Genomic DNA, 121,896 nt, shown 5'->3' with positions numbered 1-121,896 from the left:
GGCAGGGGTATGTCAGATATACGTAACTTGTCTGGCCAGATCCCACACAGGTGCCACGCGTAACAGTATACTCAAACCCGCAACAATAGGAGCCCAAACAGTGCAGCTGAAGCCCGTGCAGATATATGCAGATACATATGCAAATGCGACCATCACATTTCACCATGTCGTTTGAAAATATTCGATTCTGATCAAAATTCTGATTAATCGTTTTAAATAAGCATACGGCAATTACCCTTGCAGTCAATGTATGAAATGAAATTTTCCAGCAAATTTTCATTGTAAATTAAATGATTCACATTTTAATATAGTGAACGTTATTACCACCTGTCCAACACCATCGCATCTTAGATAATCTATACGAATATAAGGAGATTATTAAGATATAAAAATTATTTCAGAGATATTTGTTTTTTAGAGTGATAGGACACTCTGTTACGACCCTCCTCCCATTCACTGAGTCCCTCCTCCAGTACTGACAACACGTAAATACACACATTCATAACGCCGGTTCCCGTGTACAGTCTACCAGGCGTCCGACCGTCCAATTTAACAAGATAAATACGGTAAAAATAAATATTAAAAAGTGTTCCAATAATGAAAAATACGTAGTTAGTCAATATGAAAATGACGATTTTTTTATTTAAGAAATAATTCAAGTGTTCATTTTCCTTCACTTCCATGAATTAAAATACTCATGTTGAAATTTCTTTGTTTTCGAACATCATCTCTTTGTGTTGGAAAAAATAACTCAATAAAATGTAAATGAGAAGGATTTAAGCAAGAGACAAGCTGGAGGCGACATGTCCCTGGTAACTGTAGCCAAGACCATAATCGATAAATACATGTTGTGCTCAAATCTTTGGAGACAATGAAAAACAAAAATCATTTGATACAATCATATTCATTTAATTTCTATATAATTTTCAATATTTGCACGACATGAAATATTTTCTGTACAGACAATGTGGCCTATATCTGGGACAGCACTCTCACGCTCTAATATACATACACACGGTCTTAGACACACATGACCACATGAACAACTGAATGAACACGGACTACCCCCTAGAAAACAACCTACATGACAGATGACGTCATGGACGCCGGTCTCAACACCTCCCCATAATACTGATAGTTCAGATGCACGATGTCCGCAAACAGGGTACACTCGTTTATGCAGACACCTCAAGTTCGCAGCGAACAAAAAATTGTCTTCCGTTCGGAATCTGTTGCTATTACTGAATATTGCAGGAGTCCATATAAACGAGGGTACTCTGTATTTTGTGTGAACGGGGAGTTCACGTAATACTGTATGGTCAGTGTCAGTATTGTGCAAAGTCGAAACACAATGAGATCACGTGACATAGTCTGGATAGTCGAATGTGCACACACATCAAAAGTGAATAAATTAGTGAATGTCTTGAAAAAATGTTTATAGTCATTAACGAAGTGTTTATAGCACGATATGACTCCAATGTCAAAACTTCACTTCGTTAAAGGTATACGCCTTGGAACCGTCCTTGATCAGTAGCAGCCTGACCCTTCCCCCATCCCCGGGAGCGTTCTGGACATTCATCAGAGTCTTCTGTTCGTCCCACCCCAGACGAACGTCTCCGGGGTTAGTGATAGCGATAACCCTCCCTTCATTTCCCCCGAACCGCGCTGAGATCGGTCCGAGAACTATTTGTCACACAGCATTGCTACAGACCCCCGTAGACAGACGTAGCCCACGTAGCTGCTGTCGTCGTCTGTAGCTGCTTCTATGTGATATATTCTCAGGCGTCAAACACTCGCTGAACAACAGCGCACCTCCCATCAGAACATCTTTGGTTTGACTTCGTTAATCCATCATCTGACGTCACAATTCTCGGTGACATCACATCCGGTCTGTGTGACAGGATTTCCGGCTCTTCTGAACCCATGTTTGTAAAAACTCCGCCTTGTGCTAAACGCCATAGAAATCGGTGCCTTGTAAACAACACACTGAAATTAGTGCTGGTCTATAAATTGGTCAAAATGATGTGCTCTACGTCATCAGTTTTTTAGTTCTGATGCCCACACATGTTGCGGCCAGCCCGTCCTTCCTTTTCCTTTCTTCTCTGAAGACGGACTTCCGGCATCGCTGTCGCACGAATTACTAGATTCCTGAAAGTGAAAAAATAACATTAAAGTTTCAGTTCAAGAGAAACAGCACAGGACATAAAGTACAAACAAGACAAATTATTGTGTGGCTTTTGTGATGCTGTTCCTTGTGGCCCTGGTGGCACACTACGAGGGGCGACATTCTGGCATCTTTATGTTTGCACGTGCAAAAAGACACACAAAATATTTGTAAATTGGTTTTCTTTTAATGTTTTGTCACAAGTCTGTCTCCAGGAGTTCCTAGCCTCGTTCTGAAGTCACGTGGTCAACACGAGGCTCCCTTCCCTAACGGCATGTTTCTGTAGATGTTGCCAAGTGCCAAACGACAGACCGACGGGATTTTATCGATCTGAGGAATTACAAGGCATCTGCCATGAGGTTATTGTAATCGTCATTGCTCCGGTGAATATCTGCAAGTTGCCCGGAATCTGGCATGTCCTCTACCCCACCACGTCTGCTCAACGTCACCGTCTGTCATGGTCCTTAAAGCGTTCGCCATGTGTCATTGAACTGTAATAAAGCATAGAACGCCGTGACACATTCCCTCCCATCTCACCTGCCCCTTCTGAGGAACTGCTAATTTTGATGATGTCACAGCACGTGCATGTTAACGGCCGGAAGTGATCAGCGTCAACCCTGAATGTGGCACCAACATGCTTGGATTCAGTTAGTTTACTGTTATAACCCACGGGTCAAGCTTCAGGGTTGAGTTCAACTCGAACAGTGCACGTGTGGGTTCGGGGATATTACCTAGCGACCCGTACCCTCCTTACCCCGACCCCCTACCTTTCTAACAAGATGTAGACCAATCTTCCCTTCCCCCTTCAAAACGCTTTGATACTTCCTGTTCAATTACAGCGCATCGTGCTACGAAACCCCGTCAGACAACTAGGCTCCGTGTCAGGTTAGACAATCTGTACACATAGAACTAAGTATGTTTAATTCGAAACCAAACTTTTAAAAATTACCATGGGAAAAACTAATTTTGAATTGGAAACAAGACCATGAACGTCAGATTCTTTCTGAGTTGTAAGTGGTTAGTTCCGCGGATAGTTGAAAACTGAAGAAAAAAATTCACTCACGCTGTGACGTGTAAATTGAAGACTGCTAGAAAATATGTACATGTAAATATATGTTGAAAGATATGCGAGGGCGAACACGTGAAGCCACGGCGAGATGGCCTCGTTTTAACACGAAGGTCGGGATTCCCAGTGAGATAGCCTGGGAAGACATTCTCATTCTATCTCACCCCAACGGGAGGCCATAGCTCGCTCCAACAGCAGATTCTTGCGTTAATCGTGTTTAGGTAACGAGCTCGGCCGCCCGCGACTTCATACATCGGAATAATTGCCTATTGCAATAGTGAAAACCCTGGGAGAAAATTAAAATCTAAGGATACAGATTTTGATGGAGCCGGTGATGGGATTCATTTCTAACTGCTTTTTAAGTCTTGAAACGATTTTATAAATATTTTAACAAGCAATGACGTATTTTGAAATATTGGGGCAACATTCGTGGCGAGGTGTATTTCTGGGGGTTGATACAAAATTAGGATCGAGTGACACGGGAACATGTATTTAGTTGTTGTTGTTTTTTAAAACATGTTAATGTATGACACGTGTTTGGCCGATTTAACAATACTCTCAGGATAGGCAACATATCCTACAGGGAATATATTCATATATTTTATTTAATTACATATTTGTCCCTATCGACACACCAATGACTTATCATACTTGCACAGAGCATTATCCCGCGTTGGGTGACAAGTGTGCTACAACACAAATACAACATTGATACTATATTCGTACATAACATGAGAAAAGTTGACAGAATTTTCTTAAGATACAACTGGAGCATCCTCCGTTTTTCACAGCAAAGAATTCTTTTTGGAAAAATCTTTAGAAATTGTATCAGGTTTGAAAAATATAACATCATTTGGAAGAATATTGTCGCTGTCAAAAATAGTACTGTTTATTTCGATAAAGTCCTTACTTGGAGATTTAAGTACACATATGCATGGCCCGATTCAGTTTTCTACACACGGTTTTCGAGTACCATTGACTAATATCTGTACAGATTACAAATTGTGATGCTATAAATATCTTGAAAATTAGTTCTCTTACAATACCTTGAGTGGTTCGGTATGTCCACAATGGATTCATGTGACAGTATTGTTGTCGGTGCACACCTAGATACAACTTTGCATTGGAATATATTTACCGGAACCGTTTACAACCATTTTCACGTGATTCTGGACCATTCCCATGACAACCATGGTCTGGATGATAACAGTCAGTAGAGCCACGAAAGCGTCAGTCATAGAAGTTGAAATTGCTCAAAACGGAAAAATAATGAAATAAATACCTGACAATTTTTAGAATAAAAAAATCGCACAAAATGTTCGTCGAAATTATTAATACCAAATGCAAAAATGGAATATATAAATCAAAGGTTAGTTTTACTTAATTACTTTATCCGAAACATTTAAACAATAACAAAGTATTGGGCGGGTATAAACGAAAACATCAGTTGATTTTAACACGGAAACGAACTTGTCATTATTCAAAATACGCGTCCTCTTCTAATTTCTTTGAATCACAGTGAATGAAATTCCGACAGACATTGCCAAAATAACGAGTATCAGTTGAAAGTGTTTTGTTGACGGATGCAATAGGAATCTTCAATCAGTCAAAGCCACGGGTCCCATTACTAAATAGGAACACGGCATAATCCAGACCCCCCTTCCTACCAGCGTGAGGGTGCCTGGTCTGTATTCCTGGCACGTGGCTCCCTTCCCCCTCCCTACAAGTGCAACAGAACTGCCAGTATGGACGTCTTATCTACAACATCGGCTCATCTCGTGACACGAGACCAGCGCGAGAATATCAGACATAACCCAATCGGATATTCTTGTCTTTGATACTTCATCAATACTTGTATGCGTTGAATAAACCAGAAACGCAATGCCGAAAGGTTTAAATATCAACGAAAATGTTCCTGAATAAAATCAAATACGAGTGTGTATCCCCAAATAAATCTAAACATGTTGAATAGGCTATCTATGCCCTGAAATGTTTTCAAATAACGGCATCATGCTATTAACCCGCAAACTAGTTTTCTACATTTAGATATAATTCGAACGGTATATTTTTTACGTGGTATGTAGCTAAAGATTACATTTGACGTAATGTTTTCTTAAATGGCCGGGTTTAACTCTTCTGTATCAGCAGAAAGAGAGCGCAACGTCAAATCGGAGAATATTCACATGAATTATTACGCTCTGCCGCTCGAAAGAAAATTAAATTCTCTTTACATTTTAGTGAGTGCCCGAGCTGTGAGTCGGCGTGGAAGTCTGTGAACTAGGCACAGGAAACGTGAGCCTTATTCATCATATTTGTTTACGTTATTGTGGGGAAGCTGATACCGATCTGTCGCCTCTTATCTCTTGTCTTTTCCCAAGCTCCTCCAGAATTCAACAACTCATTTATAAATAACTGTTTCCTCGCTAGAGTATTCGTAGAGTTGATCAAATAGTAGTTGTCGTTTATATAGCAAGGAAATTACCGATATATACTTCGATTATGATAAAGTCGAACAGATCACGATTTGTCAAAAATTTCGATTAAGCCATATCATTAAATATTTTCCCACCTATCCTATATGTATCAGAAGGACTAAATGTGTCATTTGACAAGATAAGGGGGAGTTTGCGCACCGGCTTGAACGTCGCCTGTCTTCGAGGCGGTATAAGATTTTTAAATATTTACACAAATTCGGTTTATTATACACATCCATGGAAGCCCGTGCTTTCAAGTGCGAGGCGGGTAGAAAGGGTTACAGTATGAACTAGGATGAACAAACAGCCTGATATCCCTCATATGATGCAACTATTGAAATACTTGAAAAATGTTATCTGTACTTTAGGTTTGGGGTTTTAATAAATATTCTGGGGGAAAAATTGGTTAAATGTGGACTATGTTGAGTGCATTTTTTATTTTATCATAATACAACTTGCTCATCATATTTTAATGGTATAATATCCTCTTTGAAATTAAGAAAACCATTATTTGGAGTGATTTTTAAAAGAAGACATTCCGTATAACAAACCATTGAAGCTGAAGTGAATATTATTGTTACCGTTAAAATTCTATGTTACAAAAGCGTTGATTCCAAGTAGGAAAAACCTACAAATAACGCTTGAAACATTTAGAAAAATCTACTTTTCGCCCATTTTACGAATTGACGTTAATAGTCAGATAATACAACTATATGTTATCAAATCACGTTTGATAGGGACATTAATTCTTCTGGCTGGATAAATTGGGGCGATAGAAAATTATTTATTTTCAGTTGCTTTCCTTTGAAGTATAGAGTTATCTCCAAGTGCGTCTGGATATTCCCCCTTCCCTCTCCCCCATCCCCTCGACCTGGTCATGTGACATGTTGATGTCTTATCTACGCTCTCTCACAAACAAATACCGGGGGGGATATACTTCTCACACTGTTCGCATTGTACAGATAATATACAATTTATTATCCGGTCTGAATGTTTGATCGTAAGCTGTTTTTTCTGTAATGTTTTAGTCCTATTGAATGCTGTAATCTATATTTGAATGCTTAAAATCTATACAATGTATTGTGTTGTATTGTGAACATGGTTCAAATTGTGTACAGAATTTTAACTAAGTCTTTGTTATACAATGTAATGAATTGTATTCGAATTGTTTGAATCGTATAAGCTGTGTTATGATGTGAAGTATATGGTGTGGTGTGGTGTGGTGTGGTGTGGTGTGGTGTGGTGTGAATATTATACAATTGAAGTGTATTGTTTTGTATTGTTTGAATATTATACAGTGTGGTTTACTGTATTTGAAGAATGGAATGTAAGAAAATGTAATGAATAGCAATTGAAGTGTTCGTAATTGTATACAATGTACTATTTTCTGTATTGAAATATTTATTAAATCATATAAAATAACAACTACATGCATGCATAGAAACTGTTGAGTGATGGCCCTTCGTCCCGTCGTGATAGGCAAAGTCATTTACAATTAAACCCTCCAAAATATCTCTCGTCTAAATTACCAAAAATGTTTGTTTCGTTGAAGATTTATCAATTTCAAAGTACCTCGGCGCAACTATATGTAGATATAGTCGGTTTCTCTCTCGGTGCTGTCACTGCTCCTAAATTCGGCATATTTAGTTCCCATTAAATTCGAATGAAAATTATCCCTTAATGTCTAGTAGGTCTCGTCGAGCGCTTGACTTAATTCTCCTGCTATCGGAGCGGTTGGAGGGAATTAACCTGCTACTTGAATCACTTGAATCCTTGAGATTATACTGCACTGTGGGGTTCAGACTCACAGACGTAACGAGGTCCCTCCCCAAACCATCAACCCCAACACAAAACCCCAGCCCATGGCTTACCCTCCGAGCATATCTCAAGATCAATCTCCAAGTTGAAACTAACATTAGTCTTGTGAAAATTGGTTAATATTCACAGATTATATATCTCAAATGGCGCGTTTTCCGATTTCAACGCTAATGCTTATGACAGTGAACGGCCAAATAATCTACCAATATTCCTTGAATTCTCCGTGAATAAGATTGCAATATCTCAACGTCAACCCCCAGTCATATACTGGTATAAGTCTTTACAAACTCCCTCGTGTAACTGTACGGGTAATTATTTTGGAAAACAAAAGTTTATACAAAATGTACATTATATAATAATATATGTCGTTTAATCATGTCATGTTTTATTATAAACGTTTCACGCATGTATGATATGAATATGTATTTGTCATTTAACACTACGCTATATGCATGTCCTAACCTCTTACCCTGCCAGACCCGTGAAGATCCGGGGTAGAACTAAACTCACTCACTTACCCTGTCATTAGACGGCGTATTTTGTACAATCAAAATTCTCCAGTCCTGCTTGACAACGATACAAGAATCTGTATGGAAACGTCGCATCACCAGAATAAAGTTGCTATTCATAAAGTTTGTCCTGATCTGATTCACCTACTTCTAAATATGCCTCTCAAAGAAGTAATTCTTGAGTATAGATTCTCACATTTATTTATAAATCAGATTGAAAACGCCAGCGTTGGTTATACCCACCCGCTAACCCTTAACATCTACCAGCTGGGGTAGAGCGAACACACGGTGTTTGTATACAGCCTGACGTCTGTGTGTACACCAGTCTTGCTGACAGGTATATGTCGCAGTCATCAAATCAAATCAAATCAAATATTTATTGTGCAAACGTTCCATAGAGAAACAGTGACAATATTCTATAAACTACATAAACAAGATATATAATGAATCACATATATATGATGAGCAACAAAACATATAATAATACAGATGTGTATAATAACAATAATGGCCTAGGACATCTAGCACGTGACAGTAATAACGCCCCTGTCAGATGTCCACAGACTCTGGTGTACGTACTGTCACACAATTCTGTACTACTCGCACACACAGTCACACAGCCTTCACTACTGACGTACACTGAACTGTACGCTCTTACCACGGTACGCTCTTACCACGGTACGGTACAAGGCCTTCGGCTCGGTCCGGTTCGGTTCGGTATATGAGATATGATCATAATGCAAAAATAGATACAGGAGCCAAACCTAGATAGATTTTGACAAAATGATTCGATTTCTAGACATTTTGGAAAAGGTTTAAAAAGTTTAATGAAATGACGGTGCGAAAACCGAAAATACCGAATTTTGGGATTGCATTAAGGTATCCGAACCGTACAAATACCGGGGGTCTACTAAAAACCGTGGTTTACCGTTTCATCCCTGGTGCACACACAGTCACGCGTCGTTTCACTACCCTCGTACACAGTCACACATCTCCTCCCGTCCACACATGGTCACACATCGCTGCCCTACATATCTTGGGGTCATTGTTCAGAATCGGGCGAGGCTAATAACTTTGTTTAAAATGCAGACACATGAACCCAGTTTTCCTGCAGCATATGGCCGCTGGTTATGAAATTATGACGGAATGACTGGTTTGCTGGCAGTGCGACGCGTCCCCCAACCTTTTCCCCTGACCAGTCCTCGCGGACGACTTCTCTACAAACCTTGATTCCGCGCATGTCACAAATCCCCGCCTACTTCAATAAGGAAATTACAACCTTGCTGTTTGAAGCGCGTGTTTGCGCGTGCGAGTCGTGCGACTGTGAAAGTTGATCGCTGTTTTGCCAATAAACAACAATAACTGATCATTTCGTGTAATTTCCACGCGCGTGTTACTGTGCATTTAAGCGCAAGCGCACGTGTAGCACTAGCGCGTGAGGCTAAATTCGCTTGAACAACCGGTTGTGGTTTGGGGGCCCAGATGCGGGGAGTAGACATGTCGTTGTTTAATCAAATAAACTGGCGATGTTGGGGATTTTATTGATAGCTGACACACAAAACACGCTTGTCTCCTGCTCGATCGCCGTCAGATCCAAGTTTTCCATCCTCCTCTACACTGCTACGGCGGAGGCTATCGCCGAATTAGCAATTAGCTTTATTAAAACCGATATCCTCTTCACTCGCTCAATTCCACACCGATCAGGGAAATTAGTGAGACAAGTTAATTGACAAATAATCAAATTAAATTTGCTGATCATTTTGGATAATAAGGTTTGATTCATTAGCTGTTTAAGACAATAGGACGGCAGGTTGATGGAGTGAAACAATGGCGATATTCGACCCGCCGTGGGGACATGGAATATATTTAGTGTTCACATTACGAAGATCAAACGTCAATATTACCCCCGATCTACGGGGCCTCGAGGGAGAGGAATGTACCACACAGATAAGAAGACTTAATCTCTGTCAACCACGTTCAAGGAATAATCGTATATCGAAATATGCCGGACCTGTAGCTTACTGGCACTATTCCAGAGAACAGTATGGTATCGACACACGAGGAACATCTTTAAAGCTATATCCATCAGTCAGGGGTTATCAACCAGAGGCGTGTATATACAATACGTGAGTTGTTAACTATTGTTGGATATATCACATATCGTTTATGTAGGGTGTATACTATAGGTAGGTATATTTCAAATTGTGTGAACACAAAATAGTAATAATTGGTTAGATTATGTATTACATATTGCTGGGTGTATATATAATTTGAAGTAATTGTTGCGTTGATATTGTTGGAGGCGAAATAAAGATTACCAACTTCACACCCACGTTGACGCGTGTGTTGATACTGACGTTGTATCCAAGTGTTTACCCCTGTTCAAGGTGGAAATACTCGTAACAGTTTAAGCAGTACGACCGACATAATGGCATCAATACATAACCCACTCTGGCGCAAATAGTTCCCCAACAAGAATTAAGTATAGCGTGTCACGAGTAGAGGGTATTGGGTATGGGAACATTCTTGGGGATATATCCTACATAATAATTCCTCATATTAAACATGTACATATGTACAGTTAACTCCAAAATCCTATTGTAATTTAAACAGGTGGTTTAAGCCTCGAGTTCTCGTTTATCGTTGGTATATAAGGGTGTGCGTGAAATCAGACCGCTCTTGTTTAGGCCTGGTTGTTAACAGTTGAAATTACGAGGTGAAAGTAGTTTCATGTTTTTCAATTCCGATGGAATGACAAGTGGATAAGGAAGTAAGAAATTGGGTGAGACTTTTTAGAAAATCTTGACCGGTGCTACGTGCGAGAAATCAGGAGTTTTAGCCAAATTTTGTGTGATTTGGTGACAGCTGAAAGCGATCGACCACTCGAGATGACTGACATCTCGTGGAAACACGAGACTTGCCTCAAATCACGCGATACTTACGCCAAATATCACCCACGTAGCCTTCAAAATAAAAACCCTGAATAAATAAACTATGCTTGTTAGATATCGCAATGGTCTGATTGGGGGCGACGTTTTGACGGGTCGGTCCCCCCTCGCACCTGAACTAGTCAAGAAATTTTGCCTGGAATCCACACTTTTGACTTGGAAGAAAATACACAGTGAAGCTCTACCCCCTGGACGATCGGGACGCCACCATTACAGTTTATACAGACAATCACCGGCGATTATTTTTTCTAGAAACCTAATTATAAAAAGGAAATGCTAAATGGTCACCGGTGGGATCGTAGACTGAGACACAGAACTACCCCGCTCATCACAACGCGAGTTATTTGATCACGAATAAAATTTTAAATTTTATCCCTGAAATTTGTTTAAAATTGTGTACTGCAAAGTTACTGTTTACAAGGTAAATAACGATACTCAAAATATTATATTAAGCGCTGATCGTACACAAATGTTCTCTACTAACCAGTGCCTGTAGTCCGAGTAAAATAATTAATTACAAAATAATTGAACTCTCTATTCTGATGTATATGATTCAATAAAATTGTATTTAGCTGTATGTTGTCAATAAAATATAAGAAAGAACATCAACTTCTTTACTATCCCCTCTGACCTCGGCCTGACAAATATTTAAATGTGAAGCACGTGACCCTGTACTTATAGTGATAGAATGTCTCAGAAATTGATACGAAACGGTGGCTTGAAATCTGGTGTATGTCAAAGCGGTATGGAATACGTGCATGGTATTTGTCAGGTCGAAATCCATACTATTTCTTGGCAACTACTTGCATGTCATTGACAGATTCTAAAAGCGTCTGACGTCATGGTATATTTAATCCGTTCAGTTCAGTTGTAATTTAGTCCGTCACAATTCCAGATGGCAGTTACCGTTTACGGAAACTTATAATAATCTTTCCCGTTTACAAAGCACAAAACTACACAGACGGGATATATTAAAAATGTCTTGATGGATAAAACAGCACTCAGTCAAAGTGTTCAAACACAACATGAAAGGACATTTTCCGACAGTGGTGTAATTTGAATTGGATCATGATTTAGTAATGAAACGTGTTGTGAAATTATTTATATTGACATTTTCTGTGATACACGCCACTTTCCGGATATTTTATTGCGATCGAAATAAAAAATCACTTACCAAATATTGTGATCGTAATAAAAACGATTAACAAATGTGTTTCAATAAATTCAACTAATTTCAATCACGTGAATTTACGTTTTGAGGCGTCCCTTGCTGGAAGTTGAAAGTATGACTAAACAACACGCAGAATGAATATATTGGCCGTGTAGGTTTGTCTGTGGTCCCTGGTGTGATTGAGGCTGACAGTAGTCGCATCACTATCAACCTATTTATCTCGTTCACTTTGACAAAAGCCGATGTAAAGTCCCTAGTGGTTTTCGTTAATTAAATTAAAACCACGCGGTGTGATTGTATTCCTAATTATCGTGATGAGTGTGGGATAAATACACCGAAATAAGCGAAATTAGCTAGCGTCTTTGTAAGAAGGTGTAAAACGGCGGTCGACGTTGACACCACCATAGACACCGACACCATCAACTTGAGTGTTTGATCCGGGGGAATACTCGCTCCAGTTGGTATATGATCAGATATCAGGACAGAATTGTGGAAACTCAAATGAACGACATCTGTTAATGTCGTAGCCGTTTAGGAAATACATTTCTAACATATTATAATAGAGACAAATTGATATGAATTCAATACCGAAAACAACTCCAGTTCTGGGAGATCTGTAGATATAGTATCTTTGATATCTAATGAGAAGGTCATTTTAAGAAATTCTTAATTATGCAGGGGGTATTAGTCCAGAAACACGCGAGTGTAATTTTATATTTCAAATATCATTCACAAATTTATTAAACTTTACAGTTTCGGTATAACAACGAATCCGCCACCGGGGAGGGTATTTCTATTTTTCTATTACTTCATTTTAAAGTGATTTTCAGAGTTTTAACACCATCATAAAGATATATCTAACACATTACAATATTTTCACGTGGTACGTATGTTTACCAAAAAATATTGACGCATAAATCTGATGAAATGTCACTCATAATGAGAGAAACTATCATTGTGTTGATAACGGTCGCCTTAACGACCAGATGTAGGCAGGTCGCTCTGTTTGTGTGTGTGTCAAATATGATCCTCACTCTACCGATGTTATTATGATAGAAAACTAACAGTGTGGAGGACACTATATGTTTCTCATGTCTTCAAGCCGCGTGTCTGTCTCGGCCCTGACTCAGCAGGCAATAGACGCGAGATACACGGAGGGAAACCTACCAAATCATCTCTCTCTCCGGGTGGTATCTCCCAGCCTCGTAGTTCCTACGTCTTAACTTGAAAATGTCGTAAAGAGATTTGCTACCCACAGTCAGCGGGTATCTGCTTTAAAGGAGGAAATTAGTCGAAGACAAAATAGCTTTTCTCTTGGAATTGCCAGTCGTGTCTTAAGCCGCTGTAACTCCGTTTTAATTTGCAAAAAACATTTTTTACTTAATAAAAATAAAATGATACTGTAATAAATTTGAGCCGCGTCATATCATAAAGCAACTGTAATTTATTGTTTGTTCTTGTTTCAAATAAAGTTAAAAATCATTTAGGAACTGAGGCAACGACGAATTTATATTTTGTGGAACAGTTTTAATATTTTGAAAATATTTTCTGTCAAAATAATTTAATAGTGACACGAACTTTACAATCATTTAAATTCCAATAGAAAATATTTACTTTATTAATTATTAGCTTTATGGGGAATTAAAACAAACCATTGCGTTTTCCATCAGTAAATAATTCCATCTCCTAAACCACATCTTGTGTAAGTGGCGAATAATGAAAATTTGTTGAGAATTTTTTGTATGCCTGTCGTAGTTTTATGTGTGACCTTGAAATAGGTTTGTGGCTGAGGGGAGGTACAGTTTAGACCGTTCCTGAATTGAAAGAGACAAATGAGTCAACTTAACAATGTTGGGGCAGTTCTGGGGTCAGACCTTTGTTTTTCTGGCAGCTTTAATTACAGTCTGATAACCCCTCTCCACCCCTGCCGCTCACCCTCCCAATGCCTGAGAAGCGGGGAGGTCCCCCTTCTTTGACAACGCCGATGTAGGCATTAAGAAGATGTTAAAGTTTGGCTGCGGAATCGGAGAAAGAAATATTATCTGATATTGCCGCGAATGCCAACCATTTGAAGAAAGCTACGATAAGGTTGACATTAGTGTGGAGCCTTCACATTCCTGGCAATATTCTAGGCTAATAACGAGGGGATTTGTTTTATTGTGTTTACAAAACCCAACACCGGAGAATAATTCATAAATGGAAGACTTTAGCGATTAACTTACGCATGTTAGAACGGATAATGGAATATTTCCAGATGAATATTAATTCTCTGTTAACGTTTATATTTTTCTAGACAATTTTCATTTCAAACAGTTTACTTGAGCTATGTATGGTTATTAAACCTGACACAGGAACCTGATATTAAGATCCTATCTACGAATGCTGTTTTACAACATATTGCGCACTGTCAAATGGAACGCACTATCACCCCCATCATAGCCGTGTATTACCAGTGTTTTAAAGAGGGAAACTAATATTGACGTAGGTCACTAGTACAAATGTACAAGATTTAAATGAGTACCTGAATTTCTTTCCTTTTCTTTTCTTCTTCTGTTTTTGTCTGTCTATCTGTCTTTTTAGTGAGTTCTGCCTTGAATCCGGCTTCTGTCAGTTTGGGATCGTCTTTGGCTAACACGTCCATGAGATATGCAATGTAACTTGTTGCCAATCGCAGAGTCTTTATCTTGGAGAGTTTAGTGTCTGACGGAACATTGGGTATACACCCCCGTAACGACGCAAACGCGTTGTTGATGCTCTGTGTCCGTCGTCGTTCCTTCTTGTTGGCCGTGATGCGACGTTTGACGCACCTGATGCCGTTCTCATAGTACACAACATGGGTGGCGGGGTCTATTGGGGGTGATCCTGGCCCCATTGCGTAGGCATCGGGGGACACGGGCATCTCTTGGGCTCCTAGCATCCAGTTCTGGAAGTACCCGGCGTCAGTGTGGGGGTCCGGGTAGCGGACCTGGGGATACTGGTAGAATTCATGTCCGAGGGGGCCCGGGTGGGGGTACCCCTGAGAGTAAGCTCCTACACTGAGACTCATGACGCTGATGTCTGGCAGCTGTGACACGGGAAGAATATTCACACGGTTCTGGAAGATGTTGGACGCGATCCAAGAATCCAACAGAAAAAGAGTTTACACGACCAAGAATCACAACTCGCTGCTACTGAAGATGTGACGGTAGTAGTGTAAGCGTCAATGAAGGTGCTGGCTTATAAATGCACTCAGTTCCATATGTAAGCGATACCCGTGGAGGGAATCTTATCAAAGCCAACCCCATGACGTCAGGTTGATTCAGCCAATCAGCGACAGCGATCCTCTCACTAGTTTCATTAATGAAACCAAGCTCCGCCCCTTTTCCAAGATCCGCCCACTTGTCAGCTGATGGCACCGTGAGCAAATTGAGATCACAGAGACTCGCCGATTCCAGAGTCTTGTTGCTAACGGCAGCGGAGTGACAGGCAGTAAACACTGTAAACCTCTAGCGCACGTGGCTGGGTAGGGAGGGGACGTGAACGGGTGGGGGGTGGGGTTATACACACTCAATGATGCGTTTGATATGACAATATGCCTGCGCTGGAAGATGATTTGATGCCAAGTGACAGTCACCATGAATGTATACATTAACAAACAATCCTTCCCTGTCAACTTATACGTCAATTTTCATTTAATTTCCTTGAATGACAAGTGCCAACAAAAATAGTTACTTGGAAAGTTACACTTTTGAACCTTTATCTTAACACTTTTACAGCGTTTCCCAGGATTTCGATGTCTCTCTTGGTTTTAGTGAAGATATTTCCTAATCCCTTGAAACAGTATTTTGTCCCTTTGCCCAGCAGTGCCATATCATGTCTTACTAGATGCTAGATTTGTCAAACAGATAATGCACTACAGCAAGAGATAGTATTTCATGGTGTTTGAACTGCGTTGGGCTGTAGCTGGTGGGACCGCTGTTGCCAGTCATCACCACTTACCTGCGTTATACAACAGACCAGTGCGCTATGTTGTTGTGAAGTTTAACACTTTAAAAGCGTTCTTTGACGCACGCGAAACATTTCTGTGAAATTTGAGAGCCCTTGTTAAACTCAAAATATTGTTCGTAGTGGGTATTGATACCAACATTTACAGTTTTGTTTACATAACATCATCGTCTTAGTCTTCCAAAACCACTCACAGGACAAAGAAAGGGGGAGTTTTTCTCCCCATTCAACTGTACGTCTCCAAGTGTCACGGATATCTATACCATAATCTCGGCCGCATCAAGGGTAACGTAGTACACAACAAAATGGTCGGGTTTTAAAAAAGTACATACACTCCTGAAAATTACAAGATCGCCTGAAAATGTTGAAAAACGACTGTCTGCGAATGCTGTTTGAGTGAATATTGCTGTAGGCCGCATAAACAGTATTTCAGTTATCCATGACTAAATCAGAATAATGTTATGAATACAATTATGTTTTGACACTTTGCATGTTGTTTGTCGGGGAAACGCGTAAATAGATATAAATAAACGCATGCTTTGAGGGACAAGTATTTCATGTATTTTCCGTTTTCCTTTCATCAAGTCTCATTAACACAGGAGATATTTAGTGTATTTAATGCAATTCATTTCAAAATATTCCGTCACATTTCACCACTCTGTATTAGTGCTGGATTGCCTCAGACACCCGGTGTCCAAGGGTTAAGGTAAAGAAACAATGTCGAAGGATCACCAAAATACAGCGAAGAAAGCATTTCTATCATCCTTAATGGTATAATATTATTTATGAATATGCACTAGTTTTGGTGTATGCGAAATATCCATTTATTTTTGTATCTATGTTTTTATATATCTTGAAGTGACATTTTGAATTTGTATATGATAACAACCTCTTTTATCCTTATCAGAACATATACCAATATATTTGCCCGTAAGATGTTTCCTAATATGTCACAGTCAACATAATCCGTAACCTACATTCTCTAGGATAGCACCTACATATGAGATGGGGTACTCTGTGGTGGGGGGTTGGGGGGTGAGGATGAACAAGTGACAAGGCTAACATCTCCACCATCTTCAGCAGCTTCTGTCTGACGACAACTATATAACCAGTGCCTGATAAAGATGTAGTAATTCCCGAAAGGGAGACCAACCTAAATACGATGCACTAGAAGCATCATTTGGGGTGAAAAATGACTTTTCCTGAAATTGAGTTTGGGGTACGCGATCCTTAGGGGCCAAACTATGAACACTATGAAGGGGGTACACTCTGAATATGACCAAGATATATCTTCATATATATTTAGTCACATGTTCTGTCCCGTACAGCCGCAATCCCTGTTGTTTTATAGCTGCGACATCGGTTAAAATTACATTTAACAAATTCAAACTTCATCATAACAATATGAACCGAATACAGTCACACCATAATTCCATCTCAAACAAAACCGTTTTTACATTTGATTACGCCAGCGTTACATTTGATTATAATTCCGGTACGAGAGATGGACGCGCACCACACACCGAGTGAACCAAGGTAACACGACGCCGAACACGCGGAACTAGTAACACTGGGCAGAACATTATGTGACATAATGATTTTAATTTTAACTTACTGAGGGTAATAAATAACGGAACAGCTACAAAAGGATATGTTAAAACAGTAATGTATGCATGCACTGATAAAAGCCTGTTGGACAACATTCACCTGAAGGACCAAGAATTAGCTCTGAAAAGTCGTATAAAGAACTGAAAGAAGCAATTATTCATAAAACGTGTCATGTGTTCATGTTCGTCTAACTTCTAAATGCCTTTCATGAACGTCGTAGTGAAAACACAAGCTATGGCACTTTGGGCCAGCGGATATGATTATAGTTTTATACAACATTTGCAATTTACGCGTTTGTATGAACACAGCATATAAATGCACCGCTGTATAACAGTATCGCCATGTTGCTGTAAGACCCGCAGCCAGTATCACAAGCATGACCTTGGGTATTATCACAGCCGGGCAATCATGAAGATGCTCACACTATCAACCTCCTGCCTCAGTATCACTCCCTCTCGTTCAGCGTCCTCAGTACAAGACATTATGTATGTTTCGATGTACCCGCCTATAACATTACAAATATGGAAAAAAAGTGTTCTCCATACATTGTAAGTAAGTTGATTTGCAGATACGTCGTTAAATCACTGATCAAGTCCATACACAGCTGCTTATAACGATCTCTGCTTACGGCAAGTATGTCACACTTGGCTCGTATCTGTGTTATATCATGTTATATATCAGTGATTCCTATTTAGTATTGATATAAAACATGTACATGTATGAAAGGAAACATATACAGGTAGGAATCTGTTATCTCTCCATCTATACTATTGAAGACAAACCATATTCCTGAAATCATAAACACATGACAAGTAGTACCTCACGCCACTCAGACTAAGTTGGTGGACGTATGAATAATTCTGTCGGACATAATGAATAATCGATGGTCATACATCGCCCCAGAACATACGGGTCCTCGTGCCTCTATACGCGGACACATGACGCGGGCTCGGCAAGATAGAAAGAAGAATTTAATAACCAAATGGAAACATAATTTCTTACAGCCAGACCCACCAAGGAAAATTCTTTGTTTTTTTTTATCAATATCTAATGTTCAGCCTGTGTTTTTGCATACTGGTATCCTACTCTGCAGGGCAAATTAAGGATACACTTAAAAACTGATTCTCACAAACAATACAAACATTATAAAAACGTTATCTGTCTGAAAACAGTCGCCTAAACTCTGCACAAACACACTTATGATACCTGAAATTTTACATATATATCTCACCATCGGACAACCATTTCTTAACTTCTTTGAGAGGCATTTAGAAGTTGGAGCAGTAGGGAAGGATGACAATACATGGATGAACAACTTCTTTATTGCTGTGAGAGCGACAACCATTCTTGTTATATCGTGTGCCGCCGCCAGACGTTGAGGTATACTTTATTTTGTCCTGCAGTGTAGTTCAACTGTAGGTCAATGATTTCTATTAAAGATTACAAGATGTTCTACACATATGTTAAGATCTTACAATAAATCACCAAGTCTTATTCTGAATATAAGCGTCAAGGTTTGATAACGTTTGTAATTGTTTGGTCAAACGTTGGTCAAATCCAGTTTTCCAGTACATACTTTCTTAAACTGAACCGTTGTTTAACGCCAGTGACTCGTAGTTAAAAGACGTATATTCGGCAATTATTCAAAGTATATGCCGCGCCCATTCATACAAAATTAATTACAGTTATATATTTTGTCCGTCCTTATATAGCGAGATTATTGATACACAATGTTTTCTCCTGCAGATTCCCTGTGAAATGTTACATCGGACACGGACTAGATGATTTCCTCTCATAAGGCAAGCACGGGTTGAAAAAGACTGAAGATATATAACTTTAATGGAACCAAACAATTCTTTTTAAATTGAATAGGAGCCCAAGGGAGATTCAGAACCTTAGGAAGTCTAGACTTGCTTCATTTAGAACTTTAGCATTGCAGAACGAGCTAGGCAGAAGGGAAAATGCAGGGACTGTGAGACAGGCTAGGATTGAAGTTACTTATACAGTATGTAACGATTAAAACGACGGATTCAAACTTACAGGGAATGATTACAATACAGCTCCAGTTTTCACGTCACATACATTGTAGTTCGGGTAGTGACTGGTTATGTTAACATATGTATCTCCATCTTTAACTGGTTAAATCGTTTACACAGTTTATTTGACTACAACATTTCTTGTGATGCAAGCGAATTGGACTTGTGCTCACAAGTTAAGGAACATATATACATATATATTGAAATATTGAATGTTCATGAGATGATGAAATCCACATATTATAATACCATAAGCCGGTAGAAGGTACTTTAACTGTTTATTAAAACCGCATCTTCTTCTGTTAATTGTAAACAGCCTCATTCACGCATACCAAATGCCATATTTAAAGAAATTGTGTGCACGTAAGCTGAAAGGGGTTCAGGGGTTCAGGGGTTCGAACCCCCCTCCCCATTTTTTGAAAATAACTAAATACCACATTGAAGATTTTTTTGCGTTGGCGGAGCTAAGGGGGGGTGGGGGTGGGGGGGTGTTGGTTTTTTTTTTTTTAAACCGTCTTTTTTTCCCCTCCCCCTTAAAATTCCTGGATCCACCGATGGGGGTAGTTACGGACGAACGATGTCAGGGCTAAACCTACGTGGCTCTTCATTGCCGTAGCTGTCGCCGCTTTCAAGAAAGTACGACGCCGTCAAACTGATATGTTCTGGGTGGTAGACCGCAAATTGGTTTTGCAAGACATTTTTTTTTTCAATTTATTTGTTTCCATTCTCTGACACAGGGTACTGTTGTGCGACATATTGTCCTCCCATCCAGAGGGTTACATGTGTTGGCGATTTGTGGTGGCGATAGATGGGGGTGGTATTGTCTTAGAACAGCTACCATCAGATTCATCCACTTCCGATGATTTGAGTGCTGCCTAGATGTGTTTTTAATGACGCCAGTGTGCGTGCAGTGTCGGTATATTCCGTGATGAAGCCCGATCAGTGGTGAGACGGGCTAATTCCACCCTCATTGCTAATTAGCCCGCAACATCACAACCGGCAGGGCTGAAGTGAGGTCTCGTGTTGACTCGCATTCCTCACGTGCACATTCGTGACGTAATGTGCATTCGGCTGTGAAAACACTCTCTGTGTGTTCCGACTGCGAAACAGACTCTAAGAAGTTTTATTACGTTTAATTACTTCTTTCTCACCCTTCGCTCATAAACAGGATGTGCCACTAACTTAAAAGAAATCATTGTTGTTTATTTCGATATAACAAATAACAAATAAATATCAACATGTTTACAATTCACTTGCATATTATGCGTGGCACCGAGTACTGCGTGTATGTGTTGTCAAAGGCTATAAACAGGAAGTATTGGGCATGCTCTCTGACGTAAAGAAATATGCCTTTTTGGCCTACAGTGATGAAGACTATTACTGGGATGCTAGATTTTGAGTTATAACGGTAGCGTATGATTACTTACTTAAAAAATCTCTACTGATGTCGAGCATATTTTTCCATATTGTAAGAAAAATCAATGTTAACGAAACTATATGTTTTTAGATATCGAGAATAGATGAACAGTCCAATCAAGAAAAAATATCTTGTGGGTCTGTGCGATGATTTACCAAAAGAAAAGCTGTAAACAAACACAACGTAACGTAAATTACTCTGACAAAATGTCGGCGACAGCAATTGTCCCAGTTGTCCTGAGAATTAGTGAGATCTGCTCGAACAACCGTCTTTGCGCGGTGGATTAAATAAAATAGTCAAATAAGTCAAACAACAAACAAATTTTACTACACAGCTCCAATACATGTACTTCTTTTTTCGGAGGGCTTTCCTACACCGATTTCTTTCTTTTTCCTTTTTCCTTAGGTCTTTCATATGAGTGATACTCCTTAATGTATTAATCTTATATTTTATACATTTTATGCACATATTGTCTAGTGTGTCTCATTGGCCATCTGGCCTGGTGTCTGTATTTTACTATGTCTTTTTACCGTTGCCATTTTTTGACATGTACATTCACGTGACACAAAAATAAACTATTTTGTCTGTCTGTCTGTCTTAAACTTGTCATAGATCAAGTGCTGAAACTTGAAACCACTGAAACTCCATCTCAGTTAAGCGGCCCACAGATCGAGTATTGGGGTCGTGCGCTAATCTGAAGTACGGTAATCCGATGTTTTCATAGCAATTCGCTTTCGCGGCACTTCTAGCACAACTTTGGTTTTCGCTTTACCGGGAATAGGGAATATTGAAATTTCGTCTTTCCGGGCCGACACCGGGAAATTAACTTGTTATCAAACAAGGCGTGATCCGTCAGCAGCCAGACCAGATCCGTTATCCTCTTGGCGATATTTACAACAAGAGAACAATGTTTAATTACCACCATGGCGTGTTGGTCCACACAAGTTGACATTAATGTGGCGGTAATGGCGCCGACGTTTTGGGGCGACAGTAGTGGCGAGGACGCTGTGACCCACGGTGACCGGACGACGATAACTGGTCATGGGTCACAAGATATCAGTAGCCACAAATCCCAGATTTTCTCGGTTTAAACAATGCTGTGTATGAATTTAATTAACCAAAACAGAACTAAAACAACTGCTTTCTGATAAGGAACCCATGAAATTGAAAAATGACGTTAACGAACTCCTTCACCTAAACTTCCGCTTTTCGCCCTCTTCCCTACCTCGTTTTAATTCACTTTCATATATAAAATATCGCATAAAACATCTGTAATTTTAGTGTCGAATATTTTGGCCATTGACGCACAGGGCACGTGACACCCTGTTATACATCTATTGTACTGTTGTATATATGTGTGTATACGTGTATACTTGTACTGGTGTAAGAAAATGGAGACTCGGGTTCGAACCTCTAGACGTCTTAGCTGGTCGGGCAGAGGCGACTAACAGATCGGATCGGCTACTCGGTTAATGACGGGGAAACGTACGTCGACGGCATGGAGGGAGTGAGTGAGTTCTTCACTGTATAGGACCGCATCGCTGCTCTCGGCTACCTAATTGCCTACCAGGCACCAATAGTAAATTAATGAAACAATCATCTCATTCTCATCCCCTTACCCTTCTCAGTCTGTACCTTTCCTCTTATCAGCTCTGAAACGAAGTTAGTGTTCCTATATGGTCGGGGGTACATTCATATTTGTTTTTTACTGTAAGTTCGGGAGCCAGTCATTTGTTGAAGGGGTGCGTGCGTCAGAAGGAATAACCATTAATGTGACAGTATCAATTGGAGGTACCTAGAGTGAGTGAGTTTGGTTTAACGCCACTTTTAGCAATATTCCAGCAATATCACGGCGGGGAAACCAGAAATGGGCTTCACACATTGTACCCATGTGGGGAATCGAACCCGGGTCGTCGGCGTGACGAGCGAACGCTTTAACCACTAGGCTACCCCACCGCCCCGGAGGTACCTAGAACATACAGCACATATTTGGTGAGGGTGGTGAAGAAAATGGACATTTTATCATTGAAATATGAAACACTTTCATATTCGGTCTTTTCAGGGAGGGGCATGAAAAATGTAGAGCCTAAAATATGACAAGAATTGGAGAAGGGTCGTTAAAGAAGAAGAAGAAGACGATAGGCAAATAATATTTAATAAAAATGTCACTCATTGTAAAATGCAAGTATGGCTGTAACAACTTTCATAGACAATGTCAGGATATGAGTCACACAACATACATACAAATATGCAAATCTATATGTAGATATTATACGATAACATTATTTTACTTATGATAAGGGGGGTGGGGTGGTTATTTCGAAAGCTTGTGTTTTTCCACAGTGAGTCATTGGACCGACCATTCCAGGGTACTGACTGACTGACTGACTGAGTTTAGTTTTACGCACTTTTGAGCAATATCATTGAAATGGGCCATTGATATGGGGAATCGAACCACGAGCCAACGCTTTAACCAGGGTACAGTCCCAGGGTCGATAGAAGACATGTGCAATACTGTAAGGCCAGGCCGGGATGATATGATTGCTTTGACTTTGGGTTCGAATCCCAAATTCTACCTGATTAATATATTGTGTTTTCAAACTAGATTCGTGCATGGGATGTATTCCCAACGCTTTCTACTGTACAGTCTGTACCGTGTGTACCGTGTATACAGGGGTCGACCCTATTGTTGTAGCGGCTGACAAGGGAGTAGTACCCTCTCTTTCATATCGACAGGGAGGAAACGTGTGTGTACAAAGGTACGTCGCGTTGTCAAACGCCATCTTGTCAGTGGTCACCGGTACTGCTGCTGGACGCGCTGTCGATCACCCAGTTGATAGACAGGACCCAGTCTGTGGGTGTCTCCGTCACAGAGCACGGAGATACAGTCTTTTGTACAAGTCTTTGTTGTCCTCACAAAAACACACACTTGATGAGAAAATCGATACATAATGACACGACAGCAAGATACGACGAGTCAAAGGTTTCGCCAAATACAACCATTACAGTCTGCGTGGAGGGAACGCAGGCAGCGGTAACGTATCATCATCTTGGAGTCTGGCATATGCAACATTCTAATGTCTGTACATCGTATCTGCAATTCTGTAGTGATGGATTCTCTTTCCAACATTTACTCAGAATGCTTATATTTAATCCGACCCCCTTATGGTGTATGAATGATAGCATGTGGGATGCATTTGCATCTGTTCAATCGATGTTCAATTGTTCAATCAATATAGTGATGTAAGTGATTCAATGAATCATCTGTATCTGGTATTGAAGTCTGGTAGTCAGAGTAAACTTTGTACCATGAAACTGTCCTGACAGCCTAGTATGTTTGTTTGCCACAAGAATAGCAAGAATAGTCGTTAAACGTTATGGAAAATTCTGGTTTATATTTTGTTCCGTTCGCGAATCCAGCAATGATGTCCTCTAAATGTATCACTACCGTTATACCCGTCACTACCAGCAGTATTTCTGGCAATGTTTATCAAAAACGGTAAATTCAGAGACCATAGGTACCACAAAGACACCACCATCAGATACACTTGTTTGACTAACTGCGTGATAACAATATCACAAGCAGTAACACATGTTTGACTAACTGTTGGATAACACTCATATCACCATCAGACACACGTTTGACTAGATGCGTGATAACAATATCACAATCAGTAACACATGTTTGACCAACTTTTGGATAACACTCATATCACCATCAGACACACGTTTGACTAGATGTGTGATAACAATATCACAATCAGTAACACATGTTTGACCAACTGTTGGATAATACTCACGATCACTGTTGACTAGATAATATAACCATCATCAGTAAGACCTAACTGTTGGATACACACTATCAGACACACGTTTGACTAGATGTGTGATAACAATATCACAATCAGTAACACATGTTTGACCAACTGTTGGATAACACTCATATCACCATCAGACACACGTTTGACTAGATGTGTGATAACAATACCATCATCAGTAAGACATGTTTGACTAACTGTTGGATAACACTCATGTGACCATCAGACAGATGTTTGACTTGATGGGCGAAATCAAAATCATGATTAGGTGAGTTTGGGTGAGTTTAGTTTTATGCCGCTTTTAGCAATATTCCAGCAATATCACTACACCTGAAGTGGACTTCACACATTGTACCCATGTGTCATCGGCGGGTCATCGGCGGGTCATCGGCAGGTCATCGGCGTGACGAGCAAATGCTTTAACCACTAGGCTACTCCACCGCCCCATCATCAGGTTTGACTAACTGTTGGATAACACCCACTGCACCATCAGGTGCATATGTTTGACTCAACTGTTGGATAACACCCACAGCACCATCAGGTGCATATGTTTGACTAACTGTTGGATAACACCCACATCACCATCAGGTGCATATGTTTGACTCACTGTTGGATAACACCCACATCACCATCAGGTGCATATGTTTGACTAACTGTTGGATAACACCCACATCACCATCAGGTGCATATGTTTGACTCACTGTTGGATAACACCCACATCACCATCAGGTGCATATGTTTGACTAACTGTTGGATAACACCCACATCACCATCAGGTGCATATGTTTGACTAACTGTTGGATAACAGCCTCATCACCACCAGGTGCATATGCTTGACTAACTGTTGGATAACACCCACATCACCATCAGGTGCATATGTTTGACTCACTGTTGGATAACACCCACATCACCATCAGGTGCATATGTTTGACTATCTGTTAGATAACACCCACATCACCATCAGGTGCATATGTTTGACTAACTGTTGGATAACACCCACATCAACCATTAACCACACGTTTGACTTGCTGTGCGATAAGGCATGTCAGTAGCAGGTACACATGTTTGACTAGCTGTGTGATAACACCAACATCACATTGTAATTCAGCAATATCCCACAGTGTGTGTCAAGGACAAAAGGGCAGTTGCTATAGCAACGATTATCCGCAGGAGTAAAGAGATTTTGTCTCTTTTCATTATTCCCCCCGCAACTTCCCCAATTCCAGAACAAATCGGTTTATGGATCCGACAGTAATTCACCATGTAAACGCTCACGGACTGTTTTTCCAGGAAAATGGCATTTGGAATCTCCACATGAATTGCTTCTTAGAGAAAAAGAAATAAAAATTAAAGAAAAAAACATTTAAAGAGACAGGACTAGTACTGGGAAGCCATTGGAACCCTTCGAAATCTTCCGCGTACATATACGATGTTCCGCCATTGAAACCTGATATTGAGGACAGGATCTAACTTCACAACACGTGCCTCCCGTAAAGAGAAGAGGAGAGGGTATGTGCGGGTGGGGAGGAGGGGGTGAGCAGTTGTGCACGATTAAATATAGAAAGAGAATTCTCCCTTAAACTTAACGTAAACGTCAGCAATAATATATTCTCCTCAGATGTTTCCACATAAAGGAAATGACATCTAATAGTATAAAAAATCGTGTTTTTAGACATTTGTATATTGGATTGACTGACATTCCGTCTGACGGTGGGGTAGCGTTGGCTCGTCACGCCGAAGACCCGGGTTCGATTTCCCACATGGTTATAATGTGTGAAGCCCATTTTTAGTGTCAGCAGCTGTGATAATGCTGGAATATTGCAAAATCGGCGTAACACCATACTCACTCACTCACTTGTGATTTAGCGTAACCGTTCCTGGTTCCTTCTGTCTGGTATTGGAAAGCGTTAAGATCTCTTCTGTGTGTGTGTGTGTGTGAGAGAGAGAGAGAGAGAGAGAGAGAGAGAGAGAGAGAGAGAGAGAGAGAGAGAGTGTGTGTGTGTGTGTGTGCGTGCGTGCGTGCGTGTGTGTGTGAAGAAACATAATATCACTTTTATAGACGACATGCGACCTTTCATACCGTTATTCTCTGACACCAGGTGACGGTCGTCTACATTCGAAATGGGCGGTAAACACACGACAGTAGCACGGTCTTGTATAAATTCGCTGGTGTTGGTCATGGGTTTTCGGATGTCAGGAATCAGCTCTGACCCTTCACACGCCTCTGTGCTTGTCGCTAATAGGAACAAAACTTTATGAGGCGTCTAGGCTCGGTACTGGTCTTCAGTAGCCTATGCGTGTCGTAAGAGGCGACTAACGGGATCGGGTGGTCAGGCTCGCTGACTCGGTTTGGTCTACTAAAAATAGCTACAGGAATTATAGCTACAAAGTTTGTTGTGACAGCGATACGCTTACCTGCACACAGGTGGACTGTACCGGTTAGTGTGCACTAATACCTACAATGGGATTAGGGGAGTAGGGGGCAAAAGAGCAAATTAGCAGAGGCTATGCTTCATCTCACACGGTTGAAGGATAGAAAAACATATTGAGGGATAAAACAAAGTGAGAAGGAAATGTATTGCTTTAAAATGCTTGTACCAAAGTCTTCCTTGCTAACCATGGCAAACCAAAAGAAAGTCGAGTACTTAACATCACAGAAAGGAGGACAGCAGATACTGTACTAGATGGCTACAGATACAGACTCAACAAGTGGGTGCAGATGTCACACGGCTCCCGTCCCCCAACCCGTAAGAGGATCTACACAGAGATCGACCACAGACTAACACGACTGAAGGACCAACTGACAACTGGAATCCACGACCCCCTGGAGTTCCTCTCAGCTGCTGGACATTTGTGGTTGACACGTGCGAATGGAATACAGTGCCGCGGTCAACCACATACCAACCAACTGGGCTCGGTAACTGGGTTGATATATTATCCTCTGAACATATTATCGGTTATGGCCCGGGAAAGCGAAATCTGGACTAAACCTCCTCAATTTAGGTTTTGCTTTCGCGGGAACGGTCAAGCTACAGTTAACACTGAATTTCGCGTTCCCGGGACTCTCAATACACAAGAAAAACAAAGAAGTGTGAGTCGTCGTCTGATACCGTAGTCATGGTAGAAATTTAATATATAAATAACAATAAATGTTTGAGCCACAAACTGTTCACCGATAAGTCACATGGATGGATCATGTGGAGGTGGAATTGAAAATATCGTGCATAGACAGCTTACATCGTTAAGCATTCATTGACGTAATTTACGTTACCGCAATGTAATTTACGTTACTTATATATATATATATATAGGGCGATAACAACCTAAAACTGCTTTCACTTGTCAAAGTTTGATTCACATTTGATACCACATCATACCTTTAGGTCGCGGATCGTTAGTCACTGCATCAATCACTGGATAGCCTGATTTAGAGTGATTATTAACAGGCAACTGTATATACCTGGCTGCTGTACATACCTACTGTATATACCTGGCTACTGTATATACCTGGCTACTGTATATACCTGGCTGCTGTATATACCTACTGTATATACCTGGCTACTGTATATACCTGGCCGCTGTATATACCTGGCTACTGTATATACCTGGCCGCTGTATATACCTACTGTATATACCTGGCTACTGTATAAACCTGGCCGCTGTATATACCTGGCTACTGTATATACCTGGCCGCTGTACATACCTACTGTATATACCTGGCTATAATATACCTGGCCGCTGTATATACATACCTGGACGCTGTATATACGTGGCCGCTGTATATATACTGTATGTTAGTGACTGTTCTGCGACTGTCTGTGTTTTTCCTGCGTTTTTCCACCCTGAAGTTTCATTCCGTCGTAAAATAATAAAATCTGTTCTTTTCTATTTTTTCCCCGCTAGTGTGGAAGTGATCTTACTCCTGCACACTCATAAAAACAGGTCTTGATCTGTATTTATTTTTAAAAAATCCGAAGCAAAGCGACTCAATCTACACCATAAATTCATTCAAAGTCTATTGCTAAGTGATTTAAGTTTAAAATCTCTCAAAACATGTTACACAATCAGTGGAAAGCAGTTTTTCAATACTCTGTTGTTTTTTTTGTTGTTGACTGGTTGTCCGCTTTTTTGCTTATGGAGGTTAGAGATGTGAAACACATGACTGATACAGTTGGCCTGGACTGGGTGACAGTTCACGCTCGCGGTCGTAAAGGACGTTCCCGCCTATTGGAGATATCTCAAAATGGTATTCATTTTCTAGCATACTGAGTCGCTGAAGACCCGGGTCCGATTCCCCACATGGGTACAATGTGTGAAGCCCCATTTCTGGTGCCCCAACCGTGATATTGCTGGAATATTGCTATAAGCGGCGTAAAACAGTACTCACTCTAGCATACTGCAGTTATATTTTTGTTCATAAATTGTTCCGTAAGGACGGGTGTTAAAAGAATTTCCTTTTATGTCCCTATAAACTCCGATCGCGCCCCAGTAACAAAGGCGTTGTCCCAGAACGCTGGCAGAGTTGGTATAGTACTTCAAAGTGGTTGGAACTTTGTTAAATTTCATAATGGTGGGTCTCTATCAGTGGCTATCTTGATGTCCGTAGACGTAATCGGCGTATAATGACCCTTGAGATTCCTCATTCTGTAGTCGATAAGGAGTCCCGTCCCCTGGTGACGGTATCGCTTCACCTCGTTAATTCTTCTGTTTTAATCAAATTTGATTACCCTCGTGCTCTTTGAAGTGGGCGTGGCTTGCTGCGAGCCGACTCCCTGTCCGTCCGTCTCCGTCTCATTCCGGTAATTAACGACTTATTCCGACTGATCGGCGAATGATAACGGTCATTGCGAAGTAACGTATTTGGCGTTGTGTTAGAAATGTACCGTATACAGTCTCATGGGGTCTCAACTGTACAGAAACCCAGAGACCATTAGTAACAATTAGACATTTCATTTTAAAGTTCCCCGCTGAACATGGTATCACAACTGTTGTGAGGTAATTAGCAGCATGTCACGTGAGCTCGTGCAATGATGGCACGCTCTCACGTGAAACCGTATACAGCTTTTAAGCTGGAGGAATGTTGCCTGAAAGGAAGATAAAAAGAAATGGCTAAATGGAAAGGACAAGTGAAAAAGAGATGGAGGAAATATGTGATCGGTGTAAGTTAGCTGCAGATAACCCCGACTCGACTTCCCCGCTACTCTGCACGACTCGCGGCTCCTCGGGAACAGACCGGCGGAGTTAGCTTGGGTGGCCTGCTGATTGTACACAACCGATAGCATTAATTGTCACACAGAAAAGAATACTTTCCGATTTATTGTACATCTTTAATCTCTTGGCTTGTTCTTTGTAAACGCCAGTGGTATTACAGCTATCTGTAAATAAACGGGTTGGGGCCAACAACCCAGTGGACGACATCATGAACATCGAGTCTAGGAATTGGGGATACAATAACATGCCAGGCAATCAGCCAGGCAATCCAACCTGTCTTCCCGATTGACTTACGCATAGGTTTGTTGGATCCCGCCGTTTTGACTTGGTTGTCAGACCTGGTTGTCAGAACCCCACTTGGGCGTTCATTGAAAGGTTTTCCTCTCTCATTCAGCTGGCACCACGTGATGTAACTGATACACCATTCGAGCGGCGTTAACCCACCTCACTCACTCACGCAGGAAGTGGACGGAGCGGTGGGGTAGCCTAGTGGTTAAAGTTCCGTCGTGACGTCTAACAACTTGGTTCTATTTCCCATACGCAAAGCCCAGTTCTGAGGTCACCACCTTAATATTGCTGGAATACAGCTACAATCACGTAAAACCAACTCACTCACTCATTCAGTCCAAAGCGCGGAAACACTTTGATCTCAACACATTCTTTTGAAAACATAAACATATGTTTGGAATTATCTTGCTGACGTGTTTCATGATTCGTTTAACTGATAGTAACCCATTCAGGAGACTCCACGGAACAAGTGCTATTAGTGTTTCTCCTTTTGGAGGCGAGAAAATTACATCGTCTTGGCATTTTATCAGCCACATAACGACTTGTTCACGATACCGGCCTCCCCCGTGTGGTGTAGTAGATGTGGTGTCTGCCTGGCGAGAGGAAGGCAGGTGTTCGATCCCCTGTATAAGAGCAATTAAAAGAGCGACGCTTCTGTCACCTGTCTCTCACGACACTGACAGCTGGTGCTTGACGAAAATAACTGCTGGGATTTGCTTCTTGGTCAAAACGTCAACAGAGAAATCCAGAGATTTAAATATACACATGATTGAGGCATATTTTTTTATCTCTTTTATCTTTTTATCCTATTCCAAACAAATCATGCCTGGCTACAGAGTTCTGTCCCTTTGAATACACATTTGTAGATGTCGCTCTGTCGCATACACAGGGTGTATAATACCTCTGTCATACCAAGATGGCAGCATCTGGAGTTTCAGACTTGTGAACATAACTACGCCAACTGTAGTGATAGAAAGTGAGTGAGTGAGTGAGTATGGTTGTACGCCACTTTTAGCAATATTGCAGCAATATCACGGCGGGGGACACCAGAAATGGGCTTCACACATTGTACACATGTGGGGAATCGAACCCGAGCGAACGCTTTAACCACTAGGCTACCCCACGCCCAGAGATAGAAAGACCTGTGAAAATCCGGTTTCAATTGGTCTCCAGCAACCCATGACGGGATTGGGTGGTCAGCCTCGCTGTCTTGACACATGTCATCGTTTTCCAATTGCGTAAGTCGATGCTCATGATACCACTGACTGTATTGTGTGTTAACTGACCGTCGTCTTGTGTGTTAACTGACCGTCGCCATGCAGAAGGACTATTGCTGAGTGCGGTGTTTAACACCAAATGAACACACCGAGAGCTAGTGATATCCAGTTGCCACTTGTGTTGCTCGCATTTTATTGTATAACTTGGGAGGTGAGTAGTCTGTCATACAGACCCTGATGGAAATATATCCAAGAAAGCCCACCCAAGTCTAGAAAATGTTGCAAGTCAGCTTCAGGAATGAAGAAAGTCTCAGGGCTCCTGGAGGGGCAGGACTTTAAAACAGATACCGGAGTAGGAAAATATGTACGTCTAAATCAATCTTGTACTCAGTTTTGTCGACGTTGCATCTTTATACAATATACACGTAGTTTGTGTAAAATGTGTGTTATCCGGGCTTCTGGGGACAAATATTATTATACTCACAGACGTGAAGCTTTCTGACCAAGATTCACCGTACAGGCCAGACAAATTCAGTATTTGATCAAGTCTTCCGAAATTCGAAGATCTGCTGTTTTAGAAAGTTAAACGAATTGAGAATATGTTAATAATACTGTATTTATGTTGTACAACGCAATGCAATACAGTTTCTGTCATCGTCATATTGGTTGACTACGTATATACTGAAATAATTGCTATCTCTCATCCGTCGATGGTTTATAGAGAAGACCTGAATCCCGAACCCTGAAACACTAGACCATCCCGAGATGCCGTAACCCGCCATCTGGCGGCCGACACCAGCGTTACGGAGAAAGGAATGCCGTTTTCGCAGCTGAGAGTTTAGAGAGGAAATCATAAGTTTAATTCTCTCTCTTATTCTCGACAATATCTCCCCGTTTAGCGCCATGAATGGTACAAAACTTGCTTTCAAGTTTGACTGATGTATCCTCGAGAGGGGCTGGTTACGTGCACACTTTGTATACACCCTCCGGAAAACCACTATCGTATGAAATCAACAATGACGATGCTTAGACGCAAAAGTCGAAACCGGAGATTTATTCCGAAATCTTATTGCAGTTTACGAAGCTTTCCTTACATCCGGGACTTGGGGGTCTGTATCAAAACCGTTGACTTGTAATCAGACAGAACTAGCTAGAGAACACAATGGAAGTACGCATACAGCAGGGGAAAAGTGATTTTCATTTGATTAGACGTTTAATAAAGACAATCTACATTTTAAAGTATAAAAACCTACTGTAAATCGTTCTTTCGTTCATTTTTTTCCTTGTTTAAGCGAGTTGTATTTCAAGCCGATTTTTGTTGTTGTTTTTCAGAGATATAATGGTGTACCAGCCTATGTGGTGGGAATCCGTTTAATGGCACAGGTCGAAGACGTTTATAATTGTTGCAGGAACTCGCTACCACTGGTAGGATGTTGTACAGAGGAAGGGTCATATTCGTGGGATTCGAACCCAGAACTGGATAGTTCAGACTCGTATGCACAAACTAGTTGCACTACTGAATCTTTAGAAGTCATATTTTTTAATGTTGAACTAGTGTTTGACACAGTCCCTGTGGGGGTGCTGCTTGTCGGGTCGATGGTTTATACTTCCGGTTTATACTTCCGATGAGGAAGGTCTATTATCATAATGGCGATGAAACCTCTTCGCCGTTGGCTCATCAATATTTACGATGTCAATCGTCTAGAGGTTCCTGCTCGCTGACCCAGTTAGCTTCTGAAAGGCACTACATATACAGGTATCACTGGAAGCACGGGAACAACCAATACACAAACATTGATTAACAATGTTTGGTTGAAATAAGACATTTACCTAAGACACCTACTGACGACACATATCTAGACATATCTATGTAAGTAAGTTGGTTAATCGTGTAACTATCACATGGTGATCCACACAAAAAACGACGAGAGGCTATTATTGTACGCCGCATTTTAATAGCAATATCCCCACCATAATTACGATGTACACAGCGAATGGTTCAACTACTCTCAACTCTTGCCAGCTGTAACGGACAAAACGTTTCTCTTTTCATTGAGCGTGTGAGTGGTTTTCTGTTGATTTCAACAATATTCCAGCAATATCAGGACGGAGGACACCAGACATGGGTTTCATACATTGTGGGGAATCGAACCCAGTGTGACGATCTAATGCTAGTCCATCACGGCTATCTATACTGGGATTCTGTAGACGACACTGAGGTTGGAGATGGCTGAGGTGGTGAAGACGAGGACGACGACAAGCATGACAGGAATAATTACGATGATGATGTGATGATGACGTCGTAGTGAGTGAGTGAGTTGAGTTTTACGCTGCACTCAGCAATATTCCAGCTATATGGCGGCGGTCTGTAAATAATCGAGTCTGGGCCAGACAATCTTGTGATCAACAGCATGGACATCGGTCTGCGCAATTGGGAACCGATGACATGGGTCAACCAAGTCAGTGAGCCTGACCACCCGATCCCGTTAGTCGCCTCTTACGACAAGCATGGGTTACTGAAGATCAATATTCTAACCCGGATCTTCACGTCGTAGTGATTACGATGGTGGGGATGATGATGTCGTAGTGATTATAATGATGGTGATGATGACGTCGTAGTGATTACGATGGTGGTGGTGATGACGTCGTAGTGATTATAATGATGGTGATGATGACGTCGTAGTGATTACAATGGTGGTGGTGATGACGTCGTAGTGATTATAATGATGGTGATGATGACGTCGTAGTGATTACGATGGTAGTGATTTTGATGTCGTAGTGATTATAATGATGGTGATGATGACGTAGTGATTATAATGATGGTGATGACGTCGTAGTGATTATAATGATGGTGATGATGACGTCGTAGTGATTATAATGATGGTGATGATGACGTAGTGATTATAATGATGGTGATGACGTCGTAGTGATTACGATGGTGGTGATGATGACGTCGTAGTGATTATAATGGTGATGATGACGTCGTAGTGATTATAATGATGGTGATGATGACGTAGTGATTACGATGGTGGCGATTTTGACGTCGTAGTGATTATGATGGTGGTGATGATTACGTCGTAGTGATTATAATGATGGTGATGATGATGTAGTGATTACGATGGTGGTGATTTTGACGTCGTGGTGATTATAATGATGGTGATGACGTCGTAGTGATTACGATGGTGGTGATCATTACGTCGTAGTGATTATAATGATGGTGATGATGACGTCGTAGTGATTATAATGATGGTGATGACGTCGTAGTGATTACGATGGTGGTGATCATTACGTCGTAGTGATTATAATGATGGTGATGATGACGTCGTAGTGATTATAATGATGGTGATGGGTTTTGATTACGTTGATAACTTTTTAAACTCATTTTTAGTAAAATCCAATTTTTACGTGAAAAGTTTAGTTCACCCGGAGGTTTATGGAATCCACTTTGCTCTGGCCGTCCAGGATAGGGCTGGAATAAAATCAACTCACTCACTCATTCATGATAGGCATCATCATAAAGCAGGGATATAGGCCTTAATAAAATCTTCTCTTTGTATTTACTTTTCAATTATAAACGCGTGTCAGTCGGGGCACTCATGTGTCGTGTATTAATGTATTTACATTTTTAGTAGATGTGAAACTCGGGTGTGTGGCGTTGTGGCTATCGGGCCATCAGGCGGCCATCTTGACATGAAAGCCCAGATGGAAGGCGAGATGGGGATTATGATGGGGCCATGTAAACACTCTCTGTGGGGCTAATCAGGAAGATGAGGATGCTGATATCACGCTGGTCATTCAGCGTTCAGGGGGATAGGTTCCCCTCTTTGATCCTCCCCCTACCCTCGCTCCCAGCACTGGAACAAAAACAGATATTTATCATAAATACACCAAGATCGGATCACGTAAACAACGACGAGAAGGGGCGGGAGTTTACGAGAGTTGCTAATGATGGGTGTACGCGAAGTAATTTCAGTTGTTTAGCTCTCGTTAAAGATTGCCAAAGACTTGTCAGTTCGATGTGGAGGAAACGAATCATGTTTCGGATATAATTTGAAATGGGTTCCTAACCTATTCAAGCAGGAATTGATCAGTTACTATGTAACGGCACAGTGTCGCATGATGGCAGGAGTATAGCAGGATTGTGGACTTAATGGATAACAACTTCTTTCATTTCGTGAGTGCGACGTTTCGACACAGAACAGTACAAGAATCTGTATCGAAACGTCGCACTCACAAAATAATAGACGTTATTATTCATAAAGTTTGTTCAGTATTGTACTTTCCATCTTCTAAAGTGACTCTCACTGATGTAATGAGTAGCAGTGTTGTTCTTGGTGAACACGTCGTAGTCGTTGTACATGTAGCAGTGGTAGAGGTCGTAGTCGATGTTCCGTGGCAGAATACAAGTACGGTAGCAGTGGTTGAGCTCGTAGTCGATGTGCACGTAGTTCTAAGTGATAGAACTCCAAGTACAATAGCAGTGGTAGAAGTCGTAGGCAATGTACACGAAGTAATGGTAGATGATAGAACTCTCAGTGAATACTACTCACGGTACTACAATTGTAATATGGCTACTGCTTTAAAGTATATTTTCAAATGCTATCAATATTTGACTGTGTCCGCTCCGTATTGAGCGGTACGTGATTCCAGTCATAATCGGATGCAACAATCTCCCATATCGCCTGAATATTTGGCATGCTGCTCGACTCCGCACTGTCTATAAATAGTTGTGTTTTATATACAACGAATTTATGGCGATTATATGTAGTGCGGATATTTGTACAGTTTTCATTTAATTCAATCTTTGTTATACACAACTGCGGTAGACTCGGGCCTCGGGGAAATTAACCAGCGTAATTGAGTTAGTCTTAGAAGGCGACATTCTGTCTTGCCATTGTGAAGAGCCGGAGTAGATGGAGGATGCTCCGCCTTATAAAAGGGGAAATTGGCTTATATGCTTACATATGTGTGCACTAAAACGATTAAACCAAACATGCACATATATAATTTAATGTAGGTATAGTTATATACGTGGGGGCATTTAGCTGTACCTCGTTATTAGCCCACTTGTGAAATGTGCTTTTACTAAAAACGTATGAAGTGTTTTCGTCTGTAAACCAATCTGGATTTGGCTTAGGGTTGCAGATTTCCTGATGGCACTTTAAATATATTTTAACAAATAAATAAATAAATATTGAATAAATAAATAAATAAATAAATAAATAAATAAATAAATAAATAAATAAATAAATAAATAAATAAATAAATAAATAAATAAATAAATAAATAAATAGCCGATTTCCTGATGGAACTTCAAATATATTTTTAATGAATGAATGAATGAATGAATTTAATGAATGAATGATGTGTGAATGACCGTCTTACGATGCAGAGACTATGTATATTTAGTCCTAATATTTAGATACAAATTTCTCCCATATCATTATAACGGCGGCGGACGATGAGTCAACCATTACTACTTACAGCAGCAGTGGGCGTTCCAGCAGCAGCCTCAGTAACAGCAGCAGGACACCGACGTTTCAGATGACATCGTTCTCTGGTTTGGAGATGTTAAGTCGTATGTGTGGGCGGTCTGTTTGAAATGCAAATACTGATTTCAGTAAAATGAGCTCATGGCGTGACGGTCACAGTGTGATATATTTTATGGCCAATTACCAAGATTATACAACAACGTCTGTAAGACAGCAGAATTCCGTGACTCACGAAATAGGCGTAATTCCTTTTCAGAAACAGAACAATAGGACCTCAATGTTCATTATTATTATTTAAATGACTGTAATTATTATTTGTTCACATTGTGCACACTGGTTTTATTGTCATTCCTCAACAAATATATCACGTGGAACATAAAAGAGCCTAGTAAATAAAAGGTATTACGAAGTATGTAAATATGACATATTCTTTAACGGCCTGTATTAATAATATCAATACTGCGATGTGTTTCAAATGGAGTCTCAAGTGGATCGCCCTATCACAGGTGCGCTATTAGACTAATGCTTAGTCTCTGAATATATGTAATTTTGATAGTAACAAACAAGCCCATTTAAATTGAAAAGGAGACCCAGGAGACCAGAGATTCAGAACCTGAACCTGAGGAAATCTAGACTTGCTTTATTTAGGGCTTTAGCACTGCAGAGAGGGCTTGGCAGTAGGGAAATAATGTGGTTTAGGGACTGTGAGACAGACTAATGCGCTATCTACAGATGAGGGGGTTTTGCGTGTATGTGGGAACTTAGAACATTGCCGGTGCTCTCTGACACTGTGAGGAGGCGAGGTCACTTCGAGGAAAGTGATTGGCTAATATTTCACTTCCGGGAAAATGGCATCGAAAGATGTTGATACGAGGGTGTGAATCTTTCGGAGTAGAAATTAGATGATTTTCCAGTGCTACTATCCACATGTAAGATAAAATGCACCTTGAATTGCAAAACAAGGCAAAACTGTCTCTATCACCTCGTTCAGTAATTCATGTCACTTCAAAACAATGCTTCAAACTTGCGAGCTATGCCAACAGCGTAGGAAACGTTGTCACACAAACTCGGTGATTAAAGTGACCTTGTAACGGTGTTAACCTTTAGAGGGTATGATTTATAGTGTTAAGGAGTGGGGACTTCTTATGAATTGGAAGAGGTCATTGATTTCTTACTATACACATTTTCTATGCAGACATTGCCTGTCTCTCCGCTGATCAGTGTCGGGCTTTTGACGACAAGAGACGAGAACCGTCAACGATTTTGAGTACAAATTAAACATGACACTGACACAAACTAAAATTGGAGTGGTGCCAATGTGTGCAGTATGTCAGTGTTTACAAGTGATGTGTTTGTGCGTTGATGGGAGACTGATAGTGATACATGCTGGGATAGAAACTGTTTTGCTGTTTATATTTAATTGTTCCAAATAAAATTAGGCCACTGAACTCCACACCACATGGGCATGATCTAAGTGAAAAAACAAAATGGAAATCATTATCTTGGTTAACCCCAGCTGCCTTTTGACTTATCCCACCAGGTACCCATTCACAGAGGCACTTTTGAACAAACACGACCACTTGCCTGAAGTAGCTTGATTGTTGTTATGTCAGCATTAACACCTGACAAACACATGCCACAGATTCACACTTCATGTTACATTAAATGTATTGACACTCCTACAAAAGGAAGATAGAAATGAACAGTAACTGATTCACACAAGCAGATTTACTTCCAGCAATACGCTATATTATTACACATCTACTACAGAAACATTTGAGAAAACTCTTTACAATAAAGATATTGGAAAACTGAGGTTAGATATGTTGTTGTGAACATTATTCCAAAACTCAATGTTGAATGTATGATGTATTGGATTGTATGCTATGGATCAAATGTTTTTAAAGCAGCAGATTTTGTCTGAGTTGAAAAGATGTATGGTGAATGGTACAGAAGTGTTTATTTTCCATGTACATTCCAAATGTACGGTAATGATGAAACTATATGGTATGCTTGGAGTAATGTGATCGAACACCGTTTTACTTCCGTCTTAGCCATTCAATATTAAGGTGCCTTTTTGATGTGCTATTGTTATAACCTGTATAATTTGTATGATTAAACACACATGTTGAGTGGTACAGACTGCCACTGTGTTATAGGTCAGTCATGATGTCACGACGTGCGATCCGGATTGCTGTGAATTCCAAGGTGTGGAAGCCGACAGAGAGAATGGACATTGGCGGCACAGTGTGTTCAGAAAGAAGAGAAGGAGAGAATTGGGAAATTTGTCTTCAAGAAAGATAGCAAGCCATCGATGGTGAGATGTTTTTGCCCCCATTATGCTTTCTTCAGTACAGAGTTGCCTCCCTTAGTTTAATACATACTGTCCCTTGGTCAGAGTGAGTGAGTGAGTGAGTTTAGTTTTACACCGCACTCAGCAATATTCCAGCTATATGGCGTCGGTCTGTAAATAATTGAGTCTGGACCAGACAATCTAGTGATCAACAGCATGAGCATCGATATGCGCAATTGGGAACCGATGCTATGTGTCAACAAAGTCAGTGAGCCTGACCACCCGATCCCGTTAGTCGCCTCTTACAACAAGCATAGTTGCCTTTTGTGGCAAGCATGGGTTACTGAAGACCTATTCTACCCCGGATCTTCACGGGTCTCCTGAGTCAGAAATGATAGGAAATTTGATGAAATGTTATGTGCACTCTACTACCAACCAGCTGTGTGTACAAAGAACAGCTTCAGAAGTATAATGTGATCACCTGAAAAGTGGTGTTTTTCGTGTAGTATTACTGTATCATTGCAAATCGGAATATGAGCATCAGTGTGGACACTCAAACCATGGATGATGATGACCAATTTGTTGATATGGAAATAGTCTGTGTCACTGAAACATACAAATGTATCTGAAATACTGTTGAAAAACATGTTAAGACTAACTCACCCTCTCACTCACTCACTCACTCACTCACTGCAACCCATGTTTGTCGTAAGAGACGACTAACAGGATTAGGTGATTATGCTCGCGCATATCATCAAATCCCATTTGCACAGATCGATGCTCATGCTCTTAATCATTGGATTGTCTGGTCCAGATTCATTATTTACAGACCACCACTATATAACTGGAATATTTTGAGTGCAGTGTTGAACAACAAATAAACAAAGGTTCATGTTATTGTATACAGGAACAACAAGAAGGCATACTCACTTGTATGTCAGAAAAACAAAATCATGATATGATGATAAATTAGTTTGGCTGGAAACTAAGGGTATATTGATCTGTGTTCAGCTTGGACGACTGTTGATTCGGAGGGTGCTGGCAGACATCACAGGGAGGGATTTCATCGACATCAGACTAGAGAGAACGGAGAAGGGGAAACCATTCCTTGAACCAACAGAATCAGGGGAAGATTTTCATGGAAGTTTCAATGTTGCCCATCATGGTGACTACGCTGTATTAGCTGTCGACACTCACCTGGCTGTCGGAACAGATGTCATGAAAGTCGAACACAGTAAGTAAATTATCATCATGTCATTGGGTGGCTCAGTTGTTCAGGGTGCTATAACATGTTGTGTCGAAAGGTCTCTAGGTTAGGTTTGGTTTGAAAAATTAAACTTAATTCTGTGACGTAACCCCAGTGTAGTGTTAGTTTCAATACACTTTGTACCTGTATGAGCAGTACTGTCCAGATTACAAGGGTTTGATTGTATGAGATGTACATTTGTATATGACAGCAGTCCTGTCCAGATTACAAGGGTTTGATTGTATGGGATGTAGATATGTATATGACAGCAGTACTGTCCAGATTACAAGGGTTTGATTGTATGAGATGTACATGTGTATATGACATTAGTACTGTCCAGATTACAAGGGTTTGATTGTATGAGATGTAGATGTGTATATGACAGCAGTACTGTCCAGATTACAAGGGTTTGATTGTATGAGATGTACATGTGTATATGACATTAGTACTGTCCAGATTATCAGTGTTTGATTGTATGAGATGTAGATGTGTATATGACATTAGTACTGTCCAGATTATCAGTGTTTGATTGTATGAGATGTACATGTGTATATGACATTAGTACTGTCCAGATTATCAGGGTTTGATGGATGGATGGTCACACTATTATGTTTAAATGATGGATGAAAGGGCTATTGGCCACACCAAAATTGCACCTTGTTATCAGTAGACTGTTACATACACGCCTGATGTGGATCACGTGATCCCAACATCGACACTTCCGGTGAATCACCAGCCTTGAAGATCATAAAACCGTAATGCTTGTTTTTGTTATTCTACCATGATAACCTGTTTTCTTCGGAAGCAAATATTGATGTCAGTAACGTTATGTTATAAATGCATATTTTATCAGCAGTGAAGCATATTTCAACACAGGGCTACACAAACCATCCATCTACGTCCACATGCAAGGGGGAGATTGCTATCTACTATGTCGTGAATTTGTCTATTATGCTGAAGGCTGTCAAACATTTTGCATGTAGAGAGAATATTGTCCAATAAATCAACAGCATACTCTGGGAGTCAGCAGGTGGCCAAAGTTATCGCTGTAAAATCATAAATAAAAAGTGTATTATATGACCATTAGCTGTAGACAATCTTTGGGAGTTGCAGGTACCGTGATGGAGTTGAGGTTGATATGGACGATGCTGTGCCAGAATCTGACTGATAACAGTTTTAAGTTTCAGAGTAGATATTTTCATAAATTATTTAACTCTGAAAGTTGATGTAAATGGCTACAGAATGACTGCGTGTTAAATATAGTGTTGCCATCATTTGTGATACAAGTTGACTTGAGATTCAGTTGTGTTATGTTAGATGTGAGGAGGATATGTCAGGATGTTGGGGAGGAATCGTGCGGTCCAATATGTCTAGGTAGCGGTTGTCAAAGACATGGGGTGGGAGAGGGTTGTCAAAGATGTTCAGGTAGGGAGGGAAAAGTCAAAGTTGTGGGGTTTAGGGGGGGATGTCAAAGATGTGTGGTGGGAGGGGCTGTCAAAGTTGTGGGATGGAAGGGTTGTCAAATATGTGGGGTGGGGGTTTAAGCTGTCAAATATGTGGGTGCTAGAGGCGTTGTCAAAAGATGTGGGGTGGGGAGGGAGGTATCAAAAATGTGGGGTGGGGAGTGTATTGTCAAATATGTCGGTGGGGGGAGGTGAAGTGTGGGGGTGTGGAAAGATGGGATGGGGAGGGCATTGTCAAATATGTGGGGTGGGGAGGGCATTGTTAAATATGTGGGGTGGGGATGGGGTTGTCAAAGATATGCAGATTAGGAGGGAGGTGTTAAAGTTGTGGGGAAGGGAGGGGCTGTCAAAGATGTGGGGTGGTGAGGGAGGTGTTAAAGTTGTCGTGTGGGGAGGGGATGTCAAAGTTGTGGTATAGGAGGGGTTCAATGTTGGTGGTGGAGGGGGTGTCAACAACGTGATATCCACAGTATATAGCATTGTCAGCAGACGTGATCCACAGTGTATAGCATTGTCAGCAGACGTGAGATACACAATATGAGCAGACGTGAGATCCACAGTTTATAGCATTGTCAGCTGACATGAGATCCACAATATATAACATTGTCAGCAGACGTGAGATACACTGTTTATAGGATTGACAGCAGACGTGAGATACACAGTATATAGCATTGTCAGAGATTGTGAGATCAAGTTTATAGCATTGTCAGTGGGGTGGGGGAGGGCATTCAAAATATGTGGGGTGGTCAGTGCAGATGTCAAATATGTTGGGTATATAGGGGTTGTCAAAGATATGCAGATTAGAGATGTTAAAGTTGTGGGGATAGGGGCTGTCAAAGATGTGTGTTTTGGGAGGGAGGTGTTAAAGTTATAGCATTGTGGGCAGGGATGTCACAGTTTATAGCTTAGGAGGGTTCAATGTTGGTGGTGGATTGTCAACAGACGTGATATACAGTATATAGCATTGTCAGCAGACGGAGATACACAGTATATAGCATTGTCAGCAGACATGAGATCACAGTATATAGCATTGTCAGCAGACAGTATATAGCATTGTCAGCAGACGCGAGAGATACACAGTATAGCATTGTCAGCAGACGTGAGATACACAGTATATAGCATTGTCAGCAGGCGTGAGATACACAGTATATAGCATTGTCAGCAGACGGAGATACACAGTATATAGCATTGTCAGCAGACGTGAGATACACAGTATATAGCATTGTCAGCAGACGTGAGATACACAGTATATAGCATTGTCAGCTGACGTGAGATACACAGTATATAGCATTGTCAGCAGACGTGAGATACACAGTTTATAGCATTGTCAGCAGACGTGAGATACACAGTATATAGCATTGTCAGCAGACATAAGATACACAGTATATAGCATTGTCAGCAGACGTGAGATACACAGTATATAGCATTGTCAGCAGACGTGAGATACACAGTATATAGCATTGTCAGCAGACGTGAGATACACAGTTTGAGCAGACGTGAGATACACAGTATATAGCATTGTCAGCAGATGTGAGATACACAGTATATAGCATTGTCAGCAGACGTGAGATACACAGTATATAGCATTGTCAGCAGACGTGATATACACAGTTTATAGCATTGTCAGAGAATGTGAGATACGCAGTTTATAGCATTGTCAGAGAATGTGAGATACACAGTATATAGCATTGTCAGTGAGATATGGGATGGCCTGGTATGTTGAGTGGTGGACCCTGCAGTCTATCTAGAACTACACGTTTCAGGAAAGGACATGAGGAAGTTTTTCTCCACACTTCGTCGCCAGATGACGGAGCAGGAATGGGAGACAGTGGAGAGGCAGGAGGGTGATGCTGGGAAGATGACAATGTTTTACAGATTGTGGGTGAGTGAGTGACTGTGTGTATCAAGACACACACACAGTGTGTAAGTGCAGTTAGCTCGAAGATGACACTTCACCTAACCTCATCCTTTGGATGGCGCCATGATGTGGTTGTCCCTGCCAATATTGTCCAGGTGTCATGGTTTCGTGTAGACAGGACGTTGTTTTACTTTCAGTGTCTGAAGGAGAGCTATGTCAAGGCTATTGGAATAGGAATGGGTTTTGATGTCAGCAGACTGGACTTCCATATCCCTACAGAGAAGCTGTCAGTGAACCAGATGGTCCGAGACACCTTTGTATATGTGGATGGGAAGAAGCAAACTGATTGGTTGTTTGAGGAAACCATGTTGGATGCAGATCACTGTGTTGCTATAGCGACCAGTATAGGTGCTACTGATGTATGCAAGGTAGGTAATATATCCACTTGGACACCTACATGCTCCAACTCACTCACTCACCATGTAATGAATGTAAGCCATGATTGTGTTGTTGGGTCCATTCAACCTCAAGTGTAGATCCTGGGGTAAGTGGACCTCAGTGACACCACAATGTACAGTCTGACCACAATGTTCAGTCTGACCATGATGTTCAGTCTGACCACGATGTACAGTCTGACCACAATGTACAGTCTGACCACAATGTTCAGTCTGACCACACTGTTCAGTCTGACCACAATGTTCAGTCTGACCACAATGTACAGTCTGACCACAATGTACAGTCTGACCACAATGTACAGTCTGACCACAGTCTGACCACACTGTTCAGTCTGACCACAATGTTCAGTCTGACCACAATGTACAGTCTGACCACAATGTACAGTCTGACCACAATGTACAGTCTGACCACAGTCTGACCACAATGTTCAGTCTGACCACAATGTACAGTCTGACCACAATGTTCAGTCTGACCACAATGTACAGTCTGACCACAATGTACAGTCTGACCACAATGTTCAGTCTGACCACAATGTACAGTCTGACCACAATGAACAGCTGACCACAATGTACAGTGGTCAGACTGTACTTTGCAGAACAAACTACAACATGTTTCAGTCCTACGCCTGTTCTAAATATGAGACATAGCAGTCCAGTTTCCGTGTATATGCAAGTAAACTGTGTACTCCTGAGGGGACATGCTTATTCCAGATTTGCAAAATAAAAGACAACCTCACAAAGACAATCTTTTGAGTGAAGTGATATTCCAGAAGTATTGGTTCAAAAATATTTTTATTTAAAAATCAATTGTTTCATTTTAAAAACATTTATAAAGATATTTACATCACAGGTTTTATCTTTCCAGTTTAATCAGTTGTGAATGTTCCAAATAAACGATGTGAACTTTTTGCAAGACAAACAATCGTTTTTCAGTAATTCATTTCATTACTCTTGATAGGATAAATTGGTCCTGTTGAAATATTGATAAATTACCCATGTTTAACGCTATTTTGATAAACTTGTTGGGTTACAAAATGTGTCACATTTAATTACAAGATAGCATAACTCAAAAGTCTCTCTCTTTATACTGTTTTCTTTGAAATGCTATTTCAACAAACTTGCGTATAGAAAACAGGATGGAAATAGCATTCCAGTGGTGATAATCTGTTCTTTCATTGACGGGAACTTGTATAAGCCATGCGCAGGGCTTATCTCTCGCTGGCCCTGCCGCCAGTGTCTTCCTGTACTTATCTCCAACCTTCCCGTATCTTTTGATTCTCCTTTGGAGTGGAATGTGATATGAGAATTCTCCTGACACTGTAACAAATTATAGATCCCACTTGTTGACAGTGGCAGGGAAATAGCATCTCCACTTCCTCTATACTGTTTACACAACTAATTAATTATAATGACAGCTGCATGTACCTGTCAGATGGAGAAGCGATGTGTTTTTATTCCTTGGATTAAGTGTCTGGACCATACATAAACATTTTGTTATAGACTATTGAATGTATCTAGTGTTGTGATCCTGTGTGATTTGTTTATTGGACACTGTTTGATCATTTCAGCATTAACTGTAAAAGTTTGGTAATAATTTATGCATCATTCTTGATTTGGATTTTTAAAGTGTTGTCGGTTCAAGTTAAAGCCAATATATCATGTGGTCTTTATCTGTATGTCATGCATCAGGTCAAGGTCATTGTTCGGGGTACGTGAAGGGGGATGGGGTAGCCTAGTAGTTGATGTGTTTGCTCCTCAAGCTGAGGACTCTGGGTTTGATTCTCCACTTGTGTGTGACACCCAGTCTTGGTGCCTTCCTTGCTATAAAGAGCTGGAATAATAAGCTACTATGTTAAGCTAGGACACCTTTGTTTCTGCCCTCCCCACTGATGTTGAAAGAGAACTGCCTCCCCACAGATGTTGACTTTCTCATAACTTAAAGGTCAAGATCATAAAGTTGAAAACTAAAACACTTTAATTGGAAAGTATTTTGCTTTTATCTGTATACTTGGTTGATGTCTTCTCGAGGATCAGTCCAAGTAAACTTAGGCTCAGTATTATTTGTTACACTGCTATACTGAGTCTAACAAAACCTTATGGAAGGTCGCGTCAGGTAACCTTTGAGCAACCTATGACCATCCAATCAAATGCAAGACGACAGAAAGGATTTAACTAATCAGTCAACGGCTACTATTTAGGGTTCGGCGGGACTTACAATATGGATTTACTCTTCCCCGGTCGCCAACACTGATCTCACAACAAATGAAAACCCGCATAAAACACAGACATATGACCTGCAGAATAAACGATGTGAACTTTTGCAAGACAAACAATCGTTTTTCAGTAATTCATTTCATTACTCTTGATAGGATAAATTGGTCCTGTTGAAATATTGATAAATTACCCATGTTTAACGCTATTTTGATAAACTTGTTGGGTTACAAAATGTGTCACATTTAATTACAAGATAGCATAACTCAAAAGTCTCTCTCTTTATACTGTTTTCTTTGAAATGCTATTTCAACAAACTTGCGTATAGAAAACAGGATGGAAATAGCATTCCAGTGGTGATAATCTGTTCTTTCATTGACGGGAACTTGTATAAGCCATGCGAGGGCGCCTATCTCGCTGGCCCTGCCGTCAGTGTCTTCCTGTACTTATCTCCAACCTTCCCGTATCTTTTTGATTCTCCCTTTGGAGTGGAATGTGATATGAGAATTCTCCTGACACTGTAACAAATTATAGATCCCACTTGTTGACAGTGGCAGGGAAATAGCATCTCCACTTCCTCTATACTGTTTACACAACTAATTAATTATAATGACAGCTGCATGTACCTGTCAGATGGAGAAGCGATGTGTTTTTATTCCTTGGATTAAGTGTCTGGACCATACATAAACATGTTGTTATAGACTATTGAATGTATCTAGTGTTGTGACCCTGTGTGATTTGTTTATTGGACAGTTTGATCATTTCAGCATTAACTGTAAAAGTTTGGTAATAATTTATGCATCATTCTTGATTTGGATTTTTAAAGTGTTGTCGGTTCAAGTTAAAGCCAATATATCATGTGGTCTTTATCTGTATGTCATGCATCAGGTCAAGGTCATTGTTCGGGGTACGTGAAGGGGGATGGGGTAGCCTAGTAGTTGAAGTGTTTGCTCCTCAAGCTGAGGTTTGATTCTCCACTTGTGTGTGACACCCAGTCTTGGTGCTTCCTTGCTTTAAGAGCAGGAATAATAAGCTACTATGTTAACCAGGACACCTTTAAGGTTTTGTTGAAAGAGAACTGCCTCCCCACTGATGGTGACTTTCTCATAACTGCTGAAAAGTTGAAAACTAAAACACTTTAATTGGAAAGTATTTTGCTTTTATCTGTATACTTGGTTGATGTCTTCTCGAGGATCAGTCTAAGTAAACTTAGGCTCAGTATTATTTGTTACACTGCTATACTGAGTCTAACAAAACCTTATGGAAGGTCGCGTCAGGTAACCTTTGAGCAACCTATGACCATCCAATCAAACGCAAGATGACAGAAAGGATTTAACTAATCAGTCAACGGCTACTATTTAGGGTTCGACGGGACTTACAATATGGATTTACTCTTCCCCGGTCGCCAACACTGATCTCACAACAAATGAAAACCCGCATAAAACACAGACATATGACCTGCAGAATATACGCTTTTGGGTTTCTGTTGACATGGTTATCATTAGCTAATATTTCCGCAAGCTGACATCCTTGAATACTGACGAAACGCTATTTTCAGCGACTGTTTACTCACGGTTGTGGTGTGCTCCATGTGCATCACTCAGAAAACGTTCATACGGAAAATAGCATTCGGAATCGTTCGGGTACAAAACTTTTTCGAGGTAAAAGTTCAAAAGATATGTGCGAATGTCAACTTTTGCGATTTGGTAAGCTGTGTTCTGATTGGACAATTGAAAAGGTTACTTGACGCGACCTTCCACAAGGATTTGTTACACTCAGTATAGCAGTGTAACAAATAATACTGAGCCTAAGTTTACTTAGACTGCTCGAGGATGGGACCCAGTTTTTGTAATATTTTGGTTTAAATAAGTCAAAGGTCAAGGTCATCATACCATTGTTAGAAACACTGTACATGTATATACATGGTGATCTTTAGAAGCTTTAAGGAAATATCAGAAGAGCTGCTTCCATTTCTGCCACAGCAGTTGAAAGAAGTAAAGCCTTAAAGCAGATTTACAGGGTAAAGTAAAACCTCAACATAAACGAGTCAAAATACATGCTGAAAAGAGAAAACCCTGTATTAACAGTGGAATGACACCACAGGAGTCGGGTTCTATGCTGCTTTTAGGAATATTCCAGCACAATTAGGGTGGGAAACACCATGTGGAGACTCAGACCTTTAGTGTGACGAACAAACATTTGATGTACTTGGCAACCATGCTACCCCAGAAGTGGGAAGAGAGCCTTAATTGATTCAGTGAAATATACGGACAGGACACTTTGTAGTTGCTTACATATCTTCTTCAGGAGTCTACATGTTCCAGTTCGTTTGATTTCTGGACTGCAGCAGACCTTTTGTCCCGGTGTCGCCCCCCTGGAGGGAAGTCAGCCAGACCCTGAGTACTGGGCGGTGTTTGATGCAAGACAAGAGGCACCCATGGCCCAGAGGTCATGACGGTCAGCAGGGAGATGTTAGCCCTGAACCAGGGGAGATAACTGTTGGACATGATGTATGTAGTGGTCAACTGTGTCTGTAGAAACGTTTGATGAATGAGTGAAGAAAATATTGAAATCATATGTAGATATGTTTTCATTGAGTTGGGTTGGATATCTGCTGAAAACAATATTAACCAAGAATGGAAAAAATGTATATTGTGAGTTTTGTCTGATTTTCACTTTCTGGGGACCTTGTCACTGATGAAGTCATCACTTCTTCATCTGATGATGACATTTACATCGTGATGGGGGACCCTCCCCAGGGATTGTGCACCGACAAAAGAATTGTACTGCAGTATATCTGGATTGCAATAGGTATTGAGATATATTGGGGTCAGAAGTGTTCGACTGTGTTCGACTGTGTCAGTGTGATTGTTCCATAGATTCTGTTTGCTGCCAACTGAAGTGAATGATAATCAGCATCACCAGTCGTTTAGTTGTCATACATGGATACTTAGTTGTCATACATGGATACTGAGTTGTCATACATGGATACTGAGTTGTCATACATGAATACAGGGAGGTAATAACAAGAGAGAAGACTATTTCTGTAATCTACATTTCGGAAGGGAAGCATTTGTAAATGAATTTCTGTATGGATTTAAGTTAAACAAAACAAAGAATTGTCACAGTTATGTTGCTTGTTTTACACAGTATATCAGACGGCTGAAACAGTATTACAAGATGTATTGTTATCCCACCGCATATAATGCGGTGGGATATAGTCATCGCCTCCGTCTGTCTGTCCGTCCGGTCCGTCCATCCGTCATTCCGTCCGTCCGTCATCATTTTGTTTCGGACCATAACTCAAAACCGCTTCGATATTTTTAACCAAAATTGGTAGATATGTCAAACATAACCTAAGGTGGTGCCTTTTGCTATTTACAGATAATTGTCATTTTATTTTTCTCGGTTTCCATGGAAACGTTTTGGACTTAGTCTTAAAGAAGGGTGGGCTTCGCTTTCGAGCATAACTCAAGAACCGCTCAATATTTTTCAACAAAACTTGGTAGATATATCAAACAGATCCTAAAGTGGTGCCTTTTGCATTTCACAGATTTTTGGCATTTTTATTTTTCCCGGTTTCCATGGAAACGATTCGGACTTAGTCCCAAAAGTGAGGGGTGGGCTTCGTTTCCAGAGCATAACTCAAGAACCGTTCAATATTTTTCAACAAAACTTGGTAGATGTATGAAACAGAACCTTAAGTGGTGCCTTTTGCTATTTGCCGATTTTTGGCATTTTTATTTTTCCCGGTTTCCATGGAAACATTTTGAACTTAGTCTCAAAAAGTAAGGATTGCTTTCGCTTCCGAGCATAACTCAAGAACCGCTCAATATTTTTCAACAAAACTTGGTAGATATATCAAACAGATCCTAAAGTTGTGCCTTTTGCTATTTGCAGATTTGGGGCATTTTATTTTTCCCGGTTTCCATGGAAACGATTCGACTTAGTCCCAAAAGTGAGGGGTGGGCTTCGCTTTCGAGCATAACTCAAGAACCGTTCAATATTTTTCAACAAAACTTGGTAGATGTATGAAACAGAACCTTAAGTGGTGCCTTTTGCTATTTGCCGATTTTGGGCATTTTATTTTTCTTGGTTTCCATGGAAACATTTTGGACTTAGTCTCAAAAAGTAAGGATTGCTTTTCGCTTCCGAGCACAACTCAAAACCGTATAATCTTTTTCAACAAAACTTGATAGATATATCAAACAGATCCTAAAGTTGTGCCTTTTGCTATTTGCAGATTTTTGGCATTTTTATTTTTCCCGGTTTCCATGGAAACGATTCGGACTTAATCCCAAAAGTGAGGGGTGGGCTTCGTTTCCGGAGCACAACTCAAAAACCTCTCTATATCTTTCAACAAAACTTGGCAGATATGTGAGGCAGATATTGAAGTGATGCCTTTTGCTATTTGCAGATATTTGTGATTTATTATTTTCTCGGTTTCCTTGGAAATGATTCAACTTAGTCTCAAAAAGGAAGGGATGGGTTTTGTTTCCGAGCACAACGCGAAAACTTCTTAATATCTTTCAGCAAAACTTGGCAGATATGTGAGGCAGATCCCAAAGTGGTGCCTTTTGCTATTTGCAGATTTTTGTCATTTATTTTTTCATGATTTCCATGGAAACGATTTGCACTTAGTCTAAAATCAAGCTGGACTTTAAGCAACTGTCAGATGATTTGTTCTTTCAAAGATGTGGGGGCCGGGGATATGTCATCTTCTGATGACTCTTGTTTGAATAGACAGTTGTATAAGCTGGTATACTAGCAACATAGGGCAGTTCTAAGGACCGGGTTCCGTAAGGTCGGATGTGAAACATCAAGGTCATATTAAATACTGAAATCACCAATTTCTCCATGGTAAGTGTAAATGATATTGGGGTTTGCGGTCAACAGAATGTGGAGAGCTTGATGGCACCGCTGGCTAGTTCCAGGCAGGTCCCCCATTCAAATTATTTAGTTATTCCAGAAAAAGCTGTATAGATGTAAAATAATGGTTTATAGGTTGGTTGCTTGGTGATAGTGTGTAATGAAATTGTGTTAATTATTTAATATAAACCGTTTATATCTTTGATGAATAAAACATGCTCTATATATATTCCTGTTCCTGTCTACTGCATCATGGGAGTTCTGCACAGTACACCTGTTTCGACAGGTCAAAAACAAATCTCTGATGGTGTGATGTTGGAACTGAAGATACCACCACGTGAGCTCATCCTGATGTGTAAACGTGTTGAAACCTTGACATACAGATATTTTAACAGTTGATTGTCACATTCAAGCTACATTTTAACTTTTATCTCCAGGAAAATAGTATATATTTCTGCAAGAGTGAGTTTCCCATGGTGTCAGGCTCACCCCTTCAACCTTTCAACAGGTGTGTCGAAGGAGGATACACCGCCCCAAATCTGTAAATGACTTGAAAATGTCTTCTTTAACAACCATTTTGGAGGCATCAATGTCCGCCTATCAGTGTGAAGGAGAATCTAGTTATTGAGGCATGATGGGATCATGTCTCCCAAGTGTGTGGCAGACCTGCCAAACTATCCAATGACTTCTCCCTGATTATAACACTTATCTCCGACAGCCATAAATTCATCAGATTTATGTCTCGAGTCAAGTAAGTATCTCTTCCACTGGACGGGATCCATGCCTTGTGAAACATCACGACATGGCGGTATTGTTGTCTCATCCTCTGCCACGTGAGTTATGTTTGGGTCACCTGACCCATGGAGGCGAGCGTTCCACGTTGTTGGTAGCTTGGTGGGAGTGACACTCGAGGAGTATATCATGCCAGCAGGGGGCGCTGTTCAGAATCCTTGGGCAGGAAGTACCTTGTTCTATAGCCTGAGGAGGTAGACTCACAGCTCTAAGGAACATGACAGTTGCTATAAAACGATCAGTAAAAGTACAGATAAGTAAGATAGTTCTGCAATCTTTGATAACTTTCCTTTCACCAAAACTTTTAATAAAACATCAACAGAAATTATGTGATTTCTGTCCAAATGGTTCTCATCTTGAAAATAGGCTGGTGTAAACTAACTGTACAATCACCATATTATAATCAAACTTGAACATAGTCCACTTCAGATTCTACAAGTAATTACGCTCATTTGCGTTTTCTAGCTGTTCTAAAGAGGCAATTCTCATTGGAGGTGGTGAGGAAGCCTAGCAGTTAAAGCGTTCGTTCGTCACGCCGACACCCGTGTTCAGTTCCCCTCATGGATACAATTTGTGAAGCCAATTAATGGTATCCCCCCGCCATGATATTGCTGGAATATTGCTAAAACCTGGGTAAAACAATACTCACTCACTCAAATTCTACAAGTTATTAAGTTTCTTTAGTTTTCTAGTTGCTCTAAAGAGGCAATTCTGACTTCCTTTTGTCCATTTGTTCTTGTAGATTAAATGGCTATTTTTGACAAGTTGATAAATAGTTTGCTAATGACTCCAATATTCAATGTCACAATATGCAAGTGAGACTGGTCTGTCACTGAGAAATATATTGACGATGGCGACATGATTGTGGGTGACCACGCTGTCTCAGTCTGATATTGTAACTGAGGCCTACTGACTTCGACAGGCTGAATCAAGTTTCACAACGAACTAATCTGATCAGGTTTTGATCTGATGACCACGTGGTTGATAGCATGAACACAGTATGATTTAGTCAGGCCTTGTGATGCTATTTGAGTCAGGGTGCAGTGACGCTATGTGAGTCAGGATGCAGGGACACTGTGTGAGTCAGGGTGCAGTGACACTGTGTGAGTCAGGGTGCAGTGACACTGAGTCAGGGTGCAGTGACACTGAGTCAGGGTACAGAGACACTATGTGAGTCAGGGTGCAGTGATACTGTGTGAGTCAGGATGCAGTGACTATGTGAGTCAGGTGCAGTGGCAATATGTGAGTCAGGATGCAGTGACACTGTGAGTCAGGTGCAGTGACACTATGTGAGTCAGGGTGCAGTGACACTTTGTGAGTCAGGGGGAGTGACGCTATGTGAGTCAGGGGGTAGTGACACTATGTGAGTCAGGTTGCAGTGACACTATGTGAGTCAGGGTGCAGTGACACTATGTGAGTCAGAATGCAGTGACCCTATGTGAGTCAGGATGCAATGAAACTATTAGTCAGGTTGCAGTGACATGTGAGTCAGGGTGCAGTGGCACTATGTGAGTCAGGATGCAACGAAACTGAGTCAGGTTGCAGTGACATGTGAGTCAGGGTGCAGTGACACTATGTGAGTCAGGATGCAGTGACATTATTTGAGTCAGGTTGCAGTGACATGTGAGTCAGGGTGCAGTAACCCTGAGTCAGGGTGCAGTGACACTGTGTGGGTGAGGGTGCAGTGACACTTTATGAGTCAGGGGGCAGTGACACTATGTGAGTCAGTGGCAGTGACACTATGTAAGTCAGGGGTAGTGACACTATGTGAGTCAGGGTGCAGTGACACTATGTGAGTCAGGTTGCAGTGACACTGAGTCAGGATGCAGTGACACTGTGAGTTGGGGGTAGTGACACTATGTGAGTCAGGGTGCAGTGACTATGTGAGTCAGGGTGCAGTGACACTATGTGAGTCAGGTTGCAGTGACACTTTGTGAGTAAGGGGTAGTGACACTATGTGAGTCAGGATGCAGTGACACTGAGTCAGGGTGCAGTGACAATGAGTCAGGGTGTAGTGGCACTATGTGACTCAGGGTGCAGTGACGCTGTGAGTCAGGGTGCAGTGACACTGTGTGAGCCAGGGGGCAGTGACACTATGTGAGTCAGGGGCAGTTACACAATGTGAGTCAGGGTGCAGTGACACCATGTGAATCAGGGTGCAGTGGCACCATGTGAGTCAGGATGCAGTGATGCGATGTGAGTCAGGATGCAGTGACACTATGTGAGTCAGGGTGCAGTGACACTGCGAGTTAGGGTGCAGTGGCACCATGTGAGTCAGGGTGCAGTGACACCATGTGAGTCAGGGCAGTGACACTGTGAGTCAGGGTGCAGTGACACTATGTGAGTCAGGGTGCAGTGGCACCATGTGAGAGGGTGCAGTGATACTATGTGAGTCAGGGGGCAGTGACACTATGTGAGTCAGGGGGCAGTGACAGTATGTGAGTCAGGGTGCAGTGACACTATGTGAGTCAGGGTGCAGTGACACTATGTGAGTCAGGGTGCAGTGGCACCATGTGAGAGGGTGCAGTGATACTATGTGAGTCAGGGTGCAGTGACACTGTGAGTCAGGGCAGTGACACTGTGAGTCAGGGGGCAGTGACACTATGTGAGTCAGGGTGCAGTGACACTGTGAGTCAGGGTGCAGTGACACTATGTGAGTCAGGGTGCAGTGGCACCATGTGAGAGGGTGCAGTGATACTATGTGAGTCAGGGTGCAGTGACACTATGTGAGTCAAGTAGCAGGTGAGAATTGACTAAAATCTGGGGAGAGGGAAGTTGCACGTCCTCACAAGGATGAATTATCACTTCATTTCAGGATCTACTAGGATACATAAGTACAGCTGTACTGATTCTGGACAGGGCAGTGTCAGAGATCATCTGGAACTGTGTCAACAAGACTGTATCTCCCTCCTCCAGCCTCCAACTGAACCTGTGACGGATTCATTCATACATGCGGGTCAGTGGAGCTGGCTGCACTACACCGCTCCCTGCTATCTTTATGTGTGTTGCGTCACCTTGCATGTCGCTGATAACACCAAAATGGTCATAAATCATGCACTTAAAAAAGTATCCTTGGGATTAGGAAAACACTTAACAGTTTTGGAACCACACTTCGGTGGCACAAATGTGTATTTCATCAAGTTGGGGGCTTCCAATTGTCAAGATAGCATGATATATGTGAAGAATATATAATATTGGACATGTGTATCACTGCTCAGCTGGACTCAGTTTGGATTAAAAGTTTTATAAATGTGAATATATTTAAAGTGTACATGAAAATTCTTAAATCTGAATGAGTATAGACTACATTTGCCCTGTAAAAGTAGATGCTGTAATTATGGAAATATTATCAACTGAACCATCATATCTTTCTTACCAAATTTATAATCTCAGATGAGGTATATTTCAATACCTTGCAAGAATATGAATAAACCAAAACATAGCTGCTAGTTATAACGGCTTGCCCCACCCAGCTCTGCATATGGCTGATGGTATCCTGTGAGCGAACAGCACACAGACTGGGTGAACACCATCCTGTGAGTGAACACTACACACTAGGTGAACACCATCCTGTGAGTGAACACTTCACACACTAGGTGAACACACCATCCTGTGAGTGAACACAACACACACTAGGTGAACACACCATCCTGTGAGTGAACACTACACACTAGGTGAACACCATCCTGTGAGTGAACACTACACACATTAGGTGAACACCATCCTGTGAGTGAACACTACACACTAGATGAACACCATCCTGTGAGTGAACACTACACACTAGGTGAACACCATCCTGTGAGTGAACACTACACACATTAGGTGAACACCATCCTGTGAGTGAACACTACACACTAGATGAACACCATCCTTTGAGTGAACACTACACACTAGGTGAACACCATCCTGTGAGTGAACACTACACACTAGATGAACACCATCCTGTGAGTGAACACTACACACTAGGTGAACACCATCCTGTGAGTGAACACTACACACATTAGGTGAACACCATCCTGTGAGTGAACACTACACACTAGATGAACACCATCCTTTGAGTGAACACTACACACTAGGTGAACACCATCCTGTGAGTGAACACTACACACAGGTGAAAACCATCCTGTGAGTGAACACTACACACTAGGTGAACACCATCCTGTGAGTGAACACTACACACTAGGTGAACACCATCCTGTGAGTGAACACTACACACTAGGTGAACACCATCCTGTGAGTGAACACTACACCCTAGGTGAACACCATCCTGTGAGTGAACACTACACACATTAGGTGAACACCATCCTGTGAGTGAACACTACACACTAGGGTGAACACCATCCTGTGAGTGAACACTACACACTAGGTGAACACCATCCTGTGAGTGAAAACTTCACATTAGGTGAACACCATCCTGTGAGTGAACACCACACATTAAGTGAACACACCACTCTGTGAGTGAAAACTTCACACTAGGTGAATACCATCCTGTGAGTGAACACTTCACACACTGGGTGAACACACCAACCTGTGAGTGAACACTAGGTGAACACACCATCCTGTGAGTGAACACTACACACTAGGTGAACACACCATTCTGTGAGTGAACACTTTACACACTTGGTGAACACCATCTTATGAGTGAACACTTTACACACTACTAGTAGGTGAACACACCATCCTGTATGTCACAGTGATGTCTCGATGATGTTGGAATGAAGTCGCAATGTTGTCACAATGTTCTAGAGTGACATCACAATCAAGGTCACAGAGATGTAACAGTGTGTTACACGTCCACAAAGAATCACTACCCATCTATGTTGCCTTGGGACAATTCCACCAAACAGGAACAGTCTTGTGAATATGTTGAACATTGTGATACTTCTTTCAGGAAGGTCTTATGGACATTTTATGACTACTTCAGGATGTGTCACATTAGTTAAAACAGGGTTATCCCCCTTACAGTATTGAGACGTGAAGCTTCTTCTTCAGTTAATTTTGATTCCGTTCTTGTAAATATGACAACTATGGATTGTAAAAATGAATGGTTGCTTGACTCTGTGAAGTGCTGTCCCTCTAAAAGCACATGTCAATGAAACAAATGAACAGATGTATTGCTTTTAAACAACCACCTCAAATATGACCCTGTCAATATATATATGTACATACATTCTATTGATTAAGAAAACCTGTGAAAACAAAAAACCAAGAGGAGGTCATTCTCTTATCAATTGAACTGTCATGCTAAATCCTAGATTCATTCTGACTGTGAGCATTTTGCCCATATTCTCATATAGCTTCAAAGCGGAGGCCATCTAAGAGTGAGTGAGTGAGTCAGTTGGGTTTTACGCCGCTTTTAGCAATTTTCCAGCAATATCACGGCGGGGTACACCATAAACAGCATCACAAGCTGGGTGTGGCCAAGTCCTTCCTACACAGACTGGTTACTGGTAAGCCTTGCCTAGCATAACCTTGATGGAGAGTAGTGACTGAGAGTCTTATGTCAGTAGCCCACTAAGAGTGATTGAGTTGGGTTTTACGCCGCTTTTAGCAATTTTCCAGCAATATCACGGCAGGGTACACCATAAACAGCATCACAAGCTGGGTGTCGCCATATCCTTCCTACACAGACTGGTTACTGGTAAGCCTTGCCTAGCATAACCTTGACGGAGAGTAGTGACTGAGAGTCTTATGTCAGTAGCCCACTAAGAGTGATTGAGTTGGGTTTTACACCGCTTTTAGCAATATTCCAGCAATATCACGGCAGGGGACACCATAAACCGATGTCCTTTTCAAACTGAAAATGCTGACATGTTGTCATGTACATAAAATAGAGTTTATTGCAGTATTGAATCCAAACGTCCTTGATGTTACATTGATCCAGGTGAGCTAACTGTGTCGTCTTTGGCCGAACCCTGGCTGAAGGAACCTTGTACCCACTGTATAAGTGGGTGAATGTCAAGGTCATGACCCTATCTCTGTATGCTTGTTCCAAATGTTGGATGTGTATCCCTTGGTATTAAACTTGAGAACAGAGGACATGTCGATGTTCTGGAACAACTCGAGGCGATGGCTGCAACAAAACATCACATACTGTGGATATGTACAAGCTTTCAGTAATTGCTTAATGATCTATTTATAGTTAATACCCTTGCTGGGTCTGCAGTTTATCTGGAAATTATATATATAACAGTGGAGGAAAACATGTGTTATGACTTGTTTCACAACTGTACATGTCAAGAGAACCCCAATGCAAAACTAGAAACAGCCTGACTGTTGAGAGAAGGCATTCACTTGCATCTGTTGGGGGCAAAGATGTATCATTTCAGTAGAGATGAACCATTTACAAGAGAGTAACCATTTCTGGCAATGTCAGATACCAACTAACCTCCTACATGCACTACTTACAAGTCTGGATCTGTAAACTGTCCTTTGGTGGCAGGACACAGAGATTCATACACCCGCTTGTCTCCCGAGCCATGGATAGCGTATGCATTGAACCGTGTCACACAACAGGGGAAGTAACTGTGAGGCAGAGTTGTCTCCCCTGTCCATGTGTCACCATTGATGTTAGCTGTGAACTGTAGGGGAAGCTGATCCTAGAGGAGAAATGAATGGAAAACAGTCATATAAATTCAATAATTAATTTCATCTGCTCTCAGCCAGTATGGGTCGTATTCTAATAGAGGTACTGTATTTTGTATTACACTGCTACACGCAGATGTCCGAAGTGATGCAGGTAACATCTACCACATGTGCAGAATGTACAACTATGTTGCCTTTAAGCCCAGGGATCATAACCTGAGATTCCAAACATGGTCAGCTGATCCTGACACAGCTAGGGTGGGCAACTCTTGACACAAAGTCATGACACCATAAAACACGAGTTAGCATGTGGCCCTGTGTGAGTGAGTTTGATGATTACACTGCTCGTTAAGTTACCTGAACGATGTTGCGACGACCCTTCAGAAGTAGCAGCAGATGTTGTCCATGTCTGCAACACACAGTGAACAGTATCACAGACTGGTTACTGGTAAGCCTTGCCTAGCATAACCTTGATGGAGAGTACCGAGAGAGTCTTATGTCAGTCTACTCTAATGAATCAGTTTTGCCTAAGACTATACATCCTAGATAATCTCCAGGGTATACGTTCCGATAAATCTCCACTGTACCCTGGATGCATCTACGGCTCGAGCCGATGATTTTATTACCTCCCTTTGCTGGCTCCGCATTCTCACAGTAGCCAATCATATAAGCCGCCGTTACAACCGAGCTTGCCAGTGTCAACAAAGATAGCGGTTGCAGCCGCGAATGTTTGTTCGCAGTGCGACTCAGATTTGGGGGAAAAACATACAGACAAATTGACAGGTCTGAAATCTTAAAAACATATATATGCAACAACACCTTCTACCTCTTTCAGAGTACCTCTGCAACAATATATTATTGTGTTGCCAAGTTTAGTCGGTTAGATAATTTAAAAAGTGAAAGTGAGTTGTGATTGGTATGCTCAACTTCCCACCGTAGACACCTGATTGGATAAAAAGCCAACCAAGGGAGGTAATAAAATCATCGGCTCGAGCCTTAGATGCATCCAGGGTTTAGTGGAGATTTATCGGAACGTATACCCTGGAGATTATCGAGGATGACGACTATATAATGTATTCACTTATTTTAATTCACATATCTTCTCACATGTTGGGGGACTATTTATAGCATTTATTCAGGTTGTATGTGCTTCATTAAATATGTTTACAATTATTCAGCAAAAACAGATCATGCACAATGCACAAGTCTTCCTTGAATTTTCTCTCCAGTTATGAATGCTTTTGTATTTATCTTCTTCAAACAACAAAACAACCAAGTTTTCTTCTGATCATGTTGGACCTAAGGGGAGATAACTCACGGACACAACTCCACCTCAAGGTATTCGTCTCTGTCATTCAGGAAGAATGCCTCCACCACTGAAATGAAACACATTCTATCAGAGGAAACAATACTGTGTATGCTTTCATTTCATCAAAACTGAAGTAAAACCACTGCTTTCTAATAACAAACCTATGAAACTGAAAAATAATGTTAACAAACCTTTCCACCTAAACTTCCCGGTTTTCACACTTTTCCTACCTCACTTTCATATTTAAAATACCGAATAAAAACATCTCTATTTTCAGTGTCGAATATTTTATCGTTGACGTAAAGGGCATGTGACACACTGTTCTCCATCTACTGCTGTACATTTGTACATAATTAGATGTGTGTATACTTGTAGATACTGGTGTAAACAAATGGACACTCCATGTTTGAATCCCTGGCTGTTGTAGCTGGTCGAGTGGAGGCGACTAACAGATCGGATCGTCCACTTGGTTAATGAGGTAGAAACATATGTCTGGTCGTTGCTCACATTTTTCAGTCACTGGATTATCTGTACCAAACTTGAATAATTACATGCCACTGCTCACACTTCCACAAATTGCAATAAACATTTAATGTTCATAATGTTTTCCGATACAAGGATACCCTCCAAGTCATCCGCACTAGTGTTGGGAATTGGTTAAAATTTCATAATTGATGATTGGTTCATTACAACCGATCAATCATCGAAAATAATTGGTTAGTGTCATTTATGAAATTTGTTAATGCACAAACAACAGGGGCGGATACAGCTTTTTGAGATAGGGGGGTGCACACTATTGAGAAAAGGAGGGGTGCACACTTCATTCTCACCCGAGTATGGTCATTTAACAAACTTTCAGCACAAAAGGGGAGGTGCGCACCCCTGCACCCCCACTCTGGATCCGCCTATGAACAATAAGGAAAAGAAACATGTAGTTCTTTGGGGGTTTGGGGCAAAATTTCACATCTTTAAAGGAGACTAGTATGTTAGGAACATACATTAAGATAAATTCAATCATGACTTGGAAAGAGCTTGTAGTGCTTATGAAATGTAACAGACAAAACCAATCTTGTGAAAAATATTGTTAATGAAAACAAGTGTTCCAGAATTGTTTGTGTTCGATTATAAGAAAACATGATCGATTGCTTGGTCGTTTAGTCAATGCAACCAATCTTCGATTATTTCAATTAATCGGACCACCACTAATCCGCACTGTCGAAATTGTACAAAGGGAAACATTTACCTACCAAGTGCTTGAAGCAGAGACACCATTCCGAGAAACACATGAGACTTAAAAAATACATATACTGTTTCGTTTGTTCTTTAACACAATATTCTGTTAAAAACCAGAACAGGCAGTCGAGTGAGTGAGTGAGTGAGTGACCGAGCAAGCAAGTGAGTGACCTTCTTTCTTTGATACCAGATTTGAGGAAGGAAAAGCCTATATGGAATGTAGGAAAACATAAATACAAAAACACACTTCAGCCCTTCAGCCATTCATCAGTTTTAAAGAACACTGGAGTACATTACGTAAACAAGCAATGTCTTGTCCGATATTGACTCATATCAGGTGTGTGATAAAACCACTGTAAAGCAGGGTATCCCCAGCTGATCATTCCGTATAACAAACAAAGCCAGGATGATAACCAGTGCCCCGTTTCCCAATGCTATCATAGCATTATGGTGATCGTAACTTTCATGCTCTGACACAGGCTTACGACAGCGCTACGATCGTTTTGTGCAATGGGACACCAGACAACAAGGTGTTCCTAACCCTGATGAATGGCTGTCGGTATTCTCTGTCCTGGTTGTTTAGAACAACACCACTTAATACTTAAATCCATCCCAGCATCTTGTCAAAGGAAAATTTCAGCCAGATAAAAAAACACTTTCTTCTTTATCCTAATAAGAGTGTTTGAGTGTCTTATCTAAGATTATTCACATTTTTAATTCATCAACTGCAACAATAAAAATCTTCTTTAAAAACAAAGAACAAAGTTTCTATTAGCAGGAAAAGACACACGAAGAAGTCTTGTCCCATGTCCACACGGTGTAAACAGCCCCACAGCAAGCTGCGCCTGGTGTTGGCCCACGGAGCCCAAGTGCTAATATCTTAATACCAGCCCACAGTAATTTGCACCGGAGTCAAGGTCATTGCAGAAGTTGTCAGACCAGCAAACTGTTCAACCATCTGATCAGTCAGACATTCTCGATGGCCATACATCACACATGTAGCATATTTAATTAATAACTACATGCTCATAACTCTGGGACAAAGTCATGCTATTTTTCAATACTAGTCTGCAATGGCTGTCACTTACAAAAGTATGTTTGGTCAATACCAGTGAAAATTCCTAACATCCTTTTTTCTGTTAACATTTGAGAAACTGATGCACAGTGAGAGTTTCCATATTGTTTTCCGGTCATGTTACTTAGGAGGGTCTCACATATGGCAGTACAATTTGACTGTCTGTAGTATAATGTGTCTGTCTGTAGTGTAATGTGTCTGTCTGTACAATTTGTCTGTCTGTAGTATAATGTGTCTGTCTGTAGTGCAATGTGTCTGTCTGTAGTACAGTGGATCTGTCTGACAATGTGTCTGTCTGTGCAATGTGTCTGTCTGTAGTACAATTTGTCTGTCTGTAGTATAATGTGTCTGTCTGTAGTACAGTGGGTGTGTCTGACAATGTGTCTGTCTGTAGTACAATCTGTCAGCTGTACAATGTGTCTGTCTGTAGTACAATATGTCTGTCTGTAGTGTAATGTGTCTGTGTGTAGTACAATGTGCCTGACTGTAGTACAATATGTCTGTCTGTAGTGTAATGTGTCTGTCTGTAGTACAGTGGGTCTGTCTGTAGTACAATGGGTCTGTGTGGAGTATCTGTAGTACAATGTGCCTGACTGTAATACAATGTGTCTGTCTGTAGTACAATCTGTCTGCTGTACAATGTGTCTGTCTGTAGTACAATGTGTCTGTCTGTTGTACAATCTGTATGAACACCAGCTATGGCATCCCTCTGTTACACTGTAACTGTTTCAGTCAGTACTGCCCACCGTTTCCCTCCACAGCAGACAATCTAATACCTGGTGACACTTGGCTAATGGCTGTCTAACAGCTTGGTAATAGGATTTGGACTCAAGTGGACTTCTGTGAGAGAATCAGCTCTGGACGTGATTAGCCCTTAATGACATACATACACTGATGTCCACACAACCCAAACCAGTCGAGCTTGGAGGTCCATCCCTCTGGCATTGTCTCATATGATGTTTATATGTAATATCATCTAGTGAAATAAGTCACACAATAAGTCACTGAATATTTAAATGTCTGATATCGGTGACTTTGGTCTCATGGGAGTGTTCCTGAACTGATACAGGAAATCTTCTGATCACATGATGATAGTCAGGTAAACTGAGTGAGTGCCTCTTTCAGCAATACCACCAGTACTGAGCTACAGATGTTCCCTTTGATAACAATCAAACACTGGTACTTTACTTGCCTGGCAAATACCTTACATGGGCGGATCCAGGAATTTTGAAAGGGGGGTTCGAACCCCCTGAACCCCCCCTCTGGATCCGCCAATGCCTTAACAACAGGGCTGCCGCACTGATAGGTATTACCGTATTCAACTCAATAAGCTTGTTGTCTGCATGGCTAGGGGTGCAGTACTATGGGGGCACGGTGACTCACGGATGGATACATGGATGGTGGGTGGGTGTAGCAAGTGAAGAATGCAATACATCGGGTGTATCATGACCTGACACTGTCTGACAGTACCGTTACCATAGCTACCAGCTTACCTACCTTCATAGTCCCACAGACCTGGAACAGGTGCCCCTTTCTCACCGGGCGGGGCAGGGGGTCATTGAAGAATGGGGCACGTACAGTCATGTGACACCCATCTTCATGTGCAGAGAGCTTGATCTGGACTGGTGGGTGAGTGAGGCGGTCGCCGTCCCACGTAGATGCCACATTGAAGTCCCTGTCAGTACACAGAGAGGCTTATTAAGTGAGTCCGATAATATTATACAATACTTCAGTCACCAATATGTCAGCAGCAGCTAGCTAATTATACAGCTAATTAATATTCTTGATGAGGTCAAAGTGTGAAAACAAGGACCCAAGGACCTGACGCCTGAGGCGGACTGACCTGACCAGACCACCTCAAGGGCCAGGTCCCCAGGGTCCATGGCTTCACATATTGACCCTGTCAAGAGCTGTCATACATTAAGTTACATTGAAATTCACTTTAAAGTTCACGAAGCCTTTAAACTTCCCCATTTCATAACAGCAACTGTGAACCGTGAAAGGTTCTACCAGACGTCATCTTGTTTTCTAACCATGAGTCAATATCCAAGGTCAAGAGTCACGTGATCTGGGGTCTACACTGAATTGTAATGTTTTGGCACACAGAATCGATTAACCAATAAAATTGCAACATTATCATACTGGTACACTGTATCAGGCTTCCCAAGCGATAAATATTCAAATATCTTTCCTATATTTTTGTAAATATGACAGAAAAAATATTATGAGTTGAAGAGTGGCATGGTTTTACCTTAAACCTTAGTCTGTCATACTGACCCTGGAACAACCATACCCAACACAGCCCATGCAAGTCTGTCATACTGACCCTGAAACAAACATACCCAACACAGCCCATGCAAGTCTGTCATACTGACCCTGAAACAACATACCAAACACAGCCCATGCAAGTCTGTCATACTGACCCTGAAACAACATACCCAACACAGCCCATGCAAGTCTGTCATACTGACCCTGAAACAACCATACCCAACACAGCCCATGCAAGTCTGTCATACTGACCCTGAAACAACATACCCAACACAGCCCATGCAAGTCTGTCATACTGACCCTGAAACAACCATACCCAACACAGCCCATGCAAGTCTGTCATACTGACCCTGAAACAACATACCCCAACACAGCCCATGCAAGTCTGTCATACTGACCCTGAAACTGTCAACATACCCAACACAGCCCATGCAAGTCTGTCATATTGACCCTGAAACAACATACCCAACACAGCCCATGCAAGTCTGTCATACTGACCCTGAAACAACCATACCCAACACAGCCCATGCAAGTCTGTCATACTGACCCTGAAACATACCCAACACAGCCCATGCAAGTCATACTGACCCTGAACAACATACCCAACACAGCCCATGCAAGTCTGTCATACTGACCCTGAAACAACATACCCAACACAGCCCATGCAAGTCTGTCATACTGACCCTGGAAACAACATACCCAACACAGCCCATGCAAGTCTGTCATACTGACCCTGAAACAACATACCCAACACAGCCCATGCAAGTCTGTCAACACTGACCATACTGACCCTGGAACAACATACCCAACACAGCCCATGCAAGTCTGTCATACTGACCCTGAAACAAACAACATACCCAACACAGCCCATGCAAGTCTGTCATACTGACCCTGGAAACAACATACCCAACACAGCCCATGCAAGTCTGTCATACTGACCCTGGAACAAACATACCCAACACAGCCCATGCAAGTCTGTCATACTGACCCTGAAACAACATACCCAACACAGCCCATGCAAGTCTGTCATGTACTGACCCTGAAACAACATACCCAACACAGCCCATGCAAGTCTGTCATACTGACCCTGGAAACAACATACCCAACACAGCCTGCAAGTCTGTCATACTGACCCTGAAACAACATACCCAACACAGCCCATGCAAGTCTGTCATACTGACCCTGAAACAACATACCCAACACAGCCCATGCAAGTCTGTCATACTGACCCTGAAACAACATACCCAACACAGCCCATGCAAGTCTGTCATACTGACCCTGAAACAACCATACCCAACACAGCCCATGCAAGTCTGTCATACTGACCCTGAAACAACATACCCAACACAGCCCATGCAAGTCTGTCATACTGACCCTGAAACAACATACCCAACACAGCCCATGCAAGTCTGTCATACTGACCCTGGAAAAACCATACCCAACACAGCCCATGCAAGTCTGTCATACTGACCCTGAAACAACATACCCAACACAGCCCATGCAAGTCTGTCATACTGACCCTGAAACAACATACCCAACACAGCCCATGCAAGTCTGTCAACATACCCAACACAGCCCATGCAAGTCTGTCATACTGACCCTGGAACAACATACCCAACACAGCCCATGCAAGTCTGTCATACTGACCCTGGAAACAACATACCCAACACAGCTCCATGCAAGTCTGTCACACAGCCCATGCAAGTCTGTCATACTGACCCTGAAAAACAACATATACCCAACACAGCCCATGCAAGTCTGTCATACTGACCCTGAAACAACTTACCCAACACAGCCCATGCAAGTCTGTCATACTGACCCTGGAAACAACATACCCAACACAGCCCATGCAAGTCTAGATTATGATATTTTCAGGGAACAGTCTGAAGAAAGTTGAGCTTCATACTGACCTCTTGGAGTGAGTTTAGAACACCACACTCAGCAATAATCCAGGTATATAAATGGACCGGCGGTCTGTAAATAATCAAGTCTGGACCAGACAATCCAGTGATCAACAGCATGAGCATTGATCTGCACAATTGGGTACCAATGACATGTGTCAACCACCTAACGATCCTGTTAGTCAATATTCTAACACAGCTCCATGCAAGTCTGATACCTCTGGAGTTATAGTACTGGAGGCCAGATCTGATCAGGAACCAAACTGCTGTTTTATGATAGAGTGGCTGATCCAAGTCCCCCTCTGTCTCCCCACAAAAATTTCCCTGAGGAGCATTTCCCCTAACCCTTGGACTTCATGATTTATGTGCACCTCTGGATCCTGGATCCGCTCCTGCCAGTATTGGTGATTTTATGAATGAGTGAGTCAATGTAATGGCCAGTATGTCTGTATCATATCACCCTCCCTTATAAACAGACCCTTGGGTTACTGATATCAACTTTACTCAAAATCTTCATACGTTTTTGTAAAGAAATATATGGCACCATTGGACAGGAATTTATAAGTATGATATATGATAATCATATCCTGTCAAGCCATGTGACTGAGATGGAACGTATGTTTGACAACCTAAGATAAGCATTTATTATATTCAAGAGATTTGGGGTGGGGTGTGGGGGTTTCATTCAAAATATGATATTGACTGCCACAGTGGAATACCGCCCTTCATCATAAGCCAACACTCCTGCTGAATAAACTGTTTTGACGAACACAATACCTCACTGAATACACCAAACAATACCTATAAGGACGTATGACGTAAACTCATATCGATTTTATAGATTCGAACTCTGAATCCGTGCGACAGCTGGCGATACAGATCCCTCCTTCTCACCATCTCACACGCCACTGATCAATGGAACACAGTTTCCACATGTTGACGCTTACTCTAGACACATAGACAGCTTCTGAAGAATACCGAGATCGGCCTGCCATACCCGCTTCTACGCTGGTACATAGTGTATATAGAAAAAGACACTTACATACTTCACGCTCTAGTTCCGTTAGACCCTGTTAGTCGACAAACCGCGTGGAGCGTGTGTTCTACAGCCACGCCCACGTCCGATCACCTCCCAGTCCCGTCAACCAGTGACGACTATCTAACATGGCGTAACAACGCTTCCGTGAGAAAACTTTCCCAATTATCGCGTTTCGAAGAATGCTACGCTGCTTCAACTCACATCGTGTCCCTTCAGCCGTGTCTTGAACGTTTCACAGGTGCGCGTGCAACAAAGCAAGTCACATGATCACTTGGTGACCTGCCCTCTCTCCGTGGCCATATTTGTTGTTTTAAGACATAGCGACTGAGTAAGTGGCTTGTACAGTGTTGGGGATAAGCCAACTGTGGACGAGATACCGTGTCTGACAGCGCTAGGACGATTCACGCCAACATTGGACTAAAACCACGACACAGGTAAGACTTATTAACCGGCTTGCCTGTCCAGATTTGTCAGAAACATGAAAGGATTGCCGATTGGCAGGTATTCCGATGGTGACAGCATGTTTTCTCAGTGAGGGTACAGCTCTGATTTCCTGACTCGGGGGTAGCTGTGTTATGCATGTCTTACTCAGCACCACAATCATATAACGCCATTTCACAGGTGTAAAAGGTAGAGAGGAGTTAATTTATGACACCTTTAGGTGTATTGATGTGTATGATTGGTGTATACATTAGGCGTGTACACCCTCAATACACTGCCTTCCCCTTTTCCAAGTGAAATATTTCATATATCTTTCCATTGTTAAGAAATGACAGTTTTGTGAGTAGAAAGAACAGTGGGAAAGTGTTTGCTGGGTCATAATCCAGGTATGGTGAGACAGGTGAGAGGGAAGGGGAGGCTATTGTGATGACCCTTGAGTGGTTCTTTAAAACAGGGTTAGCTCACCTGATTCATGGACCACTGACTACACCTGCCTCTCCCGCCATTGTCTCCAACATTACTGACGTCCAAGTATCCCAAACAATAAAACAAATTTCACATGATTCTCTTCGTCATAATAATAATAATAATAATAATTTCTTTGTGTGGTATGTAATTAGTCATTTGAACAAATTACCAATATTGAAGTGTACTGTACCAGTGACTATTAAAAAACGGTAAGACTTCCACCTGTATCCCCCCTAAATTTTAACGATGAGGAAAAATGTGTTTGAGTGGCATTTTTAGAAGTTTGATGTGTCTTTCAGTAAGTTCAGATGCAATTAAAGAAACATGTTAAAACTCATCCTTATCAGATGAGGAATATATATTCAGGTGATATGATTTGACTAGAATGAAATTTAAAGGGGGATACGGGCGGAAGTCTTTCCATAACTGCCTCGATAACTACTCAGGCATTACTATTGATAGCTATGCCATTCATCCGTACATAAGGTTTAGCTGACATAACTACGTACGGTACAACTATTAATAACTATTGGTAATGACATGTGGTATAACTGGTCATAACCACCTAACATGTAACTAGTGATAACTACGTGGGATAGAACTATTGATTATTACACAGGGTATAACTGTTCATACTAGATAAGGTATCTTCAGATAACTAAACATTATACACATACTTTAATAAAAGAAGTTAATATCAGCTGCCACCACTCCTATTATCTTGAGGAAACACGCTTTGATAAAACTTGATCAGACAGCTAGAGATGTCCAGAGTTTGGAGGTTGTGACATACCGGTAGTCAAAGGAGTGCTGAACGATTTCAGGATGTATTGTGAGATTTTTAGGATGAGTGGACCAGTGAATCATTTCACTCATTATTATGAGATTTCTGTTTAAATTGTCTGATAGTCACTGAGATATGCCTTAAAGATTACTGTCAGCTGTCTGACTTTGTATGCAGTTATCCTTGTTTCCTTATAGTCTAACTTAAACAATGATTACTGGGACTCTTTTATGAGTTTAACAGTAAAGTTTTCAGTATATGTTTTGTGAATGGTTGCCAGGTTACCTTGTGTTAATAACTGCTCATTTTGTTGCTCTTAAAGAGGGACCAGACTTGGGCTGACCCAGTCAGTTTGATTCATGTCATTCAACCACTATATTATATCTCTGGTAACACAATCTTTATGATGTAAATCAATCCACCAGTTAACGGCTACTTTAGGCGGAGACCACTGTAAACATGATATGTCCAATCAACAGTGGAGCAGGATAACCTCTTAACACATTGATAAAATACATCAAAGGTTCACTATGTGTTTTAGTCAGGAGCAGTGTTGAACAGTTTCTGATCTGGGTATTAGAGGTCGGTCATCATCTGTTGTTTGTTGATGGTATAACATATTGAAGTAGAAAATAATGTTAAAAACCCATAATTCTCCTGTTATATTGCACTTGATCCACACAGGTATTCTATAAGCACATATTAGTCTGTTTATACCCTGGCCAGGATTTAGTGGTCATTCAAATTATATTCCCCTATCCCTGGGGAGCATACAGCCATGTGACATCAACACCAACAAATAACTCAGTATGAAATTAAATAGAAATAAGCCCACTTCTCCTATTACACTGTATAACCATGTGTTGGTGTGTGGGTTGATGATGATGATGATGATGATGATGATGATGATGATGACTGTGATTGTGATTTAGAGATTCAATGTGCGCTCTCCGACATAATGCATATTTCGCACACTGGCCCGCCAGGCCATTTAGTGTGTGATTTTGTATGGGTTTAATATTATAATCCCCAGATATATACCACATGTCCACTGTTACAGTATATCTGTGACATTAACCACACATGTCCGATGGATGTAAGTTGGTGGAGACTGCTGGTTGTTATACAGACATCATGTTCCTGTGAACGTTGTACTTTGTCCTGTACAGACAACTTGGGACAAAGGCTGTACAGATGTGCAGTAAGGGGCACCTGCTGATGTGGTGTGTATAGGGATTTATCACATGTCAAGAGGGACACTAAACAAGCTCAATGTGCATCTGTAATATTCTTGGTGCAGCCAGAGACACGCTTGCTGTTTGTCCAACAGGGCCTTATATGGTGTGATGATACGCTGAGATGCTGGAGATTAGGAGGGATAGTTTATAACTTGACATATAGTTGTACAAGCAAAAGTTTGCCGTATGTTAATATGAATTTCATCAAAAGTTTGCCTTATGTTGATATGAATTTCATCAAAAGTTTGCCGTATGTTAATATAAATTTCATCAAAAGTTTGCATCAAGCACTGCACATAGTTCTAGTTAAAAGTTGTAAATATCTTTATTTCAAGTTCAAGGTCACAGGCCCATACAGCATGACATTACAGAGATACATTATTGATTAGAATTATTACGTATGTTAATATCTTTTACAATTTCATTGCATTAGTTGATATAAATTTTGATAGCTAAAGTAGTAGTTCCCATGTTAATATCAATTTCATCAAGTGTTCAAGATGTTGAGATCAATTTAAATAAAAATGGAGTATGTTAATTTTTATTAAGCACTTGTGATTCTGAAATTCTTGACATAATAATCAATTTCATCAAAAGTTTGCCTTATGTTAATATCAATTTCATCAAAAGTTTGCCTTATGTTAATATCAATTTCATCAAAAGTTTGCCGTATGTTAATATAAATTTCATCAAAAGTTTGCATCATGCACTGCACATAGTTCTAGTTACAAGTTGTAAATATCTTTCTGAGGAACATAGTAGAAAACTTGATGTGCCACATTTGTCACTTCTTAAAGGTGATGCAGTGCAAACACAGCCATGAACCAGTCTGTAAGAATAGCATCAATGTGGTTGTTGCCCTACTTGACACATTTCTTACATTGGCAGTAGTGAATGACATCACAGCATCAACATGTCGGAGATCCGGGAAATGGGTCTTCCCACATAACAAGGACCTCTTCATTATTGTCCTGCAGAACGAATAAACATGTTTTCATTAAATTCAGCCTTCTTGATGATCCCAAAATCTTTCTAATGAAGATGAAGATAAATAATTAGAAACAAGGTTTGTAACTTTTGGAGACTGCACAAAAGCCAGATAGGTAGCCAGAGGGTCTGACTTACTGCAGTACTGGTGCAGCGTTTCCCATTGCCTGTAGGGAAGTGCAGCTGTTAAGCTGAGTGTTAAAACTTGTTTCTCTTTACGGAGTCCATAATGTTTCCACTGACTTTTATGTTGAAATAAGTACCATTACCCTACAGTAGCAGTCCATTGGCATGTAACACTGCCGTTATGATGCAGAATTGCTGACACGACATGATCTGCCGATTATAACGTAGCTGTCGGAACTTCAGGGAACATTGTAGCCAAGTGTGCAGACTTTGTCATTAGAAAGGTTGTTGTGACATGATACAACATGGACAAGTTGCAGCCCTGTGACACAGAAATAGCGTTTATATATATACCTATAACTTGCTTGTACAGGTAAATCCAGGTGACGGACGCAGCATTCTTGAAGCTGTTAACACTGAGTGACGCCTAGAACACGACAGGTGATTGGGTCTGGCCAAACATGGACGAGATGTTTGATGATCCTCCTTTTGAAGAACACAAATACTGTGTTTGTCTGGTCATTGGAAATTAGTTTTGGAATCTCGGCAATAGAATAACATGTCAGAGATCTATCATGGTGTCCTCAGAGATCAAAGATGTAGATGGATCACTCCTCCAGGTGGAACTGAAATATTACATTCCTTGAATCAGGTTACAATAATACCATACCGCGGAAACCGTTTTCCAATGAAATCGACAGTATTCAATAGTCAGATGTAATAGAAATGTTTGGTAAACTACAATAGTCACAAACATTTGAGAAAATATTTGAAACTGACTGTTTCTTTTACAGCTGGTTATGATTTTCTTGCTGTCGGCAAAGCATATTGCCGCCAATGATTCTCTTCTAGATAATACTAATTACTTACAAGTCAACGTAATAAACCAGAATAATGAAATTTCAAAGTGTGCTTTTATATTTAAGAACATAAAAAATCAAGAATGAGAAAGAAACAAAAAGACAATTTTTGTTTTAATTTTGTCGGTAGAAGTAACGTAATTTACGCTTTGGTAACTGATGTACATAACATTTACTACATATAAACAAGTTTAGCAAGTAAAATGGGTTGTATTCTATGCCAAACACAATATTGCTTGCAAACAGATGTCAACTGATCAACAAGTAAAATTAATAGAACTTAACTAATCCATTTTATCTTCAGTTATTTGAACGATTTTTAAGGATGTAATCCTACGTGACAGTCACAGTAAAATAAGTCTCATAGAAATCGATGCTGGCCCTAATCCATTTACATGGATAGCATAACCGCGTGTATGTTTCCAAACATTAAATCACCAAAACGGAGTAATGTGGCCCTCATCCTGGACATTTTTAATATAAGGATGTAATTTACGCTTTGTAATTTACGCTTAGTAGATGTTCAGAAATCCTTCACAAAGTGCAAAAGTGCACCACAAATACCCTATGCAATCACACGTTGGAAGCAGTGGTCATTTCAGCACATCATTCGAATGTGAACTTTGATGAACCGGAGTTTCCTGATTCATCCTGATGTAGAATAAGTGTTTTCCAATGATAAGGATGACTGTACTGTTTTGACACATGTTGTATAATGATTCCGAGTTACATTTTTGCAACATTACGATAATATATTGATTAATCAGTTTAAATACTTTCATATTTCAGACATGATTTATGAAAACCATTCTTTGCCTTCCATGCATGGCCCTGTAACGTAAATTACAAGAAGAGTGACGTGAAATTACTTTTCATTGCCTCTACATTAATCTTTTCTGTATAAAGCACAGGTGTATAAAGTAAGCTGAATATTGAAACATATGGTTTCCTATCAAGTGATAAAAGCAGTAAACCTGTGATTGGATCGTGGGGATTTAAATTTAAAGATGTAAACAGAACTAATTTCAGTGTTTGATTATTTATTGATGTAGTTCTTTATTTGATACTTGTGAAACTGCACACAATGATGATAATACTTAAAACATGCATGTTTTATCCTTAAACAAATGGCTATTGGGATACTCTTCAAAGTAGTGATGTTATTGCATGCGATTCATAATAAAGCATTTATGAAGTCTAATATTAACTGTTAACGTAAATTACGCTACTTTATTTGGGATTGTTTGGAAAGTGGCATTATGTTAAATGATGGAATCTATACATTATTGCTTGAATTGTGGTCATCTATTACAGATATTATAGCTAATTCTCAAGCAGAGAAAGAAAGAGAATACAGAGAACGGCAAAATCAGAATTGGGAAACAAATGGAATAGGAAAGAATTGGAACGCTTTTAAAAGTATTATAAGCAGACCAGTACACTGTTTAGAGCTGAAAAGAAAAATTAACAACAGAGAAAGAAACAAAAAGAAATGTCAGAAAAATATGGAGAAAATGTAAAAGGCATTCTAGCTACTATGACCCAGAATGAAGCTTAACTGCAGAAGTTGTTCTACATGGAGCCTGTAGTGACTAAAAAGTCTGATGAGAATGGTGTGTCCAGTACAACACACGGACCAGTGATATTAAGCTACCTGCTTTTATTCATGTACAAGTTTCTATGTTTTATAATGCCTCATATACGTCAAATGTTCTTTGAAACCTCTGCTTTGGCCCCTTGCTTATGATAGTATAACCAATGACCATTTATATTTAAAGTTGCAATTGTTGACTGGTAATTTACGTGACAGTGGTATTTTGATCAGGGTTTATGTGTCTAATGTTCAAGGTCAGGTTAACCAAAAGTTGTTGGTTTCATTAATTAGTTGTCAATTTGGAAAAAACAACTTCTAAATATAGGCATTTAAGAGTTGCACCTTTTGTCATTTGGTATTGTTTATTTGTATCAAAATTAATGAAACATTGTAATTTACGTCACTCAAAAAAAGAATGCGTTGTTATCCAGATGACTGTTAAGATCGTTGGGACCAGCATGTGAGATTATTGCCTGACAATACAGTATCACAAGGACAGGTGATAATCAAATATAAAACGCAGCAATTTGTTTTAGTATTATCGAGAAAAGCGTATCAGTTTTAACAATGTCATTTCCTTTCAAACCAAGTATAAAAAATCTGAAATAATAAAGTACATGCCCGGATGTTCATATTGCTTTTCCACATAGATGACATGTGAAACTGTCTATCTTATTCTGCTGTTTTTGAAAATATCAATGTATTGCTATTTGAAAGGCAGCTGGTCATTGTGGCTTGGGTGTCGTCACGTAAATTTCATTGTAACATCAGGGTACAGTAGTATAAAGAGCTGTTGCAGGGTAATTGTCTGTGCCTGAGTGTTGAATATTTCGTAACAGGTTCTCTAATGCTTGTACTTCATGAAAAGTAATGCAATTTACCGAACATGAAACATTTTTTTCCCGCGAGTTTCCACTGGCAATTGTACATTTTAACTGAGAATGCATGCGTGTCATTATCATGGAGAGGCTTGAGTTATCACTGCGATAAACCAATCCGATAAACTTGGTATCATGATGTGATAGATATGCAAATGAAGAACTACCTTCAACCTCCATATCACTACATTTCCGTCTTTCTTAATGAACTGTTGGCTAATGTTATCTTTGTGTTACTGAAACATTGAGAAAAAACATGGCTTCAAGTCACTTGGCACTATATTCAGTTCACTCCCAAAATTACTTAATATACATAATTTAAAAACTTCTTCAGTGAGTGAAATTACATCTTAAACATCCATTATTTTGAGAATGTATTACTTCTGTGTGTTTCTGTATTGTACATATGATATAATCAGAAATTGAAATATGTATGATGAGCATCAAAGGCTCGAATAATACCATTGTTCCCCCTGAATACCAGCACCTTGAGCATGTACTAGTTGCGTGGATATGTGCTCTATATAAATATCCAATAATAGTAATAAAATATAGAAAATAATATACAACATTTTAGGATTATAAAACAACCTCGACCTATAATCTACATTTATCAAAGAGAATTACATTATAATAATGCTGGTCACATTGTTTGACATCGCATTAAGGATCACATCACAATGACCTTTGGTGAACCTTGACTGACAATGAACGAACTGAATTTCCATCCCTAGGTTCAAACTTCCATTTCAGACTAAGCACTGAAATTATATCTATTCCTGATATTTTATGGGGCCGGTGGGGTTAAAGCATTTGCTCGTCACGCCAAAGACCCAGTTTTGATTCCCCACATGGGTACAATGTGTGAAGCCCATTTCTGGTGTGCCCAACCGTGACATTGCTGAAATATTGCTAAAAGCGGCATAAAACTAAACTCACTCACTCACTCACTGATATTTTATGGCAGCACTTCCATACGCTATGGGAAGTCTCTTCAGTTTCAAATGTTGATCACACTGAAGCATGGATGATGGTTTAAAGAGACTGACTGTTACGGCTGAAACAGAATACCCTGTGTTAACCTTTTTGAGGTTGTATAATAAGAAAACACATTCTGACTGTCATTTTCCCGATATTGCAAGCAACACACTGATTGGTCGGATAAAGGGTCTTTCTGATGTGACACCTGCACGAATGTCCTCCGATGTCTGTTCAGCAGTATCGAGAACTCGGATCTGGTTTTAATGAGCTTCAGACACAGGACATAGTACCATTGTGTTGTTGACATGGCCTACAATCACGAGCATAAGTCTGTCAGTTAGTATGTGGTGTTTGCGGTTAAATATGGTCAAGTGTTTGAACCCCATATCTGCCTGGTATGTAGATTCACGGAATCCACTGGAGTGTAGGAGGACCCCGTCCCAGCATAACAGTGATGCTAGAGTGTCTACATTCCTCCAGAAGAAAGGACATAAACACCCTGGACCCAGGACGTCCTTCAGCGTCTAGTGCCAATAGTGTAGAGTAACATTGTAGAGCAGTCTATCTCTACTTCGCCACATTGTTGAGGAATGACATAAGTAGGGTGTTCATACTGGATGATGGCTATATCGGGGTGGGGAGGCATTATGCGAGTTCATGCATGGCTTGTGTTCTAGTTTGGGTGTTTATGCGGTGATGAGTCAGATTAAATAGTGTTCATCACATAAATCTGCGCTATCCACATCCGTGATGTACGCCTACTTGAGCGGGAATTATCCTGCATGCATGTCTGTGATGTGAAGTCAGGATTTGGTTGACGAAAGTCTTCATGCATTGTTTGTTTTGTTAAGATGTTGAATAGTATTACTGAACAGTCCATGTATTACTGAACAGTCCATGTGTTACTGAACTGTCCATGTATTACTGAACAGTCACGGTCCATGTATTACTGAACGGTCCATGTATTACTGAACTGTCCATGTATTACTGAACTGTCCATGTATTACTGAAAACTCCATGTATAAGTACCAATTACTGAACGGTCCATGTATTACTGAACTGTCCATGTATTACTGAACACTCCATGTATTACTGAACAGACCAGAACAGTCCATGTATTACTGAACGGTCCATGTATTACTGAACTGTCCATGTATTACTAAAAACTCCATGTATAAGTACCTATTACTGAACTGTCCATGTATTAATGAACAGTCCATGTATTACTGAACATTCTACATGACTCTACGACTGAACAGTCCTGACTGAACTGTCCATGTATTACTGAACTGTCCATGTATTACTGAACATCCATATTACTGAACTGTCCATGTATTACTGAACACTCCATGTATTACTGAACAGTCCATGTATTACTGAACACTCCATGTATTACTGAACAGTCCATGTATTACTGAACAGTCCATGTATTACTGAACTGTCCATGTATTACTGAACAGTCCATGTATTACTGAACAGTCCATGTATTACTAAACTGTACATGTATTACTGAACACTCCATGTATCAGTACCTATTACTGAACGGTCCATGTATTACTGAACGGTCCATGTATTACTGAACAGTCCATGTATTACTGAACACTCCATGTATTACTGAACAGTCCATGTATTACTGAACACTCCATGTATTACTGAACTGTCCATGTATTACTGAACAGTCCATGTATTACTGAACAGTCCATGTATTACTAAACTGTACATGTATTACTGAACACTCCATGTATCAGTACCTATTACTGAACGGTCCATGTATTACTGAACGGTCCATGTATTACTGAACAGTCCATGTATTACTGAACACTCCATGTATTACTGAACTGTCCATGTATTACTGAACACTCCATGTATTACTGAACTGTCCATGTATTACTGAACTGTCCATGTATTACTGAACTGTCCATGTATTACTGAACACTCCATGTATAAGTACCTATTACTGAACGGTCCATGTATTACTGAACAGTCCATGTATTACTGAACTGTCCATGTATTACTGAACAGTCCATGTATTACTAAACTGTCCATGTATTACTGAACTGTCCATGTATTACTGAACACTCCATGTATTACTGAACAGTCCATGTATTACTGAACTGTCCATGTATTACTGAACAGTCCATGTATTACTGAACAGTCCATGTATTACTGAACTGTCCATGTATTACTGAACACTCCATGTATCAGTACCTATTACTGAACGGTCCATGTATTACTGAACGGTCCATGTATTACTGAACAGTCCATGTATTACTGAACACTCCATGTATTACTGAACAGTCCATGTATTACTGAACACTCCATGTATTACTGAACTGTCCATGTATTACTGAACACTCCATGTATTACTGAACAGTCCATGTATTACTGAACTGTCCATGTATTACTGAACAGTCCATGTATTACTGAACAGTCCATGTATTACTGAACAGTCCATGTATTACTGAACAGTCCATGTATTACTGAACTGTCCATGTATTACTGAAAACTCCATGTATAAGTACCTATTACTGAACGGTCCATGTATTACTGAACAGTCCATGTATTACTGAACACTCCATGTATTACTGAACGGTCCATGTATTACTGAACAGTCCATGTATTACTGAACAGTCCATGTATTACTGAACAGTCCATGTATTACTGAACAGTCCATGTATTACTGAACTGTCCATGTATTACTGAACAGTCCATGTATTACTGAACTGTCCATGTATTACTGAACAGTCCATGTATTACTGAACAGTCCATGTATTACTGAACACTCCATGTATTACTGAACTGTCCATGTATTACTGAACACTCCATGTATTACTGAACAGTCCATGTATTACTGAACTGTCCATGTATTACTGAACAGTCCATGTATTACTGAACACTCCATGTATTACTGAACAGTCCATGTATTACTGAACAGTCCATGTATTACTGAACAGTCCATGTATTACTGAACACTCCATGTATAAGTACCATGTATTACTGAACGGTCCATGTATTACTGAACAGTCCATGTATTACTGAACACTCCATGTATTACTGAACAGTCCATGTATTACTGAACACTCCATGTATTACTGAACAGTCCATGTATTACTGAACACTCCATGTATTACTGAACAGTCCATGTATTACTGAACTGTCCATGTATTACTGAACAGTCCATGTATTACTGAACAGTCCATGTATTACTGAACAGTCCATGTATTACTGAACTGTCCATGTATTACTGAACAGTCCATGTATTACTGAACTGTCCATGTATTACTGAACTGTCCATGTATTACTGAACAGTCCATGTATTACTGAACAGTCCATGTATTACTGAACAGTCCATGTATTACTGAACAGTCCATGTATTACTAAACTGTACATGTATTACTGAACAGTCCATGTATCAGTACCTATTACTGAACTGTACATGTATTACTGAACACTCCATGTATCAGTACCTATTACTGAACAGTCCATGTATCAGTACCTATTACTGAACTGTCCATGTTTTAGTTAACAGTTCATGTAAAATCATGTAAAATTCATGATTACAGTCCACATTTTTACATTTTATTTTTCAACTAAGAGTTTGCTATCTCTGCTATGCTGGTATTTTAGGAGTATTTTGGTGAGTTATATCTATATCTGTTAATGTAGAATGTTATATCACAGATATCTCAGTTATATCACAGATGTCTGAGTTATTTCACAGATATCTGGGTTATATCAAAGATATCTCAGTTATGGTATGTCACTGATATCAGTTATATCTCGGTTATATCACAGATATCTCAGTTATATCACATTTATCTGTTATATCACATATATCTCAGTTATATCACAGTTATCTCAGTTATATCACAAATGTCTTAGTTGGATCACAGAAAAATATCAGTTATATTACAGATGATTCATGTCTGTTATGTTGAAGTTGTTACTCCAGATAACTTTTAACCTACAAACATTTATAACTCAGACATTCTGGGTTGTCCTTCATGTTAAGGTGCCCTCCACTTTTGTTATCACAAGTGTTGTTGCTAAACTTTCTACTCAAGCCACAATGTTTATCTAATATGTGAATCACCATTAACAAAAGTAATTCCATGAAATTCTTGACTCAAACATAGAGCTCAGCTTATGTAACAGCCACGTAGGCATTTTCATTGGAGAAATCAATAATAAAAGACCTGCTTGAAACAGCTATTTCCATCAAGTGAGAAACAAACCTTTGAATTCAAATCTCAATGGGCTGTGACTGCCTGTAAATACTGCTGTGTTTGACTTTTTCAAACTAATTTGATTCAAGCCAGCACACAGACTACGTTATTGATCTCCAGCGTGACAGCCTGTACCGTGGCTGGAGAGGGGGACGTGGGCTGCTGCTGTAGACGTCCTCCACCCTCCGTCACACAGGAAGCTAAACACGAGCCGAGGAGAACTTAAAAAAGTACACCACAATGTTCACTGGGAGATTCTCCCACTTCATTGGTGGAGGTACATGTTCTTAACACACGAGTTTTGGCAAATCTTAAAACAATGGACAGGAATGTCAGATCAAGAGTTGACCAGAATTTGAATGAGTGAGTTGAGTTTTACGCTGCACTCAGCAATATTCCAGCTATGTGGTGACGGTCAGTAAATAATCAAGTCTGGATCAGACAATCCAGTGATCAACGTCATGAGCTTCGTTCTACGCAATTGGGATATGGTGACATGTCAACCCAGTCAGCGATCCTGACCACCCGATCCCATTAGTCGCCTCTTACAACAAGCATGTGTTACTGAAGACCAATTCTAACCCGGAATCTTCAAGGGTCGACCAGAATTTAAAAATGCCCTGATGCTGTTTGTATGAAACACATCACTGTGTCCCTGAGATTGCATGTGGCACTCTTTCTCATCGCTATTCATATCGTTCATCTCTGGTTTGCCCAGTCCAGACTTGACTGTTTATTATAGGCTGCATGAATTTAGCTGGAATATACACTGTGTAAATTCTTCAGAAATTGATAAAATTGACAACTCAGAAGTACCTGTTTATGAGCACTGAGGAGGCGCTGAGTATTCAGTGCTCCAGGGCATGGGGGATGATGGGGTAGCCTAGTGGGTAAAGCGTTCGCTCGTCACTCCGAAGGCCCGGGTTCGATTCCCCACAAGGGTAGAATGTATGGAGCCCATTTCTGGTGTCCCCCGCCGTGATATTGCTGGAATATTGCTAAAAGCGGCGTAGAATCAAACTCACTCCAGGGCATGGAGGATTGGTGCTCATGTGTTTGGTTACTAGTTTTGACAAAAACGTTTATTTACTGTGTAATGATATAGCTCAGTAACATTCACTCATTCAGATTCCTTGTATTTAGGATTTTAAAGTTCGTCAGTGCCCAGCAGACCAACTCTTAATCAACTGTTGCACTGTAATGCGCCTTGGGGCATGAACTCTCAGTAAACGAGTGGTATATTGGCACAGGTAATAGCTGTTTGATCTACCCTTAGGGCGGTGTTGGGAGGCTGGTGCTGGGGGTGGTAGGGGTAGGTAGCTGTATTGGGGGTGGTAGGGGTGGGGTGCAGTATTGGGGGGTGAGGGATGGGGTGCTGTATTGGGTGTTGGAGGGGTAGAGAGGCTGGTGTCGGCTGTTGGAGGGGTAGGTAGCTGTATTTGGGGAGTGAGGGGTGGAGCCCTATATTGGGTGTTGGAGGGTAGGTAGCTGTATTGGGGGTGTGGAGGAGGGCTATATTTGGGTGTTGGAGGGTAGGTAGCTGTATTTTGGGTGTGAGGGGTGGAGCTATATTGGGTATGGGGTGCTGTATTGGGCGTTGGAGGGGTAGAGAGGCTGGTAGTGGGTGTTGGAGGGGTAGGTAGCTGTATTTGGGGTGTGAGGGGTGGAGCGCTATATTGGGTGTTGGAGGGGTAGGTAGCTGTATTTGGGGTGTGAGGGGTGGAGCGCTATATTGGGTGTTGGAGGGGTAGGTAGCTGTATTTGGGGTGTGAGGGGTGAAACGCTATATTGGGTGTTGGAGGGGTAGGTAGCTGTATTTGGGGTGTGAGGGGTGGAGCGCTATATTGGGTGTTGGAGGGATAGAGAGGCTGGTGTTGGGTGTTGGAGGGGTAGGTAGCTGTATTTGGGGTGTGAGGGGTGAAACGCTATATCGGGTGTTGGAGGGGTAGGTAGCGGTATTTGGGGTGTGAGGGGTGGAGCGCTATATTGGGTACGCTGCCAACATGTGGTCAGTGGGCCATGCAGGACTTAAACTGATACAGCCGGGAAGAGAGCTGGTCGTCAAGGTTACTCTCTATCCAGGCATGTGTTGACACAGTTCCCACTGGTCACTTGCTACCTGGCCAGGTACAGGTCGTCAACAGATAGTCTGTTACCTGTTGTCTGTTTACAGGTGTACAACACACTAGGGACAGGTTTGGAAACACTTTCTGTACCTTACTTTCATTGAGCATCAATCAGAACTGCTTCTTCCAATTATACATCACTATTGAGACATTCAGGGTTTTACCTTTATATGTCAAACAAGGGGTAGCAGTTTCACAGGTATTAGCTGGGTTGTGAGAAGCAATGAAATGAAGAAAACTGTACTGTAAGGTTTATGTTACTTGCAGGACCTTTGTATTTCTTGTTGAGAAATCGGAACAATATATATATCCCTGAAGATAAAAGTGAAACATGTTGGAGAAGATCCATGTCGTGTGATTATTTCAGAAACTTCTTATATATGTACTACTGTACGCTTGGTATTCTCATCACTTTCTTTATATATATATATATATATATAAATTATTTAGCATCCTATTGGATGTAACATATATTTCCTCTGCATTCTTTATGTACATTTGTTTGTACAGGATGCACATTTTTTGCGTGGCATAAGATTGTGGGCATTTCAATGGTAAATAGAAATAACTAAAAATGTCTAACTATAAAATTAAAATATTTGACAAATGAGGCCAACAAGACGTTAAGCAGTATAAAAAACTGCCACAATTATTGTAGCTGTCTTGAACGTATATTTGTCACATGTAAACAGTATGACTGACATTTCCTGCTTTCCAGAGTCGTGGGACCACTGGGTTTTAGATTAGCTATGGATGAGTATATTTGTGCAAGACGGCCTGGGTCCATTATTACTACCTTTTCTTCCTCTGTCCTCATCTCAGCATATATAAATTAGTTGCTAATAATGTCTGATCTTGTCTTGTCAGCGTAGTGCAACTTGCCGTGTCAGTGATCATCTGATGTTGTATTTACACTTGTGTAATGATGACGGTGTTCCCGGCTGATGTTGTATTTACACTTGTGTAATGATGACGGTGTTCCCGGCTGATGTTGTATTTACACTTGTGTAATGATGACGGTGTTCCCGGCTGATGTTGTATTTACACTTGTGTAATGATGACGGTGTTCCCGGTGTTCGGCTGATGTTGTATTTACATGTTGTATTTACACTTGAGTAATGATGACAGTGTTCCCGGCTGATGTTGTATTTACACTTGTGTAATGATGACGGTGTTCCCGGCTGATGTTGTATTTACACTTGTGTAATGATGACGGTGTTCCCGGCTGATGTTCTTACTTGTGATTTGTGATGTCTGGGCTCAGGAAATTAAAGCATGTTATAATAGGTGCTATATTTCATTCCAAGGTGTATGTTTGGCAGGACACTATTGTTAAACTGTTTCAAGACAGAGTGACCATATCTCAGTCATTTCATATACACTTGGTGACATTGTTGCAAGGCTGGCTCACTCACTCACTCACTCACTTACTCACTCACTCACTCTGGTTATCGCTCACAATATGCAGATCGATAATCAGAGTAATTGATCAATAATCGATTGTAATTGTTAACCCAACCACAAAACTTCGTGGACAATAACAAGACATAATCATATCATTGTGGAAGTGAAAAAGGCACAATCAACGATAAGGATGAGCGATGATAATTCCTGTCGAGACACGCACATGAGTATGTCGTTTACATCAAGAAACAGCATCAGTTGTTGATGTCTTCATTTAACAAACATAACAATAAAAAACATACTTTCTGCAGTTTAGTTTGATGTTTCCATTTTCTCTTAATATCGATTAGTCAATTGATAATCGCTGATGCAAGCTAAATTGACAGATTGATTATTTCGACGAATTTCTCCAGCGCTGAAGTTCACCCTGATGTTAACCCATGTTAGTTAACCCTGATACCCTGATACCCTGATGTCACCCTCTAAGTTCACCCTAATGTTAACCCTTGTTAGTTACCCCTGATGTTAACCCTTGTTAGTTAACACTGATACCCTGATGTTAACCCTTGTTAGTCAACCCTGATACCCTGATGCCACCCTGTAAGTTCACCCTGTAAGTTCACCCTGATGTTAACCCTTGTTAGTTAACCCTGATACCCTGATGCCACCCTGTAAGTTCACCCTGTAAGTTCACCCTGATGTTAACCCTTGTTAGTTAACCCTGATACCCTGATGCCACCCTGTAAGTTCACCCTGATGTTAACCCTTGTTAGTTAACACTGATACCCTGATGCCACCCTGTAAGTTCACCCTGATGTTAACCCTTGTTAGTTAACACTCATACCCTGATGTCACCCTGTAAGTTCACCCTGATGTTAACCCTTGTTAGTTAACACTCATACCCTGATGTCACCCTGTAAGTTAACACTGATACCCTGATGCCACCCTGTAAGTTCACCCTGATGTTAACCCTTGTTAGTTAACACTCATACCCTGATCACCCTGTAAGTTCACCCTGATGTTAACCCTTGTTAGTTAACACTCATACCCTGATGTCACCCTGTAAGTTAACACTGATACCCTGATGCCACCCTGTAAGTTCACCCTGATGTTAACCCTTGTTAGTTAACACTCATACCCTGATGTTGTAAGTTCACCCTGATGTTAACCCTTGTTAGTTAACACTCATACCCTGATGCCACCCTGTAAGTTAACACTGATACCCTGATGCCACCCTGTAAGTTCACCCTGATGTTAACCCTTGTTAGTTAACCCTGATACCCTGATCACCCTGTAAGTTCACCCTGATGTTAACCCTTGTTAGTTAACACTCATACCCTGATGTCACCCTGTAAGTTAACACTGATACCCTGATGCCACCCTGTAAGTTCACCCTGATGTTAACCCTTGTTAGTTAACACTCATACCCTGATCACCCTGTAAGTTCACCCTGATGTTAACCCTTGTTAGTTAACACTCATACCCTGATGTCACCCTGTAAGTTAACACTGATACCCTGATGCCACCCTGTAAGTTCACCCTGATGTTAACCCTTGTTAGTTAACCCTGATACCCTGATGCCACCCTGTAAGTTCACCCTGATGTTAACCCTTGTTAGTTAACCCTGATACCCTGATGCCACCCTGTAAGTTCACCCTGATGTTAACCCTTGTTAGTTAACACTGATACCCTGATCACCCTGTAAGTTCACCCTGATGTTAACCCTTGTTAGTTAACACTCATACCCTGATGTCACCCTGTAAGTTCACCCTGATGTTAACCCTTGTTAGTTAACACTCATACCCTGATGTCACCCTGTAAGTTAACACTGATACCCTGATGCCACCCTGTAAGTTCACCCTGATGTTAACCCTTGTTAGTTAACACTCATACCCTGATGTCACCCTGTAAGTTCACCCTGATGTTAACCCTTGTTAGTTAACACTCATGGATACCCTGATGTCACCCTGTAAGTTAACCTGATGTCACCCTGTAAGTTAACACTGATACCCTGATGCCACCCTGTAAGTTCACCCTGATACCCTGATGTCACCCTGTAAGTTAACACTGATATTCTGATCACCCTGTAAGTTAACACTGATACCCTGATGTCACCCTGTAAGTTAACACTGATACCCTGATGCCACCCTGTAAGTTAACACTGATACCCTGATGCCACCCTGTAAGTTCACCCTGATACCCTGATCACCCTGTAAGTTAACCCTGATGTCACCCTGTAAGTTAACACTGATACCCTGATGCCCTGTAAGTTAACCCTGTAAAGGTTAACACTGATACCCTGATGCCACCCTGTAAGTTCACCCTGATACCCTGATCACCCTGTAAGTTAACCCTGATGTCACCCTGTAAGTTAACACTGATACCCTGATGCCACCCTGTAAGTTAACACTGATACCCTGATGCCACCCTGTAAGTTCACCCTGATACCCTGATCACCCTGTAAGTTAACCCTGATGTCACCCTGTAAGTTAACACTGATACCCTGATGCCACCCTGTAAGTTCACCCTGATGTTAACCCTTGTTAGTTAACACTGATACCCTGATCACCCTGTAAGTTCACCCTGATGTTAACCCTTGTTAGTTAACACTGATACCCTGATCACCCTGTAAGTTAACCTGATGTTAACCCTTGTTAGTTAACACTGATACCCTGATGCCACCCTGTAAGTTAACCCTGATGCCACCCTGTAAGTTAACACTGATACCCTGATGTCACCCTGTAAGTTAACCCTGATGTTAACCCTTGTTAGTTAACACTGATACCCTGATCACCCTGTCAGTTAACCCTGATGTTAACTAGACTAGACTACCTATAGCCTCTGCACCACCAGCACCCGAGGGAATGTTTCAACAACTGTAATCTTCAACCAAGTTATATTGATTTTTCTCGTCCTAAATGATTGATGGAACCTTGACTCCTCATGCAACATAATTTGTGTCTGTCATGTCAAGTATATAATCAGACAGCCAAAGGATGGCCTCAGTAAGTGAGCACATACTGTGAAGTCAATGCCTACAGCATGAAGCTGACCTGAGTGTCCAGAGCACCTGTTGGTCAGGGGGCACCTGTCATCAAAGACTTCCATCTGCAATCACCTGTACAGTTTACTGGAGGCAAATTACAAACAGTTAACGGTGAAATGGTAATGATGTCATCAGTTATATTGTGACAGGTACTTTAAAACTAAACCGGAAAATCATGAACAGCTGTTAAAAGTAAAACAGAATATGTATTTGAAAGTGAAATTCCAGAGATCAAAATATGAAATTCAAACAAATAAGTTGAAACTTGAAATAAAGGTATGAAGATTCTTTGCCAGGTCCCAATGACAATCTCTGGATGGGTTCCAAACCACAGACCTAATGCAAGATCAAATAGTGATTAACAGTGGGTGACAAGGTAGGACAACACCTGAGTGATGACACCATGCCCTGCTACACATATTAGAGCTTCTTATTGGAAGATACGGTGATCACAATGTGTGACTGATCATGCTTCAACATTCCATGTGATATGGGGCGTGTTCATGCTGTCAACCTCCTGTTCACCTGGCCAGACTTTGCAGCCTGGATCTGTCCATTGTTAGTGGTGACAGGTCATGTTGTTGAAAATGTTGGTGATACAGCTGTATGTCATAAATATTGGTGATGACATATTTGTATTGTTGAAGATGGTGGTGATGCGGCTGTATTGTTGAAGATGGTGGTGATACAGCTGTATGTCATAAATATTGGTGATGACATATTTGTATTGTTGAAGATGGTGGTGATACGGCTGTATTGTTGAAGATGGTGGTGATACAGCTGTATGTCATAAATATTGGTGATGACATATTTGTATTGTTGAAGATGGTGGTGATACGGCTGTATTGTTGAAGATGGTGGTGATACAGCTGTATGTCATAAATATTGGTGATGACATATTTGTATTGTTGAAGATGGTGGTGATACGGCTGTATTGTTGAAGATGGTGGTGATACAGCTGTATGTCATAAATATTGGTGATGACATATTTGTATTGTTGAAGATGGTGGTGATACGGCTGTATTGTTGAAGATGTTGGTGATACTGCTGCTGTATTGTTGAAGATGGTTGTGGTAAGATGGTGATGACATATTTGTATTGTGTGAAGATGGTGGTGATAACGGCTGTATTGTTGAAGATGGTGGTGATACAGCTGTATGTCATAAATATTGGTGATGACATATTTGTATTGTTGAAGATGGTGGTGATACGGCTGTATTGTTGAAGATGGTGGTGATACGGCTGTATTGTTGAAGATGGTGGTGGTACGGCTGTATTGTTGAAGATGGTGGTGATACAGCTGTATTGTTGAAGATGGTGGTGATCCGGCTGTATTGTTGAAGATGGTGGTGATACGGCTGTATTGTTGAAGATGGTGGTGATACGGCTGTATTGTTGAAGATGGTGGTGATACGGCTGTATTGTTGAAGATGGTGGTGATGCGGCTGTATTGTTGAAGATGGTGGTGATACGGCTGTATTGTTGAAGATGGTGGTGATACGGCTGTATTGTTGAAGATGGTTGTGGTACGGCTGTATTGTTGATGGTAGTGGCACAAAACATCATTAACTCACAAAGCGTTTGTGTATGAGAGTTGCACTCCTGTCTTTGATCTCGGTCACCGGTGGGCCACGCATGTCAACAACGCTGTACCAGGCCATGACGAGAAAAAACTTAAACTCCTACAATTCTGTTTACCTTCCTGAACAAATTTATTCAGGAGAAATTTAGGCTTGCCTCAAGCAGTCTTATTCAGCTGCACGTTTTTAAATTTGTACATTTCCGATTAAAAGCATGGCTGAAGGATTATTGGGTACACACAGTTTTGGATTTCTCCTAGTGTTTCGTTGCCTTGACTTCTGACATTGATCAGGTTATTCTTCTATCCCCCAAAAGCTAAAACACTCATCATTGCTGATACATCTTACCAGCTTGTGTAGAACCATTGTGTACATCTGAAATAGGAGAAACTGCTTCAGTTGTCATGAATAGAACTATCGCTAAAGTAGGTGCAAAAAACATGTTTTAATTTAAATATTTTAAAATTATTTAGACAGTAATAACTAAAGGAATTTTGAATATGTTTTGAAGTTTTGTTTGATTGGCAATCTAGAAGTTGAGGAGACAAAGAATGAGGACAATCTAATGCAACTTTTTATTCTGTACAGGCGATGTTTCGACAAAGATTCTAATGTCGTTAAGTCTGTAGTCACCACTTGCTTGACATAACGACATTAGAATCTATGTTGAAACGTTGCCTGTACAGATTATAGAAGTTGCATATGAAAAAAATGTCCTCATTCTTCATGTTTTGAAGTGATGCTCTGATAAGCTTAATCCAACTTTCTTGCTGTATGCAGGATTGTAGAGACGGTATTCCTGGTGTGTATGTACACCAACCACTAACACAGTCCTATTCTTATTACCATATTTATTCACTATTCCTATATGTACCAGCGTTTATATTCACTATTATGTATGGGTGGCAGAGGTATGTCACACTGCAAATGCTATTACTATTGTTACAAAAACTCTCTAAAAATGATGGGATACAGGTTAGCTTGTACTGTCGGTGAGTGGAGATAAGATGGTATGGGGAAATTATTGGGTATTGTGACATAGAGAGTAAAATGGAGGGGGTCCATGGTTGGAGCCAATGGTTGGAGCCCACCTGCACAAAGTCATGTTAACACTGTGAATATGAAGCACAACAAGAACTTTACCCTTTCATATATAACTGTTCTAATAGTCCATCATGCTAAGACCAGTTTGTGTGACGTAGACCTGGACAATGGTGCCAAGACAACAGAAAACGTAAAGTCAACAGTTTTCAGGATTTGGGGCAAAAGGTCGTGAGATGTGAAGGTTTTTTTGTAAGTGCGTCAGACAATTAGGACAAGATCTAACCACTCACCATTGTAATTTATTGTATGGGAGAGTAAAAGTTAATTTTGTTTAATTGTCAGATGAACACTGTGAAAACATTGTTACTGGCAGTGATTCAACAATGTATCATTTGCCAGATCTTGCATCTAGGTTTGACCCTTTAATGAGCTCTTGACAAAAGGTACAGGTGTCAGTGACAACCTCTCCTATAAAACTCGGGCTATTCAAGTGTCAAGTACATTTTCTTTATTAAACAAATCCCCTCCTCTTGTGACCTTGCTGCAGCAGCACTTCTGTACAAATATTAATAAGACATGACTAGCAACAAACCTATCTTTTCCTCCAAGGCCTTTTCCAGCTTACATTCTTAATGTCAGCCAGTCTAGACATGCGTTATGTGGATTGATTATGCTTCTTATGATATTGGTTTTTAGGTAAGGTGGAAGAATCGTTTCTTATCATGCCAGCTGCATACAAGCTTATCTCAGGTTACACTTGGACCTCAGAAACATTATGTTACTCAGGCACCTCAAAGCCATTTTGTTTCATATAGACCTCAGAAACATTGTGTTTCGTATGGACAGCTGAAACATTTCTTATCCATGAACCACAGAAACATTGTGTTACATATGGACAACTGAAACATTGTGTTACATATGGACAACTGAAACATTGTGTAACATATGGACAACTGAAACATTGTGTTACATGTGGACAACTGAAACATTGTGTTACATATGGACAACTGAAACATTGTGTTACATATGGACAACTGAAACATTGTGTTACATATGGACAACTGAAACATTGTGTTACATATACTCTGCAGAATTGTGGTGCACTAAGTACAGGAAACTGTAAGACCAGTGAGACCGAGCTCACAATCATTGACAATAGACTGTAAACACTGGTGTAACCGCACTACATAATACAATAAAACCCCATTGAATGTCTTACAAACAGGACAAAGAGTTCTTGCCTTGGATTTGCTCTTGGGTATATTTGGATATTGGGAATATGTCTCCGGTAGCAGTATGTTCCAGACAGGAGTATGTGTCACTTGAGAGAGTTAATTTAACACGTGTATACTTGAATGTTTTTAAATGACATCACCTAAGGCCAGGTCCAGGTTATTGATTTTCTTGCAGATAAGGTTACCAAGATAAGAATACACAGTATACTTTAGGTTTATTCTGAAATAGCAACATAATGTTCTATCCTGTATAACAACCATTTTCCTACATTGTATCAGCAGCTGTTAATGCAGGATGAAATGCCAATTATTTTCTTTGTGTCTTAAATCTTTATTACCTTTTGTGTTTTAGGTTACAAGTTTGATAAGTAGGTAAATCTTTCTGTTAGTTCCAAAACAGCAACTCTTAAAACTCAGTTTAACAGCATTGCCACAAATGGCAGTGAGGGTTGTGTTGTGTGAGACAGTGTAACAGGTTACAAATGGCAGTGAGGGTTGTGTTGTGTGAGGACAGTGTGTAACAGTCTTGCCACTGACAGTGAGGTTGTGTTGTGTGAGGACAGTGTGTAACAGTATTGCTGACAGTGAAAGGGTTGTGTGTGAGGACAGTGTGTAACAGTATTGCCACCAATGGCAGTGATGGCAGTTGAGGGACAGTTGTGTTGCCACAAATGGCAGTGAGGGTTGTGTTGTGTGAGACAGTGTACAGTGTTGCCACAAATGGCAGTGAGGGTTGTGTTGTGTGAGGAGAACAGTGCCACCAAAATGACAGTGAACAGTGTTGCCACTAATGGCAGTGAAGGTTGTGTTGTGTGAGGACAGTGTGTAACAGTATTGCCACAAATGGCAGTGAGGGTTGTGTTGTGTGAGGACAGTGTGCAACAGTGTTGCCACAAATGGCAGTGAGGTTGTGTTGTGTGAGACAGTGTTGTAGTGCCACAAAATGAGTGAGGGTGTGTTGTGTGAGGACAGTGTGTGCAACAGTGTTGCCACTAAAGTGGCAGTGAAGGTTGTGTTGTGTGAGGAGAGTGTGTAACAGTGTTGCCACTAATGGCAGTGAAGGTTGTGTTGTGAGGAGGAAGTTGTGCCACTGTGGCAGTGAAGGTTGTGTTGTGTGAGGATAGTGTGTGTAGCAGTGGACAGTGTGTAACAGTGTTGCCACTAATGGCAGTGAAGGTTGTGTTGTGTGAGGACAGTGTGTAACAGTGTTGCCACTAATGGCAGTGAAGGTTGTGTTGTGTGAGGACAGTGTGTAACAGTGTTGCCACTAATGGCAGTGAAGGTTGTGTTGTGTGAGGACAGTGTGTAACAGTGTTGCCACTAATGGCAGTGAAGGTTGTGTTGTGTGAGGACAGTGTGTAACAGTGTTGCCACCAATGGCAGTGAAGGTTGTGTTGTTTGAGGACAGTGTGTAACAGTGTGTAACAGTGTTGAGGACCAATGGCAGTGTGTAACAGCCACTAATGGCAGTGAAGGTTGTGTTGTGTGAGGACAGTGTGTGGCAGTGTTGCCACTAATGGCAGTGAAGGTTGTGTTGTGTTGGACAGTGTAACAGTGTTGCCACTAATGGCAGTGAAGGTTGTGTTGTGTGAGGGTGTAGTGTGCCACTGCCATGGACAGTGAAGGTTGTGTTGTGTGAGGACAGTGTGTAACAGTGTTGCCACTAATGGCAGTGAAGGTTGTGTTGTGTGAGGACAGTGTGTAACAGTGTTGCCACTAATGGCAGTGAAGGTTGTGTTGTGTGAGGATAGTGTGTGGCAGTGTTGCCACCAGTGTTGCCACCAGTTGTTTGAGGAATGTGCAGTAATGGGGTTGTGTTGTGTGTGAGGACAGTGTTGCCAGCATGTTGCAATGGGATTACTGCTGCATATGGTCACAATGAAGGCACTGTACAGCACACCTGTATAGCACACCTGTCAACACCAGTAAACACAGGTCAACATGGCATTGACAGGGGGAGGAGGGTTAGAGCTGTGTGCACAATGGAAACTTTTATATGCCATGAAGAGACTTTCTATGCTCAGATATAAGTAGAGTGACTATGAAAAGTGCAGAAAGTGTAATGGGCAGTGAGATCAGTTGAATACTACACCATTTGAGAGTTTGATATCTCGATCCCCTCATGTCTTGCTTTTAGTTACTGATATCTTCTTCTGATTTAACATTATGGATTCAAAGTATTGGTTATTGATCTATTGTTTTGCACCTGTGTATAACACTCGGTATTACTCATGGAGAAATATATTTTGAAGTTTATTGCTTGCCAGATTGTGAACATATCTTTGTGACATGTTTGTATAAGAAATGTGGTAAACTGCCAAGTCCTATCGTCAAGCCTGTAACAGGACAAGGTGAGTACAGCAGGGAGATATAGGACGTAGTGCCCAGTGTTAGTCCACAGCCCCTAACACACTGTGTGATCTATTGTCCTGTTGTACAGCAGGGAGATATAGGACATAGTGCCCAGTGTTAGTCCACAGCCCCTGACACACTGTGTGATCTATTGTCTTGTTGTACAGCAGGGAGATATAGGACGTAGTGCCCAGTGTTAGTCCACAGCCCCTGACACACTGTGTGATCTATTGTCCTGTTGTACAGCAGGGAGATATAGGACATAGTGCCCAGTGTTAGTCCACAGCCCCTGACACACTGTGTGATCTATTGTCCTGTTGTACAGCAGGGAGATATAGGACATAGTGCCCAGTGTTAGTCCACAGCCCCTGACACACTGTGTGATCTATTGTCTTGTTGTACAGCAGGGAGATATAGGACGTAGTGCCCAGTGTTAGTCCACAGCCCCTGACACACTGTGTGATCTATTGTCCTGTTGTACAGCAGGGAGATATAGGACATAGTGCCCAGTGTTAGTCCACAGCCCCTGACACACTGTGTGATCTATTGTCCTGTTGTACAGCAGGGAGATATAGGACATAGTGCCCAGTGTTAGTCCACAGCCCCTGACACACTGTGTGATCTATTGTCCTGTTGTACAGCAGGGAGATATAGGACGTAGTGCCCAGTGTTAGTCCACAGCCCCTGACACACTGTGTGATCTATTGTCCTGTTGTCTCAGCTACACACAAAGTTCTACAGGACCAACCTGCTGACAATGGACAATACACAGTGTACAACATTGTTCTATTGTGTAGTGTTATATAGATGGACAGTTTTACTGTGTGGTGTCATAGTGAAGGATACTCCTTTATAATGTAGTGATAGATGGCCACGGTTTTATAGTGTTATAATGGTATATAAATTGTTTGGGGGATCTGTCTTGTTCAGGGCGCTGTGATATTGCTGACTACACCATAAAACTCACTCACTCGCTCACTCACTCACCCTACCTCTGTCCCTACCTCACACTCTCCCTCCCTCCCTCTCTCACTCACTCACCCTACCTCCATCCCTACCTCCCTCTCTCCCTCACTCACTCACCCTACCTCTCTCTCTCCCACACTCACTCACTCTACCTCCGTCCCATCCTCCCTCTCTTCCTCACTCACTCACGGTTTAATGGTATCTGCAGGTTGCTGATGGTTCTCAGGTTAGTTTTAACAATATCAGTGTCCACGAATAGACCTGACTTGTATAAGTTGCATCCACCCTACCAGACAGCCTGAGATAGTGGGGATGCATATCTTGTTGTCCATTGTAGTTGTTGATAGAAACTCAGTTACATATAGAGTTGGGTTGACTTGATGATGCAGATGGCAATCTGAATTGAAGACTTATCTGTGTTGAAGTGCTGGGGGGTTCACTGTGTTTGATGCATAACTGTGTGACATGAACTGTAACACTTTAGAGACATGGCTACTGGTGCATGTAAGCCCCATGCTGGGAATTGGCTAGTTCCCCCCACACCCCCCACACCCCTGGCAGCCACTGGAATGTGGTAACCCAACTCAGGGAGGATCTGTCAAGTGAAGGGTGGGTGTCACGGTCCAAGTGTTGACCGACATGCGTTAAATGACCACATGACCCTGTGTGTATCTTCCCGTTGTATCCAGTGAAGACCCTGACTTAAGGATTGTGACATGAGGTAGTCAACTGTTAAGAATGGCTTACGACACAACACACTGGATGTAGGCAGTTGACCACTGGATTTTGTTTTGGGCTATAGCAGAGATTTACCTGGTTATTTATTTAGGAGGCCAATAGACACTCCACCTCCACCATCTCAGGTTAAAAACTGGAGGTCCTGTAGAGAAGTGAAATATTGAATAACAATGTTACAAGAGCTTTACCCATGTTTGTTAGCACTTGAAGACATACTCCAATACTCCTATGCTCCCCATCAAAAAGCATTTGTAAATTGTGTTGTGTTGAAGCACACTCCATTGCATCAATATGAAGTCTGTATGAGGTGATGTAAAACTTGGCATTCTCAGAGACTGTTCATGGAATGTAGATGACGAACTCATCTAAAACAACAGGTGCTAACATTGGAACGTTGTCAAGCATTTGACTGGGTATTAAATGTTTTGAATGTTTGAAGTCAGAAATTTGTTTTTAAAGTGCTAACAAATCATGACTGCAAAATATTCATTCATGAATTGTTTCTGGTAAACACTTTGTGTCTGTTTCTTGTTAAATACTTAAAACATAAAATATATAATATAAATCACGAAAATGCTGAAAAGGAAAAAAATTAGCCTCTAGTTTTACAAACAACTATTTTGGTAAAAATTGACATACCCCTCTGTATATATTGCACTCAGACCATATGTGGTGGTGGGTTTAGACAAGTGTCAGCCCTCCAGAGGGACTTGGCCAATATATCTGCTAGGAGCAATTCCATGATGGAAAAGTAATTTCCATTTGACTTCAGTTCAAAGAGATTCACTGAGAAGTCTCACACCATGGTAGCCTTAGTGTGGCTTCCATGGCTGGGCAGCTGGACTGATGACAGGTAGACCTGGCTGGTTGGTGACCTGTCATGACAGGTGTCAGAGATCATCTGTCACACTGATCTTCAGCCCACACTGGTGTTGTAGAACATTGTAGACAGTGTCTGTTATACTCAGTCATCACACTGGTGTTGTAGAACATTGTAGACAGTGTGTCTGTTATACTCAGTCATCACACTTGTGTTGTAGAACATTGTAGACAGTGTGTCTGTTATACTCAGTCATCACACTTGTGTTGTAGAACATTGTAGACAGTGTCTGTTATACTCAGTCATCACACTTGTGTTGTAGAACATTGTAGACAGTGTCTGTTATACTCAGTCATCACACTGGTGTTGTAGAACATTGTAGACAGTGTCTGTTATACTCAGTCATCACACTTGTGTTGTAGAACATTGTAGACAGTGTGTCTGTTATACTCAGTCATCACACTTGTGTTGTAGAACATTGTAGACAGTGTGTCTGTTATACTCAGTCATCACACTGGTGTTGTAGAACATTGTAGAGACAGTGTGTCTGTTATACTCAGTCATCACACTTGTGTTGTAGAAACATTGTAGACAGTGTGTCTGTTATACTCAGTCATCACACTTGTGTTGTAGAACATTGTAGACAGTGTCTGTTATACTCAGTCATCACACTGGTGTTGTAGAACATTGTAGACAGTGTGTCTGTTATACTCGAGTCATTATAGACAGTGTGTCTGTTATCTCAGTCATCACACTTGTGTTGTAGAACATTGTAGACAGTGTGTCTGTTATACTCAGTCATCACACTGGTGTTGTAGAACATTGTAGACAGTGTGTCTGTTATACTCAGTCATCACACTTGTGTTGTAGAACATTGTAGACAGTGTGTCTGTTATACTCAGTCATCACACTGGTGTTGTAGAACATTGTAGACAGTGTGTCTGTTATACTCAGTCATCACACTGGTGTTGTAGAACATTGTAGACAGTGTGTCTGTTATACTCAGTCATCACACTTGTGTTGTAGAACATTGTAGACAGTGTCTGTTATACTCAGTCATCACACTGGTGTTGTAGAACATTGTAGACAGTGTGTCTGTTATACTCAGTCATCACACTTGTGTTGTAGAACATTGTAGACAGTGTGTCTGTTATACTCAGTCATCACACTTGTGTTGTAGAACATTGTACAGTGTGTCTGTTATACTCAGTCATCACACTTGTGTTGTAGAACATTGTAGACAGTGTGTCTGTTATACTCAGTCATCACACTGGTGTTGTAGAACATTGTAGACAGTGTCTGTTATACTCAGTCATCACACTTGTGTTGTAGAACATTGTAGACAGTGTGTCTGTTATACTCAGTCATCACACTTGTGTTGTAGAACATTGTAGACAGTGTCTGTTATACTCAGTCATCACACTGGTGTTGTAGAACATTGTAGACAGTGTGTCTGTTATACTCAGTCATCACACTTGTGTTGTAGAACATTGTAGACAGTGTCTGTTATACTCAGTCATCACACTGGTGTTGTAGAACATTGTAGACAGTGTGTCTGTTATACTCAGTCATCACACTGGTGTTGTAGAACATTGTAGACAGTGTCTGTTATACTCAGTCATCACACTTGTGTTGTAGAACATTGTAGACAGTGTCTGTTATACTCAGTCATCACACTTGTGTTGTAGAACATTGTAGACAGTGTGTCTGTTATACTCAGTCATCACACTTGTGTTGTAGAACATTGTAGACAGTGTCTGTTATACTCAGTCATCACACTTGTGTTGTAGAACATTGTAGACAGTGTCTGTTATACTCAGTCATCACACTGGTGTTGTAGAACATTGTAGACAGTGTCTGTTATACTCAGTCATCACACTTGTGTTGTAGAACATTGTAGACAGTGTCTGTTATACTCAGTCATCACACTGGTGTTGTAGAACATTGTAGACAGTGTGTCTGTTATACTCAGTCATCACACTGGTGTTGTAGAACATTGTAGACAGTGTCTGTTATACTCAGTCATCACACTTGTGTTGTAGATCATTGTAGACAGTGTCTGTTATACTCAGTCATCACACTGGTGTTGTAGAACATTGTACAGTGTGTCTGTTATACTCAGTCATCACACTTGTGTTGTAGAACATTGTAGACAGTGTGTCTGTTATACTCAGTCATCACACTTGTGTTGTAGAACATTGTAGACAGTGTGTCTGTTATACTCAGTCATCACACTTGTGTTGTAGAACATTGTAGACAGTGTCTGTTATACTCAGTCATCACACTGGTGTTGTAGAACATTGTACAGTGTGTCTGTTATACTCAGTCATCGCACTTGTGTTGTAGAACATTGTAGACAGTGTGTGTCTGTTATACTCAGTCATCACACTTGTGTTGTAGAACATTGTAGACAGTGTCTGTTATACTCAGTCATCACACTTGTGTTGTAGAACATTGTAGACAGTGTCTGTTATACTCAGTCATCACACTTGTGTTGTAGAACATTGTACAGTATGTCTGTTATACTCAGTCATCACACTTGTGTTGTAGAACATTGTACAGTGTGTCTGTTATACTCAGTCATCACACTTGTGTTGTAGAACATTGTACAGTGTGTCTGTTATACTCAGTCATCTCACTTGTGTTGTAGAACATTGTACAGTGTGTCTGTTATACTCAGTCATCACACTTGTGTTGTAGAACATTGTAGACAGTGTCTGTTATACTCAGTCATCACACTGGTGTTGTAGAACATTGTAGACAGTGTCTGTTATACTCAGTCATCAAACTTGTGTTGTAGAACATTGTAGACAGTGTCTGTTATACTCAGTCATCAAACTTGTGTTGTAGAACATTGTAGACAGTGTGTGTTATACTCAGTCATCACACTTGTGTTGTAAAACATTGTAGACAGTGTCTATTATACTCAGTCATCACACTGGTGTTGTAGAACATTGTACAGTGTGTCTGTTATACTCAGTCATCACACTTGTGTTGTAGAACATTGTAGACAGTGTCTGTTATACTCAGTCATCACACTTGTGTTGTAGAACATTGTACAGTGTGTCTATTATACTCAGTCATCACACTTGTGTTGTAGAACATTGTACAGTGTGTCTGTTATACTCAGTCATCACACTTGTGTTGTAGAACATTGTAGACAGTGTCTGTTATACTCAGTCATCATCACACTGGTGTTGTAGAACATTGTAGACAGTGTCTGTTATACTCAGTCATCACACTTGTGTTGTAGAACATTGTACAGTGTGTCTGTTATACTCAGTCATCACACTTGTGTTGTAGAACATTGTAGACAGTGTCTGTTATACTCAGTCATCACACTTGTGTTGTAGAACATTGTAGACAGTGTCTGTTATACTCAGTCATCACACTTGTGTTGTAGAACATTGTACAGTGTGTCTGTTATACTCAGTCATCACACTTGTGTTGTAGAACATTGTAGACAGTGTCTGTTATACTCAGTCATCACACTTGTGTTGTAGAACATTGTAGACAGTGTGTCTGTTATACTCAGTCATCACACTTGTGTTGTAGAACATTGTAGACAGTGTCTGTTATACTCAGTCATCTCACTTGTGTTGTAGAACATTGTAGACAGTGTCTGTTATACTCAGTCATCACACTTGTGTTGTAGAACATTGTAGACAGTGTCTGTTATACTCAGTCATCACACTTGTGTTGTAGAACATTGTAGACAGTGTCTGTTATACTCAGTCATCACACTGGTGTTGTAGAACATTGTAGACAGTGTCTGTTATACTCAGTCATCACACTTGTGTTGTAGAACATTGTAGACAGTGTCTGTTATACTCAGTCATCACACTGGTGTTGTAGAACATTGTAGACAGTGTCTGTTATACTCAGTCATCACACTTGTGTTGTAGAACATTGTAGACAGTGTCTGTTATACTCAGTCATCAATCTAGACTTGCTTCATTTAGCGCTTTAGCATTGCCTGGAGGACTTAGTGGGGAGTAGGGAAATTAATGTGTTTCAGGGACTGTGAGACAGACTATGTACTGTTCTGTGTTCTGATCTTTCCTGTATGCTAAAACATGATTTAAACAATATTTATTCACTATTAAATGAACGGATTGGTAAACAGGCTATAAGCCTATATAAATACCTCTCTGAATACAATGCGATGGGAAACATTTTATATACATTCATCGTTACAGACAAGAGAACACACCATTTGAGGAGTAAAAGACTTAATGAAAAAGACAGTAGTATAATTAATCAATTAGGTAAAAAATCGTTTTGTTATGGTAAAATAGTCATGTACAGATTTTACAATATTTTCATTGATTTCATCAGAATATGAGTAACTTCCACATAGTACAGATTGAATATTAAAACCATTTATGTAATAGAAACACTTCGATCGAATTGTATTAAAATTTGGACAGATAAATAGAAAATGAATGGCATCTTTATAATGATGGCCACAAGTGCAAGTAGACGTATTTTGAAGAAAACGGTATGCTAAAACATACATGGGGTTACATGTGCTGACAATACCCCCTTCAACCAGTCTTCTGTCTATATAGACAATAATTGTGGCTGTATAACTGGGGTAATGGCGTTAAACCTCATTCTCTGACCTGTCGTATGAATTTTACATTATTTGATGCTTGTGCCATCTCGTTTCTGAAATATTGCATTTTTTATTTTAGGGTGGGCATCCACTCTTTGGGATATATATAAACCTTTCTTGATATATGATCTAGTATTAGAAGTATAAACAATAAATCAATTCCTGATCTGTATTCAGCTAAATGAAATGACCCGAGAATTGTGACATCACAGAAGAGAACCCTATGTTTCACTGTATCCATGTTTGTCGCTGTGTCCAGCTGACGTTATCAGAGATTAATCTCCGGTTGTCATCGGGATTACAGCTGCTCTGTGATTGGTCAGTGTGTGGTTTGACAGTTGTGGTCCTTAGACTAGGCAGTTGATAGGGTCACCAACCTGTGAAGCCCGTCATTGACTCGTGGCGCGAACAACGGATAAGTTAAGCTCTCGCTCAATCATGAAGTAGCTATTGTAAGGTCATGACAACAGGTGAAGAGATGTTCCCCTTCATTGTCCTGGGCAGTGGAGTTAGCTCATTGTGCTTCAGATTAAATTGTGTTGAAGTATTATCAACATGTTAATTGTTGATGTCATGAATTATGTGACCGTTTGCATGAACACTTACAGGAGTTATATGTATTCTACACATCATGCAATGCAATGCCATGCCACGCAATGCAACGCATAGCAAATTAAAGGAATGCTACACTACCATAGGCAGATCCAGAAATTTTCAAAAAAAGAGGGGGGGTGGGGGGTGTTTTCAGGGGGTTCGAACCCCCTGAACCCTACCTCTGGATCCGCCACTGACCATCTGGGGCATATTTGGATAGTGATATCGTCCCAAGGTTGATATTATTGTAAATGTGGTGATATGGACGAAGGGCCATCTGCAACAGGAAATATCTCTGTTTGTTCTACCACATTCTGACTGATAAGTGGTAATACACGAATGTGTTTTGGTTATGTCCACGCAAATACTCTGCCCCGAGCTCACTCCTTTAGCAAATTTACATTTTGTATTGATCAGACTAGTTGCCTTCCGACATCTGTGAATCTAGCATGGAGGCAGGCCACTCCGGGACATGCCAGCCCGATATATGGCATAAATTGGCTGTAAATTAGTATCTTGATGAAAATGGAAGGACACTTGTTTGTGAATTATGTGTTAAATAAAAACTGTTTCAAATAAATACTCGGTAGTTACGTTATTGTTGTCAATGTGGCAATGACTCTATCCATTAAAGTGTCCGCTGGGACCTGTACCGCCGAGCGAGGCCAATGATTGATCTGCAGTTATGACAAATGATGTAATTTGTTTTGATTTTTAAACAATTTCTGAAACATGAATAATGTTGATGAATTGTTTTCCATCTCCATCATGGAAGTAAAGTAGAAATTACCACCAGCATGTGTTTGTGAAATGTAAAGCTAAAAAGTGATGATGAATTTCCTTTGTCTTGATTATAATGATCACTGTTAAAACAACAGTGTTGTAAGAGATGATTATAATGATGATGTTAAAACAACAGTGTTGTATGAGATGATTATAATGATCATGTTAAAACAACAGTGTTGTAAGAGATGATTATAATGATGATGTTAAAACAACAGTGTTGTAAGAGATGATTGACAGGCAGGTCGGCAGCACTCTTCAGTCGTTGACGTTAATGTATTCAGGAGCAGTGGAGTCACTGCCAAGACTTTCAGAGGAGTGGAAATCTCTCATTATTATTGGATACCGGAAATAAACGTGTGTTAACATGGGGAATATGGGTTTGTATCTATACACTATGTACAGACGTAATAGGGATGCATGCATGTATTGGACTATACCTGCACTGTGTGCAGACAAGTTACAATGTACAAATATAGGTCGAATATTACATAGCATTCAGGCATTGAAAACAGGTGAATGCACATGAGCCCGTTGTCAGTAGTTACAAGTTCATCAGGGCATGTGACATGATATATGAACTTACCACATCAATGTACATGTCTGCTTAACAGTTGGAAAGATGTAGAAGCATCTTCACTGCTTGAAACTTAAACTATTGGGTTTTTTAGATTCTTGAGAGGCATTTAGAAGTTGATGAATATATAAGACGAGTATATGGATGACAACTTCTTCTTTATTGTATGACACGACGTTTCTGGGCTGCTTCTTGTCCCTTCTTCACATAGCTCCTTATCATCATTGTTTTAATAACTTCTAATTGATCTGTCGCCATTGATTGATTGTATATAGATGTACATCTCTGGCTTCCTGTAAATCTAATTATCACTTCATTAGCTGTATTCACATCTCCTTATCCTCATTGTTTGTGTCAACTGGCTTTACTTTATCCCTATTATCATTGTTTTTATAACTGCTTTCATCGGTCCTCTCTGATTCATTGTATATACATGTACTTCTCTGGCTTCCTGTAATTTCTGGTATATATAGTATGTTTGTACTCCTGTCTTTATATCACCTGAAGAAGGGGCAAGAAGTAGCCCAGAAACGTTGTGTTATACAATAAAGAAGTCATCCATATACTCATCTCATATTGGGTTCTTTAAAGGTCACATGCAACGTAAAACACAACTTTGCAGATTCTGATACCTTTCGGTATGGACGTACCGAAACAAATCATCAAAAATGCAAATTCAAGTTATAAAGTTGAAAAATAACGCGATGAAAAACCCGCGCGAAATCAGAGTTCAAACGATTCACTAATTTTCCCCCGACTTTTCTGGGGAAAACGGGTTTCAACAACTGGGCTGCGCTCATAGCATGTGCGCAGTGAAATAGGTTCGCGCAACTTGGAAGCGGGCTGTCTGATGAATACTCGGTGAAGGCTTTGGTGTGAGCTATTTTCATAATGTTTTGTTGATATCTCACAGGCGCGAGCTTTTTATATGTTATGACAGTAAATAAACTGTTTATATAATTTCATTTGTCTATTTCACCACACGTTCTTCTAACCGAGTCACTTTCTCAGTTCGATACTTAAAAGCAATGTCATTATTTAGCGTTGACAGAATTTCTAACTGTGATATAGATATGTCGTTGTCACAGACAAAACTCAATGTCTTGTTTTATTGACACCTGTGTGTCTGCCTGCCTGTCTGCTAATGACAATATTCAATACACAACTGCGATCACTGACCACATGCAATTTGAACTTCACACCAATCAGGCTATACACCATAAACAAAACGCATTGATTTATGGCCCGAGTTCGGTCACATTATGTAATTACACAGACAGGCAGGTGTGATACTTGAACACATGACATGTTATGATGTCTGTTGATTGCAAAATGTTATACACAAAAAATGAGCATGTATTTACAAAACCCAACATCTCTATATATACACACACAATGAGCTGTGAGGGCGGCATCTGCAAATGAACCAGCCGTTACACTTGAGTGCACACCCACCCGCTCTGACTGAGTTCGGTATCCCGGCTGCTTCGTTTCGAGGGAGGTAAACCCAAGTACAAAATATTGCACTTTTGATTTGCGATTATACGCTTATAATTTTGTTTATTTGTTTTTCATAATCAGCAATGCATATTATATGTCATGAAGAAGTGATAATTGTGTTTTAATTATATTTGATTTTTTGGTTGCATGTGACCTTTAAGTATAATTACTATTAGTTTGGGGAGAACATTTTGGGTGGCCTAGCCTTGATACTGCTGGAACATTATCTTAGCTAGCTACAGACAAGATATTTGGAAGATGTGTTTGTTCTGTTTAATTGTTATGTCTTTCATTATTTCTGTATTCAGTGTGATAAGTGGTGATAGATGTGGTTGATGCATCACTCAGCCCGTTCACCAATACAAGTCTGTCATACAACCACTGGCCAATACAACCATTCTGCGGTACAATAGGTCCCTCGTACAACCGTTCCCTCGTACAACTGGTCCCTCGTACAACCTGTCCCCCGTACAGCCTGTCCCCATACAACCTGTCCGCTATACAACGTCCCTCATACAAACATGTTCACACTGTGTAGTGGTACGTGTGTGGTGAGCATGTAGACATACAGATCCCATTGTTTAGGTCAGCAGCCATCATAACTGTTTACTGTACCATGTGTACCATGCCCCGGTGACAATAAGATCTCTGAGCCTGATTATATTCACACAATCTCTTTATCAAGGACATTAACAATCCCACAGCTCATTGTAGCATTCTATTGGTATAATTTGTAATGGGCAGCCTGGGGCTGGGTGACCCTGATATCTGTAGGGTAGTCTGTCTCACAGTCCCTGAACCACATTAATTTCCCTACTGCCAAGCTCTCTCTGCAGTGCTAAAGCCCTAAATAAAGCAAGTCTAGATTTCCTCAGGTTCTGAATCTCTGGTCTCCCTTGGGCTCCTTATCAATATAAATGGGCTTGTTTGTTACTATCAAAATTATATATATTCAGAGACTAAGCCTTAGTCTATCTGTAGGGTTGCATCTAGTCAGGGTGCGCTTCAGTGGAACGACCAGAAGCTGTAGAGTAGAAGGGATAGGAAGCTGTAGAGTACAAGGGACAGGAAGCTGTAGAGTACAAGGACAGGGAGCTATAGAGTACAAGGACAGGGAGCTGTAGAGTACAAGGGACAGGGAGCTATAGAGTACAAGGGACAGGGAGCTATAGAGTACAAGGGACAGGGAGCTATAGAGTACAGAGGGAGCTACAAGGACAGGGAGCTATAGAGTACAAGGACAGGGAGCTATATAGGACAGGACAAGGACAGGACAGGAGCTATAGAGTACAAGGGACAGGAAGCTGTAGAGTACAAGGACAGGAAGCTGTAGAGTACAAGGACAGGGAGCTATAGAGTACAAGGGACAGGAAGCTGTAGAGTACAAGGACAGGGAGCTATAGAGTACAAGGACAGGGAGCTGTAGAGTACAGGACAGGGGAGCTATACAAGGACAGGGGAGCCAGCTATAGACAGGGAGCTATAGAGCACAAGGACAGGGAGCTATAGAGCACAAGGACAGGGAGCTATAGAGTACAAGGACAGGGAGCTGTAGAGTACAAGGACAGGGAGCTATAGAGGAGGAAGCTACAAGGACAGGGAGCTATAGAGTACAAGGGACAGGAAGCTGTAGAGTACAAGGACAGGGAGCTATAGAGTACACAGGGACAGGAGAGCTATACAAGGGACAGGGAGCTATAGAGCACAAGGACAGGAGCTATAGAGTACAAGGACAGGAAGCTGTAGAGTACAAGGACAGGACAGAGGGACAGGGAGCTATAGAGTAGGACAGGAAGCTATAGTAGAGCACAGGGACAGGGAAGCTGGAGCAGAGTACAAGGACAGGGACATAGAGTACACAAGGACAGGAAGCTGTAGAGTACAAGGACAGGGAGCTATAGAGTACAAGGACAGGGAGCTATAAGGACAAGGACAGGGAGCTATAGGAGTACAAGGACAGGGAGCTGGTAGTACAGGGGAGCTGTAGAGTACAGGACAGAGCTATAGAGTACAAGGACAGGAGAGCTGTAGAGTACAAGGACAGGGGAGCTGTAGAGTACAAGGACAGGGAGCAAGGACAGGAGCAGGACAGGACAGGAGCTATAGAGTACAAGGGACAGGGAGCTGTAGAGTACAAGGACAGGGAGCTATAGAGTACAGGGAGGACAGGGAGCTATAGAGTACACACAGGACAGGGACAGCTATAGAGTACAAGGACAGGAAGCTGTAGAGTACAAGGACAGGGAGCTATAGAGTACAAAGGACAGGGACAGGAAGCTGTAGAGGAGTACAAGGACAGGGAGCTATAGAGTACAAAGGACAGGAAGCTGTAGAGTACACAAGGACAGGGAGCTATAGAGTACAAAGGGACAGGGAAGCTGTAGAGTACAAGGACAGGGAGCTATAGAGTACAAGGGACAGGAAGCTGTAGAGTACAAGGGACAGGAAGCTGTAGAGTACAAGGACAGGGAGCTATAGAGTACAAGGGACAGGAAGCTGTAGAGTACAAGGACAGGGAGCTATAGAGTACAAGGACAGGAAGCTGTAGAGTACAAGGACAGGGAGCTATAGAGTACAAGGACAGGGAGCTATAGAGTACAAGGACAGGGAGCTATAGAGTACAAGGGACAGGAAGCTGTAGAGTACAAGGACAGGGAGCTATAGAGTACAAGGGACAGGGAGCTGTAGAGTACAAGGACAGGGAGCTATAGCAAGGATAGAGAGTACAAGGACAGGGAGCTATAGAGTACAAGGGACAGGGAGCTGTAGAGTACAAGGACAGGGAGCTATAGAGTACAAGGACAGGAAGCTGTAGAGTACAAGGACAGGGAGCTATAGAGTACAAGGGACAGGAAGCTGTAGAGTACAAGGACAGGGAGCTATAGAGTACAAGGACAGGAAGCTGTAGAGTACAAGGACAGGGAGCTATAGAGTACAAGGGACAGGGAGCTGTAGAGTACAAGGACAGGGAGCTATAGAGTACAAGGACAGGGAGCTATAGAGTACAAGGACAGGGAGCTATAGAGTACAAGGGACAGGAAGCTGTAGAGTACAAGGACAGGGAGCTATAGAGTACAAGGGACAGGAAGCTGTAGAGTACAAGGACAGGGAGCTATAGAGTACACGGGACAGGAAGCTGTAGAGTACAAGGACAGGGAGCTATAGAGTACAAGGGACAGGAAGCTGTAGAGTACAAGGACAGGGAGCTAGAGTATACAAAGGCCTACCAAAGAAAACATTCCCACTGTGCAGAAAAACGCAGAAAAGCCCTCATTAATCGTGGAAATAGCAACATAAACATAATACCTCGCTACCGAAACAGTAAAAACGGCAACTTTAAATCGCTAACATTGCATCATAAAACGAGGAGCCCTCAACTTCGATTTTGCGCATGCGCACATAGAAGAGGAAGTCTCGACCGCATGTTGACATTTTCTAGCTTGGACAAAAGTTACATTCCTTTTTAAGTATTCCTGTTGTGTTATTTGGCATTTATCATCATGATACTTGTGTGCACACTTGTTTAGTTTACTTTCCATTCGTATGAAACGATTGACAGCAATTATTTCGACATATTTAATACTTTTTCTACGCGAGGCGATTCACAGTTGCTCGGAAATTTGAAAGAAGCGTGGATCGTAATGTCATGCGCAGTAGAGGTCAAAGTTCGCTGATATAAAAATGTTGCAGTTTCATAGTTTTTCGTTGCCGTTTTTACTGTTTAAGTAGCGAGGTAATGTGTTTATGTTGCTATTTCCACGATTAATGTGGGCTTTTCTGCTTTTTTCCGCACAGTGGGAAAGTTTTCTTTAGTAGGCCTGATACAGTGAGGGATGGAAATATGGCCAGGTGCTGAGTGATGACACCGAGGACAAGACGGGCAGTATTTGATGTATGGAAATATACATAAATGTTGATACCTTAAAATGGCCAAGATTTGATAACTCGTTGCCCACAATAATTTATGAAATATTATATAGGTGACAGATACTTTTTCAGGCAGTTAAACTGCTCAACTGTTGTTAAGGATACTGAGACATGGGGTCTTTTGAATTTGTAAATTGTATTCATTTTGGTGATTGTAGAGCTGTAATGCTTTCTTTTGTCACATATCTCTATTGTGGGGTCGTAATGATCTACAGGGGCGATGGGATAGCCTAGTGGTTAAAGTGTTCGCTCATCATGTTGAAGACCCTGGTTTGATTCCCCACATGGTTACAATGTGTGAAGCCCATTTCTTGTGTCCACTGCCGTGATATTGCTGGAATATTGCTAAAAGCGGGGTAAAACTAAACTCACTCACTCACTTGCTCACTCATAATGATGTACACAATGTATAACAGTTACACCACCATGATACCGTCACACTTTTGTTCTTACTGTTAGTTCTGACCCAGGAGTTCACTGGCTGGTCTGAACGTATTGAAACAGGTGCAACTGATGCAGCTGTAGGTCATTACAGATATTATATATCAACCGCAACACAGTGGATGTCTAAGAAAGCCCTCTCATCTGTGGATGCCATATAAAAGATTGTGCACATATATAGTAAGATAGCTTACTGGTATATAACATAGACACATTACATCAGATCTGTTCTTCCACTCACTAACTCACTCACTTACTCTCCCAGAAGCCATCCTCACTCACTGCACTTACTTTCAATCACCCAGAACACTCTCTCTCACTCACTCACTCACTGGACAGCTGCATCTACAAGATGGTACATCATCAATTAATGGATGAGGTTCACCTGCGGGGAGATGGTAAACTCGCCCATGGAATCAATACTGGGGATCTCCAGCTGACCCTGTAGGGAACATTTCATAAGGAGAGTCCTGGGACAGCTCCCTGATTACCACCGGTGTCCTGATTACTACCGCCACCAGACACGTAACAATACAGGCAATGCACTTCCCTTGTACTACAATCGGTTGGCCAAATTGAAATTTCAGTACGAGCGTTTAATGGGATATTAAACATTTACATGCTATTTATGTACATAATTTGAACTGGGGGAGATTTATGGGTTAAAGATCCGTGTACTGTGAAATGTGGCGGCAGTCTAATATCAATCAATTCCCTTGAAGCGGCTGAAAGTAGAAACAGGCTTAGCTTCTTTGGTATCATTTGGATTGAAGTAATGAAGGTTTATTAGTGAGTGTTACAGCTCCCTTAGACTCCCTGCACATGTGACAGGAAATGGGACTGTTGTTCACGAGTGCTACCCAAGATCAGGGAAGGTTACATCATCAATACTACACAAGTGTGCGTCTTTGACTTCTCCAGTTCTACAAACAAAAACCTATACACATATTTTGTGGTAACTATGGTTACCATACATTTGATGCTGAATTTGTGAACTTGGCCAAAAGTGATTAATTTCTGTTTGATTTCTGATGTTTTATGAGATTAATGATATATTGCGTTTTATGCCATTTAAACTTAATCCCCCATTACGGGGTCAGTGAATTATGAGGTCCTCCTATCTGTCGGTTGTACCAAGGAGTGACATTTGCTGTGTTATTGATTAACGACGGATGACTGGGTATGGTGTTTAGATGTAGCAACCGAGGTAATCAGCTTCCAGTTTCACGGTCTCTATGTACGACCAGAACCGGTTCAACTATTTCTCAGTTGTCATTCCAAACGAAGGAAAAAGGTCCTGGATCAGGCCTCCTGAGCCCATAATTCTGTTGCTATTTTCTGTATCAATTACTGCGTCATCATTGGCGGTAAGAAGCAGCTCCTGTTGTAACCTTCCTTGGGACTGGCTCCCACACTTATGTGGACTCGGCCACAAGTCTGAGATCAGCCTGAGTCATACAGTAATACTATGTGCATAATTTGTGCCTCCTCGTCAGCCCATGCAACCCAGATGAATAGATTCTCCCTAGCCTGCTGGAGTAAGACACATGGTGTATTATTGATGGTACTCTGCCTGTTTGATCAGGGCCAGCTTTGCCTGACCAGACCCAGATGAATGTCACGACTTGCTTTCTCACCTGTCAACGTCATTAACTCAGGTAAATCTGTAACAGGGTCGCTTTGAATAGATACTTAAAGACTTATCAATCAGTATTTGAAGTTACAAGTAGTACAATTGTTTTTTGTTGATATGCTGGTTTCTCACCTGTCAGCTTCGTCAACTCAAGTACATCATTAATTTTGTCCAACTTTACGGATATAAATTGATTGTTGAAGGTTTAGTCTTTAATGACAAAGGTAACAAGGGTTAGAATTTGAAGACTGACTAGGTTTTGCCTTTCTTACCTGTTGACTTCATGATCTCAGGCAAATATACAGTTCCCACTAAGCAGATGGATAAATCTCTGACATATTTACAATGCTATGTGATACCTGGTGTCAGCCTAGAAAGTGTGTTTGGACTCTCGATGGCAGTGTTTATTATGTGAATTCACTTACTGTACTATGCAACATTTAACAAATTATTATATGTAGGTAAATAGAAATTATGTATCTTGTTATCCCTATCAGTGTTGAGTAGTATACTCACGGGATGAGGGGATCAGCTGACATCAGCATTGGTTACAGTCTAAGGCCACCATTCTGATTGTATGTCTACGTACACCCACTGTGGAGCAGTGCTTACACTGTTGATCACAGGTTTGTGTGGTCTAAGGCCATTCTGATTGTATGTCTACGTACACCCACTGTGGAGCAGTGCTTACACTGTTGATCACAGGTTTGTGTGGTCTAAGGCCATTCTGATTGTATGTCTACATACACCCACTGTGGAGCAGTGCTTACACTGTTGATCACAGGTTTGTGTGGTCTAAGGCCATTCTGATTGTATGTCTACATACACCCACTGTGGAGCAGTGCTTACACTGTTGATCACAGGTTTGTGTGGTCTTAAGGCGGTTCTGATTGTATGTCTACATACATCCACTGTGGAGCAGTGCTTACACTGTTGATCACAGGTTTGTGTGGTCTAAGGCCAATTGTATGTCTACATACATCCACTGTGGAGCAGTGCTTACACTGTTGATCACAGGTTTGTGTGTCTCCTTTCATATTTTCCAGTTTTCAAACTCACCATTCTTCTTATATATACTGAGAGAAACAAATAAAGGAACACAGGAAAATTCAAGTGTTCCTTTAATATTTTCCAGTTTTCATCACCAGCTTTGAACAGCGCTGTGGAAGGTAGTCGGAGAATAAATAAAGGAACACTGCCATGAAGTGATGTTCCCTTATTTGTTTCCCTCAGTATATCTTGGACATGAACATGAAATAAAATCAACTAAGTCACTATTAATTAGATACTTACTACTGACGCTATTTAATATGTATATATATATTGAGAAATCTTGTTTTGGGTAACTAAACAGATATGATGTATCTTGTTATCCCTATCAGTGTTGAGTAGTACACTCACAAGATGAGGGATCACCTGACATTAGCATCGGTTCCAGAATAAGGCCAGGCTGATGTTTCTGTGTTGATGTGTGTGTTTACAGCAGGTTCATGTGGTGTTTGTTGTGCAGGTGATTGAAGATACATAAAATCACTGTCACAGATATACTATACTTACATAGTTGATAAGTAGCTGATTCATGTCACTTATTTACCTGTTATATCGTTAACTCAGGTAATTTGAGTGCAACCTCATGCTGTATAGTTACAAGTGAGCATTGCAGTGTAAACTTTAATAGCAGTTTATAGTTATATAATTATAGATGTACCAGACAATTTGTAGATCATAGACATCTCGGTCGATGGGCACAGGTTAATGGCCAGCAGGTATGTATACCTGTACAGGGGTGAATAGGTAATTAAGGTAAGCTCTGATACTGTCATTATGATTACCTCCGCAGGGCCTCCTGCTTGCTCTGGTTAAGCCGATTAGCCCAGATTCCTCAGTCATAATTTATATGACAATTTTAGTTTTGCATAACAGTAACTCAAGGAAAGTGTTCTGAACTTATGTGTTATCCCTTGCTTTTTGTCAGACATAACGGGGGCAGTGGGGTAGCCTAGTGGTTAAAGCGTTCGCTCGTCACGCTGAAGGCCCGGGTTCAATTCCTCACATGGGTACAATGTGTGAAGCCTATTTCTGGTGTCCACCACCGTGATATTGCTGGAATATTGCTAAACGCGGCGTAAAACCATACTCAGTCAGTCAGTCATTTCACACATATCATAAGTAATGGGTGTCTATGGGAAATGGTAAACTATGGAAGATGAATGAATGTGTGTGTGTGACTTGTGGTTAAGATTTCATCAGCATGTTCACATTTTGTGTAGCTAAATGAATTTATGATGATGATGATGATGATGATTATTATTTTATGTGCTATTGCTGATAATTTCAGTCACTTTTTCTCTGGTTCAGGGACGGTGGGGTAGTCTAGTGGTTAAAGCGGTGTCTCGCCACCCCGAAGACCCGGGTTCGAATCCCCGCATGGGTACAATGAGTGAAGCCCATTTCTGGTGTCCCCCGCCATGATATTGCTGGAATATTGCTAAAAGCGGCGTAAAACCAAACAAACTCAGTCAGTCAGTCAGTCTCTGGTTCAGACAAATGTTTACAGACTGCTATCACATAACTTGAGTACTACTGCGTGTGGTTATAGGGCAAAATAACAAACATGTTTCACCACAATTTAAATAACGGATTAGAGTCAATGAAGTTAAGAAGTCCAGGGTTCCGTGTTATGACCCAATAGTTAAACTTAAGTTTACAGAGATCCATTGATTGAGTACAAAAGCCGGAACCTTGAGGACGGCGGGAACCCATCTTAATGTGTACCACTGCTCACCATGGTGTTGTTAATGAAGGAAGTCCCACTGTGTAGGTGTAATCAAGGATGTCCTTGTGCTTCAATTACCATGGTTACTGGGACGACCTGACTGCCACATGTGATGGCAACTGACCCAGTGTAACTTGACTTGAGGGGCCATCGGCTTGGGATGGAGGTGATTTTGTTGACATGGCTGCTGCCTGCGTTGTATTTGCCATGTCGGGGAGATGGTGTGTGTCGGTGATGGGGGATCTCAACTGACTTGGGTTGCGAGGAACACAAGCAGGTATATGTGTATACTTTCCAACATTACCTGTAATTAAGGCTGGAACACAAGCAGGTATATATGTATACTTTCCAACATTACCTGTCATCAAGGCAGGAACACCAGCAGGTACATGTGTGTACTTTCCAACATTACCTGTCATCAAGGCAGCAGGTAACAACCAGGCAGGAACACAAGCAGGTATATGTGTGTACTTTCCAACATCAAGGCAGGAACACACCTTTCCAACATTACCTGACATCAAGGCGGGAACACAAGCAGGTATATGTGTGTACAACATTACCTGTAATTAAGGCAGGTATATGTGTGTACAATTACCTGTCATTACCTGTCATCAAGGCAGGAACACAAGCAGGTATATGTGTGTACTTTCCAAAATTACCTGTCATCAAGGCAGCACCAGAAGGATCAGAAAGCTGACTGTTATTGAGTTTGTTGCTGGAAATTACCCTTTGGATTGGGTGGTCCCACTGTTTGGTCTGACGACCTTATGTATGTTGTCGGAGAACAGAAACTGGAGGTGGTTTGGCAGGATGAGTGTTGTCGGGGATGTATGTCGGGTATTGCTACTTGTGTTTTCAACCATATTTGTCTGGCTGAAATAGCTTTATAGGGTTGTTGGTAGACAGCACAACTCAACACAATCATTCAAAACACTACACAACCACTCACAACAACTTTTGTATGAATCATGAGGATCTACCATACAATAACATACAGGATACTAAACAACATTTTGACTGAATTTGGTTTTACCATTGTTATTAAACATCAATTAACCAGAAATGGGCTTCACACATTGAGCAAAGCCGGGTTTGATACCAAATGGATTCACAACATTCTGTTTAACCAAAAACAAATGGTATCAAATGAGCAAAGCGGGTTTCACAGTTTAATAAAAATGGTATTTCACAGAAGCAAGTGTAGTATTCTGTTTATAAATCCAACATAAATTGATAGAAACTGCCTACAATGTGGTGACACTAAGCTTTCCGTGAGTAAAGCAAAGTCTAATACCATTGTGACATGGGTAGTTAGCATTGTGATGTCATTACTGTAAACCAATATGACGTCATACGTCTATTGGTATTATACTAGTGTAATATTGCCATAAAAATATTACACTGCGGTATCTTCCACGGGCGAGTAATAAACAACCATATACAACACAACACAACCATATACAACACAACACAACCATATACAACACAACACAACCATATACAACACAACACAACCATATACAACACAACACAACCATCTACAACACAACACATACATCACAACACAACCATATACAACTCAACACAACCACAACACAACCATATACAACACAACACAACCATATAACCAAACACAACCATATACAACACAACACTTGCATCTACAGCACATGAATCAATCATCACCTTCTTTATAAGAAAAGGTCTGCATTCAGCAAGATGGCCTGAGTTCTGTGATTATTGCAAGTTTAGATTAACAAAAATATAGTCCTGTTTGTGCTAAGATTGCTTTGTGGAATGTACCCTGTCGCCCTGTCGCCCTGTAGAGCAAGATGCAAGTCCCTCACTCATTCTAACACTGGGATACATGAATAATCTTGACCTCCTTAAATGACCTGGTGTGACCTGATGTCACTGTGCCCTGGCGTAATTTCATTCAAACCCGAAACTGTTGAAAGCCTCGGTGAAGACGATTTAACGTAAAATCTATATGTCAGCATTTCCATGTTACATAACTGTGTATACTGTCTGCTTGGGTCAATATTGCACCGTATCAGGGGGGGAGCACCATCGCTCATTGATTCTCCCACTAAAGCCTACACACTTCAGCCCTCCCAAGGCGTCGCTGATGTTCCCCTGTGTCGATGTTGTCGATGTTGTCGCAGTTGGCTTGGAGGATTGAGGAGATGGTAGGGACAGACTTAATTGGCTTTCAAACAGTCCAGGACGTAAGGACTCGACAGGTTGACGCGTGACCAGGTTCAGTTATTGGTTGTTTTTGTCTCAGTCAGCAGTGTTGCAGCTTATCATGGCTGCCAGTGAAACATCTAGACAAACCCATGGATGATATAATGAGCAAGAATAAGGTATGATGACATGAATCAGGCATGGCACCAAGTCTCACAACCAACTCTGATAAATGGGTGGTAATGGTAGTAGGAGAGCCATTGTAAGCAGTGCTCCCACTGGTGATGACTATGGTAATGGGGAATTGCTGACTGGACATTTTATCACATAATAGCTTCATTATTGAATACAAGGAATGTTAATATATGATGTCATTGTGTCATCAATGTTTCTACCTTGTGAGTGAGTGAGTGAGTTTAGTTTTACGCCACACTCAGCAATATTCCAGCTATATGGCGGCGGTCTGTAAATAATGGAGTCTTGACCAGACAATCCAGTGATCAACAGTATGAGCATCGATCTGCGCATTTGGGAACCGATGACATGTGTCAACCAAGTCAGTGAGCCTGACCACCCGATCCCGTTAGTCGCCTCTTACGACAAGCATAGTTTTGTGGCAAGCATGGGTTGCTGAAGACCTATTCTACCCCGGATCTTCACGGGTCCTATCCTTGTGGATACACTCAAGTTTACTTGATGTGTAGTAGAAACAACTATCAGGTATCTGTCGCCATACAAACATCACAATACACTCGTGTCAAGAAACTGTTTTCTCCCTCCTCCAAAAAATCCCAACACAACCAAACTTACAAAACAAAATATAATCACCTTTCCTGTTTTATGGAAAAATTACAGTACAGTTGAGTGTCCTCACAATGAATTTCTTGTCTCATGTCAGAAAGTATTAAAAATGTGTTGTTGAATGTTGAAGGCTGATCAGGTGATTAGGTGATTAGGTTCGGGAGTAAAGGGCTAGCACTGCAGATAATGTGTTTACTTTCCGTCTGGACTGGTATTGCATTGTGATGTTGATAATGATGTACTGTCCTATATACTTCTTTAGAGACAGTCATGGTGGCTGTGTCCCTTGATTAAGTCTCATGAAGCCAGCTGCCGGCTGAATGGTGACATATTTCAGGTTTTCACTCTGTCTACACTGCTTTCAGGGAGGGTTGAAGGAGGGGAGTGATGGGTAGGCCAGTGGTGAAAGTATTTGCTCATCACCCCAAAGGTCTGAGTTCTATTCCAATTCCATTTTTATTGTCATCTGACAAGATAGTGTATAGAATACTTACTCACTCACTCACTCACTCACTCACTCACTCACTCACTCACTCACTCACTCACTCACCTCACTCACTCACTCACTCCTCCTCACTCACTCACTCACTCACTCACTCACTCACTCCTCTCACTCACTCACTCACTCACTCACTCACTCACTCGGGCCATATTAAGTTAAATGACAGGTGAATTGCCCACAATGTCACTTAACTGCATCCCAGTATCCCTTGCTGCCTGGTGAGCAACTGTACCTTTCTCCACCATTGGCATCATTGTCATGGCAACAAGTGCCTGGGATGTGATCTGTTTACCCGGGTTGACTGGCAAACAGATCAGTGATGACCTCTCGGTCCTTCCACAAGACTGATGGGAGTTGTTCTGTCCCCGTTGCTTGTCACTCCGACATGAAGGCAGCTGACTGCTGGTGGCTCAGCTGTAATCCTCTCCATCAGGTGTGATCGCTTTGACGACGCCGTGAGATCATGAGGCATGATGGGTAATGAGGAACACGTGTAACTTTTGCTGATATGGCTTCCGACTTGAATCTTTAGTTCCAGACATGTTCCTGAACTACTGGAAAGGATCCTCACATACGATGAATGAATGTCGGTTGGTATTCAAGTGAATTTCACCTTTACTGAAATGCTTTTGGATATGTATGGGGTTTAGTCTACAGGGCATTCTTCTTGGTGTATCGTACTTCAGTGTTCTGCTTTATGTTTTCTGTGATGAGTGTAAATCGTTTGTAGAGTCTCTTGATGGCTTGTCACACTGTCACACATGTTTATAAGCTCTTGTCTTGGATGAGGCCTTGTGACAAGATGAATTATGAGGTCCCTGTGACGAGATACTTGTAAAACAGACTGGTCATGTGTCATCTCACTAATAGCATGGCATCATACCCAGGAAGTGTACTATAATGGTGCTCTCAATATTGACCACTGGTTGATCACAGGGTTAAACAGCATTCACTCACTCACTCTAGGATGAGTGAAAGGATTGTCTTCATGTTGTGCCTCCATCTCGTGGTGAGTTGGCAGATTGTCCTGGAAATCTAGTTGTAGAATGTATGGATGGAAGACAAATGTGTAGAAGCAGACAGATGATTGTATGGTGAACATGTCAGGGTGGGTCGATGATTGTATGGTGAACATGTCAGGGTGAGTCGATGATTGTATGGTGAACATGTCAGGGTGGGTCGATGATTGTATGGTGAACATGTCAGGGTGGGTCGATGATTGTGTGGTGAACATGTCAGGGTGGGTCAATGATTGTGTGGTGAACATGTCAGGGTCAGATTGTGATGGGTGAACATACAGGGTGTCGATGATTGTTGTATGGTGAACATGTCAGGGTTAGGTCGATGATTGTGTGGTGAACATGTCAGGGTGGGTCGATGATTGTATGTGGTGAACATGTCAGGGTGGGTCGATGATTGTATGGTGAACATGTCAGGGTGGGTCGATGATTGTGTGGTGAACATGTCAGGGTGGGTCGATGATTGTGTGGTGAACATGTCAGGGTGGGTCGATGATTGTATGGTGAACATGTCAGGGTGGGTCGATGATTGTATGGTGAACATGTCAGGGTGGGTTCGATGATTGTGTGGTGAACATGTCAGATGGTGAACATGGGTGGGTCGATGATTGTGTGGTGAACATGTCAGGGTGGGTCGATGATTGTGTGGTGAACATGTCAGGGTGGGTCGATGATTGTGTGGTGAACATGACAGGGTGGGTCGATGATCGTATGGGATGAGATGTCATTATATGATTGTTTGGATGCATCTGTTCCCAGATAAAGGTATGGGCTCACTCTGTACAGGGAAACATCGAGACTGAGTTAAGATTAGTAAGACTACTGGAAGGCATTTGCCCTGGTGGAACATGTTGTATGTGTGGAGGTTAAGCAGTGTGTGTGTGTGCGTGCGTGGTTGCGTGCGTGCGTGCGTGAGAGAGAGAGAGAGAGAGAGAGACTGGGGTGGGGTCAACTTGGAGAGCTGGGTAGCTGGGTGACAACTTGGTGAGCACACATCAATCCATGTGAAACATTTACCTGTGCTGCCACAGATGAGGGGCGTCGCTGCATCTAGTGTGCTGAGGACTTCTTTGGATTGATCTTGACATGTGCGGACTTACTGTGTGCGTGGATGTGGTTGATGTAGGTGTTGTTGTGTCAAGGAGACCACGTCAACCACTCAACTTGAGAACCAGGCAAACAGTGCAAGTGTTGTCAAACTACATATGACACAAAGTTGACAACTTCCTGTGTATTCGTTATAGGTAGAGTTTCCAGTGGTACCCTCATGGCAAATAATGTACTGGAGTTGCAATAGGCTGTAGTAGCTTTGATAGTGCCACTTGGTGATATCTACCCCTGCCATGGATTCAGCATTCACAGAGAAGTGTAACTGGAAGGGTAGGGATGTTTATGAACTTAAGCTTTTAAAAGCCGCTCTGAAAATGTGAAGAATCCACACATGGATGCACTGTGTTGATATACTGTGGCCTTATCACATACTTTAACATGGATTACCTTGTACTTAGTCTTTGACTTAAGCCATACTTAAACATGGATTTACCTTGTACTTAGTCTTTGACTTAAGCCATACTTTAACATGGATTTACCTTGTACTTAGTCTTTGACTTAAGCCATAGTTAAACATGGATTTATCGCATACTTGGACTTAAGCCATACTTAATCATGGATTTATCCAATACTTAGATTTGACTTACACCATACTTAATCTTGGATTTACCCAATACTTAGATTTGACTTAAGCCATACTTAAACATGGATTAATCCAGTACTTAGACTTTGACTTAAATCCTACTTCAACATGGATATATGCCATACTTAATTACAGCTTTACACTAGTTACAGTGCTAACATGCTTTGGTGAACTGACCTTGTCCTTTTCTTGCTCAGGAGATATATGACCCAAGTATTTTCTATGATTCCACCAAAACATCTGTTGAATCTTGTATAATATTGTTTTCTGTGTCTTATACAAACTTGCCCAGTCTGTATAAAGTAATAACTGGGTTTTGTTTTGATGTTTTGCTCCCAAGTCAAGTGTTGCAACATGAAATGTCATTGACATATTGTGGTTTCAAGTTTTGCAATGTCATGGTGCTGTTGTTATGGTAACCTTGATTCCAGTATTGTATGTTTCTTTTCCTGCCTTGCTATGACAATGATGTGTTTCTTGGTCTGCAGGTGTGATGATGTGTGGAGGCGGTGCCCAGCTACACTGACGTACACGACTTCGCCCAGAGAGGCATGGTGTTAAGTGGGCCAGCTTACTGTCAATAAGCTAGGCTGGGATTGAGGTGCAAACATGGCCTCTTCGGGGCCTATGGCAGAGCAGGAGGCCGTGGCAAGCACACAAGACGATGAAGGTCGTGGAGATGTCGGCATGGCGACAGGTGAGGATCTTGGGATAAATGCACCCGGAAATGTAAGAGATGAGTGACATCTCACCAACTTGGATGAAATGGTGGCCGTGTTAACGGAGATGGAGTTAGAATCTTTTAAACACTGTCCTAGCAGAGAGATGAGGTTGTGTTTGTGTAGTGTCTGAATCCAGTTGTGTAAGACCTTCTTGGGCGAGACTCGATTATGGTGTCTTAATTTGGCGCTCAGTTACTGGCGACTTGGCTGAGACATGACGCAACTGTTGGCAGATTACCATTGGTGTGTTTGTTGGGGAATCAGTCAAGAGGCTTTCAATTAGGAACAGAGCCTGGTTCAACAGGCAGCGCACGTTGTAAGTCCTCACAAAATAACTTACTGTTTACTCAATGCTTTAACAAGGTGACAAGATGTAGGACAGTTGACATACATTTGTCATAAAAATATCTGAAGCCTTTGAATAAATTGTGTTCAGTCTCAGACAGGCACTCTTTAGATGGATATTGGTTAGTACAGAAGTTGTCAGGAAGAGGTCTTATGTGACAGTAGCAGTGCTGTAAGAAGTTGTCAGGAAGACAGTGTGTTAAGCAGTATTAGTGCTATATATAGTGAGAAGAAACTATGATCCTGGATGTATGGTCACTGTATCTTAGCTTCTGCCTGGTCATGAAAGGTGATTTGCTATGCAGAGTTGCTTCCCTTACATGAGCCAGGAACCTATGATTCTGAGTTTGAATCACTGTTCATCCTGATTATGTTCCATAGGTTTGTCAGCATTACTTTATACCTCCCTTCCTACACCATGCTGACAGTGTGACAGATATACTGTCGTACAAGACCCCCCACTCACTCACTCACTCGAGGATATTTGGAGTAACAATTAGTTCACAAAGCACATTTATAAATAGTCTTATATCTTGCACAGCATGATTGCTTCAGCACATGGATTTTATTTAAACATGCATCTCTCTGAGTACCTGGCTGGTCGTCCAAAATGCCAGGATCTCACCACTAACAGATAGTTTTCAGTAGAAACTCAAAAGCAGTCACACAACCAACTGTCTTGTCTACTTGAAGAAGCAGCTGAGTACTGCTGGTTGGTATATAATTGGGCCCAATTAGGCCCCTGTAACTGTATATAGTGACGGGTCATCGGTAATGGCTGACACAGTGATCAGTTGAGGTGTCATGGTGGACCATGCTGTCTTCCATCACCCCTAAGTAGGTGGCACCGAACTACCAACACGTCCCTCGGGTCATTAATCAGCTTACTGATCTTACACAGCTTAATTATAAACTAGACTTGGTATTATCTAACACCATTAATTTGTTCTGTGGGATTGGTAATTTAATTCAGGGTATTGGTTGGCTGGCCTTATAGACAAATAACAGTTTTACCAAATGTGTTGTTTTATGAAACCATGGTTTTCAGGGTTTTTAAGCCTTGAAACTATTTAAATGGGTTTGAAAAAGTGACAAATTTCATTTTATTGAAATCAAAGATTGTTACCATGAAATGACTGTCAGTTTTTTTTAAGATGTTGCCAAAATTAATTTTCTCACCACCTTAAAATCGAACGTTTTAAGATAAGTTTTTTATGTTTTCAAACCCACTTGAATGTACTATAATGACCTGTCCCTTGATGAATCTGTGGGTGATTACAACGAAAATGGCACTGTGATATAGCATAGACCAGATTATCCTCAAGGTGTGGAGTCTCACTGTCCAATCATTGCGTGTAACATAAACCTTCCCAGCATGCCCTCCTGGCTTGTGTCTGTCTGTGCTGTTTTTTCCTGATATCTGTCAGGAAATTTTCCAGATCAGAGGCGCTGTTCCAGAAACAAGAGAAATTAGATCCCTAGATATTTCACACACACAAAAAATGGAAATGAAAGGTTCATGAATAACATACCTCGTAAAGTGAGTGAATATGTTTTTATGCCACTAAACGCACTATTCCAGCAATATCAAGGCAAGGGACACAAAAAATCGGATATTGTACATACGTGTATGGGGATAAAAAACTGTTATGACAGGCAAACACTTTTACCGCTTGACTACCTGACCACCCAACTGCGAGGTTAAGAGAGACTCTAACAGTGTTCACACTTTACCCTCCACTCAGGTAACATCTGTTACAGATTTACAGATTTGCTGACATGACTCTCACTGTCTTAGGGCTGATGGGGTAGCCTAGTGGTTAAAGCATTCGCTCGTCAGGCCGAAGACCCGGGTTTCGATTCCCCACATGGGTACAATGTGTGAAGCCCATTTCTGGTATCCCCGCTGTCATATTGCTTGAATATTGCTAAAAATACTACACTCACTCACTCACGATCGATCGATGATTCCAGTTTAGAATATGTCCCTAGAAACCATTCTGCAGGTAAAAGTGGACCAGTGGATTGGGTGGTCAGACCCCGTGACTTAGTTGATTGGACATAGC

At 41.1% G+C, this 121,896-nt stretch overlaps 3 protein-coding genes across 3 annotated transcripts; 1 reads left to right on the top strand and 2 right to left on the bottom strand.

Moving 5' to 3' along the window:
- Window positions 1-624: 624 nt before the first annotated feature.
- Window positions 625-15,364, bottom strand: LOC124272696 (heart- and neural crest derivatives-expressed protein 2-like). The gene is made up of 2 exons (XM_046707881.1): window positions 14,672-15,364; window positions 625-2,148 (listed from the first exon to the last, which is right to left on the bottom strand). The coding sequence occupies exons 1-2, from the start codon at window positions 15,194-15,196 to the stop codon at window positions 2,038-2,040; spliced, it is 636 nt and encodes a 211-aa protein (XP_046563837.1). The 5' UTR covers window positions 15,197-15,364; the 3' UTR covers window positions 625-2,037.
- Window positions 15,365-39,387: 24,023 nt separating this feature from the next.
- Window positions 39,388-49,397, top strand: LOC124272731 (L-aminoadipate-semialdehyde dehydrogenase-phosphopantetheinyl transferase-like). The gene is given in 6 exon segments (XM_046707936.1): window positions 39,388-39,446; window positions 39,448-39,538; window positions 40,526-40,748; window positions 43,987-44,105; window positions 44,279-44,509; window positions 49,055-49,397. Coding segments are annotated over 6 exon segments (816 nt in total). The 3' UTR covers window positions 49,148-49,397.
- Window positions 49,398-58,225: 8,828 nt separating this feature from the next.
- LOC124272702 (UPF0462 protein C4orf33 homolog) lies at window positions 58,226-67,774 on the bottom strand. The gene is given in 7 exon segments (XM_046707886.1): window positions 58,226-58,481; window positions 58,817-59,007; window positions 59,351-59,402; window positions 60,312-60,369; window positions 64,108-64,161; window positions 64,164-64,285; window positions 67,674-67,774. Coding segments are annotated over 7 exon segments (687 nt in total). The 3' UTR covers window positions 58,226-58,372.
- Window positions 67,775-121,896: the final 54,122 nt, after the last annotated feature.

This window comes from Haliotis rubra, unplaced genomic scaffold (assembly GCF_003918875.1).
Source record: "Haliotis rubra isolate DU_JTF1 unplaced genomic scaffold, ASM391887v1 Scf172, whole genome shotgun sequence".
Lineage (NCBI taxonomy): Eukaryota > Metazoa > Mollusca > Gastropoda > Lepetellida > Haliotidae > Haliotis > Haliotis rubra.
Note: the sequence above shows the minus strand (reverse complement) of the source record. Positions and strands in the feature narration are given on the sequence as shown.

What these genes read in the sequence shown, in the direction of transcription:
- LOC124272696 (XM_046707881.1), bottom strand. Translation starts at nt 15,196, where the DNA reads ATGAGTCTCAGTGTAGGAGCTTACTCTCAGGGGTACCCCCACCCGGGC. An exon ending in AGAAAAGGAAAGAAATTCAG is followed by an intron (nt 2,149 to 14,671) that starts GTACTCATTTAA and finishes TTTCACTTTCAG; the next exon opens with GAATCTAGTAATTCGTGCGA.